This window comes from Podarcis liolepis (genome assembly GCF_965112155.1).
Source record: "Podarcis liolepis genome assembly, chromosome: 6".
NCBI classification, from domain to species: domain Eukaryota; kingdom Metazoa; phylum Chordata; class Lepidosauria; order Squamata; family Lacertidae; genus Podarcis; species Podarcis liolepis.
This window is the reverse complement of record NC_139559.1, coordinates 43,923,603-44,067,781: the sequence shown is the minus strand read 5'-3', so window position 1 is coordinate 44,067,781 and position 144,179 is coordinate 43,923,603. Positions and strand designations below refer to the sequence as shown.

At 43.7% G+C, this 144,179-nt stretch overlaps 1 protein-coding gene and 2 long non-coding RNA genes across 5 annotated transcripts; 2 read left to right on the top strand and 1 right to left on the bottom strand.

Moving 5' to 3' along the window:
• Positions 1-16,825: 16,825 nt before the first annotated feature.
• Positions 16,826-18,735, top strand: LOC310710215. Its single transcript, XR_014527893.1, has 2 exons — positions 16,826-16,918; positions 18,343-18,735. It is a non-coding gene; the product is annotated as an uncharacterized lncRNA (long non-coding RNA).
• An 18,148-nt stretch (positions 18,736-36,883) lies between these two features.
• On the top strand, positions 36,884-40,882 carry LOC310709548. Its single transcript, XR_014527575.1, has 2 exons — positions 36,884-40,360; positions 40,398-40,882. It is a non-coding gene; the product is annotated as an uncharacterized lncRNA (long non-coding RNA).
• Positions 40,883-65,592: 24,710 nt separating this feature from the next.
• Positions 65,593-138,817, bottom strand: TFEB (transcription factor EB). 3 transcript variants are annotated; one of them, XM_083510839.1, is made up of 12 exons: positions 138,530-138,817; positions 96,366-96,484; positions 79,748-79,993; positions 77,090-77,338; positions 76,499-76,579; positions 75,647-75,767; positions 75,380-75,436; positions 73,956-74,031; positions 73,423-73,570; positions 71,166-73,084; positions 67,440-71,134; positions 65,593-67,262 (listed from the first exon to the last, which is right to left on the bottom strand). In XM_083510839.1, the coding sequence occupies exons 3-10, from the start codon at positions 79,943-79,945 to the stop codon at positions 72,629-72,631; spliced, it is 1,386 nt and encodes a 461-aa protein (XP_083366965.1). In that variant the 5' UTR covers positions 79,946-79,993; positions 96,366-96,484; positions 138,530-138,817; the 3' UTR covers positions 65,593-67,262; positions 67,440-71,134; positions 71,166-72,628. The 3 variants fall into 3 exon arrangements, with proteins under 3 accessions (XP_083366965.1, XP_083366964.1, XP_083366966.1); XM_083510838.1 differs by having other exon boundaries at positions 67,440-73,084; XM_083510840.1 differs by lacking the exon at positions 138,530-138,817 and adding an exon at positions 102,685-102,833 and having other exon boundaries at positions 67,440-73,084.
• Positions 138,818-144,179: the final 5,362 nt, after the last annotated feature.

Below are 144,179 nucleotides of genomic sequence, written 5' to 3'. Positions count from 1 at the left end.
CTTTGAGGCCCAGGACCCAGTGTACGCAAAGAATTTTGGGGCAGGCCCAGCTTGGGTACCCGCCACAGTCACCAAGGTCACTGGCCCCGTGTCGTACGAGGTGCTAACGGATGGGGGGGCAATGCTGGCGCTGCCACTGCGACCAGATACGGCGACGATTCCTGGGAGAAAACCAGGAGGCGGACAGGTCAGAGGAGTCCCAAGGGAACAGCGGGGCAGTGAGGCCCATAGAGCAGGAGGGGCCAGCAGGAGAGGCAGAATCAGTAAATACAGAGAGGACCCGTGAGGCCGAAAGGACACCGGAACCAGAACCACGACTGAGCGAGCCGGTTGCACCAGACCAAACAGGCCCATCACAGCCAGCATCCTTGGAACACGAGCCAGAACCTGAACCCCGGACCAGGGAACACCACAGGCCGCAACGCACACGTAGGCCGCCGGCGTACCTCAAGGAATATGAATGCGACCTCCCGGGCAGGACTGGAACTTAGAGGGGAGGGGTGTTATGTACTGAATTGAATAGGATCCAAACTGCAGCAGTCTGATTGGTCCTAGAACAATAGGATCCAAATTGCAGCAGTCTGATTGGTCCTAGAACAATAGGATTCAGAATGCAGCAGTCTGATTGGTCCTAGAACAATGCAGCAGTATGATTGGTTGGGAGGAACCACCCAATCATGCTCCAGATATAAGTGAATCCACAACCTGATTGGCTTACAGTAGAATTCCGGGATTAGCCAATCATGTGCAGCCCATTGTGTAAATAATGTATATAAAGCAGATACTGTGAGGGGACTTTCATTCATTCCTCCTCACCACTATGAGCTGAATAAAGAGCATGAAATCACTTTGCGACTCTGAGTATATTTCAGGAGATGGGGGCCGACAACATTTGAGGGGTCACAAGTTGGCCACCATTACTTTGAGTTTCATGAAAGGAGAACTGCAACAGGGGTAGTTTTCACGACTACATTGCTGCAATGATAGTAGCCTTGTTGGGGGTTGTTTTCCCCACCATGGGTGCAAGTCCTACAAATGGGAGTTAAATGTGTACATCTCTTCCTTTGCCCTGTGTAGCAAAATGCTGTTTGCTGAGTAGTGAGTTAGTATGAAGCAATTATGGTACAGATCCCAAACACTCTCAGGGCAAGGGGCAATCAATGTACCACCCTAGCAATGTACCACCCTAGCAAGTAAAGGACAAAGAAATGGGTTGGTGCTTTCCCCACAAAGCAGATTTCTGTTGTGTGACTCTTAATTTACGTAGTTCAGTGGCAGAGGCATGTTTTCCATGCAGAAAGTCCCAGGTTCATTCCCTGGCATCTTCAGATGCGATTGGGAGAAAGCCCTTCTTAAATTTTGCAAACCCACCATCACTCAATGTAGACAGTACGAAATGACTTAGATGGGCTCATAGTTTGACTTGGTTTTAAGCAGAATCCCATGCTCCAGTACTGGGTAACAATACTGCACCCATACTAATGTCTGGAGCCTTGCCATTTTTACAGAACATGCTTCTTCCTGGGGTTAAGATAAGTAGTTTCCCTGGATTAGTACCTTCCCTGCTCCAAACCAGTGTCTGGATAAATATGGAAAACCTTCTGAAACATATACCATCAGGGTGTCCAACAGATCAGACTAGATAGGAATCTATTTTCTGGAACCCCAGACAGATCTATTAAACAGCAAGTGAGATGGACTTTGTGAGATGGCCTTTCCAGCAAATTTCATCCAGAGGGCCCTTTTGATGGATTACATTTAGGGGAGCTTTAATTTTCATCAGCTTAACCACCAGCAATTTATTATGGAGCATATTAATAATGAAAGTTTATTGTCGAATTGCTAATTGACTGCAAGGGAACTACATTCCCTGAGCTCTGCCTTTGCTTTCCCAGCTCGAAAAAAGGCATTAACGCACAGAGCTCTTTCCGTGCAGTGCCTCTGCATGGAAACTGCTTTTGGAAATGCACTTCCCTTTATTAAGAGTTGAGGTTTGGCCAAAGTGCTGGCCCAGGGAAGATGTCCAGCCAGATGGAGATGAAGGATGTTAACCTTGAACCTAATGGATAGAGAGAATCATTTGAGTAGAAGCTCCACAGCAACTATGTCAAAAAACAAAACAACACCTGGTAGTATAGGAGCCATCACCTTAGTAGTCCTGCAGTTTAGAGTGTCAGTAATGCATACAACACAACACATGTTTCTTGTTCTAGCCAAAGGCCAATATAAACCCACAGCAACAGTACCAATAAAGCAATACAGATCATACATCCATAATATGAGCCAACATCCATTATATAAGAGGTTACCAGAGACATCAACAAACTCAAATCCAACTTGATTTCAAATTTAGCCTCCAAACCACCACAGCAATTTATAGTGATTTAATCTATCTCCTTCCTTTCTCCTTTTTTTGCAGTCAGTACATAGAGGGGCCACTCTGTGTGTTATAAAGCTTTTTATTCTCACTCAAAAGAAACCAAACCATTTCTGCCGGGGTGGACCCATTTGCTTTTGTGAACCAAAGTTTCAGAAATTAAGTCCCCTTGAGTCCAATGGCACTTACTTCCGGGTAAGTACATACAGGATGGCAGCTGAAGTTGAATTAGTGAGACATTGCAGTCCTGAGATGATCTTCTCCCTGGGAAGCTTGACTTCAGGTCACACCTTGGCCACCACCTCATTGTGTGGCCTTGGTCATATTACAACCCCTTTCAGCTTCAATTCCTCATTGATAAAATTAGGATACAAGAGACCTATAAGTAGTTGTGAGGATGATATGAAACAAAAGGATTAAAAAGAGGACTCAGTGGGCTTTGAATAAATAATACAAAAAGAGTGCGGCTGAATTTTTTGAGCCAAAATGTTTAGTGTAGATTGGCTCCTCTCACAAAATCCCCCCACACCACATCTCTTTCCTTCTCTTCCCAAATATAAATGTTTTTGATACTAGTTTCTGTTGCTATTTCAAGAGCAATATCCAAGATCTATATCTAAATTCTGCTTGCATTCTTTTCATCCCAAGCCTAGAGGATGACATACGTCAGAAAATCTTTTTAAATATATTTTTTTCAGGCAGGGTTTGATTTCCTCCTCTTCTGTCTGCTGTTATAAAATGGCACCAGCTTCACTTTCAACAAACAGTAAGGCGATGCTGAAACTGCAGGCTCTGTGCTCCTGTTCTGGTGACCTAGCAAACCTCTGCAAGGAAAACCTTCTCCAGTGGGATGTGTGAATGCAAGGCTCACTTGTCAAGAATGGAAGTCAGCCATAGGAACCAGAGAGGCCTCTTGCTGGTCTCCACCAGCTTTGTAGAAAGGTGAGGGACTAACATGAACCAAAGTGCTTTCCTTGCATGTCTGAAGTGGAGGGGCGTGTGGGTCAGGAAATCTGAAAAAGTGTTGCCAGTACCTGGTCAGGCTCATTGAGATGTGTCTTGAATTACTTTTGGTGACTCTCACCACAAAAGAAAGAGCTTTAAGTGGCAGGCAAACAGCTCTCTTGATGTTTTCACTGGCTGATGTGGAGTTACACTGACCCTCCACTCAGTCAGTTGTGGAGGGTTGTGTTTAAGCGGAGTAGCCAAGGTTGTGGTTATCCTTTGCTCTACCATGCAATGGGACTGGCATGGGCTCTTAGGATATTGTAGTAAACACATCCGTATTCTGGTTCAATATGGTACTTTCCTTGCCCTTATGGCAATCGTTGCTTTCAACCGCACATGCTATTTCTAGCCACACATTTCTCAAAGGAAAAGAATCAATAAAATGTGAGGGTTTTCTTCTTTCTCTTCTCCTTCATCGCAAAAACTTTCTCCATCCTGCTTCCTGTCTGGCCGCAATACCCAACTGGCACATGCTGTGGAGTGCTGTGAAATGGCGTCCAAGGCTAGTCACCTGACTTTCAGTCACGTCTAAACGTGCCCCCCATTGGTTGCCTACCCCCTTGGCCAAAACCATTTCCTCCCCTTTAAGAAGCTGAAAATTTAAAGGGCAAGGAAACACATGGCACCGAAGTGAGCCAAGCCAAAAAGAAAAACAATTCCGTGGGAGTCACGACTTTTGTTTAATCATCGGGTTGTGCTGCGCTGCCTCTGCTAAGCGGAGCTGGTGGAATGGGGAGGGAGGGGACAAGCAGAGAAGGCTGCAGTCTATTAAACTTCCTTTGAGAGCCTGCCAGACTGACAACAGCTGGAAGAAATTAACATTTCAGATCCATCAGCCGCCTTGCTGCTTTTCCCTCCAGAAAACAAATGGCTTGACGGCTGTAGTCTAGGCAGCTTCACCTTGTCCCCCTTCGCTTCAGACAATTGCTGGCTTGATTTTGCCTGTGCGGGGCTTTTCCTCTCTCCCCCCCCCCCACCTGCAATGAGACGAGGAAAGAAAAGCGCTACAGAAGTTGTGCTGCGAGGAGTACAGAAAGCTGTTATCATTTACAGGCCTGGCTGGAAAAGTCAACAAAAAGCACACAGTGAAAATGACTTTGGTACACCAGAATCCACAGAAATATCACTGCCAGTTGACTTCGAGGTGTTAAAAATAGTCAAGCTCTTTGTTACTTAAAATGTTTGTTAGCTGCTCTACAGCTCCCAGAGTAGTATATAGAGAAAGCATAAATAGATTTTTAAAAATAAATAAATCAAAAAGGGCGGGATAAATCATGAAATTATTATATCAAGCAAACACCTCTGGGGATCCAGAGATTGTTTATGGGAAGGATTCAATCACATGCCAAGGAACTTAGGTTGTGCAATTACAGGGGATTTGAGTTTTTGCACAACTAACCTACCTGCCCACAAAAGCGGATTTTTTGTGATAAGGAATATGATGGGGGAAAGCACTGGGAAGTGAAGGACAACAGTTGCATGGTATTGCAACACTGTATAATTTCCCTGCAAACAAATCAGAATGAATGCTCACTAAACAGGTCATCTTGAAGCAGATCTCTCCCATGAGCTGAATTGGTGATGCCTTTTGAAATCTGATGAGTCTCCCCATTTTGTGCACTGGGGTGAAGGGGAGTCTCAGGGCAGCTGGGGGGGCTGTTGGGGGGGGAGTCTGTCAGCTGATCCACCCAAGAGTTGCTTACACATTTCTAATTTGCTCTGAGGAATGTTGGAGGGTATGAAGTTAGCTTCGTTAACTACAAACCCCCAAATTTTGGGTGCCCTCCAAACCAATAACAAAGTTTTGTAGCACGAACCCCATGTCGTGGGAGCTTCCTGCTGTGGATGCCTGTGGACAACAGTTCATACCGCTCAGAGCGAGAGCTTGGATGGCTTGGAGAGTGGGGGTGAAAGTTGCTAAGTTGTTCCAAAAGAAACTGAGTGAGAATCTGTTGGCACAGCCTGGGGACCTCTTTGTGTTTGGGGGCGGTGTTGTCAGTCATAAGTGAAAAATGGGGTGGGAACTATTGCTAAGACCACTGGCCATTTAATCTGGCTGAATGCCTTGTGTGTTTTTCCACCTATGTATTTTGGTTAAGTGGGTTGCTTTAATTTTTGCCATTGTAGTTTTGCTTGTCTACCTTATGATAGAATTATTCACTAGCTGTTTATTGCCCAAGTCTATATGCTTTTGCAATGTTTGTATGTTGTTGGTACCCGCTCTTTAGCTTAGTTCCCCCTACTCTAGGATTGAAAATATTCAGCAAAGAGCAGGCTTATAAATACTGTACATGAATGAATAATTGCACTCTGCATTGCATTTATTTCCAGGACTCCGCAGAAACAACCCTTTTGCTCTGCCTTGAAGTCGTTTGATAGTTGCCTAGGAGTGGAAGAGCCAGATCTGATCTGCGTTGCTATCATGTAATATCTTGTGGGAACAGAAGCACTCTGAATCCTGCAATACTGGAAGTGAGGCCAAATTGGCAGGCCCAAGACCTCCGTGTGCCAAACTGCAGTCTGTCTGGGAACTTTGGCTTCTCCGGCAGCACAGCCCTGAGTGAACACAGTCCGTATTCCTCTAAGTTCTGCAATGCTACCAGGTTGGAGGAGAAAAGGGGCAGTTGGGTGGAGTTTACTCTGGTGGGGGAGTGGGAAGGGTTTCAATATGTGGTGGATACGAAGAGAATGAGCTCTGTCTCAAGCGATACCCAGTTTTATAAGGAAAATTCTCCAAAGTCAAGTGTGAGAACTTGTTCTTGCTCCAGAAATGCCCTGGTGGCACAACTGCTCTATGACAGCCTTTCTCAACCTGTGGGTCCCCAGATGTTGCTGAACTACAACTCCCATCACTCCTAGCTAGCAAAGGCTCAGGGATGTTGGGAGTTGTAGTCCAACAACATCTGGGGACCCACAGGTTGAGAACGGCTGCTCTTTGACATGATGCACTTTCAATATTATGATCAGCAGTTTGAGGTACAAGTACTTACATTCACACAACCATCTCAGCATCCAAAGGAGAAAGGTGATCTTCTCAAGAGCCTAACACCCATGGGCAGTATCCAACTCCTTCCATTAGTGTAAAGATTTCCACTTGCACAACATCACTTTCACCCCCTCTCCTCCCCCTGTTCATGCCCCACACCCTCCACAAATCTGCTCAAGAGTGTTGGACAAACCCCATAACAGACTGGAGAGCAATGCCAGATTTAGGGCAGTATGGGCAGTTCCCCAGCACAGGGCGCCAAGCTGAGTGGATGCAAATTTGAGATCGACAATTGAGAAGGTCCATTTGGGGTGCCAATGTTGGCCTCGCACAGGGTGCCATATTATGAAAGATTACCAAAGTCCACCCCTGTTTAAGAAGGAGGAGGAGGAGGAGGAGTTTGGATTTGATATCCTGCTTTATCACTACCCAAAGGAGTCTCAAAGCGGCTAACATTCTCCTTTCCCTTCCTCTCCCACAACAAACACTATGTGAGGTGAGTGGGGCTGAGAGACTTCAGAGAAGTGTGACTAGCCCAAGGTCACCCAGCAGCTGCAGGTGGAGGAGCAGAGACGCAAACCTGGTTCACCAGATTACCGCTCTTAACCACTACACCACACTGGAGGCACATGGGGAGGTGAAGGAGGCAGTTCTGTTGCGTAAGGGTGAATCCTTCGTCACTTTGTGGCTTTGCGGTACATGTGCTGCACACTCCATTGCAAACAGTAAACTACCTCTTTATAGGATTGACATAGGAGTCGTTGTATATTCCTGTGCCAAAATGATTTCCATGAGGGAATTTTGCCACGAGAGAGTTCTTGTAATCAGAGAGGTGTTGATGGTCTAAGTCACATAATACACCTGTTATGATTTTTCAGACTTTTATGGAATCCAATTGCCCATGACTAGCTTAGAGAGTCTAAACAAGCAGAGGACACCACTTTTTATGGGGGGGGGGGGTTATCTCCATTTCCCAGGCAGCCCAGTGAGACTGGAGCCTTGTTTAAACAATGAATTTGCTCTGGTTTGATTTAAAGTTATAAACACCAACTAAGATAATAAATGGTACCTCCTCTTCCCCTCCTGCCCCCTCTCCAAAACTAAAAAGCCCTGGGTGGCCACTCTAGTTCAGTTCAGTTTACATCAGTTCTTACTGCTGACCAACTTTTGCTGTGTCTGGGGCTGCTTTTCATTTGCACACCAAACCGGCACCAGTTTCCTGCTATAAATGTTGGCCATCGCAACATGCTAGCAGATGTTTGCTGCCTTTATAATGGCTTGTGCTCACTCTCCCAATCCACAGATGTGCGTGCATGTGCACACCCGCACATGTATCTATCCATGCACTGTGGGAGCCAACCAAAATGCAGAAATCCCAGCAGCCTTCACTTCATTTAATACCAGCATTCTTCTCAACTCCGACATACTTAAGCTTCATCCTCAGATGCCCACCTTGAATCAGCTGCATGAATATAGGTGAACAAACAGCCTCTGTATTGATGCTGATGTGTCAAGCGTAGTGTCAGACAGGCCTTGATAATGTGGCAGCTGGTGGCTCTTTCTTCTTGGCTCCTGGAATGGTACTCTAGGGAAGGGACGGGGTAACAAGCTGAGAGAAGGTGGAGTGCAACATACTCCCCAACTGTACCAGTTTAACTCAGGCTCATAAATTGCCACTTCTCTACGTTTCCTGAAGCAAGTAAGAATGTGGACAAAATCACACTGGCATATTTCATGAGCACATGGGATTCTTCCCCTGCTTTTACACATTTGCACAGTTCACAATGTGTCTTTCTATCTTGCTAAACCTACCCACTCCCCCTCTGCTTAGTGTGGGGAAAGACATTTCCTCCCTGCATGCTCATTCGGATGCAGTCCCAGCAAAACAAGTTGGGAACGGAGTGTGTTTAAACCACCTTTTGGCATTGCCTGGCCTTTCAAGCTTGTCCTCTGTCTCTGGATTCAACTGAAACTGACAGGGGTGTAAGAAAACCCTATCAGATTTACCAGAAGTCCCACCCACCCACCCTGCCACTCTTCAAAAGCATACGATTTTTTAAAATATTTTTTAAAGAAACCCAACAAGGGAAATAAGACTTTCCTCTAGCTTCATCCATTTCCCCCGAGTCTGGAGGAGGGGGATGGAGAAGAAGATGCCTGTGCTGCCATGTCACTTCAGACAGAACATACTTTATCACAGGTGACAACATATGTGCAGGAAGCTTGAAATTTGTTAGTTAGATAGACGAATAATGGTTGTTGTTTCGGATTATATATATATACAGTGGTACCTTGGGTTACAAACGCTTCAGATTACAGACGCTTCAGGTTACAGACTCTGCTAACCCAGAAATATTACCTCGGGTTAAGAACTTTGTTTCAGGATGAGAACAGAAATTGTGCTGCAGCGGCACGGAAGCAGCAGGAGGCCCCATTAGCTAAACTGGTACCTCAGGTTAAGAACGGTTTCAGGTTAAGAACAGACCTCCAGAACGAATGAACTTCTTAACCCGAGATACCACTGTACTGCCCTTCGCATAGTACATAAATCCATAAAACAACACAGTCCTTAAACTACACTACCACTCATAACAATTCATTAAATAGTAATTTACAAAAACAAGAACAAAAAACAAAACACAGCAGCAGCAACTAATCCATTTATCTAATCAGGTCTCCAACATTCCCACCCAAAAAATTGTGGTGGAGTGTGTACCGGTATTTACCAACAATCTAAAATGGTGAAGATGCACCTCAGAATGGAGAGAGCTAACACAGGTGAGGAGACACCTCTGAAAAGGCCACCACGCCATGTGATACATGCTGTGTAGAGACCATGTAGGGGTTTAAACATGGTTTCAAATCCATACACTGCAAATTATATGAGCTTTAGAGAGCCTGTCCCACCCACTGTTTGTTTGCCAATGGGAAATTTCCTGCAAAAGCAAATGCCATTTTCTGAAAAGGGGTTTTCATTGGGGCTGCAAGGAATGAAAGGGTTACATTCCTGCTCTGTCCCTGCCTTGATCCTATTATCAGCTCCCCACCCCTCCACAACCTGATACAATTTGTAATTCAGAAAACCAGCACATTATATGCAGAGTCGCATTTAACATCACAAGTAGTTGGGCCCTTAGAAACTGTACAGAGAGAACGGTTTAACAGCACTAAACTGTTAGCATGTATGAAACTGGTCTTGCTCTCCAGCAAACAGACAGTGAAACACGATATAAGTTGTTTCTTTTCTTAGACCATACATAGCAAATGTGAGTACATAGGAAGAGGTAGAATATAGTGTAGTTAAAAAACCATGTGAGCTTGTAGGCTTTTTGGAAGGCTGATGTAGCTGGTGGCAATGCTAATAGACTGTATTGGATTTCCAAATTCCTCTTAATTTCAATCACTCCCCCCCCCCATTGGCTGCAGTAGTACACTGAGAAGATTGGTAGGAATCCTACACTGGCCAGAAACATAGAGTTTTATTCCTAAGAAATTAGTTTGCTGATTAGTGTTTACTAAAAAGAAAGCCCATATCCTGTTTGTCAGATGTTGGGAGGATATAACGTGGTGCTGTGGGCAAGGCAAGCTATGTCTGCAGAATTGAGGAATCTTTGTCTTCCATCTATGATTGGCTCAAACACAGTATTTGGGGTTTGTCTCATGTCCATTTGCCTGGTCCAGTAGCAAGTTGCACCTTTGTGCATAAAGCCATTTGCTTCTTATTAGTGCCAGAATCCATATTTCTGGGTGGATTTTTGGGGGTGGTGGTGGTGGCTTGTTTTCTTCTTCAATGAAAGTTCTTCTATTATCACTGGCTGGGTAAGGCAAGTGTTGTGTTTTCTTTTGTTTGGATCATTGGAGCAAAGGATGTTTTTTCTGCCTTGGGCCTCTACTCCAGTATGTTTATACAGATACTCTATTCTGCATTTGGACTGTATTTTGGACCTCCCTGTTTTTATACCCCTAGTTTCTGGTTCCTGGATCTGCTGTCAGCAAGGGCCTCCTTTCCTCATCCATTTCTTGTCTCCAGTCATGGCCAAGGCTAACAAGCGAATAGAGTGGAGGGTCTCTTATTCTGGAGAGTGCCACATTCCAGGCCCACCGCTCTGCTCTTTCCAGGAGGAGTTGTGATGGGAGCAAAAAAGGGACCGGGCTGGACTGGCTGTGGGATACTAACCCTGTAAATCTCGCAAAGGCTTTTCAGTGAGGGCTGTCAGGAAGAGGTGCCTCATAAAGCCAAATAGTGATTTCCTGCTGCAGCCGGCAGGAGTTGTTTTCTTTACAACACGCTGCTGAAACCGGAGAGGAGATGGTGTTTAAATATCTCAGTCCTGGAGGAGTTGCTGTATGCTTGAGACGGAGCCAGCAGCCAAAGTGCACAAGGAAAGGACAGATGCCAACATTTGAAAGCCATTAACCGAGAATATTTCGGGAGGATAATTAAGAGACATACCTTTAACCCACTTCGAAATTCACTGAATGGGCTTATGTCTCTGTGAGTTATGGAGTGAAAATATGGCAACTTTTTTTTTTTTTTTTTTGCCTTGAAAAAGAAAAGAGAATGGTCTGCCTACATTCCTCATACAACTTTGGCAGTTTGCTTACACACACACACACACACACACACACACACACTCCTCAGGTCTAGAAAGAGAGAAGCTCTGCGTCTCAGGGTCTGTCTAGAAGCCATGCATTTAAAACCTTACACACACACACGCCTTCCAGCTGCGGGTGGAAGAGCTGCAGTTACTCACTGAGTGAGGGAAATATACTTTGCCTGTGCTCAGAAACCTAACCTCTGCTTTGTTATTAATGCCACCTCTACCAAGGCTGAGACTTGCCTGGTGTTGAAAACACATGCACCAAGGCTGAGCCCTAGTAAACTCACTTGTTCTAAGCCCTTTGTTCTAATAGTAGAATACTTCTGGAAGATAAAAAAGGAGCAACCTAAGCCAACAGCAACAGCAAAAGTCAAGGGAACAGTTCGAAAACCAAAGGGAGAAACATGCCATCGTAATCAACCAAATGAACAACAACAAAAAAAGGCCTAGAACTGGCACATATGTATCTCAGACATCAGTCACAAATCAAATAGTGCAATGTTCAAACAGTAACAAAGTCAGAGAAAATTGTATTAAAACTGAACACATTTTCTATCCCAAATGGTTCTCCTCAGTGGTTAAACAAAACAACACAAAATCCCAGGCTGTGTACACATACCATTTACTCAGGCTCCAGCGCACTCCCCGGGGTGATGCTTGAAGCAGAGCACACATGACGTTAGCCACAAGCTATATGTATTCAGTAGTTTCTTGAGTTTCGGAAACATAGGCCACAGTTAAGCTTTGGTGTGTATATTTGAGACACCTGTTGCGCATGTGCAGGTGACAGCCCATGCACAGATTATTGCTTTGGTGAATAGGAGTTCAGGGGGGCTGCAGGTGTGGCGAAACAAATCAGATAATGGTGTGAAGTAAAATGTGGTTTGAAACACAGCAGGGGGAAACGACCTTGCTGCATTTTAAGGTGCTAATGTCTGCACGCCCTCAGACTCCCTAACCAGCATGCTTGCTGATAACATGAACAAAGAAGGTTAACAATAATGGAATATTTATATGGCACCTGGCAGTAGGAGGCCCCAGTTCAAATTGATATAATGTGCAAGAGCCCAAGCTTGTGGTCCCTGTGAGGGTGTTGTGGGAGCCGCAGAATATTACTGACCTCATTTCAGGGGGAAAGTGGGGTCTGCCATCCGACGCCTCCTCATTGCACGTAAAGAAAGCTCCATGGCTGTCCCTCTTCCAATGCCAGTGCTCCGGTGGTGCTAGAGTTGGAAATAAGGTGACCATGAGTGCTACGTTCGAGAGAACTGCTCTCTATTTGAAGGGTTATGTGGACAAAGTCCAGTTAAAAGAGAAAGAACCACAGCAAAGGAGAACAGGAAGCACTTTGAAGCTGCACCTAGATAGCATGTTGAGCAGGAGCACAGCTCCCATGGCCATAGTCTTCCCCACAATTGTGAGAGGAATTATTTTTCTATTTTAATAATAATAATAATAATAATAATAATTGTTTTTTTGTGGGGGTACGCATACCCCTAAACATTTTGTGAATGTAAGTTTGGCCTCATTGAGGGGCAGTATTTTCAATATGAGTAGTAAAATGAGAGTACCCCTAAACATTTTTTAAGGAAAAAAGCACTAATAAATATAATAATAATAATAATAATAATAATAATAATAATAATAATAATATAGAATATCATTTATATCCCGCCCATCCAGCTGGGTTTCCCCAGCCACTCTGGGCGGCTCCCAACAGAATATTAAAACCACAATAAAACATCAAACATTAAAAACTTGCCAAATAGGGCTGCCTTCACATGTCTTCTAATTGTCAGATAGTTGTTTATTTCCTTGACATCTGATGGGAGGGTGTTCCACAGGGCAGGTGCCACTACTGAGAAGGCCCTCTGCCTGGTTGTCTGTAACCTCACTTCTCGCAGTGAGGGAACTGCCAGAAGACCCTTGGAGCTGGACCTCAGTGTCTGGGCTGAACCATGGTTGTAGCCAATGTTAGCCCTACTCAGAGTAGGACCACTGAAATAAATGGGCATGATGACTTTTATAGTGAACATTATACCCCAAGAGTGTCTCTCATTGTTCCCTCACAGATTCAGCAAGCTTGGGTCCAAAGTAGCAGGCTTCCAGGGTGCAGCCTCCTCCAGCCAGCAGCACCTCATGGAGTTTGGCTACCTCCTCCTTCTTGTCCCCAGAACATCTTTAGATTTCAAAAAGGACACATTTTTCTGTGACATCATCCCCCATTGCCTTGGCAACCTCCCAAATCTCTTGTCTCTGTCTACTCCTCAGAGCAGGAGGTGAAGGGTAGCTTTTTGCATTGCCAATTGCATTTAATGGCCCAGTACCTGCTTCCCCGGGACACAGGTGGCGCTGTAGCTTAAACCACAGAGCCTAGGACTTGCCGATCAGAAGGTCGGTGGTTCGAATCCCCGCAACGGGGTGAGCTCCTGTTGCTCGGTCCCAGCTCCTGCCAACCTAGCATTTTGAAAGCATGTCAAAGTGCAAGTAGATCAGTAGGTACCGCTCCGATGGGAAGGTAAACGGCGTTTCCATGCGCTGCTCTGGTTTGCCACAAGCGGCTTAGTCATGCTGGCCACATGACCCGGAAGCTGTACACTGGCTCCCTCAGCCAATAAAGAGAGATGAGCACCGCAACCACAGAGTTGGCCACGACTGGACCTAATGGTCAGGGGTCCCTTTACCTTTACCCGGTTCCCCATAGTTTCTCAATAGCTCTGCACTTAGCTGGCCCAGCCAGACTGATTTGCATAAGCAAACCCAGGAATTTCTTTCCTAGTACAGTTCTGCAGCTTGTATTTTCCCTTCATATCACAGATATTACCTAAATACTACAATTTGTTGATTACTACCATTCACCAACAGCTCAGATCTATGACATTATTAAGGATCCAACAACATCTGGAAGGCCATGGCTTCCCCACCCCAAATCTAAGACTCAAAGGAAGATAGGGTGCCAGTAATTTTCATCGTTCTTTAGAAGGTTTTTTTGAGGTGGGGGGCAGAGTGTGAAAAGCTGCTCCTTCCTCTTCAACACAGCTGAACAGGGGTCTTGTCCTTCTCGGTGCTTAGGTTTACATTGTTCACTCAGCCAATTTGAATCCCTCTTTTCTTTGGAAGTGAAATACATTGTTGCTAAGCACGTCAAAATGCATAAAATGCTTTAAAAGCACTAATAAATTAAATCTGGGTCTGCTCCACTCCTCGACCTTGGCTTCCCAAGCACTTTGATAGTTGTCTGTGCTGTGCACCTGACCTCCATATTTCCTAAAGCAGAGTATCTTAAGGAAGCACGATATCCAGGATTGAGGCACCCTTGGTCACTGAAAGATGCAGAAGAAAGCATCCAGTTGATTGGTGAGATCCACCAACCTCCTCTTGGGGAAACAGTGTCATAATGTCTTAAAGTACCCTTGTTCATGGAAGCTGAAGTCCTCTGGAAATTCTGCTCAGAGAGAGAGAGAGAAGGAGAGAGAGGAGTTTTCGGATCTCTTGGGTTGAGGGTAAAGCTCAGATGTGGTCTGAAATCCTGCCAAGTGGTTGAGTCTGGGGAGTGTTTGTTTGCCTACTGGAGGCTGTTTCCACTCTCTAAATAATTGATTGTTCTCCTTATCACTTCGGTTAACATTTGTCAATGAGATTTCTCTGTGAAACTGGATTATTTACAAACCACCCCCTGCCCAAGGAAGGATTTTAAAGACCACCCCAGACAGCAGCTCTTATCCCAACACAAACACGCCATCAGATTATCTTCACACTGCATGCTGGCCCTGTCCCCAACAAAAGGTGAGTTTTATTGCTGCAGAAATATTTAATACAGCGGTTTGCTCCTGCACATCCTAGCTTCCCTGGTGTTTGATTGTATTCGGATCCCTGTTACACTACATTAGTTTCATAGACACTGGAAGTTTCTCAGGAGCAATCCCAAATTTGGGAGTTCGTAGTTAATGGCTACATGCAAAATCATGGATTCTCTGTAATACAACTTTCGAAACACAACAAACACACCAGAATACCTGTGATTCCTATAATCCTTGTAATAAATCACTCACTGCAAAAAATAAATCAAAATTGGGAATAATTGTTCCACAGTTTCAGTGGACTAAGCAACCTGGCCATTGTTAAATGAAAAAAAGGGAACTCTGGTTATGTACACATTCCCATTTACTCTTCATCCAGTGTGTTCCCATCCCACTACTGGTTTGGGAAACAGTGTACACAATGCGTTGGCCACAACTGCCTGTTGTTTCTTATGAAATATACTGTGTTTTGATGCATCGCCCTCCAAACCAGCTTCAATGTGAACTGAGAGAAAGAACAACCTAGCTGTGTCTTTCAGCTGGTACACAGCCTAATAGAGTGATCCGGACCTGAATGTCTTTGATCAAATCGCAACATTTTGCAATGTATGTTTCTCACTTAAATCTTAATCTCTCCAACCTAAACGTATGCAGTTACAGAATTTCCCCCCTTGTAGATGCTCTGCGCCTCTCCTTGGAATCACTCTCCCAGCAGTGAGCTAAGATGGTGAGGGCCAACAAAAAATAGAGCCACCAAGAAATAACAGAGAGGCATTAGCATGATTGACACAAGGGGGCAACTCCCTCAAGAAAACAGTTCAGTGAGCAACAATCTTTTGAGCAGAAAAAGGGGGGAGGGGAATGGAAGAAGGCCTGGCTGCCCAGCACTCACTCCTGTTAGGAGGGAAGCATACACGGCAACATTTTGTTGCAAGTCTCACTTTGTCATTTCAAATTTGCTGATGTCTTCTGCGAATGTTGCAGCCCAGAAATGAATACTGTATTCCAAATTAGGCTGTGGAACCTGGTTAGTTAGGATGGATGGAGCACTGCCTCACCAACCCGAGTCTGCCTTCAGCCAGTCCTGTCTACCTCCACATTTACAGCCAGTCCAGCAAGTGGCACTGCTTATCCTGTCAGCCTTTTCCTCCTTAGTCTCCGAGCTGCCCCTGTAGAACTTAGCAGGCAGAAGGAAGGGGATGGAGCTGGAATTAGTTGGTCACTCCCACTGCCTGCCTTTGGTTCTGGCCTACTGTTAAATCCATAACTGTTCCTGAAGAGAGTCCTGTCCAAATAGGTTCCTCCAGTGGCGTAGCGTGGGGGGTGCAGGGGGGGCCGGCCGCACCGGGCGCAACATCTGGGGGGGCGCTCGCACTCGCAGCTCTCTGCCCCTACCTGGCTCACTCACTCTCTCTCACTGCAGCGCTGGCTGTGCGAATCCGATCCGAGCTGCTGGGTCGCCACCCACTGTGGAGGGGGTGGGTGCCAGGCGTGCGGTGCAGAGAGAGAGCGAGGGACTATCTGGGGGAGGGACAGTGCAGCGGCCGCCCAGCGCAGCGCTGAGCGCGGGAGAGAACCACACCAGACCAGACCAGGCAGCAGCAAGAAGAAGCTGGCAGCGGCGGCAGGTTAGGGGGCACAAATTACTTGCCTTGCCCCGGGTTAGGGGGCGCAAATTACTTGCCTTGCCCCGGGTGCTGACAACCCACGCTACGCCGCTGGGTTCCTCCAACGCTGCCTTTTCTGACCAGCTCAGCTAACATAAGAAACCGCCATGTTTCTCTTTACTTGACTTTTCTACCTAGCAAGAAACCTGTGTGTTTTGCTCACAACTGAAAACTGGATAGCCATAGGATTTTGTATTTTAAAAATGGGGGGGGGGGAGAGATTGGCCATTCCTTGTTTGTTTCTTTGCCCCAGCAGTCCTGGGTGAAAACTGAACCTTTGGCTTCCCGTTCCTCTTTACTCCTGAGCTCAAATAGAAGTAGTTTATAGTGAATTGCAAATTAGATTTTGGAACTTTTTTTTTTAACCAGGGGGAGTCTCAATGTTGGAAACTTTGTGAATGACGGCCTGCTCTGTAAAGAACCATGAAGTTGGGACTGAAAGCAGACAGGACTTGTTGGGAGAGGAAGGACACTGAGGAGTGAGTGTGTATTCAGCTGCTTCTGAGGTTTGGATGGGTTTTGTAATTAACTTGGGCTGTATCTTGCTTATTCAAGGCAGCTGGCCAAATCCTGCCTTTAATTGCATTATTGCAACCGCAGAGGCTCAAAAATGGCTTGCATGGGTATAAGCTAGGGCGAGAGGTGGCTTGCTGTGTGGTATTTATGCCTACATAGGTATTTATACCTATAGCAGCCAGCTATTTTGTGAGGTTCTTTTAAATAATGTTTTCATCCGACTTGAATGCCTGCTTTATTGACACCACAATAAACTGGTGAGCAAGTGTGCGGACCAGAAAGACACACCACTGCCCTCTGCTGGTGGGAATGAAAAGCCTGGCGCTGGCAGAGAAAGAAAGGTTAGCTCAGAAAAAGCCTGAGAAAGAAACTTCAGACACATCCAGCCCCCCCCCCTTTACCATCAACTCTCTGGCAAAGCTTGAAATAGATCTTCTTTGAGGTCTCACTTCACACATATGTATATACAGCAAAGATGCAGCATAAGAGCATCTCTGCTCCTCAGCACAGACCTAGGAGACTGAATTGAACTCAGACTGGAAGAGAAGGGAATGTTCAGTGTCTAGAACAGCCCTCCCCAATCTGTTGCCTTCCAGGTGTTGCCATGCCTTCCTCCATTTCCCTCCTCTCCCTCCTAAAGCTGATGTTACCAGGATGCACCTAGCAGTCATGCATTCATGTGAACATGCAGAGGCTTAAAATGGGTAAGGGGTGGGGCATGCATGCAAGCCATAGCCCCAATATCCCAGCATTCACTGGCTTTGCTGCAAACCTTTGTTTACTGGGGAATGTCTTAATTAAGGGGAATTCTAAGCACATTGGGTGAACATGCTTAGAAGTTCCCCTCTGGTTAGGAGTTTATGGGAAGCCTTCTAAGCATGATCATCTGAATACCAGAGCATTGGCTCTTGCTGTCCCCTGGATCAATGCCCCCCTCATTATAACGGTGTTTGGTGTCTCTTCATCCTGCCGATGTACAAGGATCTCAGGGGCTGGCAATTTCAAGAGAACATGTTGTATCAGGCTGCCATATTTCAAACAGTGAAAATCCGGACAGAAAAGCTGTTGAGCTTCTTTGAGCAAAGTTGCCACGCTTTGGCAGACATACTCTAGAAAGGCTTACTGTTCCGAATGTTGCTTATTCTGTTCTACGCAGCTTCTGACTGGTGCCAGCACATCTCACAAGCCTTGGACATAGATACTTGAAAACAAATTTCCACAAAACGACCTCAAATATGATCCATAAATTATTCTTAGTTGCAGCCTGGATGGCCCTCAATGGCTCTCCAGGCCCTGGTGAAGCGTAGTCTCTGCCCCATCCTATACTTGGGCCCTGGAATCATTCGAGTTTATTATTTCAAGTTCACTCTCCCTTATTTCTTTTTAGGTATTGGCAATAGCAGCACTGCTAGCGGTTTTGTACAGTAACTGAGTGTGATGCACCACAATTCTCCTGGCACAGGAGGTTAGCGTTTTGGATCCAGAAGCTGCAGATTTCAGTCTCACTAATTACCTCTTCAAAGTCCCACATGAACTCTGTGTTCTTTTAATGCCCTGAGTTCTTTCCTCCCAAAAACAAACAAATTGCAGTTTCTGCTTTGAGGATGAATCTGGATTTCATTTACTAGCTTTTTGGATTCATGTGTATCATGGGACAGGTTGTTCTCTTAGGACTGAAAAATGTTCCCTTTGTCTTAACCCCCAGGGACAGATTTCCCAAGGCCAAGATGAGGCCTATTGTTGCTTGATAGAATCAAAAAGCTTCTTGAACTTCTTGTAACATGTATTTGTTGTGAATTGATTCATTGTGGTGCTTGCTGTTGCCAAAAAAAGGCAGCACACTATTCTAATGGCCTTGTCACTGTGGGGCAGAGGACTTCCATTTGTGGAGTGCCAGAGAACATAAGAGCCCTGAGGAATCAGGTCAATGGCCCATCTAGTCCAGCGTCCTGTTCTCACAGTGGCCAACCAGATGCCTGTGAGATGCCCAAAGGCAGAAACCTGAGTGTATCAGCCTTCTTCCCACCCCCTTGTGATTCCTGGCGACTGGTCTTCAGAGGCATACTATAATAATAATAATTTTATTATGTATTTGCTGGCCATCTGACTGGGTTGCCTCAGCCACTCTGGGCAGCTTCCAGCAAAATATAAAAACACAACAAAACACCAAACATCAAACACTTCCCTATACAAGGGCTGCCTTCAGATGTCTTCTAAAAGTCATATATTTGTTGATCTGTCCGAAATCTGATGGGTGGTGGTGGCTCCAAACCCCTCTGCTCTTCCTTTCAAACCCTCCCTGTACTATATCCAGTTTTAGAGTGCATACGCAAAAAAAGGGAAATTGCCTAATGTGAATATAACTGATTTAGATTTAGATTGATTAGTAGTGCTTTGGCTGCCTGTCTTCCTGAGACTGAAGGCTCAGGAGTGACTTCCCCTTTATACACTACCCTCGAAGAAAACTCCATTGTTGGATAAGAGTCTCTATGGATGCTAGCACATTACAGTTAACAATGAAAGGAATCTTATATCCTGCCCACTACTGAAGGTGCCTCCCCTTTACTTTGTGGCCCACATAAGTGGGCCCTCTTACAGAAATCAGCCTAACTGCTGTGCTAATTCTACACCTCAGTCTGACTGGGAATATTGTTCATAAATGGCTTCCAGATGCTATCAAATAATCAGCTCTCTCCTTCCGCCTGCATGCTATTCTTCCACACGCCATTTGGGTCAGCAACTCTCTCAGCTCCTCCTCAGCTGCAAGAATGCAGCCGTCCTTTCCAGCATTTAAAAGATGGCCTGTCTCACATCTGGCTATTAATCCAATCATCCTCCATCCAGAGGGCAGACGACTGACCCTACCATTTAATACATGACCTTGAGTTGCCAATAATACCCTCTGCATGTACTCGCCAGAAAGGAATCGAACCACAAAGCTGGGAGAGTAAGCTTATCTTTGAGGGAAAGTAATAGGCAGAATTTGGGGTAGCGCTCCTCCATGGGGAAAAATGGACTCATCTGTTCTGAATTCCATATAATAATTTCCAGTTTATGGCAGCTGGGGATCTGGGGACAATCTCAGGCAAGAGAAAACAAATGTTCTTGAATTTGAGACCAATAATATTCAAAATGGGTGTGTGGCAAAGAGCCACACGCCATTATGCTTCTCCCCTCCAACAGCTTCTGTACACCCAACATACACACACAACACTTCACTCTCTCTGCATTCCTGTACCAGTCAGCTACTCAATATTTCCAGGGACTATTATTTAACTATGATTTGGGCCTATCTCACAGCTGATGAATCCAGCTCTGTTCTGTCCCCGGCGTGTGGCTGAGTTGGTGTTCCATTTGCAGAACTGGAGAGCTACGCAAAGCTTACGCGATTCGGCAGCATTTCAGCTCAGAGTGTAAAAAGTCTACCTCTCCCTATAAGCAGCAGCAGCAGCAGCTTTCAAGCTTAACCTTAACCATTAAGTTATTTAAATAAAATAAAAAACCCAATAGCAACGATCTTAATACACTTTCTGGAAAATCTGGTTCTGTGTTACAGAAATGGTCACAAAATATTATTCATGGGCTTGGATTTAAAAGGCAGCAATGATAAGCAGTATCTCTCAGTGCTAGGGGGGGGGGGGAGCAGCCGTTACAATTATCTGTGGTAAATGGTAGTGTGCAGACGGTTATGTTATGCAGAGTTTAGCTGAAGCGCTTTCCAGTTCAGAAGCACAGAGACCTCTTTCCACTTTTTTGTTCTGAAAGATCAAGGACAATCAAAATACTGGGAAAGGTAGATTTTAAATTATTTTAAATTGATTTTTCTCAAAGATTCTTGAGTTTAGTGGCAGTAGTGATGTGGATTTTCTTTCAGAGCCCCTTTCACCAACCTTTTCCAGTAGGGGCCACAACTCCCAGCAGCACCTGCAACCCCAACAGTGCTGTTTGGAGCTGACGGGAGTTATAGTCCAAAACAGCTGGAAAGCATTTAGTTGGTGAAGGCTGCCTTAAACCTATCACAGAACTACAGTTCCCAGGGTTCCCTGAGGCAAGGAATATGACGATCAAATCAGTTTTCATTTAGTTAAGGAAGGATGCAGGCTTCAAGTATGCCACTCAAGAGTGGGAGCTGGTACAGTGGTACCTCGGGTTACATACGCTTCAGGTTACATACGCTTCAGGTTACAGACTCCGCTAACCCAGAAATAGTACCTCGGGTTAATAACTTTGCTTCAGGATGAGAACAGAAATTGTGCTCCGGCGGCGTGGCAGCAGCAGTAGGCCCCATTAGCTAAAGTGGTACTTCAGGTTAAGAACAGTTTCAGGTTAAGAACTGACCTCCAGAACAAATTAAGTACTTAACCTGAGGTACCACTGTACTGCTGTAGGCCCCTAGCCACTGCTTTAAAACCCACACAATCTTATAACCCTTACTGCTGTCAAAGGAAATTTCTTTTGCCTGCTGTGCTACTTCAGGAACGATGCAAAATGAATAAAACTGAATACTGAATCCAAAACAAAAGGCTCATATTGTTAAATTTAATTGTATCATGTGGAAAAACAAAACCATGGATCTGAAGCTGACACGGAGCAATGGATTCAAACTACAAGAAAGAAGATTCCACCTAAACATTAGGAAGAACTTCCTGACAGTAAGAGCTGTTTGACAGTGGAATTTGCTGCCAAGGAGTGTGGTGGAGTCTCCTTCTTTGGAGGTCTTTAAGCAGAGGCTTGACAACCATATGTCAGGAGTGCTCTGATGGTGTTTCCTGCTTGGCAGGGGGTTGGACTCGATGGCCCTTGTGGTCTCTTCCAACTCTATGATTCTATGATCACTCCAGGATTTGAGAACCTGAATTATGTCACATACTTCCAGCATTGCTCGCCACATAAGTTTGATCCAGAAAAAGGCAGAGTTCATCCACATTAAAATCAAGGGGGCGGTAAGGCAAAGGGCTCCAATTCATCTGGCTTGGAAACTGCAGGTTATCTTTGTGTGTGAACACACTCTCTCTCACACACACTTGTATGAGGCATGTACAGTAGAAACAAAAATTAGAAACAAGTTTCCCCGTGCAAAATCTCAGGCTCTAAAGTTTCCATCAATTTATTTTTGCTGGCTTTTTAGTACATAGATGTTGCAGTCATATTAGCTCTGTTGATGTACCAGGAAACCAATGACCCACAGTGATTTCGCAGAGACTGAAGAGGGGAACAAGGAGGAGCAGTGGGAAACAAAACTGAGAAATCCTGTTCCCGGCAGTGATGTCTTATTATTCCGCTGAGCCGGTGCTAATGGGAAGTAGTGTGGGGATAGGTGGCTGCTTCAATTGTCTCATCTGTGGGATGGGTTTTAGAGAGCTAAGGATGCTGGTTCTCACTTGGTTTGTGCCCATGAGCCATGCAAAATAGAGAGCAGGGTTCAGGTGGGAAGATGCTTCACCAAAACTCAATGAATTGTTAAGATCTTCTGCGCTCACCTTTCTCAGCCGCTGTTTCAGAACATTTACTGCTTTGTGTGCCGCATTAAAGAGGCATCTGCTTCAGAAATCCCATCAGCCTATACTTGACTTTCAAGCAGCAGTTAATGACCAAACTTCAAGAAGAGAAGTACCTGAAACTTTGCACAGGTTCCTAAACCAGGTCTACACTCTAGTCACTCAGTGCTCAGAGCGAAAGGGAGCCCTCACACCTGAAGGTGCAGATCCTCACAGAATCAAAGCAAAACTGACCCTAAACTTCATTAAATGGCAAACTTGTCAAGCTGATAAGGCATAGGTTGTTTTCTTCTTCTGCATGGGTAGGCAAACTAAGGCCCAGGGGCCAGATCCAGCCCAATCACCTTCTAAATCTGGCCCACGGACAGTCTGGGAATCAGCATGTTTTTACATTGGTAGAATGTGTCCTTTTATTTAAAATGCATCTCTGGGTTACTTGTGGGGCATAGGAATTGGTCCCCCCCCCACCAAAAAAAATATAGTCCGGCCCCCCACAAGGTCTGAGGGACAGTGGACCAGCCCCCTGCCGAAAAAGTTTGCTGACCCCTATTCTACTGTGATAAGTCCAATTCATCTAGTTCTTAATCTGAACAAAAGTACACTGGATTGAGCCCATGGAAAAAATTCCAGCCCAAATACTTAGGCTGGAATCAGAGTCTGACAGTTCATGTATTTAGGCCATGTGAACAGCTGTGAGACCTGCAAGACCTGCTCCCTATCTTGCAAGCCTTTTTTCACCTGGAAAAAACCTGACTGACTCCAGCTACAAAAGCTAGGACTGCTGAAGAGGCCAGAGATCATTTTGGTTATCGAGTCTGAGCTTCCACAGTCTGTGCCTACTATGAACCACCATTGGCAGGACTGGCAGCAACAGCAGCAGGTCTATTTAACGCTCATGACAATATTTTATTTTCTTGCTAACTATGCTGTTTTAAATGTGCATTTACTATTTGACTTCCTTTAGTAATGTTTCTTTTGAAGCATTTAAAATACAGTGGTACCTCTAGATGTGAACGGGATCCATTCCGGAGCCCCGTTCGCATCTAGAAGCAAACGTAACTAGCGATGGCACACCTGCGCATGCGTCGCTTTTTGCCGCTTCTGCGCATGCGCGTGATGTCATTTTGAGTGTCTGCACATGCGCAAGCAGCAAAACCCAGAAGTAACGCGCTCCGTTACTTCCGGGTTGCCACGGAGTGCAACTCGAACGCGCTCATCCCAAAGCACATTCAACCCAAGGTATGATTGTAATGTTTATTGTTACCCTTGCTATGTTAAATGTGCATTCTGTAGTTGCACCTCCTTTGTTTTATTTTGAAATCTTTAGGATAATATTTTAGTTTTGTGTTAATGATTCTGCTTTGGATATATATTTTATATTTGACTTCTGTAACGTTTTCTTCTGAATTGTTTTATTTGATGTTTTGATGTAAGCTGTAAACTGCTTTGAGTTTTTTTTCTTAAAAATATAAAGCGGTATAGAAATGAAATGAATCATCATCACCATCATCACTATGTATCTGGTGAGAACATGTGCTAAACTTCCTGGCCTCATAATCACTAATTGCACACAAATCATTTCAGACGTCAGAGCCCATTTTTCACATTACGGTACATTGTTCCTATATGGAAGTATCCCCTGCACTGTAAATTACATGAATCCCCCAATATATTGATTATAGCATTTACAATGTATACAAAAGTATACAATTGATGTACATTTTCGCCTAATATTTGCATTTGTATATTTATTTACTTACTTACTTACTTACTTACTTACTTATTTATTTGGTGAGCTACATCACAAAATTTGGGTAAGTGTGAATTAGGTAGGTTTTCATTAAAATGTGATCTGAGCTTAATTTCTCCTTAATCGCTATTGAGTAGGAGCCCTTGGCTGCAGATCTCCGTGGCTGCAGATTCCACGTGGGCTCGAGTCCTGCTATTTTATGTATTTTTTTACCATTAAACTCTGAGATAATCTTCAGCAGTGCCTCAGACATAGCTGTGTCATCTCAGATAAATCATTCTTGCTCCGAGACCTTAGGAACCAAAAGGTGTTTTCTTTTTTAAACAGCGAGATATTTTGCAGCTGAAGAAATAGAGAAATAAACCGATATGCCTTGATCTGACAATATTTGCACATTACTACTGAGCTGGACTGCTGCCAAATATCTGAAGCAGCCTGAACGTTTCAAAATAGTTTTGGATTTTCATTTGCAAATGTGAATCCCTTTCAAAAATAAATTGTTTTTTTAAAAAAGGCATGAGGATGTTGACTTTGTTCTTCAAAAATCTTCTTAATCAACGTTCACTTATTGCATATTTAAAATTTAAAATTAAACTGGCCCACCAATCCAATTCATTCTTGTGTGAATTAAATGGATCGTGATGACTGCTGTTGCCTGTGGATCTGGCCTGCAAGCAGTGCACCACTCAGTGTCTCCTGTACTTGTCAGCATCCTCCTCCTCCTCCACTGTTGCCCACCTCTTTCCAGCCTCCTTTTATTCCCCTGCTGACTCAGGTGGCTGCAGAGGAAGAAGAGGTCTTGGCGTCGGCAAGTGGCAGGTGACAGGGGTAGTGGCAGCTGACTAACACAGGAAGGGGGTGGTGGGAATGGGCATATTTAGTTTTGCCTCAAGTACCAAAACATCCTAGTACAGCCCTGCAGGGAGTCCAGCAATATCTACAGGAAATCAGGTTCCCCACTGCTGCTGATAACAGAAAAGAGAAAGCCTGGTCTGGCCCAGTATACACTGAGGTTCCTGTTAAGTTGTGGGTGAACATATCAGATGACACAGTGATTCTTCAAACAGCTCTTGTTTATTCACAGGCCAGAACAGAACTGAACTGAAGGGTTCAGCCAGCCTGCTTATATAGAGCTCCACTAGAACGCAACAGTAACCATTTTCTGTAACTATCCAATCACTGAATGTCACTTTCAATCCCTTATTTGCATATGTGGACCTGAGTGAAAACTATCTACAGTATCCCCCTGCTGGCCCAGGGTGAGAACCTCAGTACATAACAGTTCCCATAGCTGAAGATGGATTGAAACAACTTGCATTTCCAATGGACTCCTATAACTCTCCCTCAGCTTTGTATCCTAGATCTCTTTCTCAAATGGGTAAATAAACAGTGAGTCACTGAGGCTCACACAGCTCTGTGGCACAACGGGTCAGTGCATCTGGCTCTCAACCAGAAGGTGGGTGGTTCGAGTGTGTGGTTCGAGCCCACGCAGGGACGGTTGTGGGCAGGATTCCTGCACTGCAAGGGGCAGGACAAGACTGATCCTCAGGATCCTTACCCACCTCTACAATTCTATGATTAATCTATGATATCTTAAGTATTTAATGCAATCGCTTCAAAAGTATCTTCCATGAAACAGTCCACCACAGAAATAATAAGTCTAGTAGGCCAACAAAGGGGCTGGACTTCTGTGAAAATCTTTCTAAGCAAGCTACAATGGGAGCAACTGGGTGCTCAGCACTTTTTGAAATGTGTAACTTTGTAGTACTATCTAGGCAGGAACCAAGTCCTTGAAAACTGATATTGAGTCCTTTTGAAACCCTATTCCGGCTTGCTCCGGGATGAGTCCAGGTCTCTGATTCATAAAGGAACCCAGAAGAGAGGTTTATATTCCTGAATAGAAGTAGAAGAAAGAGATTTGGGGGGTGGGGGGGTGGGGAGCCAGCGGTTAGAATTCTTCTTTTTGCCAGCATTGCTGAGTATAAAAGGAAAACCCTTGTCCTTTTGTCCCTACACTCGCCCTCTAAAGATGCACATGCAAAATCTAATTAAAATTTAGCAGAAGAGGAGGAAAAAAACCTGACATGGGTTTTTTAGTTAAAAAAAAAAAAGAGCAGTGAACGAGAGAGAGATCTTTAACAAAGGCCATAATATTAACGGGGCCGATTCGTCAGCCGCTACCTGATAATATAGAGTCGGGAAAGCTTTATTAACGTTGGAAGCCTGGGTTCTTTGTTAATTACGGGCTTTGCTAATGATTTGGAATATTGGCCAGTTCCGGGGGATGTTGATGAATAGAGACCTCGCTAAGATTTATTCCTAATTATCTCATTTGTCTCCCTCCATTACTTTTTATGGCTGAAATTTATGGAGCTATTACTGGGGACATCGTTGCAGCTCAGAGATGATTTGGGAGAAGAGAGATGTTTAATAATAATAACAATAATAATAATAATAATAATGCCAGATTAATAGGAAACCGATTATGCTACAATGGGCAGAAGGGTCTTCCATGTCCCCCCCTCCGCCCTGGCTCCCCTCCCCACCTCAAACTCATTGTCTCTTGGCTGGTGTGTAAGAAGTCATGTCCTTGCTGAGAAGGCAGAGGGGATGTTGAAAGAGCAGTCTGGAAATTCCTTCTGGCACTTGCTCAAGTCCCTTCCATGTCCCTTTGGCTCACTCATTCCAAAGAAGATAGAGGAAATCCATCATATTTTTAATATTTTGCCTCCCACACCCCTACAGCTGCCTACCGCCTTTATTCCTTTCTCCCCCCCTACCCCTCCGCCCCCCAAACTCATCGTTCGGAGGCAGTCTGTTCTTCTGAGATTCTGTTGGTGGGTCAGATCAACACATTTATGAGGAGTGGAAATGTCAGATTTGGAGGAAAAGGTGATATTTGGAATAGAGGCATCCATTGCTCATTGACATCCCTGCAGAGATATACAAGAATGCAGGGACACATATACACATGATAGAAATAAGTGAATGGTAGATAATAACAAAAAAAGCTTCCTCCCCCTTGCAGTTAGCTCATGGTAGCGATCTACAGTTTAAGGAAAATCACCTTATAAACACCAAGTGCATTCAGGATAAGTGTAAAAAATAAATCCAGGACAGTGGCACCTCGGGTTACATATACTTCAGGTTACATACGCTTCAGGTTACAGATTCTGCTAACCCAGAAATAGTACCTCGGGTTAAGAACTTTGCTTCAGGATGAGAACAGAAATTGTGCAGTGGCAGCGGGAGGCACCATTAGCTAAAGTGGTGCTTTAGGTTAAGAACAGTTTCAGGTTAAGAATGGACCTCCGGTGTTATGTACTGAAGTTCTCACCCTGGGCCAGCAGGGGGATGCTGTAGATAGTTCAGGTCCACATATGCAAATAAGGGATCGAAAGTGACGTTCAGTGATTGGATAGTTACAGAAAGTTGTTACAATTACGTTATACTGGAGCTCTATATAAGCAGGCTGGCTGAACCCTTCAGCCCAGTTCTGTTCTGGCCTGTGAATAAACAAGAGCTGTTTGAAGAAGCGCTGTGTAATCTGATATGTTCACCCACAACTTAACATCCAGAATGAATTAAGTACTTAACCCGAGGTACCACTGTATGTGCTATATGTATTAGCACATGGGGCTGCGTGTTGAATTATTCACTGCACTAGAATTTAAATGGGGCTGTGTTGCAAGGATGTCTTCCAGTGGGGGAAAAACGGCCATGTGAACTCTACCCAGCATTAGAGTTCTGTCTGTTGACGGCTGTTTGTAGTATTCATACAGGCTGGTGATGTGCACTTGTCACCTGGCCCTCAGCACACATTATAACAGTGAGATGCAAGTAGTCTGTAGATGGGAGATACTGTATGACCACATCCACTTTAGTCTCTCTCAGGTTTGTCAAAATGGAATGTTGCTTCCCACATATTCACTGGCACATCCTACAATGGGGTAGGGTGGGGGAATTTGTGCTGTCCCATTGGGCTGATGAGAACATAAGTAGATCTAATGAAACTCAGCATGTTTGACAAAGCACTCGGGCTATTGGTACAGTTTGTGCCTCACCAACATCCCAGCCCATAGTGCCAACACAGATGCATTTTCTTTGGGGAAACTCAATGGATTTTGTTGCAACAGCTGAGCTGATTTTCACTGTCAAAAATCTACACTGTAATATCTGGTAGAAACAAAAATGCATCTACAGTATCAGTTTCTTTCCAGGGCTGGGTTTCTATTTCATTTTGAACGGACATTCGAGATCCCTTACAACTCTACAATTCCATGATTCTCTGTTTCAAAATCTTGTTTGTAGACTGTTTCAATGACCTTTAAGGTTTTAAGACCTTGATGTCTTGAGGCAAAGTAATGAAGTAATCCAAGGTTGTGATAAATTCAGATTTATGTCCATGACAAGAGAATGTCCTAATGTATGTGAATCCAGATTCCTAGTCCAAGTAGGTGTGTATGGCTCAATGGAAAATTAGCAAAACACCACAGAATGGAGGGTGCTTCTAGATGTGGGTGACTTAGCAGCATCCAGACATTGTTGCTTGAGTTGGAAGTCGAATGGCAGACTTCTTACACTTCCAGACTTCTAACACTCTGCACAAGTATTTAATTCCTCTTTGTCCAGCCCCAAATGTTTTTTTCGGGGGCGTGTGTGTGTGGCGATTCTCACTGGGACCATTGTGTGGAGGGAAAGTGTTAAATATTCCTTCTACTCCACACTGCACTACCATTCATGATTCTCCCTCTCCATGGTAGAGAGATGTTGGGGGGGGGGAGAGGGAGGGAGAGGCAGGCAGGCAAATAGAGAGAAATGTATATGGAGGCAAAGCTATTTGGAAAGTGAAGAGCTAAAGCAATTTAGTTTATTCTTAGAGACCAGAGACTGACTATCGAGAAGGAAATAGCTAAAGCAATCTAGCAAATGACTTGAGTGAACTATACAGGCCGGAATGAGCCAGAATAGCAGTGGGACGGGCCATCCACACTTGAAGAAATTTTAACTGTGTTTAGAAAGTTGGATTTTGAACTCTTGAAAAAATTGAAGCTGAATGGTTTATAGAAATTGAGTGAAGAAACATGGATGTTCCACAATAAATGATCAGTGTGGAAGCAGGCAGAAAGTAAAAAATTCACACTTTGAACTGGGTCATTTTTGTTAACTAATTGAAATTGCCACAAGTTTAGCAGGAGATGGTCACTTAAATCAGATATTGCACTCTATAGAAAACAAGCAGTTAGCCTACTTGGGCCTGCAAATACAGCTGCAATTCCTGGGTGTCATGAGAGTCCACTTCCTTGTATCCATAATTTCCTCACTTGCTATGTGACTTTTAGCCCAAACACTTGGAAGCTAATCTGAGCTATAGAAATCAATGCCAACATCTCTGCAAGTCTCCACACCTTTCCTGGTATATAGATAAACTCTTAAGCTTTACCCTGCTCCAGGGAACTGTATGTTTTTCCTGCACATAAATATGTCCTGGCGCAGACAAAGCTTTTATTCATTGCACCTCATAAGGGAAATCTGTGAGGGCCCTAAAGGCTGCCACCACAAAGGTGCAGCTGCTGTCAGGATCGGGGAGCTGACAGTGCCATCTTCCCAGAGCAATGCAGCTGAAACAGATGCCTCCATGAGCTTGTGCTGCTTTTATTGAGGGAATAACTGAGCTGGCAGAAGGATACCCAGCTTTTGTATGGGACGTTATTCCTAAAAAGCAAATTCCTCCTTGTTGCTGGAGTGTTAATCCAGCATTGGCAGCTTTGATACCACAACATCAGGGCCGAGGGAGCCACAATCCCTCATGGACAATCTTCCATGAGGCCACATGCCAGCAGTGAGAAGAGCCAGAGGTTAAAAGTGGGCAGAGCCACACAGGAGACCCTTATTTTCTACAATAGACTACATTGCAGCTACAAAAAAACCCCAGATATTTCTACACACACACACACACACACACATATCCAGGCAAGCAAGAGCATCATCACCACAAAGACACAAGCCAACCAGGCAAACGTACTTCAGGGGAGTGCAGAGCAGACCTGTGAGGTGCATACCCAGCCCATAGGCCTGGCCACCTGAGAAAGTCCTAAGACGGGGCTGGATGGAGAGTGCCTGAGGTTCCCCATCTCCTGCTCTGCATCATAGATGTCTACCAGCACAATGCAGGGAAGAGGTGGGGAGCCTTGCTGAGAAGGCAAAAGACCAATCACTTTATTTTCCTAATTTGTAATCATAGCAGGATCATCAATGCAGTGGTACCTTTTGTTAGAGCAGCTTTCAAGCTGCCTCTGCTGTATTCAGTTTCACCCTTAAGGGAAATTTCATACACATATTAATATGGGGATATGGACACATCCTATCACATAATGGAGGTTCTTTTTTATTTAAAGAACAACTTTTGATACAGTTCCAGACCGCTTTGAGCACTGGCAGGAGATGAGCGCTGGAGTTAAGTTAGAGTGTGTTCCTTGTCCTGCCCACAGCAGTCAATCCAAAACATAACATGTATTATTACAGCAGTACCTGTGGGGACCAGGTTTCATTTTTCCAGTGCACAGTTGAAGTGATATGAAAATGTCCAACAACAATTTGACCAGCAACTACGACAGGGCATGAACAATCAATTCCCCAGATATTGTTAAACAACGGTTCCCATCCTTACTGACATTGGCCTTGCTGGTTGAGGCTGGTGGAAACTGGAGTCCACCCTCATCTTCAAATCCCTCAGATTCCCTGCTCCATGATGAACACTAATGGGTCCAGTTTTATAAAAAGCTGCCTATCTTTGTTAGACTGGCCCTTTGTGGATCAACTGGATATACAGTACAGTAATGGAGTGCAAAATGTATTCAAGACACACTTTCAGTATCATCACAACTCAGGCTTCTACCACTAAAATCACCTCAAAATAATAGGCCCATTCTCTCCTTCAGGCCAAACATCTCTGGGTAGACAAATGCTATTTATTTATTTTATTTATATTCCACTGCAGCCTCTGGGTAGCATTTTATTTCAATGACATCTGCATGAAAGGCAGATGAGGCACCTAAAAAAGGACAAAAGGGAAAGGATGGTTTTTGAAAGATTCAGCTGCGGCCCTAAGCAGGGAAGTCCTTCTAAGTCAGGCAGCTAACATGGGGGTTCCTCTCCCCAGTGCTTGCCATGGAAGGGGGGGGATTGGGTTTTTGCTAATGAAACCTGCCTGGGGTAATTATTTTAATCTGGGTTATTGGGATGGAAAGCAGCTCTTTCTGTGTCTGCAAATTTATAATAACATTGGGGGGGGACACCCTTCTCTCCATAAGAGCCTTGCTTCCTTTGATCCTTTGTGCAAGGCCTCTTATCGGCAGGCGAGTAGGTTTACATAGTGAAAGATAGAGGAATAATACTCAGCTGAGATAAGCTGCAGCCCCGTCTTGCCTTTGTGTAGCAAATTTGATAGCACTGGGAAAATGTTTACTGGGAGACTTTGGGAGGGAATTAGTCCCCAATGCAGCTGAGAAAAATAATTGACTTGAATTATAATTAGAGGGGCATAGGGTGGGGTTTCTGCCACCGTCTGAACTGCTGCATGCTCATCTTGGTTACCCCTCTTCCTGTCCTCAAATGTGAGCTGCATTTGAAGTGAGGATTTTTAGGAGCAACCACTCTAATTTAAGAGTAATCACTTTCATTAGACTCGAAGTGTTTCTTTTCCCTCATAGCATGCAGATGGTGGCTGCTGGTGGGATTTAAAAAAAAGAAACGGCAGATAGGACAGCAGTTTTTAAGCATTACTTGGGTTCTTTGTGGCATTGTTTGAGTGGCACTCTCTCTTAGTCTTGCAATTTAGGAAGGCTCTTCCAAGATGTGTTCAAATATATATCTATGAAATACTTCATGCTTTTAAATGCATCTTTCTCTTTCTGGAAGAAAGCAGGCATCAGCTTTGGGGGATCTGGACAGTATTAGACTACCCAGTTGCTGTTGTGGTAACTAGTAGAGTCGGTGGGGCAGCCAAGGGGGTCACTGGAGACTGGGCAGAGGTTTGTTCTGGTCCCCCCCTTCCTCTCTTCCAAAGGATCCTGGTTGAGCTCTGCTCCACCTTGCCCTGGTGACCAGCTTCCCAAAGGTGTGTTTCACAGCCTTTTCTCTGCACAAAAGCCAATGACCTGTGTGCAGGAAATATGGGAGTTTCAAGCCATATTAGAACCTTTGGATTTTAAGCTTCAGTCAATCCCACCTCTTCATTAAACAGTGAGGGCTATTATCCTTTTCTTAATGTGGGGATCAGTTTCTAGAGGATATATTAGAATCCATCCATGTTATGAAGTGGCTTCAAACATTTTGTTTGGTCTGCATCTTGTTGACTTCCTGTTTGCTCAATTGAAGAACACTTGCTTGTGTTACTTTGCTGCTGTAGTTAAAGCCAGAAACTGAAAATCTCAGCTTTAACAGTGTTATGTCGTCGGAAAGGAAACACCTTTTGATGGTACACCGACCGGAATGCCTTCTCCAAGCTCTACTCAGAGTTCTACTAATTGAAGTTAATGGAACCAATTTAGTAATGTCCATTAATTTCAATGGGTCTGTGCTGAGTAGAACTAACATTGGCCACCACCTCGATAGTCAAGAGCTTCCCCATTGAGTGTTAGACCACTGCTTGAATACCAATTTGCAGGTGGAAAACTGATACAGATTATGTTAGTGATTGAAGCAGAGCCCAAATTATTCCAACACACACATCTGAAGAGGAACCCAAATGTGTACACGTACGTACACACACACACACACACACACACACGGACTTTTAAAAAGTTTTGCTGCAACATTCAAACACCAAGTTGTTTTTTAAAGATGTTGTTGAAGTAAATCAAACAAATCAATAGAAATAATAGACCAGATTTTGCCTTCTTCTATTCCTCTCTCATTCTGACACCTGAAGCAGGTCAGGTCACCGTACTGAACAACTGGGACAGCTTTGTTCCCAAGCTGAACTTAGATCCAAGATCCGAGCGCTCAGCCATTATGACACTTGGACTCGTGGGGGGGGGGGCAAGCCTGGTATCAGGCACTGTTGGGCTTGCTAGGGTGCATGGACCACCACAAATGCTTCTGTATGCTGGCTTGACTATGGATTAATATCAGAGATTTCTCTAGCTACATGGATTTTTTTGGTTGGTTGTTTAAAATCAAAGTGTAAATCCGTGTTTACTCCAGTGCTAAATATTCAGATAAACTATATGCCTATTTCCTCCCCTTCCTGAAATATCCACCCTAAGGTTAAAAATCTGTCCAATGACCTGGTTTGCACATTACATTAAACCGTAGTTTAAAATAAACAATAGTTTCATGCGAACAAGCAACATGCTGGTGCATGCTGTTCAGAAATCCCCATAGAACTTCTCCCCTGCTCCTCTTGGGCATTGCCTGGCTTGCCATGTTGAGTCAAAACAAACAACAACCCATGGCAAAGGCTTGTTCTTGCCTGGAAATCTGTCAGGTTTGGTTTCTTTCAGTTTCTCATCTTCCCATTCTTAGGTTCACGTCAGTCTTAGGTTCTACATTTTTGCATGTTTTTAAAAAACTAATATATTCATTTTTATGCACACTTTAACCTGGCAAATGCATTTTCATATATCTTACTTGTTTGGTGAACTGTTCTGCAAAATCTGGAAAAGTGCAAATTTTGAAGGATGGCCGTGTTTCAGTTTGCATATTGTTTCAGAAAGTTCAAATTAAATAGGTTTTGTCATAGTCTCATTGTAGAGTAACAACATTCAGGGCTCAGTGGAGTGGGAAGCCAGCCAACCAGAAGAGATGTACTTACCTGAAATCAGGTCAAGTCCTAGGGTCGGCCGAACAGCAATCCATGTGGTCAGATGGTCCAGGGGTCAGAGAATCTGATGATCATGGGGTCAAGGGTCAAGACAAGCAGGAAGCAGCAAGGTAGGGCCAGAAACTACAAGCATTGTTACCAGCATCTGACTGCTGCTAGAAGCTCTGCTTAAGGAGACTGAAACCAGCTGGTTCTCATCAGGGCCTTCTCCTCTGAGTCCTTGAAGGCTGATCAGCTGCAGGTGGAGTCACTCTGCCTTCTCCCCCTTCAGGCTGCTCTTCAGCAGGCGAAGCTGACTCCTAGCCCAGGACAAGTTTGCCTTTAAACACAAACTGAATCAAATTTCTTCCCACAAACACTCTTGGCATACTATTTGTGTTTGGGAAACAAAACAACAGCCTTGTGTTTAGATGAAACAACAAGCCAGGATCTGTTTCTTTTCCTAAGCAACAAAAAACTGACAATACTGTTGTTATCATTTGTTGCTAATGCCCATTTTTCTTTTCATATCTATACATTCCTATACATTCTGGTATCATTCATCTGTGGTGTCATAGAGGAGCACTGTGGGAACTTTTGAGCAGCATGTGCCAGCATGCTGCTTGTTCACATTAAACCATAGTTTGTTTTAAATTATGGATTAATGTGATATGCAAACTGTGTCAGTGTTGTGAACACAGTTCACCTTCTGTGTTCTTATAGAGGCTCCACAGCTAAAAGTCTGGGCATCTCCTTTTTCACTGCTCTTCAAGGGATGCCAATTTACACCACCTGAAGGCCAATTCAACAAGCATGCCAGTCAGACAAGGAAAGATCTTTAAGCCTCAGTGGAAAAGTCCCACTATTTCCACCCCTGCCATGGCTTGTCAGCACAGATGGCAAAAGCTAAATGTTATGATAAGGTATTTCTCCCAAATTTCCCTCTTAATAGAATTACCAGCCTGTAATTACCCTACAAGCCTGAAAAACTGCCAGAATCCCAATTAGGAATCTGAGGATATAATTGGCCCCTAATTAGAAAGATTTGTCAAATGCGAATAATTTCCTTTGCTTCTTTATTCCTCCACCCTTCCTGTTGAAAATCTAGATATTTTCTCTCCCTCGCCCCACCACCCCCTCATTCCTCAGAAAGTGGGAGCCACTTTCCCCCTTTTGCACTCTTGTTCCAGAGCTGCATTCTTTCAGATTCTTGTGAAAGTTGAACCATATGGCAGGTGTTAAGCCGCTTTTATATTTCCTGGAAAATGGTGCTTTAAAAGAGAGAGAGGGAGTCAGGCAGAAAGAAACTTTCAGTACCGGTGCCTTGGGGTTTTCATTTTGCAAAGGCACAAGGACTGGTGCTGCAGGACCAGAAGCAGTGAGTGGAAATGAAAGCAACTTAATAAGAGACTATTGTAGCTGATTTTTCGGCTGCCGAAGGAGGAAGAGGGTGTTTCAAAGGCAATGTGAGTCTGAAGTAGATCAGAGAGAGTGAGAGAGAGATAGAAGTGAGGCACATAGTAGAACATGGGCATAGTTCCTTAGTGCTATATACTACCAACACAGGAGTAAATCTAAGGCATAGGCACATCATGCACTTAAAACAGTGTTAGCAGAACAAAATGAACTTTAAATAAAGGTTGCTTCACACATCACAGGAGGCAAAAATGTATTCTTAAAAGTTCTTTTATATATAAAAAAACCCTCTTTGACCCACAGATTCCTGACACATCTCCCTCCCAGGTTACAGCTTTCTTGTGTGCACTGTATGTACCCGCTAAAAATATTATATATGAAGCATCCCTAAAAGATGGTATTCTAAAGGCCTCGAAGTGTCCATTGTATAGAAATTACACAAAATAAAAGCAGCCTGGTTGTAAAAGGGACATCAGTGGCCATCTTCTAGGCCAATCCCTACATTAATAATGATCTAACCTGGCATTTTTAAAGATACAGCCAGTGGCTCTTTAAAACTTCTGTTGATGGAGATAGCAAAGCATTTCTTATTCTGCTGTTGTCCAACAGTTCTTATATCCTGGGAAAATTCATCCTAATATTTAGGCTGGGCACAATCTAGCTAAAGTTAAGGATTTTACACATCATTGATTTCAACAGGAGAATTAAGCATATGTCTAAATCTCTCCTGTTAAGATCAATGGGCCTTAAAAGTGATTCTCAGTCTGGTTCATGCCCTCTGAATGTATCTTTCTGCGCCTTAGGCCGTATCGAGATGGCAGCTTCCTCCGTGACGCTGGTGGCAAACTAAAGTAAGGGTGGCAAAAGAGGAAGCCACTTTCTTCTTTCATGAGGAAAGGTAGCAGTGCAGGAATCAAGAGAAGAGGAACCTTCAGAAAGGTGCACTGAAAACCAGTTGGAATGGCCACTTGCAGATATCAAACAACAGAATCAAGATGAAGTGGGCCTAGGTATGCTGTTTGAGACATACCTTTTGAAGCGCCGGCGCCACCATTAGCCTTGCTGAGGCAGTCGCCTCAGGTGGCACTCTGGGGAGAGCTGTGAGGGATGACTGATTTTGCACATTTGTTGGTGGAGGCAAAAAAAGCAACTCCAGAGCGTAAGGTGTTTCCACTCCAGATCTCCCATCGCTTCCTGTCTTGGCATCAGCCCTGTTGTCTCTCGTGCCTTTGCTGCTCTTTCAGCCGTGGATGCAGCACAGCAAGAACGTTGGTTTATTTACACAGATATACAACCTGAGGGTCTCACAGCAGTGAGGGCCTCTTTTCTAAACTAAGCCCTTTTTATCTACAGAGGGGGGATGTCTTTGTGAAATCAGCATGTTTCACATGCAGACAAAATGTGGAGAAATATAGAATGGCCAAATTTATTGAACATACTGTGCTTCTTTTTGCCCTGCAAACATTTTAGAAAGAAATGCTGTGCTAGGCCTAGCAGCCTGATGTTCCCACCTCACCCCCTCCTAATGTAGCTTTTGAACAGGAAAAGTAGACTTGTTGGTATTTATTAAAACAAGGAGTTCCTATAGGAGGTAGGTAGCTTTTTTCTCTTCCCCCTCCCCACCATACTACGAGATGACAAACATTTTTTTCAAAAGGATTATTGTGTCAGCTTCCTACACAACCTCTAAAAGTTACATAGTCACAATTTGTTCTAGTGCATCTGGTCACCATAGCTGATATGGGTTGCCATGGAAGGGATTAAAGATTTAACAAGTAGAAACTTTTTAACCCTGTTCCCCTCAATCTTCAAATAAACAAATAAATCACAGTGCATAAGAGGCTGAGTAGCATTAAACATCAAACACACATATCTACCCCCTACAATGAGTAATATAATGCATGGAGACTATTTTTATTTATTAAATTTATTAACTGCCACATACTGATTATCTACAAGTGATTTACAATGCAAAAAACACACTCCCCAGATGTAAAATTCAACAATTTAAAAAATGCAACAGAACATTTGATTCTGGTGACTCTATGGAGGCAAGCAGATAATCTTCAGAGATTTTTAGCAAAATGAAAAATATGGCATATGTGAAGGTTAAACTGCTGAGATCTGGAACAGTGATACAAAAAAAGGGAATGTTGGGTTGAGAAAGGCCTCAATACATGGGGCACTATCAGGACTGAGTGCAAAACCGGCACAGGACTGGTTAATTGGCTTGCTCTCCAGATGGTAGACTTATGTTCTGTTTCTGAATAATAACCCTTCAATCATTCAGGAGCAGCTGGCAAGTGTCACTAGTGGTCGGAGCACCTTTCCCTGGAAGAGCTCCAGCTCCGTACAAGTAGGGCGCCTTCTGAGCCCATCCTCCCAACTCCCATCCTTCAGCGCAACAGCAGCGGAGCTGGTGCAGCAAAGGCAGAGACCAGAGCAGCAGCTCCTTTCTCTGTAGAGGGATTTACCAGTCCTATTGTTCCTCAAGCCTCTCTTATACAAGAGGCTCTTTAGTTAAAAAAGACAACAGGGGGAGTGGGAAGGGGGGGAGGCCTGGTTTTCCTAATTAACAATTAGTGCAGAGTGTGCTGCTAATTATGTGGTTCCATGTAATTAAGAAGCTAATTAGTGCAGTGTCAATTAAGATTTAATTAGTACCCTTGTCAAAAATACTTGAAAGAGCAGTTTATATGCAAGTACTTCAATATTTCAATGGCCGTGATCTCTCCGACGCAGGGAAGCAATCTGCTTGCCAACCTCCGATTTGAGTGTGTGAACAGCTCTCCAGAGTTTATTGATATTGTCCTCTAAAACACTGCGGCTTGTATCTCTGTAATAGACACTTTTATTGATTTCCGTGGGAAGCTGCCTCTCTCTGATGTGCCCAATCTCCTCGGCACAGATCCATTGGCATCTGTGTTTTCCCATGACAGATGGAATTAGTAGAAAGAGGGTTTCATTTTGTAATTGTCCGGATAAGGATCTCGGCTTGCAGAACCTGGAGGTGGGGAGACAGGGGTTGCCCAAATTTTGCCCCTCAGAGAGGTTTGACTGGCAAAATGCCAAGGCAACTGGAGCAGTGTGCGCCACTGACATAAAAAGAGCTTGCAGCTGCCCAGGGATGTCACTGAGTAGTTAAAGGGAGACCTTGGTCTAGTTCAGCACCCCCTAACCTGCTGCTGTTTTGGACTACAATTCCCATCAGCCCCAGCAAAGCCTTCCTGGTTTGTCTTTCCTGTGTCTTTAATGGAATGAGATATTGAAATTCCTGGGATCTGGGCAGGTGAGCATTTTGTTTGGTTATTAGAAGCAGGACGAATATGATCCATGTGATGTGGCACTAAGAGTCAATTTTTAAGCAGGGAAATGTAGTTATTCAAGTCTGCCTCCATGCATTTTGGATTTTAAAAGGAAACAGTTTTCTTGGGCGGTACAGGTGATAATAGGGGAAGATGTGTGAATAATTGACTTAGCTCTTCCCATGCCCCATGAGAAAAGTTGCTGGAAGAACAACCAAGAGAAAACTGCCTTTTAAATGTGATGTGCTGCTGTTGATGTCAACCAGGGTTGCAAGACTGTGACAGCTCCCCATTTTGGGGGGAGCCTAGGGAAAGGAGAGGCACGGGAGTGCACCTCTCCCCGTGTCAAATTATTAACATACACAGTGGGAAGATGATCTGTTTGTAAAAATCTGCACCAGAAATCTTGGGAGAATCTGATAAACACTAGACATATTGGACAAGAAATGAACTTGCATCTCCTGCCACAGATATGGCAGCATCCTATATCTGAAATCATATGCTACATTCACAACATTATAATGTTGAATCTTACGGGTCTCCGGTCAGCCATTCCAGAAGGGAAGCCCACACTCCACCAGTTTATATATTAAATATAACTATAAAGAGGAATGGAAATGCCACCTTTTAACACCTGTCAGTATCATCCCTTTGATGTTCCTTTCTGACTTAAGCTGGATAATATGAAAAATTCTGCCTTCTTTATGCGTTGTGAATTGCTAAATGGGTCATCAGTGTGTGGTGTGTTCCTTTTCCTCTTAGCGCAACCAACGTAAGTGTCCTCTCTTTGATCTTTGACCTGGCATAGGGCAGCTTATTATGCTCCTATATTTTTATTGGGTTCCTTGACAGCAGTAACAAATGATGGCAGCATTTTCAAATTTCCAGGTAATCTTGTAAGTCTCTTTGGCTCACTTTTGTGAGGAAAGTGACTAATAAATCAGCAGCAGCGTCTTGCTATAAAGTGGCCAAATCCCAGACTCAGGCGTGGTTCCTGTGCTTTTAAACTGTCTTCATATGCAATCACACTGAACTTTGCTTGTTGTTGCTCTCCAGCAAGAGGTCTCTTCTAAGGTCTTTTCTAAGACCTAGATATGTAACCTGTAACTTTTGGATATCATCATAACAAAGTCAGGCAAACCTACTGTTGATGCAAACAGCAGCCTATATAGACCTCTATATTGTTTTTGTAAATGCTTTATTACTTATAATAATGCTCCTGACTTGGTTTGAATCTTAATACAAGCCCATCATTCTGCTAAGCTACTAAAGGACTTACTCTCATCCTTACAGAGAAGCTCTGAGGCTCCTCAAAAGCTTAGTTGGGGGTTCCTCAATGATAAATTAGTGGAAAAGGCAGCTTGCCCATTCATGACTGGTCTTCCTCTATAGTGTTCAGGTGCAGAGGAATGCTGTGTATGGTCTAGAGCACACACTCAGGCCTGACAGGTTTGACCAGTACCCATTATGAACTAAGGTCATACCTGATGATGTTTCCCAGAATACTTTGCACCTTGTAGGAGTTCTGTGGCAGGCTGCAAGGATTTGTCAGCTGGTGTCTAGTCTAGTCTGCAGATGAAATGTAGCAAGACAGACAGCAATAGCTGGAGTTCACTTTGTGTGTGATAATAGTGGTTGGCTTGTACGACCTCCTTGCAGACAAATGAGAATGTTCAGTAAATGGCTGGTGTCCTCTTAAATTTCCTGCATACTTTTTTGCAAACTAATCAGGCTAAATGCTCAATAAACAGGTCATCTGGAAGTCACTTGTTATCAGAAGCATGAAACCAGGTAGGGAAATCATCTCCCTCTGTCATGTGACTGCTTTGGCTTGCTATATTGAATTGTAGTAGCAGAAGACATCTCTCCCAAAGGGTTGTGTAGAGGTTAGGAAGACCCATCTGCAATCATAAGATGGAGGAAACTGTTCTGCACTTGTTTTGTGAAATATGGAAGGGATATAAGTTGTTTTCACAAGTGCCCATTATACCTGCTAGTCAAGAATGTGTTTCTTGTGAAAGTTCTTAATGGCAGCATAGAAAGTAGAAATGGGTCTTTTGAAAACTGTATGTGCATTTTAGTCAATGTAACTGTACCATTTGATTTAGAAACACAGAAAATGCAAACGCTGATTAAAGCATCATTTGGAAAAATGGATAATGGCTACAGTACATCTGTTCGGGTCAACCAGAAAAGCAGGTCACAGCATTGCAGCCAAGATGGAAGGGAAGCTCTGCTGTCACAACTGGGGGGTTGTGTGAGGGGGTAGGGTGGATGGAAGGAGAAAGGAAGGCAGAAAGCAGAAACATCAAACTTTCAGCCTTTGTTCCAATAAATTCCTATTCTCCTAGCCTTTCTATGGACTTGGTGTCCTTTCAGTTCAACTGATCTGTGGCTTCTGGTCTTTGTCCTGATGCGACTGACCATTCTTCAGGAGGTGTAGAGTGAGAAGAGGGCACCAGCGCATTCATAAGGAGTCCCACCTTCTCAGAAGACAAAACCAGAAGAGAAACCAAGAGAGATATCCAAGGCTGATTCTTCCAATGGGCCAAGTCCAGAAAACCTGCTTATTGGAGAGGGGTAGGCAGAAGCAAAGGCTGGCCCTAGAGATGCAGAGAGGAGTACAAGGAATCTGTTTCCCCTCTTTCCCCCTCCTCCCGTGTATATGACTGAGCCGCCTGTTCTCCCACAACGGCTGCCAAAATACAGCGAGACAGGGTATAATTACAGACACTTACTGTGGCCATTACACCACCGGCGCGGGCTGCGCAAAGTGACACACGACCCGTCAACTCCTTATTCACGCCATTAAGGAGACTCATTAGCATCTTCACTCAGAAGCAAAATTACCCTCACTGCTCATTTCAAGATGTCATAAATTTTAATTTAGGACCCAAAGATAGCACAATGGAAACGAACAGGCTCTCTCTGGCACAGCCGCACAGGCAGGGAGGGAGGAGGGAGGCCAGGGGTGGATGAGGAAGAAAGAGCTTGCCTGAGGAAAGATGGTGGGCTTTGTTTTTTAAGAGGAGGGAATGAAGAACATGGAGCTGAGGAGACCCAAATGGAAGTATGCTGAACCCAAGAGAGGGAGGACACCATTGTTGTGTGGAGGAGGCAGCCTGCGGTGTGAGGCTTTATGGGTGAGGCTTGAGTGATCAGGATTGTCCTTAAATGTCAGAAGATTGACACACATGCCAGATCCAAAGGGATCTGAGACTGCCGTCAAATGATCTCTGCCTGTTTTTTCGCCTCATGAGCCACATTTTGCTCAACAGAGCTGCTAATTCCCCTCTCCTCATCTGAAATTATGTGGGCTTCATTATTTTCAGTGTGAAATACTTTACTATGAGAAAAACATCTATTTCATCCATTATTTTTTAAAGGGTAATATTATGGAAATGAAAAAGTTGTTTCATTATCACTTATCCCTTCCTCCCTCCCCCTCCTGTTTTTAAGGAATGGGCATACAAATGTTGATTTACATTTTGGTAGGCAACAATAATTATATTTCCTGATCATTTGCTCCACCATAATTCCTGTTCACTGTCTAGTGCAGTCAAGCACTGGTACCAAATATGCTTTGGTTCCACTTATCTGGGTGAACATGGAGGCAACCAGATCAGCTCCTCCCTGTGTTGTTCTTATTTCAAAGGACAAGGTCAAGTAGCAAAGCATCAGTGGGCAATGCAGTCAGTCTTCCCTAGAGAATAAAGGAATCTGAACTGAACCAAAGGACTAAACTCTTGAAAATCAGGAACCCTACAGGAATGAACATAGTGTGCATTACCACTGGGAAGCGCTCGTCCACACTTCTGCTTGCTCTGCACCTAGAAAGCACAGGTCTGAGCAGTTTTCTGCTTTCTAGGCATGGGTCCAAGCCATTTTGCCTTTGTCCCACCACTTTCCCCCAGAAAACCACTCTTTAGTGCTAAATCAGAGTAAACATCAATCGGGTCAAGCACTAAAGATTGGGTTTCCCTAGGGGAAAGCAACAGAGCAAACAGAAGTGTGGATAAGCCTGAAGACCCAAGCTGAGAGGACTTATCAGGCTACTGATATGCTTAGAGGCCATGGGCCAAATCATTGAAAAACTTTGTGTGCTTGTAGAACAAACAGCTCAGAGTCTCTGCTGAATGTTAGCAACTTGAGTCAAATTCAAGATCATTCAAATTAGCTCTCTTGTAATACCTTTTAACCTTCTAAGCGTACTCATTGGATAGTTAAAGTATGGGCATTTTTTCAGCTGGAACTCGCCAGAATTCAATGCCATTATATAAGAGAACAAGGGAGGCATTATTGGTGAGTTCCAGCACCTCCTTTCCTAGAAAAATAGTACTGGTTAAAGTGCAGTCAAAGTGTAGGATTTTGGTACTCTTTTGGTGCATGCTTAAGGTGCATCTACTTTAATATGGAAGTACAGAATCAGGGAGAATTGGTGCACTTGGCATACACATCATAACAACATGGCATAACAACACAGACCCCTCTCCTGCATTTCTCAGGCCCTTGGAGCCAAGAGTGCAAATGTTCAGAAGCAGATTTCTACATCATTGCTTTGCTTCTACCCCATGATTCACTTTAGATGACAACATGCAGTTTCTGCTCTTATTATGAGATTGCTAGAATTTGATTCCACATGTTAAGGCTGCAATCCTATGCCCACTTACCCTATTGAACTCAATGGGACTTATTTCTGAGAAGACATGTCTAGGGAAGAGGCCTAGGGAGAGTACAAAATGAAAGTGAGGGTAGGCTTCTGAGTATTAATAAAGGTAAAGGGACCCCTGACCATTAGGTCCAGTCGTGGCCGACTCTGGGGTTGCAGTGCTCATCTAGCTTTATTGGCCGAGGGAGCCAGCATACAGCTTCTGGGTCATGTGGCCAGCATGACTAAGCCGCTTCTAGCGAACCAGAGCAGTGCACGGAAACGCTGTTTACCTTCCCGCCGGAGTGGTACCTATTTATCTACTTGCACTTTGAGGTGCTTTTGAACTGCTAGGTTGGCAGGAGCAGGGAACGAGCAACGGGAGCTCACCCTGTTACGGGGATTTGAACCGCCAACCTTCTGATCGGCAAGTCCTAGGCCAGTGTTTCCCAAACGTTTTTGGGCAACGGCACACCTGTTTACCGGAAAAAAATCTCGCGGCACACCACCATTAAAGCCCCGCCCCGTGACGTCAGCGCGCAGCGTCACGCCGGGAGGGACGCACAAAAGTGAAAGTTTTTTCCCTCCCCCTTGCCGGGGTGGGAGGAGGCAGCAGAGCGAGGGACTGAGGGACGGCGGCAGCTGAGGCGGCCACCCCTCGACGCCATCCCAAAAGCCGCCAAAAAGCCCTAAAAAAAGAGGAGCAGCACAAAAAACACACCACACACGGGGGGCGTGTTCTAATTTGCTTCTAACTCCGGGTTAGAGCGCAGCACGTGGAGGATGGGTGGGGAAAGAGAGAGGAGGCGCACTGATAGAACGCCAGGCACGGGGGCCGCCAGGGAGAGCCAGCGCGCGCCCCACCCCGGACGCTCGCGGCCACCGCCATCCCTCCCTCCCAGGGAAGGCGGGATTAGAGCAAGCGCCCGGGCAGCAAGAAGCGCGCGCGCGCGCGCCGGCCCTGCCCTGGATCCCTCAGAACCGCCAGTCTCTGGGAAAGTGGGCGTGGCTTCAGAACTCTCAGGCAGCAGCACCCGCCGCCCGGCAAGGCTTCCCATTGGGAGGCGCGAATGCTTTAGTGGGCGGGGATTGGTGCAAATATAGGCAGGGCGGGCTGAGAGGAGGAGCCGCCGCCGAGGAGCAGCGACACCAGCAGTGTTTCCTCTCCCCCCTCCCCTCCCGTGTCAACAAGCGGGGCGCCTGCGCCGGGGGTTTGCGCGTCAGGCAGGCAGCCAGGCAGGCAGACGGCGAGAGCCCCGCGCTGGGCGGCCGCTGCTCGCCGCCGCCGCCCCGCGTCTCACCGCCCGACTCGCCCGCCTCCCTCCCACGGCACACCAGGCAACGTCTGGCGGCACACTAGTGTGCCGCGGAACACCGGTTGGGAAACACTGTCCTAGGCTCTGTGGTTTAACCCACAGAGCCACCCGCGTCCCTTGAGTATTAATACATTAAAGGAAAAAGGGGTTTTCAGAGTGGCTCCTCCCTTTCTGCCAAAAGTTGAAACAACTGCCAGATTATCATATAACAGTCTTCAGGAAGTATTTCAAAGACTCATCTCCACAACTGCAAGACCTTCCGCCAGCTCACAGCAGAATATATGAAGCTGGCTTATACTGAGTCTGGCTATTGGTGCCCCTAGCTCAGTATTGTCTTTACTGATTGGCAGTGGCTGTCCAAGATTTCAGGTTGGGCTCCCTTGCAACCCTACTTGGCGATACCAGGGATTGAAGCTTGGACCTTCTGCATTCAAAGGCAAATGCTCTACTATTGAGCTACAGCCCTTCCCATTCAGTCCCTTTTAAAGACTCCCCTTTGCTGTGAGAGACTTGTGCCTAAATTGCATGTAGACTAAACAGAGCCATACCAATTCCCCCCCCCAAAAAAAACTCTTATTGTAAGACTGCGGCCTTTTTGGAACACAGGGGTGTGCAAAAGATAGTCAGAGGGTGTTTTATGCCACAATCCTAGCCTACACAGCTGGTTTAGTTACTAGGGGGTACTTTATCTTTATTTGTTGCTGTGTGGATGGAGCTGGAGGTTCTTTCCTAAAGCTCCCATGACAAATGCACAACAGTTTGTGAATGGTGACCATGACTGCAGGTAGCTAACTTCCCACCCACACAAACCAAGCATTCCTCTTTGTATGGTGATACTACAAGATAACTAATCATATGTTCTTCATTGAAGGGTGTGAAATAGGCCATCAGCCTTGCAGACTTCTCAGAGACCCACCATATTGTGTAACCGGAAGAAAGCCTCTGTCTGACAGGTGGTCTCCTAGCAAGGCAATTGATTAAATCTCAGAACCCCCCTCTGTTTATATGCATATTTGAATATTCATGAGGAAAAAGACACACCTCCACTTCACCCCCACAGACAGACAGTTTCAGGACAGAATGCAATTACAGGCTCTTAAACTTTACCAGTTTCTAAGGATCCATGATTAATGAGTTCAAATGTCCACATCTTTAAAAAAAGAAAGAGAGAGAGGTGGTGGAAGAGGAAGCTTTAAGGGGGGAAAAGCAACTCCAATTACAGTAGCTGAGGGAATCCAGCATGCTCCTCTGCTTATAAGTATATATATCCAGAAAGGTTATGTTAATTTTTAATGTACGAGGCTATAATTAATTTCAGTGGCTGGGTGGATTAGCCGAGAGTGTAAATTTCAGGCTTGGCTTGGGCAGCAGATAAACTAATGCCAGGGAACGCCATGGAGCGAGGCACTTGGGTCTTAAGCATTTTGCTAGGCTCGTGGGGATGCTTAGAGCTGTTGCATGTGAGAGATAATAAAATAATAAAAAATGCTGGACACTTTATCTGCAAATCTTATATCCCTCCATAAAAGTGCCCCTCCTCTCTTTTTTGAGAAGAGGATTTTGAGGTATAGAAGCATGCTCATACCTCAAGGTTCTCCCATCAGACCCAATTTCAGAACTCATTCCTATTCTTGAAACATGGTCAGAGAAAAGGCCAGTACTGAACAGTGACTGGCATTCAGAAAGCTTGAAAAGGTGTTTCATAAGAAAGACACGCACCAGTCCCTTCACATTATAGGTGGGCAAAACAAATCTCAGACAATCAGCCGTAGAAGTAGAGAAACCCAGCTTGTCAGCCTCACTAGCCCTGTTCCTTTCTTTCTAGCCAAAGTGAGCATGATGAGATAAGGGGGCAGCGATAGCTTGCTCTGTCACAGAACTGCTGTGCAACATTGACCATAGCAGTTCTCAAGCCACTTATTCCCTGCAGAGGTCCAGGGGCTGCGTCATAATAATTAGGCCTAATGCTTCAATGGCCTATCAGTAAGATGATACTGGTGTATCATTTGTATGCTTTAAAGTGCTATGGAGATTATGATGAATCCATATTATATAGCAAGATACCCCAGTGCTTGGAAAACAGATTTTAAAGAATAGATAGCCACCTACTGTCAACATGCAAAGTTGACTTTTCAATAGGGTGGCCAACTATGCGTTGCAAGACAAGAGGATTTGCATCACCAGAACAGGGTACACTGATCTCCATATGGTGATTTAGATATAATGGCTATAATTCAGATATAAATACAGTACACCTCACCATAATGAGGAAGAGACTTGGTGGCATGTGCGCCTGCTCAGTCTGTTGCCCGGGTGCTGCTAACTGTTGGTGGGCAACTTCAAGCCTCTGTAAACCAAACTAGGACTGGACAGCCCTCCAACAGAGGACAGGGCTGTCTTCTGTAAGGGAAGGCACATAATCACCCTATTCATCAGATCCTACTTACACAGCCATTAGGTATTTTGTGGATAAGGAGGAAATGCTGGAGAAGCCTACATATGATGCCCCTCAGACTACGGCAGGGATGCGGAAAAAGGGGCTCTACAGATGTTGATGGACAACAGCTCCCATTAGCTTCAGCCAGCATGGCCAAGGATGATAAGAGTCATAGTCCATTAACATCTGGAGGATGACAAATTCTTTAACCCTGGCATAAATAATTGTTTTCCTGAATAAAACAATGGATATATGCTTACATACAACTAGGAGAGGTTTTCTTCCAGGACCACTAGGAGAGACTCCCCCCCCCCCAGGTGACTCAGAATGTGAAGCAGTAATGAACAGCCATCAACTTGCACAAGGCTTTCAGGAAAGATTGAGATGCTCCAGAAAATGAGACTTCATTAAAAGGTGCATCCTAGAAGCTAGATTCCAGTCATCTTGCTTACTTATTTACCTATAGAGCAATCCAGGCCTTGCTTGTGCCAGGCTGGAGGAGATTGGATTGGGTGGAGCTGTCTCTTGACTTGGTCCTGACAATGTCCATTGGCCTTGTGCCACCTGTGGAGTGATGCTTGTGTCACTCTACTGGTGCAGAGCTCCCTCTTTTGACTGCCAACACTGTGTGAACTCTAAGAGCATTCCAGCCAGAGTTAATGGTCCAGAGTCCACTGGCTGCATTCCACTGAAGCAATAAGGTTAAAGATGATGCAAGTTCAATGACTATCTCAATGGGAACTTTCTAATGTGCACAGAAGCTCACCGGCAAAGATTAATATTGTTATTAATCAGTATTATTATCCCATTCTTCTATTAAAATACCCAGAGTAGTGTACAAATTATCATGAAGCCATATAATATAATAAGTAAAAATGCAAATACAATGGACAATTTCTAAAGCCAGTAGTGACAAGATACACCCAAGGTTTGGAACAAACCAAGAGTAAAATGTGCCATATATTAAAAGTAGCAACAGCAAAACTAAATGTTGCACATTCAAAGCCCATTGAAATAAAAACATAATCCGTTTCTCATGACTTTCAGATTAGGAGGCTGATGTGCTGCCTGCTGCATCAGTGAAGCTCCTGTGTGTTCAATTTCTGGCAAGAGAAATCGCCAGAGAACAGGGACAGAAAACCACAACGAGCAAGATGCACAGGTGGATAGTAGGACTGCAGGTTGTACAGCTCTGCCAGACATGCTTACTCAGAAGTAAGCCTTACTGAGTTCAATTGGATGTATTCCTTAGGAAACAGGCTTAGGATGGCAGCCTTAACTGACTCAATTGCTGGATTTGTCAGCTGAAGCTGTGCAGCCTGGTCTTATGCCTTTTCAGCGGAGTTTGCTCCTCAGTATATGTGTTTAGGATTGCAACCATACGTAGCCAAGTGGTTAATGAGCACAACTCATTAATCTGCAGGGCTAAGAATTAAGTACACACTTGTTTGTTTTTTAAGCCTATTTTAGTTTCTGTAATAAATGAAGATGAAAGCATCAAAAATACAGTTAACATCTAATGCGCGACAGCTTTTCTATTAAATAATGGATTATCTCATACTTCCTTCAGTATCTCAAAAAAGGTCTACAGTCTTTATTGAGCTGTTGACAAGATGCACATTTACTGAAATGCAAGCAAGCAATTAGTCAATTAAAAGGGAGATAATTAATCAGCTAAAATGTTTTAAGAGCTCCACTGTTCAACAAGGCTCATAGGTAGCAGTAAGTCAATATAGATATTTTCCTTTACCTTGTGCTTTTGTCTGCGACATATGTATGCATATATATATATATATATATATATATATATATATATGCATACATATCCTCCACATTCCGCTTTTGACCCTCATCCTAAAGGAATAATGGCCTCTGCTTTCTCTGGGCTTTGGTGCAAGCATGATGAAAATGCCTAGCCAAAGAGCAGAAAGAAACTGGCCCAGGAAGGCAGGGAGCGCGTGGCCTTGAAATACAGTAAGTTTTTAAAGGAAAGAAAAGGCTCCATTATTCTTGCATTAAAGTGTCTCTCTCCCCCCTTTTCTCCCTCACTCTGTCAGTCTCTCGCTCACTTGCTGACTCCCCCAGCCTCTCCGAAGACAGATCGCTCCCTTAATCACTCTGGAAAAGAACCCCAAGCCGATATAATATTATAATTAATTAATTCACTAAAAAGGTATTAAATTTCTTTTCCCCCCTGTGGATATTATCTGAATTCATTGACCTTTAGAAAAATCACCCTCTAATTGTAACCAGGTTCAAGTGCATTTCCAGCCTGTCCCTTTTACATTAATAATATCTTCCAGGACTCCGCTATGCTACTTAAATATTGTATAAATTTCAGTGCCCCCTTAAAAAGGAGAGAGAGAGAGAGAGACTTGAAATGAAAACTGTGAGAAATCTGAAATGGCTTATGAATGGGGGGTGGGGAAGAGACCTGGTGGGTTCCAGTACAAACTGAGGTGATCTATATAATGAGAGAGTGGAATGAACCCCAAAATGCAGAACCACTGTTCTTCCATACTGTTGTCTAATGTGAATAGTAAGCTCCCAATATACCTCCATTATCTATTGTCCTCATGATGTTCCCCTCCAAATCACTGCCTTCCCACACTTCCCCCTCCCTCAATTCAGATTTTCTCATACCATCTCCTTTCGAAGTATCCCTGGTATGAAAAAATCCAGATTGAGGAAGGGCAGAGTGTAGGAAGGAAGTGGTTTGAAGGAGAATGTCATGTGGACAACACAGAATTAAAGAAGGTACAGGAAGTTTACTATCCACGTTAAACAACAGTAAGGAAGAGCCCTTAGATTCCTGGTGCCTATTTCCGGGAAGTTTGGTTTAGTTTTCCAATAACATGATGGAAAGATGGCTGAAAAGATGACACATATCTTGCGACTTCAAGACTTTCTACATGCCATCTATGGCCAAACTATAGGAAGGCATAAAAATGCTGAACATGACAATGGAATCCCTGTGGCTCTCGTGATCCCAGAAAAGCCAGTAGATTATCTCTACGAAATCTAGTGCTGCTGGCATAAGAGTAGATCCTGACAATTGTATTGATCTAGCATAATGCAGAGCAGCTCATTCTGAGTTGGAGAGCTGGGCTGGTCCAGCATTTAGGAAACTATCATCTGACCTCACAAATGCACATTTAAGTGCCTGTGGAATACAAGCCAAGACATTTGGAATATCACCAACTTACAACCTTAGAGTTCTCATCAGTGCTAATGTTGAAACAGGCAGGAAGCAACTCCTGGAATATATAGGGAAGTAGGATCATATATTACTGAAACTGTGGCAATAATACTGGTTGCCAGGTAGTTTCAGGACCCAGTCCAAAGAGCTGCTTTTGACTTTTAAAAACCTTTGTGGCTTGGGAACTTTATATAACAAACAGTCTCTCTTTATAAGAATCCCATCCTAGTATATTCATCAAAATTTCTTACCCAAGTTGTAGGGAGGAGCAGGATCTTTTCAGTAGTAGCCCCAAGACGATGGAATGAGACAATTAACTGACTCAGGAGGGAGAGTAAAGTCTATCCACTTGGGCAGACTTTGGGAGTAAAAATGCTGTAATAAGGAGGTAATATCTGTGGGGATGTAATATGCTGTTTTATTGTAATGTAGCATTTTAAAATAGTTTCAGTGCTTGGTTTTATGATCGTAGTGCTTGCTTTACTTATTTTAATGAGGCTAGAGACACCGTGAACAGATGGAGAGGCAGGATAAAACATTTAAGTGAATAATCAACTCAATTTGGGTGGTCTCTAGTGGTTTCGCGTATATTTGAAAAAGCCTGCAAACACCCTGTTCCGCCACCCACCCCTTTTTGTTACTTTTTGTTATGTTTTGGGGTCACTTCTGGGTTCAGTGCAGTGCATGTATGTGCTGTCGCACACATACATTGCACCGAACCCAGAAGCTGTCGCGCACCTATTGAAGGTATGTAAACGGAGGATTGCCTTTAAATATATAATAATGATAATTCCAGTGCTCACAGAGGTCATTGCATGGCCCTTGGGATTATAAGTCTACTTTCTTTCATTTGAGTAACCTCAAGCATTAAAATGAAAAAACCTGACTCCACTGCAACCTGCCAGGAAAGAGTGTATGTGGTGGCCTACACCCTCATGACTCACACAACTGCTCTGGTGTGTGGTGGACCTTTTTAGTTTCTGAGAATGGGAGTGAGATAAGCAGGTTTCTCCTGAGGAATAATAGGTGCCACCACATTTTTATATATGTAGGCAGGGATTCCTGACTATTACAAACAGGCAAAGAACTGATAAGTATGGCCACCAAGTGATTGAGGATTGGCAGGCAATATGAAGCTACTTTTGAGCTGACCATCTCTACTCTTATTGATAGCACATCTCCAGACTGCTCCCTTGTTTGTTTTTAAGCAGAGATTATGGGGGGTTGGGACCTTCCGCATGCAAAGCTCATACGCGACATACTCCGTGGTTGAGCTGTGGCCCTCTCCTCCAAGTCTGTAATGACTTAAATGCAAAAGAAGAAATTACTTTAAAGGCAATAGTTATTTAGGGGTGGGAAGAAGGGACATAAATTCAGGCATTCGAGAGAACAAAAAGAAATTGAAAATAGTATTATATTTTCACCAATTCAACTCAGGATGTTTAAAAAAAAGTGGCAGGCAAATTGCTTGAGAATTACTAGAGTCTATTTTACCTGAACTAGTGCTGCCAAAAGGAAATATCTGCCTCTGTCTTGAGACTTCTCATCCAGCCACCCTAATTTCTGGCCAAAGAAATCAAGATACACTATACACAACTGTCCTACTGGTAGAAAGAAAATCTTTTTATAGCGAAAAGGCTTCCACTTTCCTTAGGTTTAGAGGATAAACGAGCACACAGTCCATGTTATTTAATGCCAGTTGAAGTTCTCCCCCTTCCCTTTTTTACATTTAAAAGTTACCTTTTCAGAACAAGTTGCCGAACATGGCATACAGGATAAAAGTGGTAATATCAGTGAAAGTGCTGAAACATCACGGAGGTGGTCTGCTTTTCTTTTAATCCCACACAGCCCACAGCCATGTTGACACAACTGTCCTCTTCTTTCAGAGAAAGACCATAGCTTAGCATGTTCAGCATGCAAACATTCCCAGGTTCAATTCCCCAGAATCTTTGTATGGGGCTGGCAATGTCCTATGTCTGAAATCCTGGAGGGCCACTGTTTGTTGTTGTAGACCAGGGTTACCCAAACTTGGGTCTCCAGCTGCTGTTTGGACTACAATATCCATCATTAGCTAGCAGGACCAGTGGTCAGGGATGATGGGAATTGTAGTCCAAAAACAACTGAAGAATCTACTTTGGGGAATCCTGTCTGTAGACAATACTGAGCTAAATGGACCAATGGTCTGACTTAGAATAATGCACTTTGTTATATATTCCAGGTTGTTACTGTGATATGCTGGATACAGATTACTTTAAACATGAATTCCATGTCCAGGCCAGGATTTTGTACCTACTGTTTAGGAAGCTTTGTGAGGAGGAACTAAATGGGAGATTGAGATGACCCTTTCATCACCAATACAATGCAATTCAGCTGGGGTGAGTGGCCACACACTGTGGATTAGCCATTGGCAAAGGGGTGAAGGATATAAACTGGGAACACCGTCTATTAATTCAAATAATCCAGCCCATCGCAACAGCAAGGAGCACCACTGCCTTCACAGCCATGCTGCAGATACCAACCAAGACAGAAAGTGGCTACTGGTAAAAAATGCATCTACACTTTGACAGCTCCTTGGATTGGGCCTGCAGGGTTGGCTCAGGATCCAGATCTGTCGCCTCCTCCTTTATGATGGCTATCGCCAATAGTGATACATACTGCCAGTGGCCGCTTGTTGCTGACCATGCATTGGGCAGGTGCATCAAGGCTCTCCTCAGTCTGAGAGCACCCCCAGTGGTGGAGGCCAACAGAGCTAAGGAGGGTACCCTGGTTCATCCAAACCCCCTTCAACATAGCAGACTGGGGGACTGGATTCCTCTGCCAAGTGTATGTTAGCACTGTGGATAGCAGTCATGTTGTCTTTGTGCTCCTGCAGTGACATGCATCCCAAACAAGCATTATATTGCAGCATTTCCCCAGCACTGCATCCCTTCTCCTTGGAATCTGAGATCTGAGCCAGCCAAGTCTTTCCCCAACCACACAATAGATATGTCTGAGGAGTCACAACTTTTGATGTCTCCTGTTCTGATGCTCTTTAATGACTTGTGGCACTGGTCTCTGCTTGGAATCTCTCTCTTTCCAGTTGCAATTAAACTGTCTGAAAGGACCCCATCAGCAAATGCCTTTAAAAGCCAGTGATGGAAAATCAGCATGCCAAATGCACACTTGGCCTTGCTCCCCCAAAGCCAAAGGTTTGTCACCTGAGAGAATCCAGCCCTTTTCCTCTTTGGACACAGCTCTGGTTTGGAGAGACATCAGATATTTATGGGTTCTTCACATTTCTCTCTCTTTTATTACTCAATGAGATTTACATGAAAATACCTTTTTTCCCCCTGTCTTAAAAGCTGATCTGGCCTTACTGCATATCCCCACCTCAAGCTGCAGTCTCCACTGTGTGATTTCAGCTGTTTCCACAACAGTTTTGCAGATGAAACTAACAGAGAATTAGGCATTTCAGGTAGGGCAGGAGGAGGTGGAATAAATAGCACAAGGACTTTTCCTTACCCAGAAAGAAAAGGAACAACCTAGTAATCTGGAAAAGCACTTTTCACAAGATGTTTAAGCATTTTATAGAGCTGAATCATAGGGAGCAGAACAGGGAATGGGGGGGACATGGGGTACCACCTATCCTTTTTGCTCTGCCATCGCCCCCTCTCCCACTTCCATGCCAAAGGCACTGACAGAATCTGAAAAACTAGAGGGGAAACAGAGAGCAAACTCCATCTCCCACCCCCCCCAGCAATCCTCCACCCACAATCTGTTCTTCGACTGCACCATGACATGAAAGAAGAAACTCTCCACCAACTATTATGAAGCACAAGAAGAATTCTTTAAAATAAGATGAAATCCCCCTCCCCCAATCCTTTCACCCTTTCCAGCACCTCCCCATCCCACTCACCTTACAAGCCTTCTTTCTCACTTTTGAGTAAATGAGGATTGGCTTCAAATCCAAAACATTAGAATTAACACATAACTTTTATTTAGCCACATTTGCTCACCAAACTGCAAGATCAATGTTGCACTGGAAACTTTGTTGAAATATTCCTCATGCAATTTATCTATCTGCCCACTGAAGCAGAAGCCTTTTCTAGCCTTCTTTGCAGGAACCTTGTGCAACAGTTGCTGATTTGCAGTGGGAAATAAAGGGGTTTCATCTAACCTACTCTCTTAGAGGCATAAGTATCTAGAACACTCCTGCTGCCATTACCTTCCTTGAGTAAAACAGGGTTCTTTATCCTACCACACAATTACTGGACATATGTGCATTTTATCAGCATCCCCCAATTCTCTTTCCCTCAAAACAGCTTGTTTCAGGGATGATCCAATGCATTGTACTATGTGCAGTGGGGGTGGGGCATGCCAAAGGCCCACACTAACTTGGAACCCTGATCCATTTAATCCCAGTACAGTGGTACCTCTGGTTACAAACTTAATTCATTCTGGAGGTACATTCTTAACCTGAAACCATTCTTAACCTGAGATACCACTTTAGCTAATGGGGCCTCCCGCTGCCACCGCACAATTTCTGTTCTAATCCTGGGACAAAGTTCTTAACCTGAGGTACTACTTCCGGGTTGGCGGAGTCTGTAACCCGAAGTGTTTGTAACCTGAGGTGCCACTGTACTATATTGTATATTCTGGCCAGTACTGTATATTTTTCTATAATAGTGCAAGCCAGTACTTCAGCTATCCTTTCCCCATTAGATGAACCATGGACTGAGCTTAGAACACAGGGGCTAGGAAACCAAAAAAACAGCAACAACCCAAAACAATATGAATCATCTTGTGGCACTATAGCATTAAAGTCTTCCTAAAAGAAAAGCAGGTATGGTGGAAAACTCCGCAACAGTTGCCTCAATCAGCTCTTTGGAACTGAAGCTGCTTTCTTTTATCTCCAGGGTCAAAACCCACCCAGAAATTCTCCTGTGGAAGCATTCATTCCAGAGGTGTGGGTTTCCAGTAGCTTTTGACCCACATCACTAAATAAGTGAAGGCAAAATTCCCAATTGTTTCGTTCTGACCAGCTTTTGAAAATTATTAGCCGTTCACATTTTGCAATTGAAATTCATATAATTAGGAGTTTCGTGTCCAGATTGTCACTAATGCAAATCCACTAAATCTGTCAGATACAAATGTCTCAACAACCATTCAGTTCAGCTCTAATAGCAGTGGCATAGTTAAAAATCAATCAAGGCACTATGAGTCCTCAGTGAATTATTTCCAGTAACTATCTGGCTCTCTCTTGTGGTCATGTATGTTCCATACAAGCTTTCTCCTTAACACCTGCCTTTCTTGCAAGATGCAAGGAGGAGGATTATTCTCCCAAGAGGAAACAGTCTCGACATCTGTCCCTATCAATTTCTGTATCCTGTTGGAAGTGGCTCCTGCCAAAAAGGAGCAATCCTTTTTGGGACTGTGATGGCAGAGAGGCAACTGGAATTGTTTTCTGTGTTTGCTTATGAGAATAACCATTTCTTCACTACTTGCAATTTTTGTGGGAAACAATCTGAGCTAAAGTGTCACTCCATACTCAACAAACTTTGCCTGAGCCAAGCTGATTAGATATTTTATCTTGTTACACTTTGGAACTTACCGTACATCACAGGGATTCTACAAATGTAAACAGGTAAATGTGCCATAAGGACCAAACTGCACATCAAATACAAATATGTATAAGAGTAGTCCAACAGGGGTTTTTTTAATCAAAAAAGACATGTTAGGAGGATGTGTTTGAAGGTGGGGAAGGAGCAAGAGGAAAGGAAGCAGTTCATTATCTGCTGCTTCCTGTTCCATATACCCCACAGTCGCTCACCCCCTCCATGGCATTTCAGATGTTTTTGTGTGTTATTTTCTTTCTTTTTTGATTGAGCTGATATTGCTGTATTGGTATGCATGTGAGCAACTGAGGACAATTTTCTCATTCAGAAGTAGCATACAAAGTCAATACCAATCGAACCTAATTCTAATTTGGAACACCATAAGGAGAAAAGTTGCTGGACGGGGGAACTGGAGTTGAGAAATGATTGGAGAAAAGAGAGCTAAATGCCCTCCTGGCAGCCACCCACATTCGTCTATTCCTAACTGCCCCCTTTCAAGGCAGCATTTCTGCCATTTTAAAAGGGCCTTTGGGCTACTCTTATACATGGTTGCATGCAGTTAATTTGGCACTCCTGCTTCTTTAAAGTGATGGAATACATATCAAGCAAAACAAAAGCTGTTAGTTCCATGAAAAAGGACATGGAACAGGTAAGGGTACCAAAGCATGGAATCTGTCAAAGCAAGGGTCCTCCCCCAAAGCCTACATTTTGAAGCCACAAGTATATTAACAAATGAACTTTCAGTCCATGTTACAAGAAGACATTCAGCATTATAAAGATTTGGCTTTGTCCATATACAGACTTAGATACCAGATATTGTGTAAAATGGGAGATTCGGAGCAAGGTATGGATAGAGGAACCCAACATTGCTTGTGATTGCATATCTAATTCACTAAACTATTAAAATCCATCTGTGTAGACTTGAGAGCACAAGCATACAGTATGGTTAGCAGGTGGTATTTGACATCTTGTGAGTTCACCTTGTCTTAAGGCAAGGCTCAGATAAGTGCTGAGAAGAGTGAGAACAGAAGGACATTTATTCCCATCCATAGTGGATGCCATAAACTGCAGAAGTACTGGAGATCTATTTTGGCAAACATCAGGTCCCCAAAGTTTCTTCCTGAATCATTTTGATGATTCACATGTCTTAAGATTCTCCGGAGAGCATATCATCTGCTTATAGTTGGCAGTTATCTATGTGAGTAATGGTTCATTTAACTACTGCACCTCAAGTTCCAAAGACCAGCTAAAATATAGGACCGGATCTTTACAGAAAGACACATTGACAAAATAGGAAATAGGGCCTTAAGACTTAGAAAAGCCCATCAAGCATATGTGGCAAAGGCTGTTTTTTCAAGAGGAAGGAGGGAGGAAGGGGAAACACATGCAGTATGTTGGAGAGAGAGGTTTGGGAGAGAGATTCCTACTCTCCAGTTAAGCACAATGGCAATTTCTCCAAGCACATTAAAACTTAGTTAGATTTTACATCTGCCCTCAACCACCTTTAAACAAATGTTTCCACAAAAAATACTTAGGCAAGAATAAATCACAGACACTTAGCTTTGCAAATATGTGAATACTTTACTCATAGAGTTTCTAGAAGTTACAGCAAACAAATCTCCATCCACTGGCAGTGAAGTGAAGATGAAAACAGGTTCCAAACAACTTAAAAAGGGATCATGTAATCTTTGGATTGGCAAAGATGCAGGCTTAAAAATCTCCTTTTAGAAAGATTCAATTCACTTGCAGGGAGCCATGACCTCCTGGCTTCTTACTTGTTCAAGGAAGCACAAAGCAAAAGTAAAAGAGAATGAGAATGAGGAAACAAAAGGCTATAGGGAACCTACTAGGTTCCACCTGCACTGCCAACCTGAGCTAAGGTTAACCCTTTCATGCGCATCAGTAACTGTATATTACAGCAAAGTGAACCCACTAAGCCTGCATATTACTATGCTACAGAAACACAAAAGTTGCGGCTTTGCATATGTAATATAGGGGAATTTCATGGAAGCCTATATAGAAAAAGATGCTTTTGCTTCATGAGTGTAGCACAGTGTATGCACAGTCATCTATTGCTTGCTCCATTTTGCTGCTTTGATGGGTCTTTGGATTGGGTCCAGTCGCCCTGGTACAGTGTAGGGTAGCATGTGCAGCAGTAGATTTTCACACTCTAGTTAGAGGAGGAAGCACAAGCTGGAATACTGCCATCATCACCTGTTAGTCTGGGCTATGCACCATTCCTATTACTGTACTGGGAACCATATGGCTGGAACCACCAACTTTGATAGCACTGGTCATCTTTTGAAGGGAATCATATTGGCAGTACCACAGTTGATATCACTGGCCACCTGACCAGTAGGTACACTCAAGGAGATACAGAGCAGTGCATGGGCGCTTCAAAGCTATGTACACATATCTCAGAGTCATCTCAGAGAAACTATTAGCAATAACAAATTATTTCATTATCTGTGTTATTTAACAGGGGGAAACATTATTGTTAATAAATAGCTCAGACACCACACACACGACAACATTTAATTGAATAATCAATCAATGATGGAACTACTGAGATAGTTAATAGGTTACAAATATTCAATAGACTGAAAAATAGTTAATAAATGGTTAAAATGAACTGAGTTCCAGTTATAAAGGTCCACTGGAATAAGTTTAACATGGTGGCTAGAATCCCTACCCCTTTGCATGTAGGAATTTCAGGGATGGCAGGTAAAGTGTTTGTTTAACATTCATGCTTCAGAAACCAATGTGGAAACTGAAAACACAACTATCCTTCAAAAATCCCCACTTGTCTGAGTTTTGTGGTTGTTTTTCAACCCCCAAAATGTATACAAAAATGTAATGGAAGGTTTACACAAAAACACTTCTATTAAGTGAAAATAATGTACAAAAATGCATTGTCTTAAAGGAAAGTGCTTGCAAAAATGTGTATTATCAAGCTAAATTGCTTACAAAAATGTATTGATCTTTCTGTATAGTGCACTGTCAACAGTCATATATGGCAACATATCAACTGCTGAAGTCAAATACTGAATCAAGTAAGATTGTTGGCAGAAATATATATACTGTAAAATAGTAATTAAATATTTCAAAAATATTTGAGCACAGAGAATTAACTGGGAGACTGCCCCTACATTCTCATTTGCAAAGGAGATTCTGAGATTTTTCTATTTTTATTTTTTTTAAGGAATCACAGTTTTAGCTCTAACACAAAACCATCCTCAACAAAGGATGTGTCGTGGCTTTAAACAAAATAACTAATTCTTCTCAGCATGTGAGTTTTCACAAAACCTAAAAAACACCCATATATGGCTCAAAGGTAATTATTTTAATAGCACGAACAAGTCTTTTCACAAAGCAACAGTGTAAAGAGGAGGAAACTCGTGGAAGGAAATCTATGTCGCATCCAAGCTAAATTCTTTTTAAAATGGGGAAACAACCTTATTTTCAGTTTGGCCACTACCTAGCGTAACATGGCAGAGAGTTTCAGAACATTCTATAAAAGGTAAGTAATAATGATCTAAATGTTAACTTCACTGTTCTCTCTCTGGGGGATAAGGACACTGCGATGGGGATCTTAATGTGCCGTATATGTGTGACAGACTCTGCAGGGAAGTTATTAAGAATTTCAACCCCAAGCAACCCCTTTTTGGCTTTTTATATCCCACTTAGGGCCTTGACACAAATTTCCTCCCTTCGGGTGGCTTGTATTCTGTAATCAACAGCCCTTTCCAAGCCCTGCCTTTTGTGGCAGCTGTTTAACGGAAGGAAACCCCTTTCGTTCTCTCTTTCTCCCTTCTGATCGCAAAGGGAAGTCTGCGCTGTTAGATTGGTCTTTTGCATTTCTGAGTTGGTTCTATTAATTGGAAGGAGGGTTAAGAATTTGCAAGGTCGTTTCAATCTACATCTGACCTTCAGAGTAATCCTCTATACCAACACCAGAGCATGTCATTAAAATGAGGCCCTCTACCATCTCCCAGCATTCTTTTATTCTCTCCTTGTGCACATTAATTGCTCATAAGTTGATTTGATCTCCCTATTCTGCAAGAAGTAAATTGGCCTCTTATTTCACCATTTTCATCCTGTTTTCTTAATTAGGCCCTTAAAAATCTCTAGGGCCTCAGCCAGGCCGCAGGCCTCATCCTGGGAATAAATTTTGATCTCCGCCTGATAAAGAGTGAGCAAACCCTGAGATTGAACAATGTCATTCTTCCCCTCCTCCCCTCCTTGCTATTCTCCTGACATGAAAAGGCTATCAGTTTTTCCTCTGTGTTAATATAGGAAATAATTCACACTTCAGGCGTTGTTCTCTATTTAGTGTTCACACTCCCCAGATAAATCAGGATGAGGGGTTTTTTTTCCTTAAGTGTCTGAACTCTCTCTTTTCACTCTCCTTTTCTTTTTAATAAAGTTTCCAAGATTAGTCTTGGTAATTTTTTACCCACATCCTGATGAGTCTATTTTAGGGGCTTTGTTGCAGCTGAACAATCTGAGATGTAGCTGCATCTTTTCATAGGAAACTGACACAGTTCCCTGGACATGGTTCGCCCCAGCACATGTGCGAAAGGGGCATTTCTAGAAACGAATGCCATCACTTTAAACTTTAGAACTGTGCTGAGTATGGAGAAGCATGCAGATCAGCACACTGCTGGCATTACAATAGTGTTTAAACAGCCCAAACCACCTTTTGAATAAAACAAAAATGCACACGGAAATAAAGAAGTTTTAATATGTTCCACAAATCCCAACAGATCTTCAGTGTGTTGCCATGAAACCAGAAAGATGGAAAATGTTCTTCCATTTCTGATATTTAACCTGGTCCTCACTAATTTAGTATAGCACATATATGAAGTTTGTCAGGGAATCCTTTGCAGAGCAGAGAATCTAACTCAGCTGTTTCCAAATTCCATGGGAGGCCAACTAGCCAATAACAGAACAGAATTCTAGGGTCAGTCCTGGAATTACAAAAGCTATCACGGCTTCTGATTTGAGCCAAGAATGTCCCTATTTCCCTTGCCAGTGCCTCTGCTGCTGAGCTTGGGCAGGAGGAGCCAGTGCTTATTCTCAATGACGACAGTGGCGGCTGTGAAGGAGCATCCCGTTGCCTCTCCACAGCCACCCCTGCTTTACTCAAACTTTACTCAAACTTTTGCCAAGGTTTAAAACAGCCACCTTTCCCCTTCCAGTGCCTTTCTCGTCTCACTGTCCTGAAATTTCTCCCTCTTTATTTATCTCATGTAAAAGAGATAAAGAATGAGGAGCTCTCAAATATCGCATAGCACCTTCACACAATTCCCAGAGTGGCTTAACAACCAAGGCCTCTTCTCAGGGAATGCTGGGAACTGTAAGCTCTGTACTGGGAATAGATGTTTCCTAACAACTCTCGGCAACCTTAACAAAACACAGTTCTCAGGATTCTTTGTCAGAAACCATGGACATTTGAAGTAGCACAATGCTACTTTAAACATCTACTGCAGATGGGGGCTCAAAGCAATGACTTACGTACTTTACTTTTAAACTTCCCATGTCCTCAGTTCACCGTCCCCATTTGTGCCCTTCCAACATGATGCTATGAGTCAGAGGACTTGTGAGTGAGCCTAGGTAGCCTGTAACCATGACGACACCTTTTCAGCTGCAGACCTCTGATTAGCTGCCTGGCTCAGTAATTAAACCCTCAGGGAAGGTGGTAGGTACATTTCTGACACAAACAATTCAGATAGGAAACTACCTGAGGAGCCATGCATGTGTCGCATACCCTTCAGAGTGTGTGGGTCTTTGCTGAGGAGAGGGATGAAGAGAAGGAGAAGATCAGTTTGGTTCAACAGTATGATGGCTGTACTTTTCTAGAAAAAATAGCTGCTGGTACTCACCATGAAGTTGTTAGAGTAAGTGCCACACTTTTTAACAACAACAGAAAAGAGGTCCAGGTACTGTGTACCCCCTCTAAGAAGAAGAAGGAAAGCACTGGCTGTGCTCTTACACCCCTTGGAATAACAGCCATTCTATAAAGGTATTAAAATAAACGGTTGAGCCCACTTTTTACATAATTTTGCAGCAGAACGGAGGTAGGTAACTTGTGGGCCTCCAGTTGTTGCTAGACTCCATCCCAGCATGGGAAGTTGTTGTGGGGGACAATACCCCATTGCAACCTCTCCACATTGCTTCTACCACAGACTACCCTCCACTGCAACTTCACCCCACCATTCCGCGCACACACACACATTGCAAACCTACACAAAGAGGCAGGAAGATTTCTCTAGCAATACAGTAAGGAATGAACTTTCATAAGGCAATAAAGGGCAACGTGGGGTGTCTGCTGTTCTCATCCTCTGCAAATTGAGACTGAAAGGGAAAGTGTACAGTGGTACCTCAGGTTAAGTACTTAATTCATTCTGGAGGTCCGTTCTTAACCTGAAAGTGTTCTTAACCTGAAGCACCACTTTAGCTAATGGGGCCTCCTGCTGCCACCGCGCCGCCAGAGCACGATTTCTGTTCTCTTCCTGAAGCAAAGTTCTTAACCTGAAGCACTATTTCTGGGTTAGCGGAGTGTGTAACCTGAAGCGTATGTAACCTGAAGCGTATGTAACCTGAGGTACCACTGTAACCACATGGAGGGTCTTCTGTAAGCAAGCATTTGTGACATTGCAAAACATCACTATTACTTGCAGGTCACAATTGTTGCAATTAAGGCATTAGTGTCAGAATCAAGACTCTTGCTGTCATATTCCAGAACTAAATGAAGAGCCAATGCATATAGCATCCACTAGGTGGCTCCCTCTGCAAACACCGAAATCCTGGTAAAAGTTCGCTTCAAAATTTAAAATACATGCATATTTACATACAACATTTTTTTCCAATTATTCCAGCTTTCCACCTCAGATGTGGGGCAGGTAAAGCTGTGGCTGCAAAGGATCAATCAGGAGTCTTAAAGTACACTCTCACTTGTTCCTTGGCAAGTGGGGGCTTAAATTTGGCACCTTTTAATTCTGGTGCCAATCGCAAGACTTGTGTGGATTGGTTAGGAAAACAGGCAATAGTGGTAAAAACTTCTAAAGTAGCTGCTGCCAAGACCCCACCCTGCACAGCCAAATCAATTACAAAGAGGATAATGAAGGAGTCTTTAGCCAGATCAGCCCTGCACCGAGAAGGGTCCTCAGTCAACTCTTTACTCAACAGCCACTTGAGCTGCCATCTCTGAGGCACGTGGAGTGATGTGATTAGCTTATGTTCTGACAAGACTGGCGATGAGACAGAGCACATCACATTAAGGGCAGTAGTAGCAAATGCCATGTGAGCAGAAGGCAGCTTATGAGGGGCCTCAGAAGAACTGCAGTGGAAGAGTCTGACGTTAAATCAACATGTCTTTGGGACCTCATATGTTAAACTCAAGCTGAGGATGTAGTTCTGTGCTCCACTTACTGAACCTTGTGACCATTTTCTTTTGCCAGGTTTGCACTTAGGGGGTGGGAGACTAGTCATGAATTGCGCTTGTGAGTTTGCATCAACAGTTTGGCTGAGGACTTTTTTTAAAGCAAGATTTTCCTGCCCTCCTATCGGAAGGGACCCCACCTCACTCCTTGCATTGCTATGTTGGCTCCCTGCATATCAGCATGGAGGACCCCTACTTTACTAATAGGGGGAGTTACAGAGATATTCATTTCGTCGCAGCAGAAATCTGATTTAAATAGCTTTCTACCCTTTTATACTAAAGGGAATACCCAGAGATGCCATTTAGAGAGTGGAAGGCTTCTCTTGCACTTCAAGCTAAGTGAGATTATTCCCCAGGGGAGCTTTAGCTCTGATCATTAGAAGGGGGCAATTAATGCTCTTAAAACACACTTGGGTTGTTTGTTTACTTGCTATTTAATTGTCGGTATATCCTTAAGTGCACACAGAATGTTTCATCTCTCTCACTCACGCTGAAACCTTCTCCCCCCCCCCCCCCAAGGAAAGCCTGATGAAAATGATGCCCTCTAGAATATCCCCAAAACACATAGGAAATATAGTTGGCCAACTGCTGATGAGCTGGAAGGATGTACTAGGTTAGGGGAATGATATCAAAAAAGAGACCTTCTGGTAAGTGAATGAGAAACGTCAACATTTATGTATTGTGGGCTTTGGTAGGAGTGGCACCTCAAACTCTACCCCCTCCATGCCCCACAGATGCAGGAGAAAATCATGTATTGATCTCCAGTGCCCAGTATTGCTGTTTCCTTACCCCACAGGGAAAGAGAGAAAGTATATAGATTTCTTCTGTACCTCAATGATCAGGGTTTTTCCAAGCGTTACTAGTTCCATAACTACTGAATGAACTGCCATTTCAACCACATTAAACAGGTGGCTCCGGTCTTTCGTTTCACTGTTTGGGGATGTATGTTGGGCTTCCCATTCGCCCCAGCAGAGCATGGTCAATGGCAATGGGTGATCAGAGTTGTAGTTCAGCAACTTCTGGACGGCCAAAGGTTCCCTGCACCTGCACTTTATCATCACTGATGACAAGTGAATCCACTACTACTTCTGCAGGTCCCATCGGGTATGGTGTAATGGAAGCAGCCAATTGAGCCTTAGGACAGCCTGGATAAGTAGCTACCCATGCAGAGATATGGAGAAAAGCCACAAGGTCACCGGCAGAAGCAAGCAGAAGAATTTCATAGCAGAGGTCCGAGATGAGATTCAGACTGGGACTTCCTGATCATAGCTCAGTCTCTTCACTATACTAGTTTTATGTCACCCTCCCTGTCTCCCTTTAGACAGTAAAGCTGCAGATAGCATGATTTTATTAAAGTCCAGAACATTTAGGTGGCTTACATGACAATCTTACATCAGATTTAAGTGCCTTACATCACAATCTTTAGAAATGAAAGTCAGGAAGCCAACTGGTACTGCCAGATCTCAAACAGCGAGGTATTAACAAATATTGTCTGTTTCTTCCCCATTCTGAGCCTTAAAACTACACATATTTAATGGGATTTGGGCTCAAATATTAAAATTGAATGGGGGGGGGTGGGAAGCAATAGGAAATGTAGCACATAACCAGTTGGACTAACTGTACACAAAACAAATTTAAATCCCTCTTTCCACACTGCTTGCTATTCATGGGCGTGCATAGATAACTTGTCAGTTTCGCAGGCCATAAAGAAAGTATGACAAAGTTATGTTCATTTGTGCATGAAAGGTAAGCCAGAGATCTGTGCCAGACGGGAGTTTTAAAGCTCTGGGACAGCCATGCCAACAGCACCACCTTGTGCTCTTAATCCTCAAGCACAATTTGTTTAAAGAGCATAAATCCATGTAAGTTTCCAGATTTGCAAGGGAAATGGTTTACCTGTAGCATCAAAGGTAGCATCACCATGCAAATTGCTGTATATTGCAATTTTGTCCCACTCTGCCCTGAAAAGGCTTGAGGTTTTCATCTCTGAAAGCTACATCTGGTGAAGTGGATGGAAAGTAGATCCCCACGTCCCCAGTTTTTGTAATTAGTTTGTCTTTCCCGTTGTTTCTTCTGCGCTATTTTGAAGACAGTCTTTCTCAAAAGTCTTCACCCTCCCTAAACATTGAATGTGTCACTTCTATAATCACTATAGCGTGGCTGTTCCTTTTGAAGTGCTTTAGTGTGCTCCCTTGTATCCCAAAAGAATCAGATGTCTCAATCAATTGTAAATAAATAAATTTTAATGATTTTTTTCCTCTGTTCCAGTCCATTATTTTATACATTTATTTATAAAACAGTAGTAACATTTCAGAATCAGAGCGTGGTGCATTTTTCTTTTTCTTTGTTTTATTAAAAACAACATTCTTTTAAAAATTTGTGACTACTTCTCAAAAAAGGCCAGCCCCTCACTTCTCACACTGGAAGAGATTTTGGTAAAGTACCTTTTATCTGTTCCAGTGGGGAGCCATATATAATATATACTTCATAGTTTATAATTAATCCTTGCTGTGTATACAATATACACAACTTCACCATATAAGTCAACAAAGCATGCTGTGCTATGGCATATACTAGCATGTAGAAACAAAGGTAAAGAGAACATATAAAAATCTTTGCCCCCAAAGTTTAAAGAAATGTGACCACTGATTTCAAGTACCTAGCATGAGACATCTCAATAGTCTAATATTTGAAAGAAAGGAACTTATGAGTACAATACTTTGTGAAAATCAGGTCCCTTTCAGTTGCTTGAGACTGATCTTATTTGCAAGCTGAGGCATCAAAAAAACTGCTAGATTTTTTTTTGGGGGGGGAGAAAACATTCTGACTTTTATCTCCAGATTCACATGTTTTTCAAAGCCTACTGGATCATGTTGAGTTGAAGATTACAAACAGATCAGACATTAAAGCTACAATCCTGTGCACAGATACCTAGAAGCAGGCCTCAATGAGCACAGTGGGATTTATCAATAAACAGCCATAGGGTTGCACTGTTAGATTGTGCAAGCCTATGCATACTTACTTGGAAGTATGTCCCATTGGACTTAAGGGGACTTACATCTGAGTAAACGGGCTCAGGATTGTGCTGTTAGACTGGGTTTGGGGGGGTTTTAAGCTCTAGTTTTGCAGATAACGTGATTTTTCTGTCCCAGATAAGGAAGAAATACAAATATGCCATAGTTTAAAATCCTGAGAAGAAAAGAGGCTGAAAACCACAGGCTTTTTGAACAAATATTACATTCACATCCTATACCTATATCTTGTAAATCAAGCACACTGCATAATGCATGTAATAACCGCGTTCTGTCTCTGCAGAAGCACTTCATGAACATGAGAGTTCTAACATGTAATATAATGAATTGAGAAAGAACCTTCCAATAAGTCATTTTCTCTATTCCTCCCCCACTCAGTCTTTTCCAGGTATCTGCACTATAACTGCTGCAGATCCTTCCAATATAGTCTTTGTACAAACGGAAGCTTTTTCTTAATACATATTATTACATGCTTAATACATTTACAATTGATTGTAAAGCACCAAACCCAACCTTATGCTCTCCTTTTGCCTCCAGGGTTTCTAATATCACCTGCATTTTCAAAATTCCCCCTCAAACTCACAACATGCACTGAACGCTTGCATTCAAGTTGCCATACATTTTACCGCCGATACCCATTGGCCTTTGGCAGGAGTTCACAATACCTCCTAGTCCAACAGTGTACAAACTGTGTCTCAAAGGGCCTACGTCTAATGCCCGCTATCCTTCCACAGACACTTGAAATAAACCAAGAGTTATGGAACCACTGTACATATGTTAGCAAAGAATGGAAAGGGTGGGGGGTTCTTCATGAAAGTCTTCCCTAACCTGGTGTTTTGGACTACAACTCCCAGCAGCCCCAACTAGCACAGCCAGTGGTGTAGCGTGGGGGGTGCAGGTGGGGCCGGCCGCACCGGGTGCAACATCTGGGGGTTAGAGTTAGGGGGCACAAATCCACGGGTTAGGGGGTGCAAATCCACGGGTTAGGGGGCACAAATTACATGCCTTGCCCCGGGTGCTAACAACCCACGCTACGCCACTGAGCACAGCCATGCTTGCTGGCTGTGAAGTGGGATCCAAAACATCTGGAGAGCACCAGGTTAATGAAGGCTGCCCTGTGTTGTCATCCAGACCATCCTTGGTTCTACCAAATTCCTCTTTAGGAAATCTGCCGAATATATATTTTATGATAAAAATATTCCAACTTTGCAAAATGCACTATGGTGCAAAATCAAGTCCGATTGGTTTTGGTCTCACATGGCTGCATTTCTAGGTATGTTCTTCTGGATGACTAAATCAGTACTTGCTACGTTAATTACCAAAGCAGCACAAGCCCTAGTCCAGCACCACTAGGCATTATCATCCATATCCCCCCTTTATGGGCAAAGCAGGAGAAGTTGCCTTACTGTGGGGAATGATGTTTTTTTAAAAAAATAGTGGGGTGGGGGTAGGGAAATGTGCTTGTTCCACTGCTAGACCTTTGAAGAAAAATACATTTAAACGGAGGAAAATAAAATAGCATTGCCTTTGTAGGAAGAAGACAGAATTGTGTTGGTTGCAATTATGTCACAAAGCATCTTCCAAGATGTGTACCATGATACTAATGTAACCTTGTAAGGCTGTGGTTGCTGTGGGCAGAGGAAAGTGCATCTCCTACATCAGTGGTTGCCAATTGGTGGTCCACAGACCCCAGGGAGTCCACATAACCCATGCAGGGGTCTGTAGCACCATCCACATAACAAAAACTACCACAGAGATATTAAAATTTTCAAAGTAGGGGATCCATAGTATTTGGGTAATTGGGAACCACTGTCCTACATGATCTGTTGATGAAAATCTGCTCAGTTCTGATTTGCTTTTTTTCTTGCCCAGATGTTCACATAGCCTTAAATCTTCTGTTCTTCTGACTGAGAAGCAACAGAAGTGAATTGGAAAACAATCAGATCAGTTTTAAATGGGTTACTGTGGCACAAAACTGTGACACTGCATGCGTTTACAGAAGGTGCTTTGTCACAAAAGGATTGCAATGTTTTCAGAATACAGATACCTCAGTGATACAAATGCTCATTGCTGTGGCACTGAAAACACTAAAACAAGCCCTGGGTGAACTTGGAGCTGAGTTGTCTAAGTGGTTTTACCAAATTCCTCATTTTTGAAATATTCCAGTCTGCTGGAGGCAGAGTCACATACTCCCCACCTGAATTTTGCTGCAGATAAAATTCAGCAGGTAGCTTGGAGAAAGAAGTACCACCTTCCCTCAACAGTGCATCTGCTGATTATGTGACTGCTGCATGGAATTTGCTTGCAAGCATGTCACATGCTTCTACTGGATAAGTGATGACTGACTAGTGATTTACTCTCCCTCCAAGCAGATACCAATTTGTGAATTTTTGGGTTGTTTATTATTTTCACTCTTTGAAGGCTGTACAATCCCTTGCTGTACAGCTCCAGCAATTGAGTAGTCATCTAGCCATTTTTTTAAAAAGTAGCAAATCCCAGAAAGGCTACACACCATTATTTTGTTTAGCTGAGTTTTTTTAAAAATATATATTTGGATGTTGTGTCCTTTCCCTCTCCTACATACGTCTACCTCCCTCATTTCTAGAGTGTGCAGATGGAACATTGTAAGAAGGTGAGTGGGGAGGACTTGCAAGAGCATCATAAATAGCTAAATATACAGCTAGGACTTTGTTTGACCGATTGTGCAGAAAGACCCTACAAAACTACAGAGGCACAGGAGACTGAAGGCACTGCTTTGTCTGAAAGGAATCTGCTGATGGCTCTTTGGCAGATGGCTCATGGTTATGGAATTGAAATCTCTACCAAAAAAATAAATGTTTCAGAGAAAAAGGAAGCTGTTACCTGAAATGCTAAAGTTAGTTCCCTTTCGTTCGGGTTTTTCCTCAGTTGTTTAATAGAGGAAGTTGTCATATAACCAGGTCAGATACTTGGGTCCATCTAGCTCAAGTCTTGTCTGCTCTGACTAGCAGGAGGCTCTTCAAGTTCTCAAGCAGAGGTCTCTTGCATCACCTCCTACTTGACCCTTTTGGGATCTTTTGCATGTAGAGCACAAGTTCTTCCACTGAACCATGGGCTCTCTAAATATGTCAATAAGCATTCTGAGAAGTCAGAGCTTCCTTTCTCCATACATCCAAAATGAGAAGCAGATTCTAGATACCGTTAAGGCATGCACACTGCAAGTCCAAAAAGACTAGACCAGATTTAAGAAGCTAAATGTAATAATCCGAACAGTATCACTTGACACTTCTCCAGGCTCACAAACACAACATGTCCATGTCCCCATGTGACTAGATTTTTCCACTTGCTTCTCCAAAATATCTCTATCACACACAGAGCAACTTAACCAAGGAACTGAAATTCAGTTGGAGCCAAAGTCTCCTAACTTCACAGGCTTGGTGACACTAGAGGCTCATCCATGACTCCTTTTGCCCTGCCACTTTCCCCCAGAGAAAACCCATGATTTAGCACAGAATCAGAACAAACAGCAACCAGGACTTCCACAGATTGCTATTTGTTCCAATTTAGTGTTAAAGAGTGGGTTTTCCGAGGGAAAGGCATGAAGGCAAAAGTGCTCAGACCCATGCTTACAAGCCCTGTGGCAGCAATCTACCCTAAGGCCACTGAACATTGATCCATCTGTGATTACTTACATTCAAGCATCACCAAACATATTGCTCTTGCCAAAACACCAGGCCAAGTGTCTGTGCAACGTACACGTGAAGCAGCTCGCAGTGCAATAGAGGATTTTCATGTGATGCAACATACAAGGTGCCAAGCAGTCAGAAAGGAGGTCCTTGCTTCTTTTGAACTTCCTGAGTTACCAGTGGGGCTGAAGAAATGTAGAGCAGACAATTCAGCCACAGCTACCAGGGTCAAGGACTGGTCAAGGACAGGTAATGTCAGGCACTAATGGGCCGGACCTGCAAAGCACCACAATTCCTAAGTGACTGGAAGGATTATTGAGCCCTGACCAAAATGCCCTGAGACACTGAAGCACTGATGGTAGGCATAAAATGTAGTTACTCTGAGACCTGCCCAAGACTGCCTGGAAGAGTGAGGTGCAGTGAACTTAGGCTGCAAAAAGAAACAGCTGGTGATCTTATCAGTTCTAGGAGATAGCAGTTGCCAAAAACTCAAATAAAGCTGTGAAGTAAACCAAGGCACACACCTTCAGAACTGATAGAATTTCTCATTCATACATTGTTTGACAATGGGGGGGGGGAGGAGATTCCTTGCTGCAATGTCTCCATCTTAATTTGAATTGTATAAGAGGGTGTCCAGGATAGGAAATGCAAGGTCAGGAGAGTTGTGTATGCTTGGGGTGTTCCCCACCACAAATATAAGTCCATGTGCAAACTACCAACTTGTGTTAACCACTTAAAAGTAGCAGGCCACAAATAATAGAAGCTTTTCATGGCATTTTGATTTGCAGTTGTTACTGGAAATAGGCGCACCAAACATTTGCACATGTAGTGGGAGAGTGACACATTCCAAAATAAAGAGGCATAAGTGAATGTATGTATGTATTGTTATTATTATGATTAATTTGATTTCTTACTCGCCCTTTGCCATAAGGTCCCAGGGCAGGTTACAGCAATTTAAAAATACAATATTAAAATCAGTTTAAAACAAATGCGCTCAGAACCACACTAGAGTTTGCACTAGCTTAGCTGAAGAAGCTTAATCAAACTGGTGCAAAGGAAGATTCTTTGAGCTCCTTTCAGGGACAAGGAGGGCTTAGGGACCCTGGTTGGAATTTGAAAGGTTCTAAAAAAATGTATTCATTTGTAGCAAAGTTACTGATGTATGGCATCCAGCACGAAGGGGCCACAGATTGAGCTGCTGCCAGTTGATTGATGGGCTGTGGCCTCAGTCCTCAACTACCATACACATGGGTGGTGGTGGGAAAGCAAACATGCAGCTGGAGATACTTTGCAAGATTTTTTTGCTGCAGCTAGCAGTGGTTTTAAATGGAAAGACAGCTTACCCATTTTGCTAGGTGAATGATGGAAATAGTTTGAAATATATTGAGGTGCACACATGCACGCCATGTGGCTACCCAGGATGACAGTCAAAAAGATTAAAATGGAGGATGGACACAAGCCAAAATTAGCCATCAACAGGCCGAGCTTTGGACAACTCAGACTAAAGGTCTAAACGAAATCTAATGGAGTGTGCATTTTGAAAGCCGTCAAAAAGTTAATTAAGGCTGCCATTATCCCACTTGGGCTTCTGACTTTAGCAAAAGCTCTGCAAGAGCAATCACATTATCCTTCCATCTCTCCAAAGAATTGATACAAAATCACCACCCATCACACCACACTGATAAGTGGTAGCACCTCACTATCGTGCAGGGTCTACTGGATATCCCTGCCCTGTACAGTGGTACCTCTGGTTACGAAAGGAATCCGTTCCGGAGGTCCGTTCACAACCGGAAACAGTTTTCAACCTGAGGCGTGCTTTCACTAATGGTGCCCCGGCACGCGATTTCAGCTCGCATCCTGGGGCAAAGTTAGCAACCAGGAGCGGCTACTTCTGGGTTAGTGGACCTCATAACCAGAAGCGTTCGTGACCAGAGGTACCACTGTATAAGGAAAGGAGCCCCAATATGGGAGTTTTATTTATTTAGCGAACTTATATCCCGCCTTTAAGAAAAAACAGTTTCTCATAAGGCGGTGGTTAAAAAGGAACGGGGGGCACAGTGAGGCTTAAGGGATGTGCTAGTCCTCAAGAAGAAAAAGAGATTAGCACCAAGCCTTGGTTAAAGCTGCTTCTCAAACAGGACAAGCTGCCACCCAGCCGTCAACACTAAAATCACATTGTTGCATAAATGCTCAAACTGGATCTGCAGGACACGTAGTATTAAAGGCACAGGGCCCTGAGATACACCTGCAGGGATCTGAAAGGCCATAAAGGGGTCATAAGAAAACCATGATCATCCCGTGGTCACGGCAGAGGAGGCAAGGCTGCTTGGGGGTGGGGGGGTGTTTGGCAAATCAAGGCAGAAGAGAAACTTGGGGGTAACATTCCAAGAGCTGGGGTGAGCTTTGTGCGGAGCATTTCCTACCCCATGCGCGCACACAAACAGAATTTCTGTTCAGTCTCATATGCCCTTTGAGTAAGCCTGCAGGGATAAGGCAGAGGGACGAATCTTCAGAAAACAAACAATATTTTGACTCCAAGTCTTTTCTGCCTTAGAAGCTTCTCATCACAGCATATCTGTGTCCTCCATGCTGAAGCTGCTTCTGCGACTGCTAGCCTTTGAAGCCTCCGGGGACACGGCAGAGAACAAGGGGTCAGACGCCATGGGCAGCATGGTATCCTCCATCAGCATCAAGTCCAGCTCCTTCTTGGACAGGGAAGGGAAGGAGACGTTTTGGCTGGGGTCCAGAGGGTCGTGGAAGCCTCTCGAGTTGTCGTCAAAGCTCAGGCCGTGAGTGAAGTCCAGCTGGTGGTAAGGGGACTGAGGAGGAGCAAAGTGAGGCTGGTGCTGCTGAGCCTCCTGCTCAGGATGGAGTGGCGGCTGCGGTGGCGGCTGGATCTCTGTTGTGTCCTCTTCTCCAGGGGTTTCTTGCTTCACAACTTGCTGAGCGAGTTCAGCCATGTTCAAGCCAGAAGGTGAAGCAGTTGGAAGGCCATGGACTCGGGCCTGCATCTCCAGCTCCTTTAGGACAAGGCACACAAACATGACAACAATCCAACAGGTGAGCAAGCAACATGATCTCCAGCCACCCACCCAAAGTTCTAATAGGCATTACTAATGGCAGTAATGCTTTCACGTGGGTGAAGGCCACAGTAAGAATCAGCTTTGCGGCCAAGGTTGAGAAGCTCTTTCATCTATTCCCTGAGCACAAGATTATGAGACCAGGCTACCAACTGGAACGGGGGTAGGGATGAGGAAAATGGTGGTTGCAGGAATGAATGGGTAAAAGGAAGGCAGTTGCTATATGCACGTAAGAGATTTAGGAGGTGTGAGCACAAGACAAAAAGATGGGGACTCACCTGTATGCGGAGCCAGAGCTGCTTGTTTGCCATTTCCAGGTGCCGAGAATGATTCTCAAGATCTCGTGACCTTTGCAAGTCTTTCTGCATCCTCCTGATGTAATCAACAGAAGCTTTCAGGATTGTCCCTTTGTTCCAGCGCACATCCCTGGGAAAAGACATAGGAGCAGAATGTTAAGAGAATAAAAGGATGACTTCAGATTTAGGAAAGTTCTGGAGGCAATTATGCTCAGAGCATAATTAGTGTTTAAACACAAATGAAGGGGGGAAAGCTCAAACATTTGTGCCATTATACTAAATTTTATCTGCCTTTAACAAATCTTTTCTTTAAGGCTTAAAGAAGTTTGGAATTTTAGCTGAGACAAAAGGTGTGTTGTGAATATTTGGGAGGCAGAAGTGAAAGTAGTGTTTTCAATGAATATGGAAAAATGATTTCCTAGAAGGCTTTATTCCCGTTGCCTGTTTCAGAGCATAAGGTCCTTCGTGGCTCTTCAGGAGGCATTAGGATAATTGAACATTTGAGCACAACTTACAGGTCTCCAGCTTTGGGGATCAGCATTCCTAGTTCTTTAATGCGATCATTGATGTTGAACCTTCGTCTTCTTTCAACTAAGAGAAAAAGAAAAATAGTGGGAAAATGGAATATTTATTAAAGTATACAATAAAAATGAACACAAAGGTGCCAAAATAAATGAATAAATATCATCTGATGAAAGAAATTATAAATCAATTAAGAACTGTATCTAATGTTGCCGTTCTACTCACTCAAGGGAGTTCAACCTATGCAGCAGAACTCCCCCTCCTCTCCCTTGTAGCACCCCCACACCCTCAGAATCTTTTTAACAAGTTTGGGGGACCCTCTGGAGTAGTTTTGGGAGGTATGTGGGGGAGAGGAGAAGGAAGTCTCATTGTGCAAGTGTAACACTGCCTGTGCAGCCTTGGATACAATCCTAAAGCTGCATATATTTGCATCCAAAAACACACACACTGTGACTGTGTGCATACACATTTGCAAGTATATGCAGTGTGCATAACAAAAAAAGCAGTTTTGGTGTAGCTGAAAGAAGGACATAATTAGAGACAGAGTTAGCCAATAGGATAGAAATAACTTGCAGTTTAGAATGCCTTTTTCTGGCTGGCTGTTTTAGCTAATGGATCCTCTGTCTGTTTGGAGTTAATATGCTAATTGTTTTCATTTATACTCTGCTTGCATATTTTTAAATAAACCAATCCAAATATTATACTACATATGTCCAGCAATTTCTCCTCCAAAAAAATCCAGGTAACACCGTGACTAAAATGGTTATTCCCCAAATTGACTACATTGCTTTCTTTCTTTATCCCAAGAGCAGCAGCACCGAACTGATTATCTTCCATTCTTATAGCTAATTATATTAAAACAGGTGTCTGCTTTTGAAATGAAATGTAAGAAGAAATGCAAAGTTGCAGTTGCTGATTTCTTCCAGATCAAGGCAGCACAATTACATGAATCCATGTTTTAGCAGTGTTGGAAATAGCTGCCCACCTCCAAACCCCATGCCTTCTATGAACCACTCAGGTGATAAAAAAGGCTTGCTGAATACATGAACACCCTTTTGTTCCAAGTTGAATGGCTGACGGTGGAAGACTAAAACACAAAAAGTCCACATGAAGACAGACCCAGCTCTGTGCATTTGCAACAGGTACAGAGTGTTCCTAACACCTCCACGTTCTGGAGTCCTTCTCTGCACCAAGACAGTCAGATACTTGCATTAACAAAGAAGTGAAATTTAAAGACTCCTGCAAGACAGTATTGCTTCTGAAAGAAGCCAGTACACACTGGGTTGCCACACTGCCCATGAAAGAGAGAGATTTATCATATCTTCTCTAGAAGGAATAAGGAGGAACAGAGCAGGGATCACTGAAGACAATTTGGGAAGACGTTCAGACCACATGGTTTTAACCAAGCACCACTCACTCAGATTGTGATTGTCCTTCTTCTGGCGTTCCTTAGCCAATGCACGGTTCTCTGCATCTAGAGACAAAAGACCAAGCTGTCAAGCAAAGCAGTGGGTCAAGAGAAACAGGAGTGCTGTTGCACATGTGCATGTGCATATATGCTCACGTGCGCACATGAAAAAAGACTTCCCAGTGACCTACACCCTGAGTCAAAGCTGGGGCTGGATATGGCCCCAACAAATCAATTCAGGCATGGATCCACGGATCATAAGCCCTGCCAAGTTACCCGTGAGCTCTCTCTTCTGCGTCAGATCTGCTGGGCAGGAGCTGCTGGTCATGCCCACCACAGAGGGTGTCATCTGAAGATCGCTGCTATACACATTCATGTGGCTGCTGGACAATGGCAGCTGGAAAACAAAGGAAAGGAACAAAACACTTTTTTAAAAATTGCATAGGAATAACATACAACAGAATGGAAGGAGCAAAGAAATAGGATTCCAGCCAGATGCAAAGTATCATAGTAAAATCACAGTATTGTAGAGTTGGGAAAAACCATGAGGGTCATCTAGTCCAACCCCCTGCAGTGGAGGAATAATTTGCCCAACGTGGGGCTCAAACCCATGACCTTGAGATCAAGAGTTTCATGCTCTACTGACTGAGCTCCTGGTTACAAAGTGGGGGGTGCCCTCCAGATGTTGTCAGACCACAGCTCCATGACCACTTTGGGACTTCTTGAAATATAAAGTGGTATACAGGTTAAATAAATAAATAAATTGGCCACGCTGGCTGGGACCTGGGAGTCCAACAACTTCTAGAGGGCATTGTTCTGGCGCCTTCTGATTTAGAGACAGCCAGTTTCATCCCAGTGATGTGAATCCAAGAAAACTATATTGACTGCCAGGGTTTAAAAAATATTTGAGACTCCACAGCCGCTAATGTTGTAGCAGGGTATGTTGCTGTCCAAACTAGCATGCCAATAGGCCCACAGCATGGACATAGTGCAGCTTATTTCCCCCCATTAGGATAGTTTTCATAGTTTGACCACCATTCATCCAGGAGATGATGATCTTGTAGCTTTCCTTCCTCCATCATTCCCTCCCTTTCTGACAACAAGAAGCAAAAAACCAGAGATACTCACAGTATTTGGCATATGAATTTCTGGATTAATGCACCCCACAGTAGTTGTCAGCTGCATTATGTCTTCAATGACGTCATCTATCTGGAAGGAAAAGTAGCCTTTGAGATATAAGAATCATTTCCTCTATCCTGTCAATGCTGACTTTTTCACTAAAAATCCATGTACACAGACATGAGAAAAACAACTGCAGATTTAATTGAGTCTTATAAAGGTTTGCTTCTTTCATGTGTTCCTACAGCATCTCCTACCAAAAAAGAATGGAGATGAAAGTTTCCCCACAGTCAACATATTCCTTTATTACAGTTCCTACAGTGATATAAAAACCTGACTTCCGTTTTGTCCCTTTTCTAAAACTTGAAGCTGCAAAACTAGGAGAATCATGTGGTGCAACTATATAGTGGAACCTTCTCAATTCAGTTTGCAGAAAGGGGAGGTGGTTGCAGGCTTGAATTCTCCCCCACAACAAATGCTTCTACTTCCTATAATACTTCCTACTGTACAGTCCCAGGAAAAGTGCAACTGGATTCAGAATTATCTCCCAACCCTCCCAAAAGATCCGCCGTTCCCCAGGAATAGAAGCCACTCACTCACCTCCCTTTCTGGGTTGGAGCCAATGTTGAGCATTGCCATTGGGCTGTTGGGGGTGCTGTTGCCGGCAGAGGAGGGCATGACATGGCTTGGCCTCACGCCAGGCGAGACAGAAGGAGGAGGCTTAGGAGACGGAGCGCTGAGCAGTGGAGCAAACTTGTTCCCATAGGTTTCAGACAGGAATTCTTGGACCTTCTTGTCTCGTGACCGTTGCAGGTGGTATGTGGTAGGGTTCTCCAGGAAGGACTGAACCTGAAAGCGTCCAGGAAAAAGGAGAGGAAAGAGGCAGAAGCAGAGGGCTGTCATATAAAAAGTAGCAGGAGATTTCAACTGAGCAGCTCTTCAGGAACAAAAATGCTTTATTTTCTTATATAGTATTGACTCCACATGACTATGGCTTGCCTGAACCGCTCCGCCCTCATTTTGAATCGTAACCATACTCAAAACTGTGTGTAATTGCAATTGTTCACATTTTCCTCTACCTCTGTCTATCCCTTTTGGAACCCCTCACAATCTCTTTCTCTTTTTTTAACCACACTGAACAATTTGGCATCGTCTGCAAACTTTAGCTCACTGCTGAGCCCTAACTCTCTAGATCATCAGTGAACAAGTTCAACAGCACAGGTCCCAAAATACTGATTCTTCTGGGACTCACTTTCTACAACCCTCCATTGGGAGATGTATTTCCACAGGCTGTGGCTCAACCAGGAGGAGCTCATCCTAAGATTTAAGCAGACAGGCTGGTCTGCATAGATTCAGGTCTTCTCGAGTTGTTCAGGGCTTTATACGTCAACAAAAGAATCTTAAAACTGGCCCAGTAGCAAATGGGCAGCCAGTGTCAATCTTTCAGCAGAGGTTTTGCAGGACTGCAATAGGCTGCTCCCATTAGCAGCCTAACAACCGCATTTTCTACAAGCTGCCCAACATAGAGCACACTACAAGAGCCCAGTTATCTGCACGTGGATCACTATGGCCGAGCTATCCCTGTCCATTACTTGTTGATTTGCAAACACAAGACATCCATCTATGCAATTTCCATAGCATAAATAGTGGCTTCCCCGCTAGGGATTGCCAAGACTTTTATTTACAGTGGTGCCTCGCAAGACGAAATTAATTCGTTCCGCAAGTCTCTTCGTCTTGTGGTTTTTTCGTCTTGCGATGCACGGTTTCCCATAGGAATGCATTGAAAATCAATTAATGCGTTCCTAGGGAAACCGCCTTCAGACCAGGTCCGGGGACAGTCTGTCCCCGGACCTCTTCTGAAGGCTGGGGGGGGGGGACAAGGGCTTTTCTTCCCACCCCCAGCATTTTAAAAAACCCTGGGACAGCGGAGGACTTCTCCGCTGTCCGGGGCGATCTTAAAATGCTGGCGGGTGGCATTTTAAAATCGCCCCGGACAGCGGAGGACTTCTCCGCTGTCCGGGGTGATTTAAAAGCCCCTGGGAAGGCAGGCAGGGGGACAAAGACTTTCGCCCCCTGCCCGCCTTCAGAAGGTGTTCCCGCCCCCCGCTTCGGAACAGCGTTCCGAAGTGGGGCGGCTGGGGCAGGTCTTCCCGCCCCCCCTTCCCGCTTCGGAACAGCGTTCCGAAGTGGGGCGGCTGGGGCAGATGTCCCCGCCCCCCTCCCCGCTTCGGAACAGCATTTTAAAACCTCCCCGGGACCCCCCGCTGCTTTCCCCGGAGTGCTTTTAAACGCGGGCGGCGGTGAGGGAATCCCTTGGCCCCCCGCTGGACTTCAAAAGAGCTTCGGGAAGTCCAGCGGGGGGCCAAGGGATTCCCTCCCAGCCGCCCGCATTTAAAAGCACTCGGGGAAAGCTGCGAAGTGCGCTGCTTTCCCCGAGCGCTTCTAAATGCGGGCGGCGGTGAGGGAATCCCTTGGCCCCCCGCTGGACTTCAAAAGAGCTTCGGGAAGTCCAGCGGGGGGCCAAGGGATTCCCTCCCAGCCGCCCGCATTTAAAAGCACTCCGGGGAAAGCTGCGAAGTGCGCTGCTTTCCCCGAGCGCTTCTAAATGCGGGCGGCGGTGAGGGAATCCCTTGGCCCCCCGCTGGACTTCAAAAGAGCTTCAGGAAGTCCAGCGGGGGGCCAAGGGATTCCCTCCCAGCCGCCCGCATTTAAAAGCACTCGGGGAAAGCTGCGAAGTGCGCTGCTTTCCCCGAGCGCTTCTAAATGCGGGCGGCGGTGAGGGAATCCCTTGGCCCCCCGCTGGACTTCAAAAGAGCTTCGGGAAGTCCAGCGGGGGGCCAAGGGATTCCCTCCCAGCTGCCCGCATTTAAAAGCACTCGGGGAAAGCTGCGAAGTGCACTGCTTTCCCCGAGCGCTTCTAAATGCGGGCGGCGGTGAGGGAATCCCTTGGCCCCCCGCCGGACTTCAAAAGAGCTTCGGGAAGTCCAGCGGGGGGCCAAGGGATTCCCTCCCAGCCGCCCGCATTTAAAAGCACTCCGGGGAAAGCTGCGAAGTGCGCTGCTTTCCCCGAGCGCTTCTAAATGCGCTGCGCTTCCCCGCTGTCCCAGAGATTTCCCTATGGGCTTTCGTCTTGCGAAGCAAGCCCATAGGGAAATTCGTTTTGCGAAGCGCCTCCAAAACGGAAAACCCTTTCGTCTAGCGGGTTTTCCGTCTTGCGAGGCGTTCGTCTTGCGGGGCACCACTGTACTTGAGCTGTACCTTTAAGACTTCTCCCGGCACAGACGGTGGTGACTGGAAATGAACTGGTGTGTTGATGGCAGGGGTTGGAGCCATTGGCATCTGCTGCTGTTGCTGCATGTAATGCATCATTGCCTGCTGCTGCATGCGCTCCCGCTGCTCCTCTTGCTGGACTTGCTCTCGCATGAGCTGCATCCGCAAGCCAATTCGCGACGCCATGGCGGGTATTTTGGATCTATCAGCGTTTCCCACAGAACACTTAAAATCCTGAGAAGGAAAGTGGAAGGATTTAGGCACAAGCATTCAGCATCAAAAGAAGGCTATAAAATGTGGCCTTTGCCCTTATAGCAGAAATATGGCCATGGAATGCGAAATATGCATCTGAATTTTACCAAGACTGAAAGTTGCTTAGCATAAGTGATTCTAATAGGTACAGCAGCAGCAAAATTCTTGGCTTGACTGTGTTAATGGACTTGAGCTTAGTGTGGACACTCTATGACCCCATGGTTGCTTTATGTATCTTTTCTAACATCTTTTGTCATCTATGCGAAGCTGACCAGAGCCAAATACGTAATTCTTTTTTCACTGAACTTTCCCAAATATCAAGTATAATGGCAATTAAAAGCTAGGCAAGATAAGTGTTGCATGAGCTGAACTGCTATGTCAATTCAGAGTTTCTTGCAGGAGCTCAGATCATTCCATTCTTTGGAGGTCTTTAAGCAGAGGCTTGACAACCATATGTCAGGAGTGCTCTGATGGTGTTTCCTGCTTGGCAGGGGGTTGGACTCGATGGCCCTTGTGGTCTCTTCCAACTCTGTGATTCTATGATTCTATGATTCTATAAGATGTTTTTCTAGATCCTAGTTGCACATGAACTACAATCAGAAACTACAAAACGAGAGCAGAACAATAACATATTTTAAGTATAACAACATGAAGCACATTACTTCATGTAATGTGTTTTGCTTTTTACATGCACATTTGAATGAATGCTTGTATTCTATAAGTATTCTAATTTTATGGATTTTAGATGTTTGGGGTGGGGGATGGGGAATACAGCCCTTGGCTGACATTCATGTGACTCTTGGTCTAAATTCACAAGGGTAGGACAAGCACATATGGACAGAAAGACACATTTAGGCTCTATATCAGACATAATTGCAAACAGTGACTATAATGTTTTTGTTCCATTAGATGAAGTGAACTTGCAAAAAGGAGCAGGTGGTCATGTTTCTTTGGCTGTACTGGTCTCTCTCCTCCCCTCAATTTATATGATTCTTGGTGCCCCCCCAAAAAAAAACACCCCCCCACAAATATTTCTTATTTTCACAATAGTTCCTTTTGTTACAGTTGCATTTTTATGGATCTTCTCAGTAGGCAGCCACTGCATGTCTACTCAGAAGGCTTGTCCACACTTCCACTTGCCCTAACCCCTTCCTCCTGGGGAAATCCACTCTTTACTGCTGAATCAGAGCAAGCTGTGGGGCAAACAGAAAACTGCTTGGACCTGTGCTTTCCAGGCATGGGACAAGTGAAGTGTGTCATGACCAGAATTAAGTCCAGCTGATTTCAATGGGAACTTCGCCTACCAAAAAGAATACAGGTTTGCAGTGCCGGTTCAATAACAGCCACACAATTGCTCTTTCAAGATGTGTGTTAACAACCTAAACAAGAAATCACAGGCACTCCTGAAGTCAGGAACAAACTTTCCAGATCACCAGTGCTTTTCAAAGACTGGACTTGGTTCTGTGATGGCAAGTTAAATGGTTTACTTTAATTTCTTCTTCTTCTTCTTCTTAAATTTATATAGCCATCTATCAATAAATAGCTTACAAGCAAAACAATGCTAAAAACAAAACACCATATCATAATTAAAATCAACAACAAGAAAAACAGCAGCTTCCCCACCAAAAAACTTTCATTAAAGCAGAGACAACGTAACACAGCCCTCATTTAAAATGTCTGAATGAGCTATAGCTATCTTTCATGAATTCTTGCTCTCCTTTCAAAAAACACAACCACAAAAACTGCTAACAAAATGGTGTTCCCAGTGTTGGCCTCCTCATTCACTCACTTAAAAAATAATAAGTTTAACATCAAAGTGAGTTAATGATCCCCTTTCCTTCTACATTAATCTTTGCCCTGTAATGACCCGGAAAATGGAAACCCACTGCCCTCATTCAGATTTCTTATCATCTCCGGTCAGGTGACAAGAAGTGTATATTAAACTTTGCTGAATGAAGGCAGAGGTGGTTCCCCGAGTCCCTGGACTCCAAACATGAGAGACAGATGGAATTCAAGGGAGATAAGGGCCTTGTTTGCTCTGGCATGAGGATGAAATATGGTTCACTACTTAGAGAACTGCAGTCCTGCCACTTCTTCCCATGTTAGGGATAATAGCGCCCAGCCTATGCCAGGATCACGAAAAGATGCTCAGGCTGCAAATAAAGAAAAACACCAAAGATAAAACTGTACTGATTAGATGCAACCAATTTGCTGGAATATTTTGCTAGAGAAGTAAGGGATTAAGCACATTTTGATCAGCTAATAAGAATAATAATACAAGCAGTTAGGAGAGGGCAAATACTTGTTTGCTACTACCCAGGAGTGAGGACTAGATCTAAGGGGCTTAAGTTTATTGAGGATAGAGTTCAGTTGAGCAGTAAGGGAATTTCAACAATGGAACCAATTACCTAGAGGGGTGGTGGCCTCTCTGTTGTCCACTGCCCCCCACCTGCCAAAAATTCCATCAATCTCCCATCCAGCAAACTTGTCTCTCATATTCCAGTGGTCTCCAATAGAGGTAGTAATTTTGACTGTCAAACCAGGACCATTTCGGGGGCAAATCAATTCTATCGAACAAAGCCCAGTGCGATGAAGTCCATAGTACAGGTAGGAAGCAGAGGCGGGGAATCCGTGGCTTGGCCAAGGTCCACAGCAAACTGATGACTGGGGTGACATTTGAATATCCTTCTTAAATTGTGGCATCTAGAACTGGACACTATATTCCAGGTGTGGTCTGACCAATGCTACACTGGAAAAAATTGTATCTGAGGTTATTTCCTGGAATAAGCAGCTGATGTATCAGGCATGCAGGGCGCTTTTGATGGTTAAAAAATAAATAAATTCATTTAGGTTTAACCCATCCTATGCCTTACTTAGGCTTAGGGAAGCTAGCAACCATATGTAAGCTCTTATAGCGAATATGCTTTCAGAGCAATTTTGCATGGCCTCCTCAGCACTTCAGAGGAAGAATCCAGCTGCTTTTTCAGATTCCTAAATATGTAAGCAGGAGTTTACACCCTGCTGGTTAAGCTTTTGTCCTCAAAGCACCTCAGCTCTTTTACTAGCTGCCTTCTTCAGTCAGGGAGTGTGAAGAGCTTACAGGCCCTATCTGGGCATAGATAAAGTGATCATATTCCTTCTTGCTGTCATAACACAGGCAGTACATAACAACTGGCACACGATGGTTAGCTTATTCATAGACTACAGCCACTCTGGCTCAGAAATCAGCTTAACCTCAAACAAACTGAAACAAGAACATTCCTTACACCATAGGAATATATGTTCCAACTTGTGTGATAAGTCTCCCAAATTCATACCTGGGAAACTCTCCCAGGATCCTCCTTATGACCTCTCTAGTTTTTTCATTCTCTTCAGTATAGCACCCAGTATCTCTTGAAATATAGCGGGCGCTCGGGTTGCGAACATGATCCGTGTGGGGTGCATGTTCGCAACCCGCGTCTGCGCACGCACGGGTTGTGATTCTGCGCATGCCAAAAGCCGGAAGTAACCCGTTCTGGTACTTCCAGGTTTCGGCAGTCCGCAACGCAAAAAAACGCAACCTGAAGAAGCTGTAACCCGAGGTATGACTGTAATTGGGACAGACAAATGAGCCAAACACCATCTGAAAGAGAACATCTCAACACATCTCAGCCTTAAAATTAATACAGAATGCACTGATTCACTTAGGTTGAACCTATCCTATGTTCTAGGCTTGGGGAAGGTAACAACCATTTGCGTGTGTAAGATCTCAAGGTAAATATGCTTTCATTACCAGCTTCAAGTCAATGCACAATGCATACAATTTTCTATGGTGCCACTTTTATGCATAAAACATGTAGATGACACATTATGCACATTCTGGTGCATAATCCCTGATCCCTCATACCCCTGCTTGACCACCAAGGCCATTGGGAGAGTCACTATTTGTGGTCCTCCATGGCTTGGCTCATAGCCACAAGCAGCTGTGTGTTCAGTATTGTGGGCACAATGTTGTGCAACTCCTTTCCAGTTGAAGTAAGAGAAGCACTTAAAGGTAAAGGGACCCCTGACCATTAGGTCCAGTCGTGACCGACTCTGGGGTTGCGGCGCTCATCTCGCTTTATTGGTACATCTTCCGGGTCATGTGGCTAGCATGACTAAGCCGCTTCTGGTGAACCAGAGCAGCGCACGGAAATGCCGTTTACCTTCCTGCAGGAGCGGTACCTATTTATCTACTTGCACTTTGACGTGCTTTTGAACTGCTAGGTTGGCAGGAGCAGGGACCGAGCAACGGGAGCTCACCCCGTCATGGGGATTCGAACCCCCGACTTTCTGATCAGCAAGTCCTAGGCTCTGTGGTTTAACCCACAGTGCCACCCGCGTCCCTTAAGAAAGGCACTTACTGAAGACTTAAAATAAAATTTTAAAACCCTGCAAACTTTTTAATGGAATCCTGACATTACTGCATGGGTGGACTAGATTATCCTTGGGGTCCCTTCCAACTCTTTCATTTACAGGTTTAACTCATTTTTAATCTTATACACTTTTAATCCTATACATTTTTAATCTCCTGTACACTGAATAGATACAGCTATGATGAAGCAGTATACAATGGCTAAAATGAATTGCTTTCAATAAATTAATAAACGCATGTTGTTTCTCCTTGGAACTCCATCAGCGGATTCTAAGCACACAGGACCTGCGGTCAGAGAAATGCAACCCCATTCCACACTCCCTGTCAGAGTTATGTGAGGTTGGTGTGTTGTGATAGGATGCTGAGATTATGATACAGATTGCTGTACTTCATGCGCTCTCCTGGTGAAGTGGCCTGAGAGATTATTGCTACAGGGGGAGGTGCCAGGTACTGGCAGGTCTTCAAGGATTGTGTGGCAAAGGCAAAGTGATGATACAGGCAAAGGGGGCAGTGATTTATGGGGTTCTGTGCCACCCATGAGGCAGCAGCCAGGGCTGGAGGAAGGGAGAGAGTTTTAGTAGTTGGAGATGGGGGAGGAGGTGCAGGAAGTGTCAGAAGAAGAGGAAGAGACTGATCTTGAGAGGGGCGGGCTGGTAGAATCCCCTCTATCCCCTTCATTGCTGTCTCTAAGGTCCAGGAGAAAAACCCCTTTCTAACACTCAAGGCCTACCCAGAAAATAAAAGATAAGCATGCCTCTTGCTTCAAAATAATTGCTTTCATCCAAATGCAAATCAACCAAAAGTCATATGACTGGTTGACTAAGATTTCTTCAAGCAGGTGACACGGGGCATTCTTTTGTTTTGAATATGATGCATCAGAACCGGCACTATCTTATAAGTGAAATTCCCTTTTGTGTAGGAAGTGAATGAAGAATGAATTCCTGTTCTCAGTTGCTATTGCCTATGGTCATTTTAAGTGCTCAAATAAAAAGTAAATATTCCTTTTTTAAAATCGTTGCCCGTTGAATTGGGGGAAGCTTTTTAAATGCATCAAAAGATTATTAAAACTGATACGTTTAATGGTTCATTAAATGTTAGAGCCCTAAGTGTTTCTTTCAGTTTCGAAATTCTTAACAATGTACAGCCTTCTAATTTGTGTGTGTGTGTGTGTTTTAAGGAGTGTATTTTTATTTGTTTCAAGAAGTTCTAACCTGCTTTTCCTTATACTGTAAAGCACTTTCAAAGCAACTTGCAAAAAAGGACATGTGTGCATCACATTTTACGTACACTGCATGCAATTTCTATACAGGGCTAGTGCTCTATTGCAGGTGCATCAATACAGATCTATTAGTGGTGGATTTATTCTGCTTTAGATCCTTCTGCAAAGATTCCTCCATGCCACCACATTACTGTATTCCTATCTGGATGGGCTGTACAGTGGTGCCCCGCAAGACGAATGCCTCGCAAGACGGAAAAACTCGCTAGACGAAAGGGTTTTGCGGTTTCTGAGCTGCTTCGCAAGACGAATTTCCCTATGGGCTTGCTTCGCAAGACGAAAATGTCTTGCGTTTTTTGCAAGTTTGTTTCCTTTTTCTTAACACCGTTAATACAGTTGTGACTTGACTTCGAGGAGCAACTCATAGAACGCGGTGTGGTAGCCTTTTTTGAGGTTTTTGGCAATTTTTGAAGCTTTTCCAAAACTTTTCCGACACCGTGCTTCGCAAGACGAAAAATTCGCTAGACGAAAAAACTCGCGGAACGAATTAATTTCGTCTTGCGAGGCACCACTGTAGTGCAATGAAAATGGGACAAGAAAGGCCCAGAACACAGGATGTCAGCAGAAAGCTATGGAATATGAAGCATCTCGTCCTCTGTCGTCCCTTTCTCCTTGTCCCCCTCCTCCTTGTGCCTACTTTTTCAATAAATATTATTGAAAGCGGGATCACATGTGAAGGCTCCAGTAGCATCATGACCACAAATCATCATGTGTGTAATAAGAAGGACTGATGGACTTTGATGGACTTATTAACATTTAGTTTGCCAATTAATCTAAAATTGCATACTTTGTAATCCTGCTTTTCTGACTTGTTTGTAAGAGAGAGATGGGGGGAGCAGGCTTACCTGGCAATGGCAGCAGGAATGATAATTTGAGCACTGCTGGGCAGCTTAGTCTGCCCACCATTTTAATTTCTCACAGCTTCCTGGAGAAATGCCCAGCCTAGCACTGCTCAGAGTACCAGGGTTTTTTTTACTGTTGTGTTAAACAGGTGTCAGCAATCTTTTTCAGCCATGGGCCAGTCCACCGTCCCTCAGACCATGTGGTGGGCCGGACTATATTTTGAAGGGAAAAAATGAACGAATTCCTATGCCCCACAAATAACCCAGAGATGCATTTTAAATAGAAGCACACATTCTACTCATGTAAAAACATGCTGATTCCCGTACTGTCCGCAGGCTGGATTGAGAAGGCGACTGGGCCACAACGGACCCCTGGGCCTTAAGTTGCCTACCCCTGTGTTAAAGAGTGGCCCGCACCAAGTGTCAGTGGGTTCTGCTGGAGTACTGAGCCCCTAGCAGTTGCCCAAAGGTGCTGTAGGACACAGCCTGAAAGGCTTCCAGAATTTGAACCCATTCTTTACTCTGGTGTAGCTATACTGTGCATTCCAAACAAAACAACGACTGTATGGAGAAAGGGTTACAAAATAGTAGACAGACATAGTTACAAACCTCTATATGCAACTATGACATGTACTAGTAATATACCACTATGCAGATCCAATTCTTAAATCTGCCCTCAATAATAATCCCTTGACCAGCAAACACCTCAAAGACATGGAGTATGAATCAATCTGTTGCCTAGGTAAACTTTTCCCTTTACCCAGGATGCATACTAAGTCAGACCACTGCTCCATATACATCAATATAGTCTACACTAACTACATTGCAGCTGTCCAGGTTTTTAAGTGTTTCCCAGCCCTACGCATCCAGCTGGGCTTGAGTGCAGATGGAAGGAAGCTTTAACTGTGTCCATCACTTTGCTTAGGGCATTGGTGGCCATACTTGGCCCTCCAGCTGTTTTGGGACTACAATTCCCATCACCCCTGGCCACTGGCCCTGTTAGCTAGGGATGATTGGAGTTGTAGTCCAAAAACAGCTGGAAGGCCAAGTTTGGCCACCACTGGCTTAGGGAAATACCTTAATTTGCTTTATTTTTGAGGTAGCACATAATGTTTCATGTACAACAGCTCAATTCATTAGGCACAAGAAGTATTATTCTCACCTGGGGGATTATATATCTGGGAGGAGGAGAAATGCATGCGCACACAAAGTTTAGAGGGGGGGGAATGCAAACAGAGCAGCCAAAAGGCCATGGAATGCAGAGGTACAGTCTGAGATTTCTATGCAAAACAACAGTGTATACAAGATAAGGGCAGGATATCTTGTGTACATTTCAGTTTTGCATGGAGATGTGAGAGACTGTCTTTTGACATCTCAGTCTTTTGACCTCGACCTCTCTCTCAGTGTGTGTGTGTGTGTGTGTGTGTGTGTGTGTGTGTGTGTGTCAACTCAGTATAACATTTCATGTACTGGATGATAAAGTGGACTCTAGCTGGCCCATGGAAGTTTATGGCACAATCTTTCAAGCCACCACAAGCCCTTTTGTGCATACGACTTGTATGTTTATTCTTCTGGAATTAAATTATTGTTATATTCTCATGGACCACCTGAAAGCATATCAGAAATTACACATGTAATAACCAGGTACAAGTAGAAAGGCAAGTCCCATGAGCATTGCCTCCCTCAAATCCCTAAATCCAGAGATCAGCTGAAGCCCTGTTACCTCCTCCAAATTTGGATGAATTAGCAATTTAGAAGATATTCTTGGCTTCTTCAACCTTTCACTGGTTCTCAGCAATTTCTCTGCTTCCACTACTATGGGTCTCTTCCCCACTCTTTTTATCATAAAAGAAGACTCACCAAGGTCACAAAGCAGAGAATTCTATGCAGGTTTCCCCCCAAGGAAATTCCAGCACTCATCACCTCAGAATGAGAACTTCATCTAGAGCAATAGGGCAAGGCAAGCCTAAGCCCTGCATAAAAGACAGGGAGAATTGGAAACCAATAGAGTTTTAAAATAGCCCTGCTGGCTCTGCTTGGCTTCACCCTATGTAACGTTCATCAGCTTCTGCTTTCACTCTGACTCATTCACAGGATGGGCGGGGAAAGAGAACAGGACGTCTGAAGGAAGGAGAATGTAAACCAGCAGTGAAGCCACATGGAACACTAACAGAAACACCTTATGCATGTCTGCTTGGAAGAAAGTCTCGCTCAGACTTCAATGCTAGTAGGCATGTTTAGACTTTTAGCCTAAGTCTGCAGTCTTAATGAATTGAGGAGGGTTTACTTTCTGTACTGCACAAGAATTGGGGATCACAGTGCACAACAGTTCACAGGGTTAGCCACTAGCCGAAGGGACATTTTGTAATGTATTCCACTTATAGAAGCAGGGCACAAGATTCTCAGAAATACCACTGGAGGAAATGTGCAGTCAGAATTATCCTACCCTTGAATTTAGATGGGCACAGAAGGGCAATCTTTCATTTAAGAAATTAAATAATAAAATGATTTTTTCCCCTCTGCCGTCTTTAGATCGGGGGGGGGGGGGATTTCATACCATAAAAACAAATTTACACAGTCCACCTAGAGTTACCTGCAGATCATACAGAAACTTAGAGGGAAGGACAGTTACAGTGGTACCTCCGGTTACAAACTTAATTTGTTCTGGAGGTCCGTTCTTAAGCCGAAACCGTTCTTAACATGAGGTGCACTTTCGCTAATGGTGCCTCCTGCTGCTGCTGCGCTCCAGTGCATGACTTCTGCTTGCATCCCGGGGCAAAGTTTGCAACCAGGAGCATCTACTTCCGGGATAGCGGAGCTCATTACCAGAAGCATTCGTAAGGAGGATGGTACGTAACACGAGGTTCCACGTATTGTCAAAGCGTTACTTCAATAATTCCAGTTACAGATAGGTAGCCGTGTTGGTCTGCCATAGTCAAAATAAAAAAATTCCTTCCAGTAGTACCTTAAAGACCAACTAAGTTAGTTCTTGGTATGAGCTTTCGTGTGCATTTCGTGTATCTGAAGAAGTGTGCATGCACACAAAAGCTCATACCAAGAACTAACTTAGTTGGTCTTTAAGGTGCTACTGGAAGGATTTTTTTTATTTTGACTTCAATAATTGTATGTATTTGTGCAACATTTCTACAATGAAAATAGGGACATCCTACCATACCCTCCAACATTTCTCCATTGAAAGTAGGGACATCCTAAGCAAAACCAGGACATTCCAGGATCAAATCAGAAACCAGGACGGCTTCTCTAAATCAGGGACGTCCCTGGAAAATAGGGAAATTGGAGGGTCTGCAGTGGGTTTTCCCGGAGAAAACAGTGGAACAAAAGAAAAACCTATCAGACCCATGCCTGAAAACCAAGAGACAAACAGAAGTGAGGATGAGCCCTCAGAGTTTGCTCTCCAAACCACATCTGGGCCTTGTGATTACTCACACAATTTACCAGGCCATAACAGTGTGCCCATGAAAGAGCCCAAAGTGTGCCTTGAAAAATTAAGCTGCATAAAAAGAAAGGAATGGGTTAAAGTGACACCTGAACATACACCCACACGCAAGGGAAGAAGGAGTGGGCATTCGCTAACAGAATGACAAACCTTCACATCCTGATGTGAATCACCACAGAAACAGTTAGTGAAATGCCAGAGTGCCAAGTCATAAGTACAAGGCCAGGGCTATGAGGCCTGTGGCCCTGCGCCCGCAGTCTCGGGGGACCCACTAGCATTATAGACCAACTTCCAAAATGTCATGTCCATGGCTGTTCTTACAGCATAGCATTTGTTTCTGCTGTACAGTGGTACCTCAGGTTAAGAACTTAACTCGTTCTGGAGGCCCGTTCTTAACCTGAAACTGTTCTTAACCTGAGACACCACTTTAGCTAATGGGGCCTCCCGCTGCTGCCGCGCGATTTCTGTTCTCATCCTGAAGCAAAGTTCTTAACCTGAGGTACTATTTCTGGGGTTAGTGGAGTCTGTAACCTGAAGCGTCTGTAAGGTACCACTGTACCTTAACACATGCTCTCCTTTCTCATCACTGAGTGTCCAAATGCACAAAACGTTTGAGAGAGAGAAAATTTCAGCATTTTCCACTCAGAGCCCACTGAGTAGCTGAGTAGCATTCAAGACTCTTTTAAATAAATTATTTTATATTTAGTTTATAAAATATTTTGGGTTATGCACACACACACACATGTAGGCCTCCCCTATGCAGATGTCCCAAGTATGGACACCTGAGGGACCAGTTAATTGTGTGACAATGGGTGGGCCAGCAGTGTGACTCCATAGCCTCTTGTACTATCCTGAGGAGACCCCTCCATGTAATAAACAGGTGAAGGGGGATTAAGAGTAATTTGCTTCAAGCACAGAATACGATGATCCACTAATACTTGTAGTATTTCCCCACGTTTGTGTATAACATAATTTGCTTTACTGTGCATATGTGCACATATCATGTGTTTTTGAGTTCAGGATAGGCCCAGCTTTCACGTTACGGTAATCCATGGTAAGCAATAAACCATGGCTTACTGTGAACAAGCAGCATGTTAGTGCATAGTGCTCAATTGCTCCTGCTTTGAACGACCCTGCCTGGGCCTGGAACTAGAAGAAACAAACCATGAGGTTTGGGCTTATTGTTACTTGCATGTGAACCAATGCTAGTGATTTGTTTGTTCCAAGCAAAATACGAGCAGTAAGGCAACAGCAAACCTTAGCTTCTCACTCATGGTTTGTTGGGGAAGCAGCAAACCACAACCACTGATTTGCGTGTAATGCCAAGCTTCATAGTTTGTTTCTTCCAGCTCCAGGAACAGTGGAGCCAGGTGGGAGTGATTGGGCAGCATGCACTAGTAAGTACTGCAGCTCATCATGGTAAGATACAAACCATGGTTTCCTCTAGAATGAAAACTAAGCCAAATGCTAAATGTATTTTTTCGCTCTATAAGACGCACTTTTTCCCTCCTAAAAAGTAAGGGGAAATGTGTGTGCATCTTATGAAGCGAATGCAGGCTGCGCAGCTATCGCTGAAGCCAGAACAGCAAGAGGGAGAGCTGCGCAGCAATCCCTCTTGCTGTTCTGGCTTCAGGGATAGCCGTGCAAAGGCTCTTCCACAACATTTGATTTAGAATATTTTTTTTCTTGTTTTCCTCCTCTAAAAACTAGTTGCATCTTATGGTTGGGTGAGTCTTATAGAGCGAAAAATACGGTAACTAGTATGTTGTTGAAATTGATCTTGTACTACTACTTACATCTCAGGAAGTGGAACAGACTGACGATGCAAGTTCAAAACAAATAAATACTGTTTTTAGATTATCATTGATTTAAATTGCTTTTTGAATGTTTTAAATAGCAGTTTTGATTGCTAATTTTATCTGTGTATTCTTTTGTAAACTACTTTGTAGTTTGTTTGTTACAAATAAGTGGTACATAAATTTTATGAAATGAAATCAAAGGTTTGCATTCAAAAGAAGATGTGAAGTTTGCAAACTCCGATATTCTTCAGTAGACTCTAGCTTTTCCAGTTAGTGAGAGCCTCTTTAGTATCATGCAGAATTCAGTGCCTCAGTGCAATGCCTTGGAAAGTTTCAAAACAATTAGAAATGCCTGATGGGATGCCAGTCAACTATCCTGTTTAACATACCATTATTCATGAGCACGGAAAAATCAATACAACACCACAGAAGGTACTTTGATGAAGCAGCATAATAATCCTTAAATCGCTCACTGGCTTCCTTAGAATACTTATACAGGCATAACAGAAGTATGTGACTTAACTAACTGTGACATTTAATTGACTATTTATTTAGTGATTTGCATTTGAATATGAAGCTTTAAGCAATTATGACATTTTACTAGCAACTGCTCCCTCTTTTCCCCCTCATATATATCAAAAAACTAAACAGTAAGGAGGCAGTAAGGAGGCAGTAAGGATGTTCTGTCCTGGGTCCTGTGCAAGTCTGGGAAATACACATCATCTGAATGGCCTGAACTTCCCCACTGATAGCCACTTCAAAGTCCAGTTCCATCAGCAACAACAGAATTGGCACTGACTGGGATAACCACACTAAATAATAATAATAATAATAATAATAATAATAATAATAATAATAATAATAATATCTTTATTGTCATTGCCCCCTTCGGGGACAACGAAATTACTTGACTGCTCCATAAAAACACTAATTAAACAATACAGTATAATACAGCAAGGGAGATTAGATGACTTTCAAAGTCCGGGCTTCCCATTCAGGGCCGAGATCGCTCTGGAGAAGAAGCTGTTCTTAAGACGGCTCGTCATCATGGGTAAAGCTCTACTCATTGCCTAGATCTAACTAAGTTTGTGAATAGGTTGCCTGAACCTCATTGCAATCTGTGTTGGGGTCACAGAGGACCAGACAACAGCATCTAATACTACTGTCCTTGCCCATTCAGTCTCAGAATGCTGAGCAGAAAACGACAGAAGGAGACTTTTACCCACACTGAACACACTAGAAGCCTCTGCAGAATCAGCAGTCCTGGCAGAAGCCACCTTCAGACCTCCCTTTGCTCAACACAAGAAGGTCTGGAACACAGAAAGCAGTGCTGAGGTAGATGGGGACATTTGGCATGCACAGCCCTGTGTCCCCAACAGAGGTGGATATTTCCTGTTCAGACATAACACCTGAGCAGTGGTGCACAAAACATTCAGCTTGTGGCAAATGAAACAGAGCAGCCAAGTAGATATCAGTAAATGTAAAGATACCCAACCAATAGCTGGGCTATTCACCAGAGGTGAATTTGCCTCAGGGACTTCAAAGTGAGAGAAACATGCCTTGCTTGTTCTGAACCCTTTGGCTCCAAACTGCCTCATGGGATCCACATGCCTCATAGAATATTTACCATATTTAAAATACCAGTAGCAAAGGGGACAAAATGATTGCTGTCTGTTTTACTATAGGCACAAGCCACCTCACAAAAGGATGCTAACAATTTGCCAAAGGCAACATCAGAAAGGCATAGAGAATACCATGGATGGTGGAGGAGGAACTGTCCTATTGACCAACCTTCCTTCTTCCAGAGCTGCTGCTCTTTTTGTATGCTTTTCAGGTGCCTGATGCTTCCCCACTAAGATAGCATTGCACTGTAATGGGCTCAGCTGAGAAACTTAATGATTCAGGCTCCAGTCTTTTTCAGCAAAAACTACCGAGAAGAAAGAAAAAAAGGAGGCGGTATGATATACTTGGGATGCTGTCCTTGGAGTCTGACTCAGAAGTTGGAAATTCAAATGTTGAATGGAGGCCCAAATACTTTTCTGGGTGAAAATCCTCCTATCTATAAAGTGGTCAGTATGCAACCATGCAGCAGGAGCAGAATTCTACCCTCTTCAACTTTCTCATATTTCTTACTGAGCAGGAAGGAAACTTCTACTCACAATCACGGCTAGCAATTACCCACTCCCTACATGTCCACTGTTATAAGTTACTGCTTGACAAATGGTCACCAAATATTCACCCAGTATGTCTTGACTTCATAACCCCTTTCTTGCCATTCTGTAATACAGGCTAATATCTCCTCCCCCCCCCACACACACATACCTCCCATCCCAAATAGAAAGGTATGGCTTATTGAATGATGATCACAGAAAGACTTGTAGCAAAAGCAGAGGCTAAAGCACAGCTGCCCCAAATGCCAACCCACTACCCAAATCACTCTCTCATCTTTCCTTCCTTCCTGAGAACCACATGCCCCAGAGCTATAGAAACTTTTGCAAACTCTTCTTGCTGTGGCTTCGACAGCACACCTGCTTTGGAGGAAACTGAGGCTGAGCCTCAACCCTCCTCCTAGCAAGAAAGGCTGTGATTACAATCAGGGCTTTATGACACCATGACCTCCAATGTTTGCCAGGCAAAAACTGGGTACACTTTATTTTACGCTGGCTAAAAAAGTGGCTCATTTAAAAAAAAAATCTATCTACACCAGAACCCTCTTCTGTTGTAATTAAAGTCTTTAAAAGTAATAATAATAAAAACTTAGTTTTTATTTGTCCCCCATGCTGCCCAATCAAGTCAGAAAAGAAGATAGCAGGAAGTTGGTACCATTGGCACTCCTTGAGGACGGCACAGAATACAAAACACAGATCTGCCCTTGATGAGTTGCTGAGCATCCTAGCCTTAGTAACTGGAGCTTCTGGCTAACAAAGAAGTAGTGTGTGCCACACTGAGCTGCATACAAAAGGCAGCTTTGCAGAACTAGGCAAGGGTTAAGGCCAGGAATTTTGACAGCAGGGAAACTATTGCCCCTCCTCAGCTTTTAGCCAGTGTCAGCTATGCCAGAATGGGGATAAGCCAATTTGCATTGCCTTGGCCACTCAGACTAGTGTTGCAGTACAAGCCTCTGGCTTATTAGGCTTGTTTCATACCAAATGCCAAACTAGTCAAGAGTTACAATCCAGGCTCTCTTCTTTCCTAAATGCTGAGGATTTGGATCAGTTACATCAAATGCAGGAAAACTGTAGCACAACCCACAAACATTTCCATTCTCCTTTTGAGCACCTGTTACCAGCCTTCAGACATTCATTTTCCACACACATCCTTCCACAGGAATCATTCCGAAAGTATTTCTGTGGAGGCAGACAGTATACAAAAACCAGCCCTAAAGTTATGGACACCTGATACTTTGCTTTTGATCCTCCATAGGCCGGAGAGATGATACTAAAAAGGGACCCGCCCACCCTGCTTTGTGTTTTCTGAAGGAACTATACCTCTGGCTGCCTAGTCTGGTTTTTTGAGGAGCTTTTGATTGCAAACACTTCTAGTGCTAGTGAATTGGCCTTTATGTAGTGCCAAGTGGCTACTATGCAAATCCTGTCAGTTTCAGCTCTACGATGTAAAAAGTTTCATCTGCCAACTTTCTCTCCTTTACACAAGAGAGCCAGTGTAGTGTAGTAGTATCAAATCCCCACTCCACCCATGAGGCTCACTAGGTGACCTTTGGCCAGTCACTGGCTCTGAGTCTGACCTACCTCACAGGGTTGTTGTGTAGATAAAATAGGCAGGAACCATGTGTGCTGTTTTGAGATGCCTGGGGGAAAGGTGGGGTGGGAAACCCAGCCAGATGGGCGGGGTATGAGTAAAATAAAGTAAAGTAAAGTAAAATAAAATAATGTTGTTTATTATTTATTGTGTTTATGTGCCATCTTTCTTCTTAAAAGTACAAGCAGATAAATAGGCACCGCTCCGGCGGGAAGGTAAATGGTGTTTCTGTGCACTGCTCTGGTTTGCCAGAAGCGACTTAGTCATGCTGGCCACATGACCCGGAAGCTGTACGCTGGCTCCCTTGGCCAGTAAAGTGAGATGAGCGCCGCAACCCCAGAGTCGACCACGACTGGACCTAATGGTCAGGGGTCCCTTTACCTTTACCTTCTTCTTAAAGGAGCCCAGGACAGTACACAATGTATTGAAAATATTGCAACAAGAAGAAAACATATAAAAAGATTCAAAACAGAAACAATACAAACACAGCAGCACAAACCTAGCACTGCTATATTGGAATTATTGAATTTATAGGCTTTGGACAAAATATGATGCCACAGTTAATCAAAAACAGAAGCAAACCCTTCCCAATGCCTCATGGCTGTGTCGATGGAAGAGAGGGGAGCACATGAGCCTGGGGAGATGCTGGTTTCATTTTAAGCACACTAAACCATGACCTATCATGACATCTGAATATAAACAGCATTGGTCTAAAAAAAAAAAAATGCTTTCAATAAAAGGACGTTCTTGTCCCTTGCCTCAAAGAGCCTGGAAGACAAAATGCACTCATTGGGAATGCCACAAAATATAAAGCTGGTTGTTACTCACCCAACTGTTAGATGGACGGGGCACCCACAATAGGGCCTCTTCCAATGACCTCAAGGATTGGGAAGGCACATATGGGATGGGAGGAAGCGTTTGTTCAGATGTCCCTTTGGTATGACTTTCTAGAATTCAAAAAATGGAGAAAAGCATGGGAAAAACCAAGATCAGTAACTGGCAGGAAATTGTACCATGTCTTCTTCTTTTTTAAAAAAAAGCATCTATCCCAGTCATGAAAGCCTAGGTAATGTAGAAGAGAAGCTATAGCATTGCAATTTCATCCCAGCACATTCATTCCTAGTTCCACCTATTATCCAAACCATTGTAATTTTCCAGGATTCATATCACTGGTCTTAGATACAAGGTTTTAAAAAGTCAAGATCAATTGTTATAATATAATGCCAGACAAAAAGCTGCTGGTCCCCATATGGCACTTAGCTTTACAACCATCACTGAGAATGAATTTGTTGGATAGGTAGTAAACACAAGCATGGTACGCTAGAGGAGATTTTGTGGTTAGGGGAAATCCAGCAAGAGCAAGCCATGTATTAAAAACCCACAAATGCCACCATAACAGTCTGCAATTCAAGAAGTCATGAGTTTGTGACACCTGACTTGAAAGTTCACTTCCCACACCATCACCAGAGGGACTGGCTTCAGATGGCCAAATAAGGGAGCTGGCCTTTGATAAAACTGTCAAAAACGTAGGAATTTGAGGTACATCAAGTCAGATCATTGGGTCCATCTGGCTCAGATCTGTCCATGCTAATTGGCAGCAAATCTCCAGGGTTCTAGGAAGGAGTCTTTCCCAGCCCTAGCTAGAGACACCAGGGACATTCTGAACGTAAAGAAAATGCTCTCTGCCCCTGACCTATTGCCCCTTCCCCTATCAGCTGTTTACCCATCTGCAGTTTCTCCTGTCTCTAAATTTCAGATGAGGGCATTTTAAAGCTGAACAAAAAGCTGCAATCATAGCCCAAGGAGAAACAGGATTGTTTCACAGTGCCACTCACTAGGAGGCTGAAACACCCAAACATTTTTGCACACTGAAGAGTCCTTCACAGCTGTTCAAAGAGGGCACAAAGCGCAGGCGGGTGAACATCACTGTAGGTGTAAGCAGAGAATTCATGCTGGGCAGCATGTTGCACCAGAGCAGATGACACCGCCAGTTGCAAAGTGAGGAAGATTCAACCTGGCAGTGCCTTAGATATGAGGAGTCGTTTTCATTCACAGTTCATAAATCTAGCAGCAGACTGTACCTTCCATTACTTTAGCTCAGTTGTACGCTCAAGTTAACGGTTGTGCTTGCTCAGGGCAGTTAATGATTAATGCATTCAAGAGCCATCCCTCCTCAATATTTAGTAAAAAGAAAAGGGGGGTCCTTTAGTCATTTATACAGGATAACAAGTACACATGTTCCTTTTTCCTATAGAGCATAGACTGCTAGTTCCATCAGTTACTCCTATTTTGAACCTTTGGTGGGGGTGGGGGAAGGGGTGTCTGATGGCTGCAAAAAATATATTTACCAAGAGGGATAAAAACAAACTTCCAAGAGGCCAGCTACTATATATAGCACAGGCAAAACATCCAGGGGTAGGTTGGGTTACAGATCCCTCACCCTACTCAAGAAGGAGGTGTTGCCAGTCTCCTAAAATCATTCTTCCTTGGGAGGTGATAGGAGACGGATTCTATTTCTAGTTATTGGCTTGCCAGAATATATATACCTAAAATAAGAATACATCTACCTAAAATAAGAATTTGTACTTTCTTCAAGAGACCTCAAAGAAATCCCCTCACCTCACATTATATACATTATGCCTATAAACACGCACAGAGAGACATCTTCAGGCCCAGCACTTTTTTTGTTATGACACAGGGCACCATAATATCTCGGATTATGCCGCCCATGACACCCATTTTATGCTGGTGCCCGCAACACTTTTAACAAAATGCGAGTGTCAGCACCTCCTCATGTTTTTTTAAAAAATGAAAACCCACCACTGCTCAGGACTGGTGTGCAGACACTGTGGGGCCCTGCAAGGCGGAGAAGTTCTCTGTGCATATTATAGCCCTAACCCTGCAGAACGTACTGCAGGCCAGGTAAGAACGTAGACCCTGCAGAATGACCTTCACCGCTCACAAAACTCTACAAGCCATGGCCCTGAGCACGTGGCAGGCCTGCACTTCCCACCAGCTGCTGGGGGTGTTAGTAGTATGGGGCAACAGGCAAAGTTAACTTAAGACTGTCAATCTCTTCCGCAACCGCAAGGTCCTACCAGCTGAGCCAAGTAAAGGGGAATGCAGCTGTGCATTCTGCCCTACCATCAAGCTGGCAACACTGCTTGGCTCAGAGTCGGGGCTTAGCTCAGTGCTCAGCCAAGCTCCAAGTCAATCTGCAGAAGACAAACCCGCCTAGGATGCCATTGGGGGGCTGCCACAGCGTCCCAAACAAGTGCTGTCCATATAAGCTTCACTCCATTGGGACCAATGGATGCTACCTGGTCACCATTGACCCATGACAGGACCTTCCCAGTGGCAGTTCCCCCATTGCTTGAATGCCCTCCCTGGTGAGGTACACCTGTCTTTCTCATTAACAATATCCAGGAGGAAGTGAAAAATTTCATTCACCCAGGCATATGATGGCGGAAAAATACTTTTCCAGAAAACCATGAAATTAGATGTGGTGGTGTGTGTATGTTTTTAATTTCCTGTAAGATGCTCTTAATTGCTTTCCATTTTTTTAATAGGTTTTTGTTTCTAACTGTATCGCTTTACTACTGTGTATTGCTTTACTACTTTCTTTGGGAAGAAGGGCAGGACAGAAATTTAATAAATAAGAATAAGCAGCAGCAGCAACTGCAGGAAAACAAATCTCTGGGAAGGATTGCCCCAGGATGAGATACTAACCTGCCCCGAGTTCTCTTGTTTGCTAGTTCCATGGGGGCACCAGGAAAAGGGAAATAGTACAGTGGGATATGCAGTGTGAGCAGAGATCCCATGTGTGTGGTTCCCTCTACCAGCCTCTTTCTGCCCTTACATTTCTAGGCAAAATAAATTGTCATCTACTGAGCTTCCGGACAGGGACAGGTCAATTCCCAGGAAGGAAGGAGCATTACTAGCCTTATTAATGCAGTTAAGTGTTTCACAATGGGCAAAATGAGGGCTTGTGGGTTTTTTTCAGCAGTGCAATAGGCATTTTGATTTAAAAAAATTGATAAAGTAATTTAAGGCCTTGAGCAAGAGTGATAAAAGAAGTCTAGCGCAAAACCTCTGTATTAACTTAAAACAACTCCATGGTGTACATGCTGTGATTTCTGTCCTGGGATACACTCAGCATTTACTGTGTGGATATCTTGAGAGAATGGGTGCTCCCATTGGTCAGAAAGAGCCAAGAGCCACCCCCTCAAAACTGAGGTGCTATTGTCCCCTTCCACCACCACCACGGGATCCATACCCATCTTCCAGACCACTGGGAAGCTGACCATCCCCAGCACCTGCTCCCAGGTAGACTGCTTTGGTTTTCACCCTGTTGGAGGTCTAGGATCAAAGTTGGTCAAGGTCAGGAATTTGCTATATTGGGGGAAGGGGCAGGAGATTGCAAGGGGTTGGCTGGGGTGCAAGGAACACTGACTGGTCTGGGATCCCCAAGTCTAACAGTTAATTGGACACCCCAGTTTCCCCCTTTTCTGAGGCTGTAAGTGACCTAGAAAAAGAGGGTGGTGGCAGGAACTACCAGATAGGAAAGCAGTGCTGTGGGGCCAGCTGTATGGCCAGGAAAGGGACAAGAGAGACTTTCTTGAGCATCCCAGCTTTTCTGTACCCATCTCCTCCAAAGTCTGCAGCAATAAATGGAAATAGGTTCCTTTCCTTTGGGCAAGCTGTGCCCAGGTGAGGAGCAAATGGAAGTAGAGGTGTGGCAATAAGAAGCCACGCACTGAAATATAACAACTTGCATGACAGACCACACACACACACAATGTGGCTACAGATGCATAATAGGTTTTGTTTTTTTACTTATCAGATTTTAAGTGGTATGGAAAAATACAGATTAAATGTAAAAAATAAAAAAGGGAGTGAATTCTGAGGAGGACATTGTGTGGAAAAACAGCAACTTGTGGCCGTGAGCAGCATTAACTCTGCAATGAACTCCTGTCTGGAAGAACCCGTGGGTCAATAAGAAACAGTCAAACTTTTGCGCCTCCACCCAAGCCCCAAAACAAAAGAAACTCTGCAGAGCAATTGCTTCATCTCAGAGCCTAGTCCCTGCTCCCTCCAGTTCCTGTGCTTAACATTTGACAGTGATGTTTTATGAATGGAAAAATCAATTTCACCGTCGAGTCCATTTCAAAAAGAAAAAGAAAAAAAATTGCCAGCACAAATGTCCCAGGAGGGGCCCAGTAATTATTGAATGCTCCAGGAGAAGGAAGGTAGAGGGGAAAGTTTCACCTTTGCCCTTTGTTTTGTGAAACATCTTCAACACATACACAAGTCTTCAGAAAAGGAAATAGAGGACAAAGAAGTATAAACAACGGAGTGTAGCTCCCCCCGCAGCCCTCTCAACAAGTCTTTCTTCTTGGGTTTTCTTTTCTAAGTGCCACTAAGAAGCAAGTGGAGAGCACTGCATCCTGGAGGGCAGCGTTCCCAAACTTCTGCCAAGACCAACACACACACACACACACACACAGAGAGAGGCTAGCTGTGGTACTTTCAAAGGCAGCCTGCGCAAGCCCCACCAATCCTGCTGCACAGACTCAATCAAAAAGTGTAAATACTCCAGCTTTCCAAAGCAAGAAGGATGCCCAGGCAGAGGCTTGTGTGAAAAAATACTAGGCATGCCAGCCAGGTTCACGGGTGCCTTTGGCAAAAGGATGGGCTTTTTTTCTTCTCAGGGCTTCCTCTGAGGTTGGCTTGGGATGCAGAAGTATATATAACTGGGAAAGTTTGCACTTTCTTGCAATAATGGCTTCCAGGCAATGAGGTATATGCACTCGGTTGTAGGATTACCGTACTTGTGCAGTACAAAAGTTTATATTTTGCGTAAAAAGAGGCAGGTGTTATTTTTTTTTAAAAAAATGGAACAGTTCTGTTTTCTTTTACATGTGAAACTGTGGGCAGTCAAATGTTCAACTGTGACCTTGACTAAACTCAGTTGGGCTGCCAAACAACACCCTAATACTTGATATGCTGTGGACTTTATGGGTTACAGTTAAGAGTGAGGGAAACGCTGATACAGTTGGGAGAACTGTGAGGCAAGGTCTTTTGACCAATCCCTCTCACTTTTATAACACCAGCCATTAACATCTGTTTAATAGTTTATGCTCAGCAGGTTCTTAGTCATTCTGAGGCATGTAGCTGGCAAACAGGAGTAAGTAGAGAGGATATTTTAGCAGTGGATTTTTAATATTTTTTGTTTTTATGACACAGTAAAAATAAACCCCGAAGCTTTGTAACAGTGCACGGCATAAAGTTTAAGTGACAACAATACTGCTTGATGAATGGTTATTCCATTCTCTAACAGCAGTACTTCAGGGTAAAATGGAGCTATAAACACCATGGGAAACACAGCTATCATATAAGCCAAGTCTGTGCCTCTCACATCTGGCCTGGCCAGGATACAGTTCCAAATCAATGGCTTTCCCAACTGTTGACTATCACAATCCAAGGCTCTTCTTACAGTTGCAAGTTTGAAGTACTCTTTTTCTTATTTGCACAAACACTCATGGGCATTTGAATTCAGCACTGGGCAATTCATGTGTAGAAGCTCATTGGACAACTCTAATGTGGCAGTTTGTGGAAACAAAGAGCTTGCTTTGATCAGTTTGAAGAGCCAGACAAAACTACTCAAGCTTGCAAACTTGAATTTAAGAATTTATTGAATTAAAATTAACACTCAAAATTTGAAATATAGCTTAGGTAAGGCATGCCTATCGTATTGGCAAGCGTGCCTGATGTGCAGCAATCTTTGCACTTGATTGACTTGTTTTCTCACATCAACTGTAGCAGGATCTCAACTCTCATATTCTACTGTTCTCCTGATTACATCGGACTAAACTAATTTAGGGCATTTTTAATTGGCACACATTCTCAACTTTGAAAAACAAGAGATTTAGCATCTTCCACACAGTCCAGAAAACAGTACACACACTCCCATCTCTCCTGCAAAGAAGAAGAGAGCTTCATGGAAGCTCCTTGAGAGCCATCACACAACTAATTCATGCACCATCAAGCTTATCAACAGCAAATATGGAAGGGTGCTGCCTTCCAAGCTGATCTCTAATTCCAAATGCAGATGCACAACACATTTGTGAATCCCAAAAGTTTTTACCTTAGTGATCAGTGCGCCAGGAAGAAGAGGGAAAGAAGGAGAGAATGTCACATTTCCCAAAGAAAGAAGGTGACCGGCTGCATCGCCTTGTAACCAAACAAGCTCTTTCTCTCCAGTTCTCACACAGCACCCGGCATTTCCTCATTTTTCAGGGTCTCGCTTTTAATTTAGTGCTCAGCAGCCGTAGGGAGAGGAAGTTGCGAAACTGCAAGGCTGCTTAGCTCATTCTTTTAAATGTGACCAAGACATCACTGGTGGGGCTAAACAAACAGCCCAAACACCACGAGTTGGGAGCTGCCAGTGCCAGCAAGTCTACACTGCAACTCCCACAGAGTCTCAACTCGGGGCACTCAATGAAAAGAGCCACATTTTCTCCTTCCCGTACTTGCGCCTACAACTTCAGCTGGGTCTGACATGCCTCCAGGAATAAGTAGAAGAACTTAAAAACTTTGCCATCACTCCCAAATGCTGCCAGTGCAGAGATGTGTGGGTGATTCTCCAGCAAACAGGAGGAGGAGCAGGAGGAGGTCTTCCTGTTCCACTTCAGTCACTCAAAGCATCTGGAGCAGCGGAAACCAATTGCCTGGTTTCTTTGCCCCAGATCTGAGGCACCTCCCATACCTTCAAACCTTGCACTGATTTGTCCAGGTGTTAATATCAGCAGGGAAGGTTTTGCTGGCAGTGCCACCATTTTCTGTGGTTTAAGGGTTGGCAGCATGTGAAAAGGTCTTTGTCGTGGCCCCCACATTATGGAATGACTTTCCCTCTGAGGTGTACTTTGTACCGTGTTTTTGATTATTGATCAAGACTAGGGATATAGTTTGCTGTTCCCTACCTGTTCATCTTTTGATCACATTATCATTACTCAAGCTTGGTCCACTGCAATTTCATAGAATCATAGAATCATAGAATCATAGAGTTGGAAGAGACCACAAGGGCCATCGAGTCCAACCCCCTGCCAAGCAGGAAACACCATCAGAGCACTCCTGACATATGGTTGTCAAGCCTCTGCTTAAAGACCTCCAAAGTAGGAGACTCCACCACACTCCTTGGCAGCAAATTCCACTGTCGAACAGCTCTTACTGTCAGGAAGTTCTTCCTAATGTTTAGGTGGAATCTTCTTTCTTGTAGTTTGGATCCATTGCTCCGTGTCCGCTTCTCTGGAGCAGCAGAAAACAACCTTTCTCCCTCCTCTATGTGACATCCTTTTATATATTTGAACATGGCTATCATATCACCCCTTAACCTCCTCTTCTCCAGGCTAAACATGCCCAGCTCCCTTAGCCGTTCCTCATAAGGCATCGTTTCCAGGCCTTTGACCATTTTGGTTGCCCTCCTCTGGACACGTTCCAGTTTGTCAGTGTCCTTCTTGAATTGTGGTGCCCAGAACTGGACACAGTACTCCAGGTGTGGTCTGACCAGAGCAGAATACAGTGACACTATTACTTCCCTTGATCTAGATGCTATACTCCTATTGATGAGGCCCACAATTTGCGGTTTGTTAAATTTGTATAATCTCAACTCAGTATTGCGATTTGTGAAAATAATGTCATTGTTATAGAGGCATAACCACCTCTTATATAACGGATATCATGACGACAGGCCTGCCACCTTATTTACTTCAGGTGGGAAATAAAACAAAAGATTTTAAATTCAGGTAGATAGAAGTGTGCATGCACACGAAAGCTTATACCAAGAACAAACTTAGTTTCTAAGTCTAAGTCTCTTAGTCTCCAAGTCTGGTCTCTAAGGTGCTACTGGACAATTTTTTAATTTATTTCAAAAGATTTGAAGTCATTATCCTTGTGTGAATGACACAGATCATAAGCAAGACATCCCCAATGGAGAAACAACCATTGTAATTCCACAACAAATCCAATCATCTCCCTCACTTTCCCTTCCTACTTGCAAAGCTGTGAACAGCCACATGCAGAAGATAATGTGGTAATCTGCAAAATGCAGAGAGAGCAACAGTATTTTTAAAAAATTGACCAATATTTTGTATTATGGCAGAGAAACTGGAGGATACCACACACACACACACACAGAGAGAGAGAGAGAGAGAGAGAGAGAGAGAGAGAGAGAGAGTTTGCAAAGCTTGCTTTATTTACTTTTCCCTGGGGGAAATAATTTACTTTGGCTATTACTGTATAAAAAGGTAAAGGACCCCTGACAGTTAAGTCCAGTTGTAAACGACTCTGGGGTTGTGGCGCTCATCTCGCTTTACTGGCCGAGGGGGCCAGCATTCAGCTTCCGGGTCATGTGGCCAGCATGACTAAGCCACTTCTGGTGAACCAGAGTAGCACACAGAAACCATTTACCTTCCTGCCGGAGTGGTACCTATTTATCTACTTGCACTTGACGAGCTTTCGAACTGCTAGGTTGGCAGGAGCTGAGACCGAACAACGGGAGCTCACCCCATCACAGGGATTCGAACCACAGACCTTCTGATCGGCAAGCCCTAGGCTCTGTGGTTTAACCCACAGCACCACCCGCTAACAAGTTCAATTACTGCAAAGTTCTCCAACATCCCTAGTCAAGTCACACTCTTTATGCCCAGGCCTTTTGCTGAGTGGATGTCTTCCTTCCTCCTGCATTTCTGTACATTGCTGCTTTGTGCTGCTGCTTCCTTATTCTGATATCGGTTGTTTTTTGTGTGGTTTCATTTTATTATTTTACACAGTATTTCTTTTAATTGTGGCATTTTTTGTAACCCACCCTGGGTCCATTTGGTGAAGGGAGAGATGTTAGCACACACACAAAAAACCCAGCTGTGACTGAGAAACAGTCAGGATACATATGGAAATAACATTCTAAATCCACCACTACACATACAACTTTCCATTTTAGGATGTAAGCTGAGATTCTCACAGTTCAGTCAAAATTTCCCCTCACAACACTCCCCCAGAGATGGTAGATCAAGAGGTTTGAGCCAGGTATGCAGCTACACTCAAACTAACCCCCTCTTACACAAGAAACTCCAACTTTTCTGTGTTAACAATTACAGCACTAGATTCCCAGAGTTCCTAATGAGTTTGCATATAGCAAAGGCACAGCCATCTATGAACACATCCCTTGGAATGGAAATAGAACTTGGATTTTTTTAAAAAGAACCTCTGGTCTTTGGTACCTGCCAAGTTCATTTGTACAAATGAGGGCTACTTCATAGGATATTTTTGTGCGCGCGCTCCTAAGACAAACTACAAGATGCACGTGTTGTGTATCAGTTCAAAGTAGTGGGCACAAAAATTATTAAAATAGGAGTATCGTCACCCCTTAAAATACACAGGAACCAGAATCTGACAGTTTCCCTTTCACAGTTCATGTGCAGAATAAATGAAACAAGCAGTTTAATATGAATGAATGAATGAATGAATGCAGTGCTTTTTTCTGGGGGGATGCAGGGGTACGCATACCCCTAAACATTTTGTGAATCTAAGTTTGGCCTCATTGAGGGGCAGCATTTCAATATGAGTAGGAAAATGAGGGTACCCCTAAACATTTTTGGGGGAGGAAGCATCAAACGAATGAATGAATGAATGAATGAATATCACAAAAAGAAATCCTGCATGGAGTGAAACCAAGACGCTTCCTTTGTGATAGCAGCAAGACTCGCTGTGGAATCTTCAACTGGGGGGAAATGGTTAAGCACCCTTCTCTTGCCTGTTGCTTCTTTCCTACAAATCACACATGCCTGCTGCACTTTGCCTTGAAGAAACAGCAACCAGGCTTCTCAGACACACAATGGCTGCCAAACAAGTATTTTTTTGTTTCCAAACAATTGAAATTCATGCACCTCTGGATGGAATTCTCATCCTCTAAGGTTTTCAAAAGAAAACTGGACTGGCACCTGTCAGTGAAACTTATTTATAGGACAAACTTAATTCCATTTAACTCAGGGGTGTTTTGAACTACAGTGGTGCCCCGCAAGACGAATGCCTTGCAAGACGAAAAACTAACTAGACGAAAGGGTTTTGCGGTTTTTGAGCTGCTTCGCAAGACGAATTTCCCTATGGGCTTGCTTCGCAAGACGAGAACGTCTTGCTTTTTTTGCAAGTTTGTTTCCTTTTTCTTAACACTGTTAATACAGTTGCGACTTGACTTCAAGGAGCAACTCATAGAACGTGGTGTGGTTGCCTTTTTTGAGGTTTTTGGTGATTTTTGAAGCTTTTCCAAAACTTTTCTGACACCGTGCTTCGCAAGACGAAAAATTCGCTAGACGAAAAAACTCGCGGAACGAATTAATTTCGTCTTGTGAGGTACCACTGTACATAGGGCAGCTACTAACAATTGTTGGTGGACATTTGCTCCCTTTTCCTTTGGATCCAATCAAAATGTCACATTATTTTGCAACATTTTGCCCTAATAGGGAATTTGGGGGGTTCCTTGTGGGCCATCATAATGACTGATGAACAACACTAATAGAACAATCCTAAACATGTATACAGTATGCAGAAAAAACTCAATTTCTCTTTCATTTTGCACTGTTATATATTGTTATAAAAGCCCAGTGCCCATCCCTCCCTCTGCTAAGCAGCGGCAGGAGCACATGGGGCCACAGCCACACACACAGGGTCTATGTCCCTTTGGAGAATGGAAGACATGGTGGAGACTGTCAAGCTTTAAGAAATATGGGTTTATTCACATAATTACACCGTCAGTCTGCATGGAGGGGGTCCAGATCTTACAGCATGGCCCAAAGCACTGCAGGCAGTCCTTCTTTCTCCCCCTTTCTTCTTCCCAGAAGCCCCTTGCCCTTCCCCAAAGCAGTTATCCTGGCAACCTTCCAAATCTCCAGTCTCTAGTCACACCTGGGGCTAGAAGTGCCATTGTCTTGTTCAGGACTCGCAATGGCTCTCTTAAAGGCCCTAGTTTGGCTACCCAGGAATTCATTTGCATCTTACATTCTCCCTTCATATCACAAATAACCCCAAATCCTAGCATTTATTAATTTTAGTATTTAGGGGGATTCCCCCCACAAGTTCTATAACAATATTTTACTGCTAGTTGGGCTCCTAATGGTTTTGAGGCAAATATTGCCCCAGACACTCACATTTGCAAAATCACCACTGTCTGCTACAGTGATCATAAACATACTGACTCACTTATACCCAGAAGTCTCACATTCGGGCATGGTGTGGGAGGGAGGCGACATTCTGGGGAGGCAAGAGACAGGGGGCTCCTGGCACTAACAGCTTATAAGTGCCAGGAGCCTTCATGCTCACAACCAGAAATTCTAGGAAGCCCTGCTGCAAGAAGATAAGGCTCTTGTGTGAGAAGGCTTGCCCAGCTGGCTTCCAATGCCAGGGAGAAACTCAGCACACTCCCTCTCTTGTAAGCTATGAGCCACATCTTCCTCTTTGTGTTTGGGATTCAGAGAGAACCCCCAAGGCAGGCCTCCCACTGTGACATGTTCCTAGGGCCAGCTGAGGAGCCTATCTTTAGCTCCTCACTTATCAGAGGCTTTAAATAACCATGAAAAACATAGAAGGCTTCAGTTACTAAACACAGAACACAGTTCTATGCAAGGAGGCTTCCCTGAAACCACTGAATTTGAACAGACTGGAGTAGGCCACAGCTCCCATTGGTTTTTACCAGTGCCAGACAGACCACAGGTATCTTGCACAGCCAATTATGTACCTGCTTATTTTAAAGAAAGGGTTTTTTATGTTGAAAGCGCAAGAGATACTGGCTATGAATCTACCAAGCCACACCTATACAGTGAGCCGTGGCTTTGCAGATAATCTGCTCAATCAAGTTCTGCAAGATCCTCCAGGATCTGCCAGCCTGTGGTCAGGGTGCTGGCATTTCTTCAACCTGCTTTGACCCTAATGCATCCAAGAAGTGAGAAGTCCTCAGGCTAATACTGTACTAACTCTAATGAAAGGCCAGGCAAGCACTCTCTTTCCATTCTCAAGTATGGCTATGACCCAAAGGCCTGGAACACCCAATTTTTGCATGGTGGTCCCTAAGGAAACAAACACAAAACAATATCCCCCCCCCCTGAGCCCTTGCTGAAAGGCAAAGCACCAAGTGGATTGCTAGTGACACTCAGGCTTTTCCCAGCCCTTGACAGGACTTGCTGAAAACTTCATCACAAGAAAGGAATCCCTCCATTTAGGATTTAGTCACAGCAGGCTGGTGCGCTCCTACGTGCTTAGCCAGACTAATTAGGCAGGGCAAGGAAAGAGGTGGGGACCAGCTCTGAGCAGCCTATTCCCTCCGTTCCAATCTATGGCTGTGACAGGTGCACACTTATGCAAAGGGCTATATTAGGTAAGGACTCTATGAGGCCAGGAAAGCTCTTGCAGAGAACATCGGGAAGAAAAACTGTGCAAATTGTACAGCACAAGTGTGAGACGTTGTACGCCCACAAACTCGTTACCAAGGAACTGTCAAAAGTAAGGTCACCGTGAAACCCCATTAATTTCATTTTTAAAATTGCTCTGTCAGGGCACACAAACACGCCACGAACAAATGGTACTTACCACAACACTATGCTACCTGACATGGTAAATGTCAACTCTCACCAAGCAGGATCACTTTCATAAGAAATATTATTTATTTACTCATTACAGTATTTCTTACCTGCCCACCATTCACCATTAAGTCCCAGGGCAAGTTGCATATAAAATGGTGCATATATATATATGGCTTTGTTCATCTAAAAATATATGCGTGTGTGAGCGCAATGTCTTTTGCTTGGATGGTGGGACTTGTCCCCACTCTCCTCACCCCTGCACACTCCGCACCACCCCCAAATCCAGGGGGGCAGGACTCCAGAACAGATTTAGGGTGCACAGAGGGGGAGAAGAGGGAAAGTCACATTGCACAGCAGAAGTCACTCACTCCACTGACAGTCCATTATCACCTCAAAAAATAATGTGCTCTGTGAAAGATGCACCTGGGGGAAAATCAGGTCTCAGTTAAGTTATCTATGGAAGAAATACTCCCAAGTCTGCCTATGGAGTGTCCAACTATAGAATGCCCTCCCTTCAGAGACACAGCTTGTGCTGACTCTTTTGTGTGTTCCATTGACTGCTAAAGACCTGCTTGGGTGTGTGTAGCTTTTCAGTGCTTGTTTTCATTTGTTGCTGTACTGGCTTGTTTCTTTTTCTATATTTATATTGTTTTATCTGCCCTTGTTTCATGATTTCATATTGTGGCTTTAACTGGACCTAGAAGCACCCCACACTATGCAACCTCAACTGGAACAGGTTACACATCTAATTCCTGAGCACAATAATCACCTACCTAAAGGACCTCAATCGGGATTCAGCCTCAGCTGGTTGGACCTCATCCATCCCACCATTGCATCCAGGCACTGGTCCAGAACCTGCACAGCTCGCTCAGCTTGGATAACATGGATCAATGGCTCTAAATCCCCTGATCACTATGTGCAAGTGTGTACACACATATTTTTTAGTATATAAAAAGGAACTTGTGACTCAACCCTTGCAAATGGAAAAGATGCAGGAACTGTCCTTGCTGGAGCCACAATCCTCACCCTAAACATCTCCATGTTCCATGTAACATGCAAGCACTAAAGCTATAATCCTAAAACATGTTTACTAGGGAGTAAGTCCCATTGGAAAATGGCAAGTCTTATTCTTGAGTAAGCATGTGTAAGTGTATGCTGAAAAATGGCCTGTGGTAGTCCTGCACAAACAAAAAGGGGATAGTTACAGGTAGGTAGCCGTGTTGGTCTGCCATAGTCAAAATAAAAAATTCCTTCCAGTAGCACCTTAAAGACCAACTAAGTTAGTTCTTGGTATGAGCTTTCGTGTGCATGCACACTTCTTCAGATACACTTCTTCAGGGATCTGAAGAAGTGTGCATGCACACGAAAGCTCATACCAAGAACTAACTTAGTTGGTCTTTAAGGTGCTACTGGAAGGAATTTTTTATTTTGAAAAAGGGGATAATTAGGGGAAATTCACACTCCAAGGGGGGGTTGTGGTGAAATGCTTTATTGTCTTCACACTACTTTACCACTTAAGGCGGCAGGTGGGCGGGTGGAGAGGGAACTGCATGCCTGAATACTCATCCCACGTTAAAAATACCCTGCCTGTGAAAAGCTAGCACATCAGGAAGGAGACTAGTCTATTCTAGGCTACGGCCCTTCCCCAATGCGCTAGCATCCCCTAAGCAGAAAGTTCATTACCTAGGGCTGATGAGTATTCGGCTGTGACCTGACATTCACCAGCATTCAGAACAGTGGTGGTGCTAGGGTGGCAAAAAAAAGATTGAGACGACCTAGGACAGGGCAAAGGGCATTCATGGGGGTGGGGGCCTTTGCCCCACATTACATTTCTAAAATAGAAATAATGGAACATACACTTTAAGTATCCCATCTTAAACATAATTCTATGGAGCAAGTCCTATATACAGTGGTACCTCGGGTTAAGTACTTAATTCGTTCCGGAAGTCCGTTCTTAACCTGAAACTGTTCTTAACTTGAAGCACCACTTTAGCTAATGGGGCCTCCTGCTGCTGACGCGCCACCAGAGCATGATTTCTGTTCTCATCCTGGAGCAAAGTTCTTAACCCAAGGTACTATTTATGGGTTAGCGGAGTCTGTAACCTGAAGCATATGTAACCCGAAGCGTATGTAACCCGAGGTACCACTGTATTGTGTGACAAAGTTAACTTTCAAGTTAGCATGCTTAAGATTTCAGCCTTATTTTAATTTCTAAATGTATGTGGCTCTGCTAAAATTTCCTATAGGGGTCTAGATATGCAGGACTACTTGTCAGCAAGGGCACTACCCCCTCCCCCCAGCACCACTTATCAGGTCTAGAGTTTGGTACCACTGGGCACCTGTCGAAGCCCACACCTGAACAAGGAACCTGTTGCCACCCACCGTCCTCATTGTTGTTGCCTGTTCAGTTTCCCCCTCTAAGTGAACAATCAGTGTCAGAAGCAAGGAGGAGGAGAAACATATACCCCTGCTTGCTTAACCCCGTCCCTCTGGGTGGCTGGACAGTGTATGGATAGTGTAATGATGTAGTTCTGTCACCAGGTGGCACTGGACTTTGTTATATCTGGGTTTAGTTAGGCACCTTCTGTTGCTCTTCTGCCTTGGAGCCGAAAGAGAGACAATTAAATTATTGTCTCGGTTCCTGGTTGGGGTGTCTTCTTAAGCTTTCATTGATATGGTGTCAGAAGTCAACTTTAAACTCACAAACTTCTAACAACACAAAGAAAATGGCACAGTTCCGTGCACCAGTGTGAACTTCAGCTTAATAATCCTGAAGGGAAAGAAAGATCTGCTTGCTTTTGCCTAAACACAAAGCACCACATGGAGGAAGTTAAAGCTTACATTAATGCTTTGCACACTTCTCTACCAGGATCTGAAGATACTTCTTCAAATGCAGCTGCTCATGGAAATCCAGAACATCAAAAAGTCTTAAATTAAATCAGATCAGGATGGCCTAAGCATCTCAGCAATGCTTCTAAGTCGACTAGAAAGTACTTTGCTGCCTGTGCACAACTGAGTGAATTGGAAGGCCTCATAACAAAACAGAACTGTAACACTGAACCGCAATCTAGGAGGAAATAAATCTTCTTTATCACCAGGGAAATCATATCTAACCAAATGCGACAAGCAAATCAAGCACACAGTATTGTGGCCGGTATTGGAAATGATAGAAAAAACAAAACCTTATCCTGTTAGTACTCCAGAAGAAATAAATCAAAACAATGGGAGGAACTTTTATCGCACCCTTATCTGAAAGGCCTTGGAAAGCTAGCAGTCAACCTGTGTGAACGGGAAGGTTGACACTACAGTGGTACCTCGGGTTAAGTACTTAATTCGTTCCAGAGGTCCGTTCCTAACCTGAAACTGTTCTTAACCTGAAGCACCACTTTAGCTAATGGGGCCTCCTGCTACCACTGGAGCACAATTTCTGTTCTCATCCTGAAGCAAAGTTCTTAACCCGAGGTACTATTTCTGGGTTAGCAGAGTCTGTAACCTGAAGCGTATGTAACCTGAAGCGTATGTAACCTGAGGTACCACTGTATTTGGTTGTTGTAGACTACTATTCAAGGTGCATTGAGGTACGCTCTTTGCCTTGCAGTAACTGCCACAGCATTAGTGCACAACGAAAGAAAGACTTTTGTTCATTTTGGCATTCCAGATGAACTTGCATTTGAAACTCCAGTTTGTAGTAACAGAATTCCAGTCATTCCAGACGCCTTACAGATTTTGCAGCATTGCCACTAGCCATCACTATCCTCAAGCAAACAGTGAGCAGAGACAGCAGTAGAGATGGCAAAGAAAATCTTGAGACAGAATGACCTACATGTTGCTCTTTTAAGCTGCAGGTCAACACCACCACCAACAGCTTCTGGATGTAGCCCAGCAGAGCTGCTAATAGGAAAGCAGGACACTCATTCGAACCCTAGATAAGAATCTTATTCCCAAATGACCTGACCTGGAAAAAGTTGCTTCTTCATATTACAAAGCTATGAGAGGTTATGAGCCTTTATATAACCAGAGCAACTCATTATGAGAGCTACTTCATTTGGAGCCTGGAGAGAAAGTTTATATACAAACTGATGAAGAAGAGACCAGCTCCTATACAAGGGAGGTGGGATGAAACACCCAAATTATATTCTCCTGAGACTGAGCATGAATTACTTAATGGAAACAAACACCTTCTTCCTAACTCTGAGAAGTACAGTCACCAAATGCAGGGGTAGTCTGTCCCATTTCGTCACCTGAGGTGAAATAGGAAGTTGATGGACCCCAGCCAAAGGTGTCGCCTCCCCCCCCCCCCCCCGCTGAAGCCTCACTTCCTGGGTTCATGCGGCAGTGGCTTCCAGCAAGATGTTGCCAGAACTCAAGAGAAGAAACTGCTGCCACTGCCATTGCTACACAACCCCAGCAGCTGCTTCGGACTGCCTCCTGTGTGGGCAAGTGCTGACCAAATGCCACAAGCAGCACCTCAAAACCCAAGTTCACCTCCTGAGATTCTCCATCAACCACCTGGTACAACAGATAGCAATATTGTGTCTCGGATCATCACTCGCTCTACTTGTGTCATTCAGAATGCTTCTCAAGATTTAGAAATGAGCGGCTGAATATTTCAACTAACCGAAGTTTCACCTGTGACTTTTTAATTGTTTCTTTAAACAAAAATCAGCATTGTTACATAGTTATATCACAAGGTAGAACTGAACTTAGTTGCATCTGGACAAAATCAGGAGTTTTGGGTGGTTGTTTTCCCCCCTGTTTTGCATCATTTAAGAGAGAGAATAAAGTTCTTGTCTAGCTTTCTGGTGGAGCATCCTCCCAGCTTTCCATGACTAGCTGATTGGACTCAAAGGAAGACAGCATGCAGACAGATAGCAGCAACAGCACTGAGGAGGGTAAGTTCACTGAAAGCATCTTGCCGAAAACGAGGAGCCAATACTGCTTTAGGTCTGACTAATGTAGTTTAAAATACAAAACAAAAACCACCTTTATGCAACTTCAGAAACTCTTCTCCACATTTGCTTGCCTGCTGAGGATAAGGGAGAGTGTTAAATTCATGTAAGACACTGGCTAGGCCTGTTGAGTCTCATAGTTGTATCACATGAACTGTGATCTGTGTGAAAGTGTGCCCTAGACCACACTCAGTGTTCTCTTGTGACTACACATTGCACAAGAAGATTGGCAGCAACAGGCAAACTGTCTATCACGGACATTTGTCTGATGCTGCTGATCTTCTCATTGACGTTTCCTACCAGCGCAACAGGGTCAGGTAGCTCCTAATTTTTAAACATTTGTGAGCACAACAGCAAGCTGTGAAGTTCTGCCCTATCTGTTTTGACCAAGCTAATGGAGAGAAGACAGAGGCGACATCGAGGCCCTTAGTCTCTGTGACAAGGACACACAGGCTCAAAAAGGAGAAGCAGCCCATTAATAGTCACTGCAGCAGCTCCACAGCCTCTGCAGATTGGAGAAGCGTTGCAAATAAGGGCAGGAGTTTGAATGGTAAGGCCAATGAGCAACTGAATCACCAGGACTGTTTTAGCTGCGGCATTTCAGCAACGTAGGCTGCTGTGTTGTTAACAAGCAGTTGGGTCAGAGGCCAAATGTTTTCCTTTCCATGCTTGAAATACCATAGTCAGAAGCAGCTCAGATATTCAGTACAGTGAAAACATTACCGCTCTGGGTGGGTGGCAGATCCTGAAAGATAAAGCCCCCAAAATGAAGTAGGAAGACCTATATGAGCAGCAGACCTCATTTTCCACCATTGCATATCCTAATGCTATGAAGTCAATAAAATCCCTGGCTACCTGAGACACACACTCCTTGAAGCTTCTTCACCCCTTCCACACACAAACCTGTGATGTTTCAGGAGAATAAATGGTAAAAAAAAATAATACACCAAGTACATTGAGCATGGCTTTTGTCTAGAAAACTGCTGTGCAGGTACCATCTAAGCCAGGGGGTTTCAGTTCTTTATGGAATCCGTTCCACATTGCCTTGTGCACTGAAGAACCTTGGCACATTATAGAGAATTCTAGTGCCTATTTTTGGCTTAGGATTGCCGACAGACAGGATTGCCTACCTGGTCCAGCTGAGCCACTTGCCAGATTTGTGTGCAAAAAAAGTCAGCCTTGTTTCCACTTAGCAGTCATGCTAAAAACTAATGCACATTAACATCTGTTCCACTGTCCCCAATTTGCCCAGGGCATCCAAGATTGCCCAAGTCCTGTAACATATTAATCACTCACTGTCCCCTCCCCTGAAAGCCCAAATTTTTGATCATGCTTAAAAACCAACAACTATATGATTGCACAGCCAAGCCAAAATCTAAGTAAACAAACTATTTCTCCTCTGCCGTCCTGCTGCAATAAAATCCCTGTGACACAAGGATGCACACGTGAAGGGGTGCATCACTTATAACCCAAGAGGGGGGGGGGTTACTCAGTGCTGCCACCAGCCAGGGAGAATTGGAGCAGTCGTCTGAGAGCAAGTGGTTTTCATTTCATTTTTTGCTGCAAGCAGATAAGCATGGCTCCTCAGCTAAACATCTTTCCCTGTTTTTCCTGCAGCCATGCCTCCTCCTCTGTGCAGGAAGAGACTGTTGACTGCCAGAAAAGGAAAACCAAGAAACGCAGACTGAGGCTGAAAGCCCCTGAATGGAGGTAACACAGCATGAGTGAGTGACAAGGCAGAGGTGGATTTGGGGAATCATAACCGGTTTGGTCGCACTGGGTGCAGAGCCTCGAGGGTGCTGCAGGAGAAGCCACAACAATGATGTAGAATGGAAGGTGAGAGGTGAGGGTGCCACCGACATTTGAGACCCCAAGGTTCACCGCTGGACAAGGTTGCTGCTTCTAGTTCCGTTTGGTATAGGATGGCCATGGGCAGTCTCCAAGTAATTCTTTCAGTCAGCACAAGGATTTCTGCTTGTACAGCGGAATTCCCCACTCCACCCACCTGCCCCACTAAATTTGGGGTTATTCCCAACCCTCCAGAGCAGATTTAGGGAGGACAGAGAGTAAAAAGAGGGGGTAAAAAGAAGTTCCATTGCACATGCAGAAATCCTTATGCTGATGGAACAAGTTAGTTGGATTTGTTTTTGTTTTGTTCTTTTATATAAGATATTTATTGAGATTTTTTAACATATTACAGTAAAAAATGGAAAAAGAAAAAAGAAAAATACAAAATAAAAACAGTTAAAAACACATTAATTTTCCGTTTCTTATTTTCCTTAAGCTTATTTCCCCGGACCTCCTCATACCTCCCTTTTTTGTATTCCACTTAGATTTATTAGTTCAGCAAATCCTTGCCATTAAGCTTTTACCCATTTATAAACTTTTTTTCAAATTCTCTTAAAGCATTACAGCTAGAAACCACTTAATTTCTATCCAACATCATTCTAACATTCATTCATTTTACAATATTTCTGTAAATAATCTTTAAATTTCTTCCAATCTTCTTCCACCGACTCTTCTTCCTGGTCCCGGATTCTGCCAGTCATTTCTGCCAATTCCATATAGTCTATCACCTTCATCTGCCATTCTTCCAAAGTGGGTAGATCTTGTGTCTTCCAATACTTTGCAGTGAGAATTCTTGCTGCTGTTGTAGCATACATAAAAAAAGTTCTATCCTTCTTTGGCACCAATTGGCTGACTATGCCCAGGAGAAAGGCCTCTGGTTTCTTCAAGAAGGTATACTTAAATACCTTTTTCAATTCATTATATATTATTTCCCAGAAAGCCTTAATCCTTGGGCACGTCCACCAGAGGTGAAAGAATGTACCTTCAGAATGTACCTTACATTTCCAACATTTATTGTCGGGCAAATGATAGATTTTTGTCCTGCTTTACAGAGGCAAAAGGCTGTCCAAGCCTAGTTTCAAGATAAAGAACCATGAGAAGAAAGTTCAGGGGCCATCAACAGTTAGTACCTGGACAGAAGACTGAGCAGGCACACTATGATGAGATGCACAATATTTCTATTTAAATTATACCAATTATTTCTAAATTTGCATCTATTCATCTAAAATTAGCATATGTAAATTCTGTGCAAATCTATGTCCTCTTGAGACAAAGCAAACTCAGCAAATTCTATCCTGTATCCGTATCCCATTCCCTTAGATTGGGAGATGCCAGCTATTGGAATACAAGGATGTGGTTGGCTGCTTGCCTTCTGCATTAGCAGTTTCATCTGAAATTGTCATTCCTTGCTCACTCACTGTTTATAAGCAACAACAAAAACACAAATGGCATAATTATCGAGCAGTGGCATTCCATTGTTTTCTGTGGTATTGTTGTCCTGTCCCCCTGGTGATTTCCCCCCTATTATTCACAGCACAATTGTAGTGCAAGCCTTTTCAGTATGAGCAGGCAAAACACTATACACGGCTTTCAGGGTTATTGTGCCTTTAAGTAGTAGCTTCCTCTTTGCAGCTTCTGACTCTTTCATGGCTTCCTGTTCATCATGGCAGCATGTACAGATCCAGTTGTATCCTCCATGACAGAAGGCTCTTTGAACCAGCAGAGACTTCTGTTGCCTGAAGCTAGGTTGGGGAGATGTTTATAAATTCTCCTATAGTGTCTCATACTACCTTCCACACTGTCCCCTCCACAGATATTCTGGAGCAGATGGCAGCAAGAGCATCAGTGAAAAATTACCTCACACACCCCTTTCTGCTAACAGAAGCTTCTCCTGGATTAAAGTCTTTTGTCAATGACAGAAATAATCGGACAACTCAATATTTTTTTTAAGAAATCACTGTTAGCTGTCTGAGGAAAGTGAAACATCAGTTTTTTCAAACTACCATGCAAGTACCGTTGGAAGGCCCAACATCTCTTTGGTTTGCACTATCAACAGTTGAAAACACTGCTAGAACTATCAAACATCTAGGGTACTGTGGCATACCAGCACAAACTCTAATTCAGGCGATTCTGATTCAAACAACAGCCATGGCAGGTGGGCAACGCACAACAGAATGGCACTTTGGAAATTGTTAACCGTCTTTCTAGAGATAGGAGCAAATGAATTTAATTATCCTATTTGTACAAATTAACACACTGTATAGAACTTTGGGTGCAGAAGTATCTATGTTAACAGCCACCTCAGCAAATTGTTCAACAGCATCCTCAGCAAATACTTATCTGGTACTGAACAAAGCACACAATCGTGAAAACTGTATTACGAAGTTCCTCTCTGGCAGAGAGATGGGCATAGGTGGCAAAAAGCCTCCCATTCACACCATTGCAGCCAGATAAATAAATTGAAGATGTGAAATGAGCTCTAGGCACAGTTATTTATCATCATTTATCTGCTGAAGCAACTTGCAGGCCACAAAAGCTTATGTCATCACAAATTTGTTAAGTCTTTAAGGTGCTGCAATACTCTCCTTTTTTCTTTACTTGGAAGTTCCATTGAATCACACAAGATGGACACATACTCCAAGCCCTGCCTCCTATAACAGTGCCACTATGCCCTTTCTGTCTTTGTGGAACACTAAGAACTAAAGACTTTCTATATGTAGATGTGGTAGGCCAAAAAAAACCCCAAGCCAGTCTCAGTTTGGTTTCTGGGTTTAACAGCAACCACCCATGTGGCTGCTAGCTACACCATAGTGTTCGCACCAGCAGCATGTGCCATTTAACATATGCTAGTTTGCCAATACACGTACTGTACCAGTACATTTTGGGCTTCCAAAATATTTTTGCAGATGTCAGGATCCGTTCTGCTTTCATGATTGCTAACCGCAGGACAGCCACTTCAAAAAAAAGCTTATGGTGTATGGCAGTTCTAATTGCCTACTTGCTAATTGCAATGATCATAGCCTCCATTTAGGTAGTTAGTCAGCCTTACTATGCATCTGGTCCAGATTTTCTAGTGGCTGCTGGATTTTTGTCTTGCAGCTAGGGCTGGTAGAAGCCATCATTTTCAAATTCTCTGATTTTCTCATTTTTCTTAACTTTGGCTCTTCAAATTTCCAGGTCAGTTTCCAACTATTATTTTTTAAAGTCTTCAAAAGGTGCACCAGAATTTTGGTGTAGACAATTCCCCCTAATATACACCTTTTTGCAAAGATTTTTTTTCCTAATTTAACATATTTTTGCATGTTATTTTCACTAACGTGTGCATTTTAAGCACACGTAACCCTTGTGTATGCTTTTTGATATATGTATATATTTGATATAATTTGTTTATTTTAAAGTTATTGTGACTTTAATATTGAATCAGATTGTTACTATTAATGTTTCATGTTTTATTATGTTTTTGTGTTGGAAGCTGCCCAGAGTGGCTGGGACAACCCAGCCAGATACGCGAGGTATAAATAAATAAAAATGTTGTCGTTGTTGTTGCTCCTGTTGTTGTTATACATTACTCGACTGGGGAACAGAATTTCCAAATTCAGAGAAGTGCAAATTTTGCAGGAGCGTTGTGTTTCAATTCATGTATTGTTTTGGAAAACTCAGCTTAGATAGATTTGCCTTTAAATGTGAACTGAATCAAATTTCTCTACTTGCAACTACAGACCACCAAGTTTCCAAGAAATTAGAACACTGGGCCTTTCCCTGAGCCCAGATTTCAAAACCCAATCAGCTTTTGGAAGGAAGAGCAGGGATAAACTCAGGGCAGAAAGTTAAATGATCAACCAGGCTTCAAAGTAGCTCATTATCAGGCACTGGAGAAGGTTGCAGCATGTAGTGGAGCGGAGAAATTGTTGATTTTATCCCATCCCCAATCTTGGCTTCCTTGACCTTGATGGCACTGGAAAAAACAGATACTGTTGGAGTGCTAATGCTGTGTGAGGCCCTCCATCTTATGCTCAGGTTGCATATATGTGTAAATAAAACCGTATATCATAGAGACATCACTGTCTCCGCTGACCTTCATTCCAAGGTAACAGAATCTGGGTAAATGTGTGGAACCCCTGGATATTCTCACCACTCTGAGATTGGGTTGGCATGTAACAATATTTTTCACTGTGGGAGGCGAAAGAAATTTTCCTTTCTTCCCACTACTGAATTCTCATCCCAGCTATCCTAAAATTAAACATCAGAATTATATCACCACTGAAATTGACAGGATGACAGTAAAAATAAGGATACAAAGGCAATTCAAAATCAGAAAGATTGGAGGAACTGGATTTTGCACTTCTCCATTTTCCTTTTGCACTATCTTGGGACTGCTTCAAATGTAATCAATCCCTTCAAAGAGAGCATTTCTATAAAAGCCGAAGGATTTTATATAATTTGAAGGAAAACCAGAGTTTCAGATAAATTGAGTTTCACTATTTATTGGAATGATAAAGGGCAAGACTTGACCAATCTTTATGTATCATTAGAGATATATGATACATACAGTAGCTGATTGCCTGGATATGAAGAAAATAAATTATATTGAAAGAAGGGAAATGAGGTAGGGAGGGACGAATGATGATATATTCATATATAAAATATTTTCAATAGTATTTTAAATTTCACATTTATTCTTTATCATCTATATGATATTTTGTATACAAGTACATAATATCTGTAATATTCTATATTAATAAAAACAGTTCTGTAAAAGGAAACAATATGCACAAGTCACACTTGTGCATTTTGTTGCATGTACAGTACACACACTAGGGTGCTGCAACAGAAAATAGCTACTTCACACATGTGCATACCATGAAAGGCTTGTGAATGCACATCTGATATGATAGAGTGAATGCTATTTTGTACAAAGAACATAAGGAGCCATGATCCCAACTGGACATGAAATTTAAGACTAAGGACCGCAAACTTCAAGTTCATCTCAAGCCAGAAAGACAAACAAAAGAAATCAGCTTCTGAAATAATCTAGGTTAACCAATATTCAGTGGTACCTCAGGTTAAGTACTTAATTTGTTCCGGAGGTCCGTACTTAACCTGAAACTGTTCTTAACCTGAAGTGCCGCCGGAGCCCGATTTCTGTTCTTATCCTGAAGCAAAGTTCTTAACCTGAAGCACTATTTCTGGGTTAGCGGAGTCTGTAACCTGAAGCGTATGTAACCTGAGGTACCACTGTATTAAATTGGGCTAATACAATGGCAAAATGAAAGTGCAGCTTAACCTTCATTGGCAGACAAAAAACTGATGTATGCAGCCTCTTCGAAACACATCCATGGTGGCTTCCGGAGCAAAACTGTGATGGTTAGCTATATGAACACTGTGTGTGTGTGTGTGTGTGTGTGTGTGTGTGTGTGTGTGTATACCTCACTTAGGTAAAACCAGTCCTCCTGAAATTATAGCCTGCCTCTTTGCTTTCCCTTGGTTATTTAGAAAGCAAACCACAGTCTTAGGCAGCAGAATATTTATAAATGCGCAGTTCCCAGCTGGGAGGGCTACCAACATGTAATTATATAATGGTTGTATTACCCTCTCTTGTGTACAGGGGCTGCAGCTGTCCTTCATTCCCAATAATAAACAAGTGAAAAGGACAGACTGTGACTTCTTGAAAGACCTCAACTGTTGCTCTAATCCAGGGGTCAGCAAACTTTTTCAGCAGCGGCCGGTCCACTGTCCCTCAGACCTTGTGGGGGGCCAGACTAGATTTTTTTGGGGGGGTGAACAAATTCCTATGCCCCACAAATAACCCAGAGAGGCATTTTAAATACATAAAAGCATACATTCTACTCATGTAAAAACACCAGGCAGGCCCCACAAATAACCCAGAGATCCATTTTAAATAAAAGGACACATTCTACTCATGTAAAAACACGCTGATTCCCAGACCATCCGTGGGCTGGATTTAGAAGGCAATTGGGCCAGATCCGGCCCCTTGTTTGCCTACCCATGCTCTAATCAAATTCACCTTAAGCCTGACGCCCTCTTCTCACAGCTATACATTTACAAATGTCAGTTAGGCACGGGTTGCCGAAAAACAAGGTAGCAAGAACTCTGTAGAATATTTTGGTACCGTTAGCTCTTCTGGGACAACCTTTTACATTTTAGGAATACCCCACCATCATGCCGGACAGCATCCAAAGTTCCCCCCCCCCATCGCCTCCTTCTCAGGTTTCATTTCAGATATATTTACACCCAAATTCTTGTTAGGGAACAGGGACAGGAAGTGGGTCAAACATTGCAATAGGGGCTTGTTCATCTTGCCAAATCAATTCAGGTCAATAACCCCATTACTTTACATAGCAGTTTGGGTGAAAGGCACAGGGAGCTTCCAGACAGGATGTTTGTTGATCATTCAGATGGATATGTTTACACAAAACTCTCACAGAGGTTATATGACATCACCTGCTAATTGTCCCAACATGTTTGCATGAAGGTTGCATGACATCGCCTGCTATTATTATTAGTAGTAGTAGTATTAGCAGTGGTTTTTTCCTTTTAAACAAATGTTTAGGGGTACTCTAATTATCCTACTCATATTGAAATACTGTCCCTCAGTGAGGTCAAACTTAAGATTCACAAAATGTTTAGGGGTATGCGTACCCCTGGAAAAAAAGCACTGATTATTAGTATTATTAGTATTCACATTAATTACACACCCTTCACCCTCAGGGCAGGTTACAACATTAAAACACCATGTTAAAAATAGTTTCAAACAACTTATGATCACAAAAATAAGGTTGGTCCTAAAAATATACAGCTCGTGTGAAAATCCATGATAAAGAGGTATGTCTTTAGCATTCACCAGAAGCTATATGATGAAGCTACCAGGCGTACTTCTATGGGCAGGGAGTCCCACAACTTAGGGGCAGCAAGTGCCCTGTTCTAAAGACAGAAGAATAACCAAGAGGGCCCCCTTTGCCATGCCTAGCACCCAAGAAGGTCTGTAGGGAAGGAAGAAGCCTTTCAGGTACTGGGTACTTCATAAGTTATTTAAGGCTTTACTTTGACCTGATGTCCTCTTTTTGTGGCTAGTAGTTGTTACCCAGCACTTTCCAGTGCAATTTTCTATCACTTTTCCTATTTGACTTTCTGCAGTTAAAAAAAGAATTGGGATAATTGCACTAGAAAGTGTGGAATAGTTTTGTGCAAACAAGTATCCTTTCTGCAACACTAGCCTGGAGCTAGTTAGGGACAATTTGTGTCCATTATGGTGGCAGACCTGACCTCAGTTGTATCTTTTTAGCAGCGCCAAACAACATTTTACCATGGTAGTTTCATTTATGCTGCAACCCACAAAAATCTTCAGGCATTCAGAATCAAGCTGTCTGCTTTTGTTCCTGCATTTTCCTAAATAATACCCATACAGAAAAAGAAAGACCCACAAAAAGAAAGGGGAATCTCTTTCTTGTGACGTAAGAGCTCAGTGCCACAAAAAAGGTGTTTTGTACCAAGTTCACAAAATGGGAAAGCTATCTTGTGGAATTCCCTTCCACAACATGTGGCAATGCCTTTGTAAACTAGAGCCCTTTTTAAAATGCTTAACAAAATGAACTTCTGCCTAAAGGCATCAGGTTGGAACTCAGAACAGAAAGCAGGACAAGAGGGAACTGGGTCTGACTCCACAAGGCAATTTTAAATGTGGACTCGTGTTAAAACACTGTCAGGTCATGAACAGATAAACCAGGGCCTGCCAGAGGTCCTGTAATCAGCTTCAAAAAAAGAAGTAGGAAAGCTCTGTTTTAAGCATTGGCAATTCATAGCAGTAACAGCAAAAAACACCTCAGAAAGAAGCTGTCCCAAAGGGAGCTCATGCTACCCCTTGGCTTCTTCCTTCATGTACAAAAAAATCATTAGCTTTTTTTTCATAACCCCACTGTTCATAGGAGACAGTATTTAAACAGCCATTCCTATTTGCATTGGAAAACTAGCATCAGCTATGGGGAACAACAGGGATGGGCTTCCTTTCAGCACCCACAATGCCAAAAAAACAGTTTCACCCATCCTGTGTCATATGGCTTCCTGAAGCAAACATTTAAGCCCCTAAGGTTTTTGTCATGGGAGGAAAGCCTAACGCTGGTGAGATTTGTGTTGATTTAGGAAGCTGGACAATTTTCTCACCCAATAAAATGAACTTGATCACTAAATCTATTTTCCCCCAATGGCCCGGCTGTGCTAGTCCCAGAAAATCAAACAAACCACAGTAGATTGAGAGTGACCTTTGACTGCATGCTTATCACACTTTTGCTGATAAGAGTAACAAGCTTTTGATCATCACAAAACCCACCTTTAGGCAGGAAGACTATGGATATGCCTTGAAGACCCACCTGTGGGCCTCAAGCATCTAAATCTCACTACAACTCCGAGCCTAGATTTAGTTACAGAAGGCGTAAAGAACCACAGGCCCAGAGGGCCAAACGCAGCCCTACGTGCCTCTGTTTGGCCCTTGAGACTCTGTCCTGGCCACACCTCCTACTGGGCCCCTCCTCTACACCCTTGTGTGATTTTACCTGGCTGGAATGTGTCCTTGAACTCTGATAAATCTTCTTGCTTACCTGAATGGAAAGTTTTGAGGATGGAGGGGAGGGTCTGCATGCAATCTCTCACTTTTGTGTGGCTGAGATGTAACCTACTGTACAAAGGTAAGATCCATATCCCCCCTCCCACTTTTGCTTCTGACTCCGCCCACCACTGGAATGCGGCCCCCATAAAATTGTCCATGAGAAATGTGGCCCTTAGCCCTTAAAAATGTCCCCAGCCCTGAGTTACAGCACCTCCTTGCCCTTGGACCCTAAAAGCATCCATTGAGGCCACCAGGACCACCCAGTGGCACAAACCCATGACTGGGCCTTTTCAGTGGTGGCTCCCCGGTTATGGAATGCCCTCCCTAGTGAGGTGTGCCTGTCTCCATCATTATTAACATTCAGGAGGAAATTGATTTGAAAACATTCCTGTTTACCGAGGCATCTGGTGACGGAAGACTACTGCCCCTTGCAACCCCGATTATCATTGGATGACTAACATTTTAACTCAAAAGTATTTTGATCTGCAATGTGTACTTGAGCAGTTTCTCGTTGCACAATTATTAAAATGTGTATTTTCCCATATGCATTGCTTTTAGAATATTTTAGAAGTTTTAAATTGTAATTATTTTTAGAATGCTTTGACTGTTTTACAATGTTCTGCTTTGTTTTTAAATTGTGTATCTGTTTGCTGCCCCAGTCTCCTTAGGTGGAATGGGGGGGGTATAAATTCAGCAAATTAATTATAATGATTAAGGTTTTGATGAATGCATGATGCACACAACTGTATTCTTATTTCTACCCTAGGCTGTATGGTTTCTGCATCAATAAATTAGCTTGTTGTCCCAAAGGTACACATTTTTACTTCTCTCTCAGGATATCATGAGAATATTGACTAATATTCAATAGTAAATATTCAATAAAATGAAAAATAAATAAAACATTATTAGAAAGAGGTTACTTGGGGCTGGCATTTATATCACAATATTAGCAATGGCAATTAGCTAGTTCAGATCCCCTGCATTCTGTAGAATAGTGTAGGAAATGCACACGAAATAATGATTCTGCAATTCCAACTACCATGAGATACTGCAATTGCAACTTAATGTTGAGTCTCAATTTTATTTTTAAAATAAGGAAATAAAACTAGTTTTATTCACAGTTCTTTTAAAAACAACAGCCCTTTCCTTTTTGAGCTATTTGCAACCGTTCAAATATGGAAGTTCTACTCTTGTGAAATTCTACTCTTTGTAAACCAGAACCACTCCCATAGTCTTTCTACTGCAGGAGATAATGGAGGAATGAATTTTAAAGCAGCATTCAATGAAAACCTTTCAAACGTTTTGGATTTCTATGACCCACTACTGTGAAATCCGGGCCAGTGACCTCAAATTCCACAAGGAATGAGGGAATGGGCTTGCCTCAGTACTCTGCAGGTTATGTTTCTGGTTTCTGTCTCTGGTAGGGCTTAGCCTCATAGCAAAGAGGTACAGTTAAAACACCATTCAGTGCCAAGGGGAATATAGATGGTGTGATTAATAGGTTTGGATGAATATGTCAGTTTCAGATGTCTCATTTATCCAATGCTAGATTCAGTTCAGCACATTTCCACATCAGTTTGCAATGAAAATAACAATAAAATGTTCTCTTGAAAATTCATCAGCATTTTAGTTCATATTTGTCTCAATATATGTATTTTTGCAAGCAATTCGCTCTAATATTTTTTGTATGTTGCTTCCACTAATATACACATTTATGCACAAATTATTTGCTCTGAGAATTGCACTGCAAAATTTCAAAAATTGCAGATTTCGAAGTATAGATGCATTTTAGTCCAAATATAGTTTCAGGGAGCGGTAGGTAGTTCACATTAAAAAGTGAAGTGAACTGAGTTTCTCCCTCATCCCTAGTGGTCAATTCTATATATTCCATCTTCAAAACTGTTTCTCTTTCTAAACGTTTTAAGGGAAGTTCCTGGTTCAGAGGTCAAAAGAGTGAAGCACCCAGAGCAGTCAGGAAGAGCTAGGAATGTCCTAGCAGTCAATATTATTCATTTCCCTTAAGTTGTGGAATCTTTTGATCAAGAACACTCAGTTCTTTGAAGTAACTTATTAATGACCTGTGCATTGTTCCCCAATTAAGAACAGAAGTCACTATGTCCTAGCAAGGAGGGTGTTTTGGTGCTATTACATACAGGGCCAGATTTAGGTTTGATGAGGCCCTAAGCTACTGAAGGTAATAGGATCCTTTATACATCCAGCTGTCCTTTGTCAACAACAAATTGTCACTTTTTTTTCTATTGAATATATGCTATATGGTAATTTGTGGACCTAATGGGTCCATACACAACACAAAACACTGTTGCTGTATGTAGGTGTTATTTTATTTGTTTTTATCTTATGTTTTGGAAATATACATCGAGGTTTTTTTCTCTTTAAATTTTTTTGGGGCCCCCAAGAGATTGGGGCCCTAAGCTATAGCTTGTTTAGCTTATACATAAATCCAGCACTGATTACATACATTACACACAAGGGTGCAGTGGGCAATTGTTCTGTGACCCCACAAAGCTGTACCCCCAACATATTGGTTCAGCCATTTTATACAAAGAAGTCATTGTGATCCCTTCTGAGTTATTCAGTGGAACATAGCCAACAGATGGACACCATGGAGCAATGTGTGAAGAGGTCTGGCTTTTCAATAAAAATAATTTTTTAAAAGCTCGGGATTGTGAGAAAGCCCTATTGAAAACTCTACACTGATTGCCTGGAAGCCTATTCTGTCAGGGAGGCTGCTGAGCAACAGAATGGACAGTATACCAGCAGCGGTCACAATCTACCTCTTGGGCTGGATATCAGATTCAGGCCCTCAGAGAACGGAGAGGTCTCCTGGCAATGGAATCTTTACAGGCCACAGAAAGCCCGCCCCAACCGTCCAGCCTATGTTGATACTCCATCAAGCACACAGGTTTATGTCTACCCCAACCAGCACACCCACCCAGGTCTCGGTAACACATTCCAGGTTTTCCTCCTCTCATTCATTATCAAGTTGTAGGTAAGCACAATCTTATTGCAAACCAAACTGATTTTAAGTAACAACACAACCAATGGAGGTCTCGAAAAAGTGATGACCTCCAAATATCTATAGCCTCTTCTTCTCACATACATTTATTCTATTCCTATTCTATGCGCTTAAACACGCTATGTATAGTCCCAAGACTATGCAATGGACACTGCAGTTCTGTTAACTTCAATATATTCCATGTGTGCAACAGAACTTCCTATTCTGTCCCCTCCAGTTCCACCCCCCCCCCAAAAAAAACCACTGTCAAAATCATTAAAGGGGGAGAGGAAACAGAAGTCCTGTTGCACAAGTGCAACTCTGCTCACACCATGTTGGATGCAACCCTGTGTTTTGCCCTGGATTTCATGTCTCCTCTCTATAGCCTTGATTACATAGCAGCAAAACTAATTTTGCAGTCAAATATACACAATAAGGGAATACAGCCTATTCTCAGGAGTGCACCTCTGATAATAAATGTTTTCAAACACCTCTTTATCACATTCACACTTGAGGGAAAAATCTGTATGCCTAAAATATAAAGTGCACACCTTTAGAAGAAAACAAAGGGAAAGGGGGGGCAGGGAACCCTGATATACTGTACATGATCATGAAACTTCTATGAATGGAACAAACTAATACACTTAGCCGTGGATCTGTTGCATTCTTTTCCATGTTGCTGTGCAAATTTTATATTAATTGGATGGAAGCATTTCCGCAGGAGGCATATAAGCCTATATGGAGCATGACCTTTTCATTATGCATGCCGGTTGCCATAGTACAATTCTGGGGTCCTTTGCTCAGATACAGAGCCCACAAGCGTCCTCTCAAATAACTGAAGGGGAAACAGATGCACCAAAAGGGGAAATCCCTTGTATGCCAGGTCAGCAGGTAACAAGAGTCGGGAATAAATGGCCCACCCTTTTGAGTCTACTTTGATGTCACATCCATGATTCTCTGGTGTCTTGTTTACAGAATGGTCACTTGGAAAAGTATTAAGTATGGGGGGAAATGAGGCCCAGGAAAGCTACAACATATGAGGGTACCTGAGTAAACCTGATTCTGAACAGCTGACAAAGGTGAAATGAAACAAGATCACAGAACTGGACACAGCAGAAAGAAAAATCTTTAAAGGCTTTCAAAACACTGGGGGAAGGTGCACTACACAATATGTTAAAACACAGATAAAATGTTTCCCATGTGTACATTGCATAGAGATTTTTCTGCTTAAGCAGTCTATCATTTTTCCTAGATAAATTACTGGAAGCTAGGAAGGGTCTAACAGAAAAAACACCAAAAAAATATTAGGAATAATGCTAACTGCTGTCCAAATGATGAAAGCAGACAAATGGCATCCTCTGACAACTCCAAAAGAAAACGGTTTAATAAAATTTGGTCTTTTGCCACAATGATAAAAATTGACGGAAATGGTCTAGTCAAGGGAAGTTAGACAAAGAAATTAACACTTTGAGAATCTATTGTCTTCTACATACGTGAAACATCAACTAGAATTATTTAAAGCCTTTTCACTGCAGTTATACTCAACCACTTACAGAAATGTAAACAATTTTTAATATAAATCCTTAGAAATTAGTATATTTCCTATTTCTTAATACATTTAAAGTATATTTTAGAAAGTAATATGGTAATAAAAGACACAAGCATGGGATCTCCCCAGAACATGTGGCATGGCTCACTTGCTAGCTACCTGAGTTTTGCCACCACTTTCCTTGAATTCTAGTGGCACCTCAGGCATGTGGATTGATATAATGTGGATAACATGAGCCAATGTCTTGCAACAGCCAAGGATTAGCTGAGTGGCTAGGGCAACTCCATGGACAGTCTTCCTCTTTAAAGAATCAAGCTGCCTGCTTAAACACTCTCCATCCCTTCCCCGTTGTACTATTAATTAATAATAATATTACTACTATTAGTAATAATTATTACTTATTATTACTATTAGTAATAATAGCAGTAATTACCAGGGCAGCAGTTCTACAGCAGTTCAGCTTCTCCTGCTGCATTTCCTCACCCTTAAAACCCTATAGTGCTGTCTCATTGTGAATCCTGCAGCTTTTGCTGCTGTAAAGTTCCCCGCAAATTTCCCAGCGCAAAACAAAGTAGATTTGGAACTTGTATATAAGCAGCCATCATAACCAAATATATGACTCATCCTCAGAAAAGCACCACTCACCCACTTCTGTTGCACTTTCTGTGTTTGGGATTCTTACAAAACCAGAAAAACCCATTCCTGGCCTCGCGCAATGCCAGTATGCGAGGCCAAGAAAATAGTGGGGTGTAGCAAGCCACAAGACATCACACTGGTGCACACACAGGAAGCTTGTGTTTTCATCCAAGGTCTGTCACTGAGCTGCGGCAGAACTTCAGGCAATCCCCTTAATTTTCTTTATTCTAATTTTAGTTCAAATATTTTGGTGATGTTCCAATATAAAAAACAGCTAATATTGCACTTACTGAAAACAACTCCCGCCAAATGATGTATTCTTTTCCCCCAGTGTTCATCAAATAAGCCTGAATTTTAATAACTTATCTATGGAAAGGATCAGTTTAAATCAAGGGCTTATCTATCATTAACTGACATGCCAGGTACTCCCCTTGGTGTTATACTGTCAGTATTCTGTTCTTACATAATAGAATGGGTGGCCTTCCCTATCCCTCAGCATCTGCTACATGAGGCAGTGCCTCACTTTGCTTAATGGTAGGGCTAGTGCAGGGCTCTGCTATTTGAGAAAAGAATGGCATTTCCCAAGTCACACTAGATTGTGGCTTTGAACGCTGGGTATCTCAGAAAGATAATCACATTCTTGAGGGGAAGACATCAAAATATTGTGCAACAGCTATGCTTTTGTGGCTCACGAAACTCATTGCCTGGCAGGCACTAAACTGTATGAAGAGGACACAACTTGAACTTTACAATCTTACAGTAATAATAATATATTAAAAAATTGTCCAGTAGCACCTAGAGACCAACTAAGTTTGTTCTTGGTAAGTTTGTTCTTGGGGAAACCTAGCCGGATGGGCGGGGTACAAATAATAAATTATTATTATTATTATTATTATTATTATTATTACTTATACTATTAGCTTCCGTGTGCATGCACACGAAGGCTTATACCAAGAACAAACTTAGTTGGTCTCTAGGTGCTACTGGACAATTATTTTATTATTATTATTTATATATTTCAACTGTGTCAGACCAACATGGCTACTACCTGAATCTAGTAATAATAATAATTAAATGCCAGCCAATTCATTTTTTCCCCTCTCCACCATGTTGAGAAGTCAAACAGATATATTCCTTATTGTCATATGTTCAAATACTTTAGTTCTTTATAGAAGTCACAGTGGGTGCAGCTAACTGGCAGAGTGCATAATTTACTTGAAAAATGTCCCAGGTTCAAGTTCCCGCTTCTCCAACGAAAAGTAGGGCTGAACAAAAATGCTCCCTCACTTGCATGTGCAACCTGCTTTTGGTGACTGATTGAATGCTAGTGAAATTCACCTAAAGATTCAGGGCTCCTTACTCACTGCAGCAGCCTCTTTTAAACTTGTTTGTGTTGTTACCCCATGCAATGGCAGAACCGGGTGCCTCCAGTCTGTCACACTTTTGCAGAGAGATTCAAGCACAGTTAGATTGGTTTCTGCAGTTAGATTAAAAGGATGTTGCCCTAGCACTAAAAATAAATCTGTTTTAAGCAAAAATTAACTCACGTTTTGCAGTTTGGAAAGTGATGGAGAAATACCCTAAAAAGTGTGAGATGAACAAATGACGAATGAGAAGCCGTGTGAACACCCCACAAGTGGATCAGGGTGAAAGCTCATTGTTTTATAACAGTTATGCAAATGTGTCATAACACATGCTCAATGAAGACCGGATACACTCTACCTCTATGAATGCTTTGTGCAAGCAAATCAGGATGAATACTCAATAAACAGGTCCTCTGGAAGAGCCCATCATTTCCCCTTCAGCTGTCCCTTCAAATTACACTACAGTGGTACCTCAGGTTACATACGCTTCAGGTTACAGGCTCCGCTAACCCAGAAATAGTGCTTCAGGTTAAGAACTTTGCTTCAGGATGAGAACAGAAATCGTGCTCCGGCGGCACAGCAGCAGCAGGAGACCCCCATTAGCTAAAGTGGTGCTTCGGGTTAAGAACAGTTTCAGGTTAAGAACGGACCTCTGGAACAAATTAAGTACTTAACCCAAGGTACCACTGTATTATAATGATGTACATAAACACACATTTTCAACCCTCTACTATTTTTCAGGTAGGCTTTTATTTTCTATCTGAAATATTTATCCAGTTAAATATTTATTCAGTTTTGGTTTTTCAAGCCAATCATGTGTGTATTGGGGTTTTTTGGGAGAGTTGCTTTGACTGTCACAAAAGCTAACCAATCAGAATTCACACAATCAACTTCTACTGGAAGTAGGAAGCACCTGCTGCTCCCCAGAATGAGCCTTTTAGCAAGGTTGTATATTTGATTGAAAAGAGATGATTGTGAATCATGTTGTATGCATCTGTATGTACCCTTTTTACACATGAGAGGGGTCAATCGGTTTTTAGTCTCACTCCTGCTATTTATGTTAGCAGCTTACCCTTATTCATATGGAGGAGAATCTGGGGACAATTTGTTTCTAATGTGAATTAGTCTTTCAGGCAATGAAGGTCACACATTACAAAACTAATTGAAGCGTGAACCATATTAAGCCTTGTGTGTCAAAACTGAATCCTGATTGTATGAGCAAGCTCTTCAGTAGTTTATCTGAGGTAAAGACTGGTGTATCAGATAGCGATTAACAAAGACCACTACAATAATCACACACGGCATTGATAACACGTTTCCTGTGGAACCTCAGCCATCATGTTCATGAACAATTAAATGTCTCTAAGGGAAAGCCTGTCCTGTGACAAATTCTTGAGTTTCTGGTGCCTCTGCTGCAGCTCCTTGCAGCGAGGCTTAGCATGACTTACTCCAAAATGCCATGTTCATGTCTAAGTCAGCAGTTCATAGGCTTCTTGCCAAAAACATACTCTATACAGCGGTAGCTGCTAAGCAACTCTGGAAAACTCAGCTAATGCCATTAAAGCAATGAACAAAAGCTGGGGAAGGCTGCACCAAAGCCCACACAGCACAAGTGATGTAAGTTCCATGCAATGCATACAACTGAAGGAGATCTTCATGCCACACTGCTCATATACTTGCGAAGGGTTCCATGTTGGAATCACTGCAACAGCGTTTGCTGCAACCTTAGCACTGCTCCAGCCAGTGGATGAAAACAGTTTTGCGTCTCTCAGTTGTGTGTCACACATTAAAGGCAATTAAGTTAAGCTTTTTTGGCAAAATTGTAAAAAGAAATTGACATTTTTGAGCTATTTTGTAAGGGAAATCAGCAAAAACGACACTGCCAACAAGGGTTGCCATGCGTCCGGATTCTCCCGGACATTTGGGGGGGGGGGTCGATTTCCTCCTGGACACTGCTTATGACTGCAGTGTTCCAGGTTTGTCCAGGAAATTCTGGACATACGACACCCTTACATAACAGCATTCCCAGGGCCTTTCTAGATTATTAGTGTGTGTGCACAACTGTCATTCATTTGCTGTCTCTACCTAGACTTCTTCTGTCAAGGTGAAATCCATAAAATATCCCAGAATTCCAAAGCACTTTATAAGCCAGGCCATAACCATACTAGGCCAGATGTCTGAAGAGACTTGCTGGTTATTCTAAACCTTAACAACTACCCCTCGTTTCAGAAGTGAGCCCTAAACTGCATAGGTTCCTGCAGTCCTGAAATTTTAATAAAGGATGGCCACCACCAGAGAGCAGCAGCAGTAATAACCATGACAGAAGATAGACTTCCTGCAATGTGGTTCTTCCCTAGTTTAAAAAAAAAATACAATGGTGAGAAAAACTGGTGTGTGTGTGTGTGCGCGTGCGCGCTTAGCCAAGCTGTTTTTGTCCGTTGCATAAATCTTAGGTAAGGAAGGGAAAACCAAGTCCAAATTTCAAGCACGTCACCATGCGCAATGCTGCTATAGAATGAAAACAAAGGCACATGGAAGGGGGGAAAAGAAATTAGGATTCACACCCTCCTGCAGCTTCCTGCTGATAAGAAGAATCCCTGGACTTTAGCCACCCAATGTCACTTGGAAAGCATCACTAATACATACTATGGAAATTCTATTTATGTGCTTACAAGGAATGAATATAAAATTCTCTTTAGTACCTCTTAAATAAGTTATATAGTGAAACCACAGCATCTGTTTCATAGATCACAAAGCAGGGATATCCTGATACCACAGAATAACCAAAGTAACAAAATGTTACAGCATGGAATGATCCTCTTTAGTGTTCCAGCAAACCATGGCCCTTTCCAGGATATGCCATTCCATATGCTCCCCTGTTTTCTGGTCTCTCTCTCTCTCACACACACACACACACAAACACACACACACACACACCAGTCAGCCAGCATTCCATGTCCATCCAAGCATGCTCAGTACTCATTTGGCTGTTTTAAAACTTAAGGAGGGCAAGGAAGGTCTCCCTTGGTGATATTTTTTTTTTTTTTTGTTCTTTTACAAATATTGAGGCTCCTCCCAAACTGCTGCTACTGTATGTGGATGGTGCTATTTTGAATTTCTGACTGTATCCACACTCAGCTCTGAACTTTGGAAATAGAGGGAATGATTACTTTAATGTACCGTAAATACATCCCTATGACCATTGCTGGAAAATGATGGCCTCATCCACAATCTGAGGCCATGGTGGAGAACAGTCCAGGCACACTGCAATCCCATGAACCACAAAGTAATATGGGGAAGGTGGTAGTGAGAGTCTCCCTGGCATGACACACACTTTTAACTTATTGTAGCCAGAAAGAAAGGCATATTTTCAGACACTCACAAGCTGCACTTACGAACACTGAATAAATGACTAGTTCAGATATGGTTCAAACATAATGCTTACCCGTGATTTGGCTTTGTTTGAGGGAGCCAGACTGGACCCATCAACTCAATTGTTTCTTCATCCCCCATCGCTTCTTTGTGCTTGGCCTGCAAACCAGGATCCCATCCCAATTTATAATCCTTTGTGGCAAAACAAGGGCAAACCATGGCTTGCTAGTTCAGCAAAGTATGGTTTGCCTCAAACCAAGAAAGAAGGGAGGAAATCACCAGGCGCAAGGGGATAAGAGAATGCATGAGCTAATGCCAACCTTTGGACCCTCCATGTGAAATGAGGGGTGGGGAACCTCTTGTTCTATAGATGTGGCTGGATTCAAACTCCCATCATCCCTGACCATTGGCCATACTGGCTGGGGATGATGGGAGCTGGAATCCAACAACATCAAGAGGACCACAGGTTCCCCAGCCTATTAGCATATGTGTCTCCATGTGTAGAGGCAACATATTTATGTGTGTGTTTGTGTATGAGCGTGTGCACACATACTTTTGTTATTATTTCCTTATTTTAATGAAAGAAAGTAGCAGAACAGTGCAGAGGATAAGGATACAGAGAAGAATAGAGGAGAGGGCACCGTAAACTTTTAGTTTACAGGGCATCTGCTGAAAACTTTAATTTCTCTCTTGAGAGAAATTGCCTTGCATAGCTTTTACTACTGGGGTTGAAAATATACTACTAGGCTTCCTATGCACTTGAGCTGAAAAGCAACTGCAAGCTTTTATGTTATGATATCAAATCAGGCCCTGCCAACTACGTATCACTGAATGACTCAACATTTACAGTCACCGCTCCTTTTCCCTTGTAGTAGTTTGGAATTTCTCCTTTGATACTGACAGGGAATAAATGGTTGCCTCAGTCACGTGTTTTCTGGCTAATTAATCACCTAGTGCACATGGTGTGCTTTTTCCTAGCTCCTGCCGACAAGAACGAGTGGTGCACCATCTCAGTAAGATGCATTGGCACAGCTGTTTAGAGAGCTTATTATGGGTTCAGGGTCTAGCTATCTTTAAAGTGGCACTGGCAGTCTGAGACAAGGGCTCCTTTACCCATAGTTGCACATGTCACTAAATGGATCTTTGAGCCTCTCTTGCCTGATTTTGTGTGCATGTGAGAATGCTGTTCATGCCAGAATTTTGAAAAAGTGGAAGAGAGGCACTTCTAAATGGCATAGACAGGCTTTTTTTTTCTTATTATGTTTTTATTGTAATTTTACTGGTGTTAGCCACCCTGAGCCCGGCTCTGGCCAGGGCGGGTGGGGTATAAATAAAATTTATTATTATTATTATTACCAATGTAGGTTTTCTGTTCTCGCTAAAGATGCCAAAAATTCAAAAAGCATGTGTGAAAGTGGACTGAGAGACTGTTCATACCAGCAGCATTTCATCACTATCTGCCTCAAGCCTTTATGCAAGGAATGTGACATTTTGGGGGCAATCTCAGTCTGTGGCTTTTTCTAGCCATTTTGATAGGATAGTTGGGTCATCTTTTATTTTGAAATCAAATGCAGTTTCTCCTACTGCTGTAGCAAGATGATAGCAAACACCTTTCCTCTTCTAGCCAATGCTAAAAAAGATAAAGGTGCCCCGGTAAGAGTTGCCAAATCCAGGACCTGTCTATAAAAGACCCCAGGTATGAACATTCAGTCACCTAAAACCCCCCATCTCACTTTTAAGATGAGGCAGAGGCCGCAGAGCCTTCCACTTACTTAAAAACAGTCTATGCTATGGATTCTAATTCAAGAGACGAAACTCAGCTTGAGTTTACATCCAAGGAATAAGAGCTCTGAAGGACGGACCGCTCTCATTATTTGCCAGATCCGCTTGTCTGATACAGAGTCACCTGCATATCTAGCATCTGTAAACAGAAAGAAAAGCAAGGGGCCCGAGAAAAAGCAGGCAAAGACCTGTCAACACAGCCCCACTCAAACCCCCATGCTGGAGATGGAGGGCAGCCATGCATGAAGGCAAACAAATATGATAGAGGAAATTAACAGCACAGAGGGGGAGGGAATATCCACACATTGGCCATCTGTTCAGTTCCTACCATGTGCGTTAAGGGGAAAAAAGTCGCCAGGTCTCAGAGCACTTGCCCTCAAAGTGTTCAGAAAGTCACTACAAAACTATTCAGGAAAAGAAGCAGTTTGCAGAATTCTGAAGTTTTCATGACACAAAGAAATGTGCTGAGAGTACCATATCCCATTCTATATAATACCTATATACTAAACACACTTGTGCTGGTTATCAGATTTGCTGTATTTTATTTGGCTGAACTAAATTTTGAACTAAGCTTTCTTCCACTTTTTAAACTGGGCCTTCTCCACTGCCAGTGAAGAGCAGCCCTATGACTATAAATTAAGCAGGTGAAGCCTATCCTGCGCATAGAAGCCAACTCCTAGGGGCCTAGGTCGTTTCAGCCCCCCTAAAATATTTGAGGGGGCTGGACCCCCAAAGCTGATGGGCATTGCCATTCAAGTGGTGGGTGTGAACCGCGTCTTGTTATCAGTTATGCGGGGCTTACATGTCCGTCCCCCCAATATTTTATTCAATTTGGCACCCCTGCTCCTGAGATTTTATTTCTCTGGGTTGGGCCACAGCTGGAAGAACTGGAGCAGAGGGAGTAAAGGAAAGTTGGCAACCCTACTCCGGAGGAAGCCACAGGCCTTGATGTCCTCTTGCCTCGGACCAAGGCCTGCAGGGTGAGACACGTGAAGGCACCTCTTCCCAACACGGAAACAGCCTGGCTACAAAACAGCGCCGCGGGCGGACTGGGTGGCTGCTCGCAGGACGCGCCCGGTATCCCTTTGCGCCACCGTCTCCTGACAGCGCACGTGGGAGCTTCCCGGGACATGGAAATTAACAACAATGAGCGCTCATTAAACTAATGAGAAGCCTTGCAGCGCTTGTCATCGGGAACTTCCGTCTCGCGCCAAGAACGAGGCAAGCCCGGCTCTCGCGCCCAAGCCCAGCGCGCGCCGACGGAGCGCAGCAACCAGCGCAGCCCGACTCCGCCCCCGCGCCGGACTTTGCAAACTCCGCCGCTGCCCCGCTCGGAGCAGCCGGCACTTTCCCGGCTTTCGGCAGCGGCAGTTACGTAAGAGGCCCCCCGGCGGCTCCCCTCTAAGCTGCTGGCGGCGCTGCTGCTAAGGCAGAGAGAGGAGGGCAGAAGTGAGCAGCCCTTCGCCAGCCCCTCTCCGCCTTGGAGCGGGTGGAGTTGAGCGGTTCTCCTCCCTTCCCTCCCCCCCCCCCACCAATTGTTTTGCTGCTTGACTTCTCCGGTTCCGCCATCGGCTCTCCCCTCCCCCGCGCTCCTCCCCCCCCCCCCCACACACATTGACAGTTCCCGGCAATGGGTCATCGGCGTCGTCCCCCCTCCCGTCGGGGTGGCGAGAGTCGACTCGGGACCCAAGCACACTGTGACGGCTCCAAAGCCGGCTTGATCTCTTGCAAAGGAGTAGGTGGGAGGAGAGACGGCGGAGAGAGCTGCTTGCCCTCCACGGTCCACCCGCACCTGCCTCCCCTTCTCCGCGACCCAAGTTACGCATACAAACTTCTGGATCCCACGACGCGTCTCTTTCCCCCCCCCTCGCTCCCCCGCACTTTCCTTCCGGCTAAACACAAACTCGCGACCCCCGCTTCGACACCTTCTCACTCTTCCACCTGCTCCGCTTTAAGGCGACCTCGCGCGCCCCGTCGGTGAAACGGAGCGCTGGGTCCTTTAGGGTTCTCCCGCCTCGCTCCCACCAACCACCTCAACCGGGGGATTTCTGGTTATTTTTTATTTTATCCCCCACCCCCAACGCACACACACAGCGGGTGTTGCTGCCGCCACCTCGACGGGCAGTTCACACGCCCGCCCGCCCCAGACGGCGCCTCTGGAGATTGTAGCTTTTTTTGCCTGTAAGTGGCACGCGCGTCCCGAGTCTGCCCGCTCTCGGCGTACTTACCCTCCCGTGAAGGTCAGAGTCGGCTGCGCAGCCACTGGAGGGGAGGGGGAGAAAAACACGCCACTTCCCCAGCCACTTGGCCAACTCGGCTCAACTTGGGTGCCCTCTGCTTGTCCCGCCGCTCTCCTCTGGCTTTTCTCTTGGCACCAGGTAGTTCCAGCTGTTGCAATCCTCTCCTGTGCGCTGCCAGGGGTGCTTTCACCCCCCCCCAGGACCCCTTACGGACAGCTCTCCCTCCCCCTCATTTACTGTCACCTTCTCGCTCTTCAACTTCCTAGATGTACCCAAGAGAGGGCAGCACTCAACCATGGCTGGCCACGCCCCCTTTTGCGTAGCCTGCCGGGAAATGTAGTTCCCGAGAGGTCCTCTCCCAAGCGGAATCGCGCTCGTTCTCAAAACAATTCCTGGCAGCGCCCACGCAGGGTCGGCGGTAGGCAGGCGCCCGCGGTTTTGCGTGTTCTTTACGCGTTCGTTTTCTCTCAATTATCCACCCTGTCGTGAATGAGATGCTGTTAAATGAATGTTACACGACTTGAAAACGGCAGCTTAAGAAACACTGTAACTGAAATGAGATAACTTTATAAAAACTAATGCTTTAAAAGATAATATGTTGCCACTCCCAAGCAATTTGGAGATGATTGTCAACACAAAAGCTCCCCAAAGGACAGACTACTCTGCTGATCAGAACAGATGCTCCCTAATTTTAAATATGAGATCTGATTGAAGAGAGAAAGGACAAGGTGCCCTAGAGTTTTTATTTACTTGCTTATTTATTGCATTTATATCCCACATCTTTCTCTTAGGAGCGCAATGTGACATATATGGTCCTCATTTGAAACACACAACAACCCTATGAAGTAGGCTACAGTGAGACTCAGTGAGTTTCATGGCTGAGTGAGGATTTGAACCCTGGTTTTTCAGGTCCTAGTCCAACACTCTAATCACTATACACCAATAGGGTAGTGGAAAACTTTCCTTTCTCCAAGAAATATCTGCTTATAACCTTGAGGCTGGAATACATGAGTTCAGAATGAGTTGATATAAATTGCACAGGAAAAGGTGAGAATGCAAACTGTTCATATAATACAGTGGTGCCCCGCAAGACGAAATTAATTCGTTCCGCAAGTTTTGTCGTCTAGCGAATTTTTCGTCTTGCGAATCACGAAATCCCATAGGAATGCATTGAAAATCAATTAATGCGTTCCTATGGTCAAAAAAAGTCCAAACAAAGCCAAATTTGGTACAACAACAGTTTATTAACTGCTCTTTAAAGTCACACATACTGTAAAGAGCAGTTCAAAAATTGAGGGGAAAATAAATTAACTTTATAAACAAAACATGTCTTTGTTTTTAGACAAAGGAAACAAAGTCGCGAGACGTTTTCGTCTTGCGAAACAAGCCCATAGGGAAATTCGTCTTGCGAGGCAAATCGAAAACGGAAAAACCTTTCGTCTAGCGAGTTTTTTGTCTTGCGAGGCATTCGTCTTGCAAGGTACCACTGTATATATTTACAATAATTTCTCTCGAGAAGTTCTTTCAAGAGTTGGGAAGAGATCAAATGTGCCAATCCTATGAGCATTTACAAGTACACTCTATCTAAAATCATGGCCACAGAATGGCAATTGTTTAGATCAAGGGTGGGGGGCTTGATGTGGTTACAGGCCAGATCCTTAACTTTTTTTATAGCCCCCAGTTTGACAACTGGGCATAGCTACTCACCTGTCATCAGCTGGCCAGCTGGGCCTCACAGCACAGCACAGGTCTCTTGGCATGGCATTTGTACCACTAGAGGAGGTACTGGGAGCAACTAAGGGGGGCAGATTGTTGTGATTTTGCCTTGTTCGTGGGAACCAAAAAAGACAGGAAGATAATTTCCTTAAGACGAGTATCATGAATGAGTAACCACAGCATTAACATTCCAAAATTGTTACTGAGCCGTTGATTATAAGAAGTGGTGCTTCTAATTACAATGATGCACAGTGAATGACAATGTATAACCATTAGGACTGAATTATATAATCTTTCAGTTAGAGTAATCTATTTAAAGCATTTTAACTGCTTTAAAAGTGCTATGTATTAATTGGATGGCAAGTTATTTTAAAACTAGATAGATAGACACACACACACACACACACACACACACACACACACACACACACACACACACTGTAGGTTAAAGACACCATAGAAGATGCATTCTGTCTTCTCCATCACACTATATGGAGCATATATTCACATCATCTAAAAACAAGGGAAGTATTCCCCCCTGGAAACACACACCTTCAGAACTACCGTTTTTATTTATATGTGCGATTTAGTCAACTCAAATTCATTCACAGATTGATTTAGCCCTCATAACAATGGTAGACAGCTGTATACAGTGGCAGCTTGGGTTACATACGCTTCAGGTTACATACACTTCAGGTTACAGACTCCACTAACCCAGAAATAATACCTCGGGTCAAGATCTTTGCTTCAGGATGAGAACAGAAATTGCGCGGCAGCAGCGGGAGGCCCCATTAGCTAAAGTGGTCTTCAGGTTAAGAACAGTTTCAGGTTAAGAACGGATCTCCGGAACAAATTAAGTACGTAACCAGAGGTACCACTGTATAGTCCAGCCACAACATCTCAGCAAAAAGACAGAATTATCATTGTGTCCCTATAAGCAAGGATCTCAGATCAGCTAGCAATTCAATGCTAGCAATTAGGTGGATGTATGAAAGCATATCTCATCCCTGTGGTAAATTCCTGTGTTATGGAACATATCCTCTCCTCTCTAACAGCCCATTTCAACAAATTCTCCTATCATGAGTTACATATGTGTTGCAATAAAGTTGTGGACATCATTCACATGTATGGATGAAGGAAAGGACTAATGAACAGGTGTGGCAACCTCTATAGGCCTGTGATAAACTTCAAAAGCATCAAAGGTACATGAATGCCTACCCGTGCCAGTAACTGAGACACCTGGAGAAGCTTTGAAACCCTAAAGTGTGACTCAGTGTTGTTTAAATCCATGGCTCGCCTCTCAAGTGAGGGATGGAGACATTCCAGAGATTTGTGGGAGACCTCACAGTTATATTGCCAACCAGCTAATAGTAGGAAATAATAATACACCAAAAGTTGGAAGAAAAGAGGTGGTGTGTGCCTAATGGGGAATCAGTTGCTTAAATAATAGCAGTTGTTGTTATCTGTGCTTAATCTGAATCAGGGTTCAATCCTGGAGCCTATTTTGACCTCCAGGATTCAATGGTGGTCTGGCTCTCAGAGGTGGTCTGGCTCTCAAAATGTTAATGATACCTTCCTGCTCACCACCTAGTAGTAATACTAGCCAGTTGCTTCCCTCATCCCCATAATAGCATAAGAAGTGTGCTATTTACTGAGCTGAATCCTAGAACAATAGGATCCAGAATGCAGCAGTCTGATTGGTCCGCAGGAGCCACCCAATCCAGCTCCAGGTGGAAGTGAATCAGTGACCTGATTGGCCTGCAGTGTGATGGCCTGGGGCTCGGACTCGGAACCAGAGGAGACTCAGTCTGCATTGGATCCTTTGCCTCAGGCATCATCTGAACCAAGTCTGGGGCCTGATCCTGAAAAGTCCCAGTCTGCATAGGTTCTCCTGCAACAAACACCAGCTGGGCCGAGTCAGGGGCCTGAGCTTGCACTAGAACTCAGGATTACCTTGTTGCCTTCAGCTGGGTCATCACTTACAGCTGCTCCACTACAGCTGCTCCACTACAGCTCCTCCAGGGGAGGCTGAGGCGGCCCCTGGGTCTAGTAACCACTGGCGTCTTTCGAGCTGCAGAGACTAAGGTTTGAGAGAAGGAGAGACCTGAGTACTCGCAGGAGGAGTGCTTGCCTTCCAGCGAAACAGGGAGGTGAGTCGCCGGGGGATCAGGACCAGCAGCTACCCCGACAAAGATAAAAGGCTGCCGGAACTCGCCCCAGGTTGCGGGAGCAACATTGCTGCATGCTAGATCCTGCCTGAGATCCTGTACCTGTCCTTGCCTGGTTTCCTGCCTCGTGTTCTGCCTTGGCCCTATCGGACTGGCTCCCAGTGGAACCTTCAGATTCTGGACCGGTCCTGGACCGTGTTTCACGGGTTACCCCTGGGCCCAGCACATGCAGGAGCAGCCAATCAGGCTACTGGGTGAAGTGAATCAGCAACCTGATTGGCCTGCAGGAGCAGCCAATCAGGCTTCTGGAGGAAGTGAATCCACAACCTGATTGGCCTACAGGAGCAGCCCAGAATTAGCCAGTCACATGGGGCCCATTGTGTAAATAATGTATATATAGCTAGACGTTTTGGGGAAAGGTTCATTCATTGCTACTACGAGCTGAATAAAGAGCATGAAATTCACACTCAACTCCGAGTATATTTCAAAGTGTCTGCTGGATCAGGCCAATGGTCCATTAAGTCTAGCGTCCTGTTCTCACAGTAGCCTATCCACACACCACCACCACTGAGACAACTATCGCAAGAACCTACCGGTAAATTTGCTGGTTTTGTGGGGTACATTTTTTTAAATGAATGTGCATCAGGTTAGCCTATGGTTCCCAAAGAATCAGGTAGGAAATATTAACAACTGGTTGTTGCAGTATCTACTACACCATATTCAAGATATATGCCAAAAAAGGGGTGTCAGATGTAAGAACTTATTGACACTTAACATTTTGCCCTGCGCTTTCTAGACACAGGTCCACACTTTAAAGTTCAGTGGCTATTTTTTGCCCTGCAGCTTTGCCCACAAAAACCCGCTCTTTAAAGCTACAGCATTTGGGGCTTTTTAGGTTAGGGAAAAGGCATGCAAGATGTGACATGATAAAAGTTTATAAAATTGTGTGTGGTATGAAGAAAGTGGTTAGAGAAAAGTTTAGCTCACTTTCTTGTAACACCAGAACTCAGGGACATAAAATGAAGCTGAATGTTGGAAGATTCAGGACAGAGAGAATAAAATACTTCTTCATGCAGTGTATTGTTAAACTGTGGAACTCCCTCCCACATGAAAAAATAAAAAATTCCTTCCAGTAGCACCTTAAAGACCAACTAAGTTAGTTCTTGGTATGAGCTTTCGTGTGCATGCACACTTCTTCAGATACCATGAGGCAGTGATGACCACCAACATGGATGGCTTTAAAAGAGGATTAGACAAATTAGCAGAGGATGGGACTAACAATGACTACTAGGCAGGATGAACATCCCTGAAAGGGAGAATCGTGTCATGCCCAGTTCCTGTTTGCATCTTCCCATGGGTATCTGGTTGGGCGCTGTGAGAACAATACACTGGCTTAGGTGAGCCACTGCCCTTATGTTCTGGTCAACTAGATCAAGGCCCACTAGGTGGCAATATTGCAATGCACCATCACGTATCTTTCTGTGTGGGCTGAGTGAGTCTGCAAGTTGCCAATGCAATCCAAAAAGGGGGATCTGCTAAGCTAAATACATTTCTGCACACATATTACTTGCTAGAGACCGAGAACACAAGCAATGGGTTGCTGTTCATGACTTTTTAAAGGGTGCAAATTCAGATGTGCATATGAATGGGCATCCCCATCTAATGTAGGAATGGGGAAGTGTGTGCATTGAAAGCAATGTGCTGCAGGGTATTGATTCTCACATGTGTATTTACACCTACAGCTCCCAATCCAG

Bases quoted from the DNA above. Each gene is read 5' to 3' on its own strand.
- TFEB (XM_083510838.1), bottom strand. From the start codon at position 79,945: ATGGCGTCGCGAATTGGCTTGCGGATGCAGCTCATGCGAGAGCAAGTC. The intron at 75,437-75,646 runs GTAACTTGGCAG...TTTTGTCTCTAG, and splicing joins GCAGAAGAGAGAGCTCACGG to ATGCAGAGAACCGTGCATTG. The intron at 73,571-73,955 runs GTAAGTTGTGCT...GTCTTTTCCCAG, and splicing joins ATCCCCAAAGCTGGAGACCT to GGATGTGCGCTGGAACAAAG.